Source organism: Thamnophis sirtalis, unplaced genomic scaffold (genome assembly GCF_051295495.1).
Source record: "Thamnophis sirtalis isolate CommonGarterSnake01/CBP01778 unplaced genomic scaffold, rThaSir2_p1.2 scaffold_2, whole genome shotgun sequence".
Lineage (NCBI taxonomy): Eukaryota > Metazoa > Chordata > Lepidosauria > Squamata > Natricidae > Thamnophis > Thamnophis sirtalis.
In genome coordinates, this window is record NW_028261382.1 from 67,071,840 (window position 1) to 67,213,519 (window position 141,680).

The window sequence follows — 141,680 nt, forward strand, 5'->3', positions numbered from 1 at the left end:
AGGTCAGGGAGCGAGAGAGATATGGCAGAGAAGATTCAAGAGCAAGGTCACCAATTGAGACAAGGTCTAAAGGTGCCAGCAAAGCGAACAACTTGTAAAGGAACGGGGGAATGGGAAACGAATGTACTGTCAGCTAATATAAATGGTCTTAACATAACTTCCAAAAGAAAACGTGTACTGTTGGATCTAATGAAACAAAAGCTAGATGTAATTTGTCTTCAGGAAACCCATATTAAAGAGAAATATAATAATCTGTTAAACTGTCCAAAATTAGGTAAATTTTTTTGTTCGTCAGCACAAACTAGAAAAAGGGGAATTGTGATGTATATAAAGGAATGGTTGAACCCCAAATTAATACATGCAGACAAAGAGGGTAGAGTATTAATGGTGGAGATAATGAATGGTGGGAAAAAAAATTTACTAGTTGGAATTTATGCTCCAAACCAAAAACAAGAAAGATTTTATATAAATCTATACAAGAAGATAAATGAAATAAAGTGGCAAAATATATGTATTCTAGGGGATTTCAATGCAATAGTAGACGGCAAAATGGATTATAAGGGTATACACAAGAAAAGTACAAGAAGGAAATTACCGACTGCCTATGCAAATATGGTGAAGGAATTAGACCTTTATGATGTCTGGCGAACAATGAATGACAAGATACAACAGTACACGTTTTATTCTCAACCACATAATTCATGGTCCCGTATCGATATGGTCTGGTCAAACCCGGAACTACTCATGGATACTGTAAACATTGAAATAACAACGAACAAGTGGGCCGACCACCACCCAGTCTTATGGAAATGGAAAGGGAAGTCAAGGACCAAAGCTAGGTGGACATTAAACCAAAACATATTACAAGAGAAGCAATTCGTACAACAAATAGAAAAGGAACTGGGCTACTTTTTCAAAGAAAACGGTAAAGAGCAGACTTCAATACAAAACGTCTGGGACACGATGAAGGCAGTTGTGAGGGGAATATCAATAGCCTATCTAATAAGAAGAAACAAAATGTATAGGGGAAAACTTAATACATTGAACAAAGAATTAAGAGAGACAGAATTGCTGATTCAGAAAGACCCAGACAATAGCAGGTACAGGGAAAGAGGAGAGTTAATCAAACACCAAATAAATTTGATCTCGCAAGAGGAAGTAGCACAAAATATTAAGAGAATGAAACAGAACTATTTTGAACATGCAAATAAAACTGGGAGATGGCTGGCCCACAAAATAAGAAAAGAGGAGGTCAAAAGAATTATTAAACAATTATGTGACGAGGAGGGGAATCTGAAACAGGAAATAGGGGAAAAGAAAAAGATTGTACAGAATTACTATAAGAAATTATATAAACCGGACGAAATCAATAAACAAGACACTAGAAAATACCTAATAAAGCAGAAACTTCCAGTCTTGCCGGAGGAGATGAGAGAGATGCTTGATAAGGAAATCACACAAGAAGAACTGAAAAAGGCCATTCAAAAACAAAAAAACAACAAAACTCCTGGTCCGGATGGGCTTCCATCGGAAATATACAAAAAACTTCAAAACGTCGTAGAAGACAAATTATTAGAACTATTTAATGAGGCACTACAAAATGGTAAGGTCCCAAAATCATGGGAGGAAGCTTACATCACCCTAATACCAAAGGAAGAGGCGGATAGTAGTAAGATTCAGAACTATAGACCTATATCTCTGATTTATAAAATTTTTACATCAATATTGGCGGAAAGGCTAAAAATAATATTAAACCAAAGTATCCATCCGGATCAAAACGGCTTTCTCCCAAAAAGACATATTCGGTACAATACAAGAATGATAATCAATACCTTGGAATTCTACGAAACAAGATCCGAGAAACAAGTAGCTTTAATTTTTGTTGATGCCCAGAAAGCTTTTGATAACTTAGATTGGAACTTCTTAATCACACAATTAAAAATGATGAAATTTGGCGATAATTTTATAAAGATCATAGAAGCTATATATTCACAGCAATCTGCAAACATCATAATTAATGGAGAATTAACAGAGAGGGTACAAATTGGAAAAGGTGTTAGACAAGGGTGTCCGCTCTCCCCATTACTATTTATTATGTCCTTAGAAGTTCTCCTAAGTCGGATAAGATTAAACCAGGAAATTAGGGGGTTGACTATAAAAAAAGAACAATATAAAACACAGGCCTTCGCGGACGACATGGTCTTTATCGTGGAAGATCCACTAATCTCAGGACCGTATTTGATGAAGGATATTGAGAACTTTGGGCAAGTGGCCGGATTAAAAATAAATAAGGAAAAAACTAAAATGATTATAAAGAACTTTCCCAAAAATCAGATTGGAGAACTAGAGAAAATAATGGAAATAAAGGTAACAAAAAAAATTAAATACTTAGGGATCTGGCTGACTGCAAAATGCTCTTCCATAAAAGAAGATAACTATGATAAACTATTACAAAATATCCAAAAAGATTTTAAAAACTGGTTGAAACTACAAATATCATTGATGGGAAGAGTCGCAGTAATCAAGATGAATGTTTTGCCAAAAATCCTCTACCTATTTCAAACGGCACCGGTCAAATTAGGGGAAAAATTCTATAATGATTTAGATAAAATGGTACGAAATTTTGTATGGAATGGTAAAAAGCCCAGGATAAAATATAAACATCTTCAGGATAAAAGAGCACAAGGGGGAATGGGCCTACCGGAGTGGAAAACATATCATCAAGCAGCAATAACTATGTGGACAAAAGAGTGGGTAATGTTAGCCAACAAAAGAATCTTAACGATAGAGGGCCATGACTTGCAATATGGGTGGCACAACTACCTATGGTGCGAGGAAAATAAAGTCCACAATTATTTTAGTAGACACCATTTAAGAGGGGTATTAATCAAAAACTGGCTGGAAATCAGAAGGAAATTTTACACCCAACTTCCCAAATGGATATCTCCGACGGAAGCCCTGATATACCCGAATTTGATAAACTTTGATAAAATTGTTATTTACCAACAGTTGCTAGATGATCAAAATAGACTAAACCCTAGGGAAAATTTGGCTGAAAGGGGAATAAACATTGATTGGTCAAAATAAACATAGATTAGACTTAGCACAATTTGGCTTCCAGAACAAGGACCAGGAACTGGACAAAATTTTAATTGGACCAGATGAGAAAGTAATCTCGAAATTATACAACTGCTTCCTGATTCGAAAAATGGAAGCAGAAAGAGTAAAAGAAGTCATGGTAACCTGGGCCCAAAATATCGGCCACACGATAGATCTAGATGATTGGGAAAGGGTTTGGGAGTGGAATTTGAAATTGACAAAATCAATGGCCTATAAAGAAAATATATACAAAATGTTCTACCGCTGGCATCTTCCTCCGACAAGACTGGCAAAAATCTCCCCAAAAGTATCGGCCAAATGCTGGAAATGTAAAACAACGCTGGGCACGTACTACCACATGTGGTGGACGTGTCCGGTTGCTAAAACATATTGGAAGCAAATACTAAGATGGCTGAACGGAATCTTGTCAATGAAATTATGTCTTAACCCGGAAACCTTCCTATTAGGGATAACAGATCAAAAAATATGTAAAATCAATCAATACCTTCTCGTCCATATTTTGACAGCGGCAAGGATTGCTTACGCACAGTGCTGGAAGAGTGAAAATGCCCCCACCAGTACTATGGTGATGAATAAAATCTTAGAATTAGCAGAAATGAACAAATTGACGATGCAGATTAACGATAAAGAAGATACAGACTTTTATAAAGTCTGGGAGAAATTGTACAAATGGCTTGATAAGACAGTGAAGATTTAGACATAAAAGGAGATAGCTGACTAACTTAACACGATTCAAGCAACAATCCTAACGAACAACATACAAAAACTAAGAGATAAGTGAGAGGAGAAAAGTATTAGAGGTGAGGATTCACCGTTGACCAACTCTGCTAGACCACGACGTCGGGAAAACTTGAAAAGCTGATAGGTAATCCGTTACAACTACCTGCATGGAATTAGCAACCAAGTTTTATTCTAGGTAAGGCGAGATGAGCAAGGGGAGATGAAAATAATTCTTCATCTTGCATCTTGTAAAGCTTGCCTTTTTTAAATAAGGAAAGGAAAGAGAACCGGGTCGTCCTCAGTAGAGGAAAATATGTAAATGCAACAAAGGTTAGATTGGAGGGAGGGAGGGGTAGTAGGAAAGACAGGATGGAGAGGAGAAAGGAGAGGAACAGGAAAAAGGGAAAGGCAGAAGAAGAGGGGGAAGGTTAAAAAGGAGGAAGAGAAAGGAGAGAAGGGAAGGGAGAGGTGGAAAGAAGGAAGGAGAGAAGAAAGAGGGATAGGAAGGAGGGAGGGAAGAAGGCAGGGAAGCAAGGAGGGAAAGAGGGAGGGAAGGAAGGAGAGAAGGAAAGTAGATAGGAAGGAGGGAAGGAGGGAAGAAAGGAGGGAACTTAAGAGAAGAGAAAAGAAGGAGGGAAGGAGGAAAGGAGGGAGGGAAGATACGAGAGAAGGAGGGGGGAAGAAGAGAGGAAAGGGAAGGGGAAGGAAAGGAGGAAAGGAAAAGAAAGGAGGGAAGGAAGGAGGGAAGGAGAGAAGGAGGGAGGGAAGGAAGGGGAGTGGGAAAGAAGAAACAAGGGAAGGAAAGAGGGAGGGAGGGAAGAAGATACCTAACCTTTGATGTCTATAATGATTTTGATATTATGGGAATGTCTTGAAACGCAGTCAAATGTAAAGCGAAACAGTGGATGTTATATTGTCTTTTACCAGTTATTGGTTGTTGTATTTTTCTTTTACTAATAAAAAAAGATAAAACCAGAGGTGCTACCTCACCACAGATGAAGGGTGTGGGAGAGGAATCCAAGAATAAACGAAAGGAACAAAGTCGGCTTAAACTTAAGCCTTCCACACAAGGCAGCAGGAAAACCTGAACCTTTTGCCATCGGAACTGATTGCCACAAGACCAGCTTTCCCACTTTCAGGTCTCACGATCCTCCCGATCATATGAACTCCATCCCAGCATGAAGCATTGAATGAGGGAGCCTCAATTCTCACATTTTCCTTCTCCCACCTCATCTAAGTTTCCTTTTATGTTGTATGATGAAGTGTTATGTACAATACTTAATTTAGTGACTTCCTGGGGGCGGAGCCTGTCGCCGAAGAGGGCTCAACGGAGCTCCTCTCAGAGATCTGGTCTGTATATCTAAATAAGATCATAGATATCACCCCTTTTTGGCTAAGAAAGGGGCAGGGAGTAGCTCTGTGGCTAGGGTCTATTCGTAATTCACAGCCTTTTTCTTTTTTTTGGCTGTGGACAGAGATTAGATCCAGCGTAAGCGGAGCCTTTATCTCCAGCCAGTTCTTCTCAGCTGCTTTTTTTTGCAGCCCTAGACAGGCGACCCCCCCCCCCCCAGGACAAAGCAAAGTTGTTTGAAGCTAGGATTAATACGGGCGGGTCCCACCCCTGTGAGATTTATGCTTTTATTACTATCTTAAACACCAGCCTCATTTGTCCTAGAGGCTTCTTTGTTTAAACGGACTTCAAAATGGCGATTTCTCTCCGTTGGTGACTGATAGGGGATGTACTTAGCCGGCTTTACCTTCCTGCAGACCGCTCCTTAACAAAATAATTTTTTTTTGGAAACAGAGGGGAGCGAGAGCGCTGTTTATTTGTTTATTTATAATGGCACCCAGGTCAAAAGCGAAGCGTCTCTCTACGAATGTGCTTAAAGAATCTACGAATGAATTTAAAGAATCTACTATGGAATCGCAGCCCTTGTCTCCTACGCCCTCTACTGGAGAATTCTTAACACAGGAATTTTTCTTTCAAATGTTTAATGATTTTAAACAAGAAATCAAAGAATTTGTATTGGAGCTATATGGTAATTTAAAGTCTAAAATTGCCCAAATGAAGGCGAATACGTTTGTAGCCGTGTCTGCCTTGTCAGATTATACCGCTGAAATAGAGAATAAATTGGAAAGCTTGGAGGAGGCTAATTCTAATTTGACTACTAATATCCAAACATTACAACAAAAAATTAGAGATACCCAAGAACAGCTTGTTATGATAAACTTTAACAAGAAGGCATTTGCAATAAGAGTCAGAGGATTCCGCGAAAAGGAGCGAGAGAATCTGAAACAGACCTTTGTTGAAGCCTTCAGCCATGCGGTGGGAAGCCCGGGACTTAATTTTGATTGGCAGATTCGGAAAATCTATCGCCAGAATTCGTTGGTAGCGGAACAGCGACAGCTCCCGAGGGACATAATTATATATTTCTCCACAAAAGAATCCAGAAACGTGATCATGCAAAAGTTTTACAATAATAGTTTGCAAGTTGATGGCCAGGACTTGATTGTCTTCAAAGAAATACCATCCCAGATGTTAAAAGCAAGAAGAGACTATACTTTCTTAACTAAAGAGCTTAGAAATCATCAGATTCAATATAAATGGGAGGCCCCAGCCGGCATTACGGTCACATTTGAGAATTAAAGACTTCGTCTCAATTCTGTTTCGGAGGCTCGAGATTTCTATTACAAGACTTTGAAGGCGGGACTTCCTGATTCACTTGGAAAAGAGGAAAGACAAGCCGAAGGAGAAGGCAAGCAACAGACCACATGGCTGCAAGATGGAGGGGGTAGCTCTCCCTCCCTCGGAGAAGCAGAAAAGCGGAGATCGAGGATCTAGACATTCTAAAATATTCGTCAAAGTTGTGGATTGAACGGGGGTTTGCGACCTCTCTCCGGTAGAAAAAGCGGAATTGGATATTGGTGGGGTGATGCTGAATGTATATTTGTAAAATGCATGCAGAATGATTTACGCTGTTTAAATTCTGTTAGAAGGGAAAGTTTGATGAGATTATTTTAAAATAGAAGGTAAACTGATTCTTGTTGAAAGTATTATTTGAATATGTGGAATGATCCATGCTATTTAATTTTTATTAGAAGGGAAAGCTTGGTGAAATTATTTTGAGCTAGATTTTAAACTAATGTCTGCATAAATTTGATAGTGGTAAATATCAGAGAAGCAAGGGATGAGGGTAAAATGCATGCGGAATGATTTACGTTGTTTAAATCCTATTAGAAGGGAAAGCTGGATGGGATCATTTTAAGATAGAATGCAAACTGATTTTTGTGTAAAGTAATATTTGATCCACGCTGCTTAGATTTTACTAGAAGGGAAAGTTTGGCCAGATTATTTTGAGCTAGATTGTAAATTGATGTCTGCACAAATTTGTATAAATTTTGACTCTTGTGTGAATTACTGTTTGAAAATAAGGTTAAGAAAGATTATTTGGAGGGATTATGGGAAATAGTGGTAAATATTAGAGAAGCAAGGGACGAGGGTAAAATGCACGCGGAATGATTTACGCTGTTTAAATCCTATTAGAAGGGAAAGTTTGATGAGATTATTCTTCTCTAAAGTAATATTTGAATATGTGGAATGATCCACGCTACTTAAATTTTACTAGAAGGGAAAGTTTGGGGAGATTATTTTTGAGCTAGATTGTATACTGATGTCTATACAAATTTGTATAAATGTTTATCTGAATATAAGGTTAAGGAAGAGGAACGGGAGAGTCTACAGGAGGTTGGGGTAAATAACAAAGAAGCAAGAGACGAGAATAAAATACATATAGAATGACTTACACTATTTAAACATAGATAAAGATGGGGGGCTGAGCTTAATACAAAGAGTTCTTTTTTTCTTTTTTTCTTTTCTTTTTTTTTTTCTTTCTTTTCCTTTATATAATTTGTATTTTCTTTCTATCTATTTTTTTTTAATATATTACTTTTATTTTTAATCCATACGATCATAAGATACTTTAGATAGAGGGCAGTGCCAGGTGTGGGCCCTGGGAAGTCGGGAGGATTAGGGATGGGGATTTATGGGGGGTGGGTGGGTGGGTGTTAACATAGTCTCAATAAGAAAAAGAATGCACTTGTATACGGTTGTTCTTTTTTTTCCCTCTCTTTTCTTTCTTTATATTTTTTTTCCTTGGTTTATTTTATTTTTTATCATATTATATTAATAAACAACAGTTGAATAAAGGAATACACCAAGGAGGGAGGTAGAGGGAAAGAAGAGGGAGGAGTAAGGAAGGAGTAAGGGGAATGTAAGGAGGGCGTGCTGGGAGTAAGGGGAGAAGGAAGGTTTGAGGGGAAAGGGAAGTAGGAGGGGAGTGTTAGAGGGAGGAAAGGAAAGTATGGAGGATGGAAGTGTCAGGTGGGGTTGTGAATGATGAGTTGTGTTTTCTTTTTTATTTTGTTTTATTTCTTTTCTTATAGCAAATATCCAGTATATAAGTGACTGTAAAATGGAATGTGAAAATGAATAAAATATATTTGAAAAAAAAAATACTTAATTTAGTGACACTTTGAAGTTGTAGCGGCAGTGAAAAAAGTGACTTATCCCTGTTTTTCACTTATGACCGTGGCACCATCCCCATGGTCACATGGTCAAAATTCAGACGTTTGGCAGCTGATTCACATTTATGACGTTTGCTGTGTCCCTGGGGGTCACGTGACTTTCTGATGATCAAAAGTCTTCTGATGATCAAAAGAACTTTAAGACTTGTGGACTTCAATTCTCAGAATTCCCCAGCCAGCATGCTCTGGGAGCTCTATCCAATCAAACCAATCAATTTGGCCCACTGACCCAGGCCCAGAAATCTTCCCCTCCCTCCGGAAAAGAACCAGTCAGGGGACCTTGTGAAAGGCTGGCATCAGGATTGCTGGGGTGTTCATGCTTTCTACACACACAGTGATGCAAAACCTGTGGCCAAAACCCCCTCAGGCCAAGGCCTCCCAGGCAACTTTTGAAACCGCTGTGATATTTATCTTGGATGGCTGTCAATCCCTCGGTCCTGGAGAGAACCCGAGTCAGCAAAGAGGCACCGCCTCCCCCACCCCCTTGAGCCTTGCCCTGATTGGGCGCCACCAAAGCCTCCTGTCTTTCATCAGAGCTGGGAAAACTCCCTTTCTGAACTTGGCGATGTGCTTGCAAAGAAAAAGTGCGTGAAGCTTCACGAGAGAGCTCAGACGCTGGCCATGGCGCTCCTCAAAATCCTCGTCCCTCTGCTCATCGGCTTCTGCGCTTACTATTACTACCCACAGGAAAATTTCTCTGCAGGTAAGGAGGGTAGATTTCCCCCCCCCCCCCATGGGGAGGCCAGGCCATTGCTGTGCTTCTGCCTTTTTTCTTTTCTTTTTTAATTACCCTTTTTTTCCATTTAATGGGAAAAGAATGGGCTTCCCTGGAGAGGGGGAAATGTGGGTGAAACTCCTGCATGCAAGATGTGAAGGAGGCGAGCTGGTTTTGGTCTCGCCAGGAGGGCAGCCCATTTGTGGTGTTCCTACAATGGGCTTGGACCTCCACACTAAAGAAAAGGGTTGGGGGTCGCACAACACACCCCAAATCCAGCATTGAGGCAGACGTCATCCATCTCTTTAAGCCCATTGCCTGGACACCACTGATGAGCACATGCGAACATCCCTTTCTTCCTCTGTGTGATTTTCTCTGCACCCTCTCGTGCGCCCTATTATTCAGAAAATCTCCCCCCCCCCCAAGGGGAAACGGCACGTTGGATAATCTCCAGATTTCAGATTGGGAAGGGGATGTGGGTTTCAGGAAGTAGAAAAGGGCAGGATGGAGATCAGGAAGGCTGTCAGAAGTCCTGGAAGCATCAGCTTTGCATTTCAGCTACATCCAAGCTCTCGTGGCAAATGGTGCCACACACTGGATTCTCTGCTCACACAGTCCTGTTGCAAGAAAAGGAATCCATTAGCAAATGGTGGTGCCTTTCAACAGATGGAATCTATTGCCCAGGGCTGGGCAGCCAGCTTTCATCCCTGTCCCAGATACCTGGATGGGTCACCTCAGAGGAAGAGACGGGGAGCTGCTTTGGGGGCTTGAGGTTGAGCCGACCTCTGCCCAGCCCCAGGGCACCTGGGTGAGCCCCCATCCTCCACCTACCCCGAAGCAGCAGCACTGATGGAGTTTGAAGTGGCTGCAGGGCACCTTGGCAGTTCTGCAATCCCTTACCTGCAATTCTCACCCACCTGGCGGGAGGCTGAGCATCCCTGATAGTAAGTGTAGCTGGTGGCCAGACATATTCTACTTAGGTGGCAGTTAGGAGAATGTAGAAAGACCCAGGTTGAGGTGGGCAATGCACCGGCCAGGAGGAATTCTGGGAGTTGAAGTCAAAGTCTCTGAAGTTGAGAAATTCTGCCCTCCCCCCTTGCAGGAGCAAATTGCAGAAAATGGTGCTGGGGAATCCTGGGGGCTGAAGTCCATAGATCTTTAAACTTGGCTGGGTTGGGAAATTCAGGCAGTGCAGAATCTGGGGAATGAACTTGGGGGGAGAGATGGGGGGGGAGTAGAATTTGGGGCTGAGAAAAGATGCAATTAGCCCAAGAAGGAAAGAACCAAGTGGGGAGAACCAGACAATCCGCTTTCTCCACCGAAACCTGAAAAACCCCATTAAATCCCACCCACCGAGAAGGAATTTCTCTGCCATCAGCTGGTTCCACAAATAATTAGTTTAGGGGGGTGGGCTGCCCTGCTCCTATTGACAACTGAAGATCCCCCCTCAGTTTGGAGGGCTGTTTGTTCTCCTTCGGGGCGGGGTGTGTGTAACTTTTCTCCATGCCAAAATGCCCCCCTCCCTCCCTACTTCTCTGGCCAAGCCGCGGAGCATGGGAGGTGGATGCTCGCTGGGCTCTTGGTTGCTTCGCTTCGACGTGGGTTACCAAAGGGTGGTGGGGGGAGCAGCAGACCGCTGGCATCTCCCGAATGACCTGTGTCCCCGATGAACGGGGGGGGGGAGGGAGGGGCGCTCTTGGAAGCGAAGCCTTTCGTTGGAATTTGCCCCGAGAGAGAGAAGAGGCGGCTTGATGGGGCTCTGGTGGGGAATCGAGTAAGGGTCCAACGGAAGGGGGAGGAGGATAATGCTGTCACCCCTCCCCGACCCCTTATTTGCTCCTTTATTCACTTTCCTGCCCAAGGAGTGGCTTTCAGAAGTGCGCCCATTAGAACCGTCCCTTTTAGACGACACACCCAATTGAATAAAAAGAGGAAATGTAAACTGCTTCCAATAAGTGTTTGAAGCGGTGAAGCTTGAAGGAAAACTCAGAAAATTCACAGAAGGGAACACAGAACAATACAAGAGGGCTGGAAGGGACCTCGGAGGTCTTCTAGTCCATCCCCGCTGTTCAAGGCAGGGAGGTCCACGCGTGGGGCCGTGGATCTCTTCCCTTAGTTAAAGACCTTCGGCCAGCCTCGTTTTCCTGGCAGCGACATCCACGGGCCGTCTCCTCTTCTGCCCGCAGAGATGGTGCGTGGGATGCGCGTGTTGGTGACGGGTTCCAGTGCAGGCCTCGGGGAGCAAATTGCCTACGAGTTTGCACGGATGGGCGCCCACCTGATGCTGACCGCCCGGAGGGAGGAGCACCTGCGGAAGGTAAGCGGAGAGCGGGAGGGATACCCCCCCATCGCCTGAACAGGGCCAGCCCTGCACGGTTGGCAGCCTCCTCTTCCCCTCGGCCCATGCGCTGCCTCGCTCACTCTTCAGCTAAGAACTGGACCGCTTTCCCACGCGAAAAAGAGAACGAGCCCCTCTCCACGCTTGGAACTGGGGAGAGATTCTCTCCGTATACCAAGGTGCTTTTTCAAGCGGCAACGGGAGTTTTTGGGTTTTTTTTTCTTGGAAGACATTTCGCTTCTCCTCCAAGAAGCTTCTTCAGCTCTGAGAGGATTCCATTCCCACCATCCAGTCAGAACTGAAGAAGCTTCTTGGATGAGAAGCGAAACGTCTTCCAGGAAAAAAAACCAGAAACTTCCGTTGCCCCTTGAAAAAGCACCTTTGGGACAGCCATGACCTTGCATGATGGAGAATCTCCATAGATTCCCTCCCCAGCTTCAGTCTCAAAAGGGTGCTGGGTGCTGGGTGCAAATCCAGCTCCTGCTTTTCAGAGCTGGGGCAGCTCCCTTCCTGCTTGCTGGGGCACACCGATGCCACACACAAACACACACACACACACACACACCAGCCATTCTGGAGGGAGGCTCTGATCAACACCCAACCTCGGTTACAGGAAACCGAATGTCAGGAAACAGGCAGGGTGGGGGTTTATAATAAGCATGAAAGTTAATCCTGCTGCCATCATTTGCTCTTGACCCCCCCCCAAGGTGATTTAAAAAAAAAGACGGTAGCCACGCATCTTGACTTTTGTTGTTGTTAAAAATTAGTAGAGATTCTTTTATTTCTATTTTATTTTTTGTTAGAATTTTTCAAAAAGCATGCAAAATTTACGTGAGGGAAAAATAAAAAAAATTAAATTAGAAAGAAAACATAGAATCATGATTCCTGCCCTCTTTTCTATTACATAGTTGCCATCTAAATTCTTTCACCTTCCTGTTTAACTTACTTTTTAAATCCCCAATCCATAAATCATCCGTTTTTCTCTTTGTCTTTCAACAACTATCCATGTAAGGTTTCAAGTCTTTCAAAAAAGCCTTTCTTTGATCAAACTAGTCAGTTTCATTTTTTCTTTTTTTTTTAATAAATATTTTTTATTTTTGTTACAACATATACACACAACAATAGAGAAACAAACACAAAAAAGAAAGAAGAAAAAAAACACCAAAAAACCCCATCATCACATACAGCATGTCGTTTGGTTACAGGTGTTTTAACATTTATCATTCTTATACATTTATTATTTCATTTAATAGGTTATAATTTAGTATCATTTCTTATTCCCCTACCTGTGGCAATCCATCCCAACTACATTTCCCCCCCACACACACACCGTATCTCTCTGTTATATATATATTTAATACACACAACAACAATAATAAACACACACACACACACACAAAAGAAAAAAAACACAAAAAGAAAAAAAAACCATCATTACATATAGCATGTCGTTTGGTTACAGGTGTTTTAACATCCACAGCCTCGAATAATATTTACCATCTCAGATTTTTCATCTAGTATAACTAAATACCTCACTTTCATTCTACAATATATATTCAGTTACCATTAGTATTATTTTTCCCCAGAAAATATACTTATGTTCATTATTATCCTTGTACTTCATACTTTCAAACAGAGATCTTATTCCTTCATTTTTCAACAAAACGTCACTACATATATATACCAGTTTTCAATTATTCCCTTATTAAAATTATTTATCAGCAGCAGAATATTATTATAATACGCTCTTAACATTATACATTATATCACCAGACCTCTATTAGATATACATAAAATCATTATTATCCTTATCCTTTTTAAAGCAAAAAATTCTAAAATATTCAATTCATTGATATATTAATTTTTCATTGTATCATTGTTAGTTTATTTCACAGCATAGTTGTATCATCATTTAACTTCTTCAATTAAAGCATAAGTATATCCTTTTTCATTTCCAAGTTTTTTTTCCCCCTAGCCACCGATAAAACAAATCCCATATCTTATAAAATTGTTCATCCTCTTGTTCTCTAATTTCAAGTGTCAATTTACTCATTTCAGCACAGTCCATTATTTTTCGGATAACTTCTTCCTGTTTTGGTATTGTTTCATTTTTCCAGTTTTTTGCAAATACAATTCTGGCTGCTGTTAACACATTTACAATCAAATATTTTAAGTCTTTGTTGTAGATTTCTGGTATGATCCCCAATAAAAAGACCTCTGGTTTAAAGTCTATTTGTTTGTGTGTCATTTTCTCCAACCACATGTGGATTTTAGTCCAGTATCTTTTAGCTTCAATACTACATGTGGTAGCATGACCCCGGTATCTGGTGAATTTCCAACACTTTTCTGATTTATTCTTGAACATTCTTGCAATTCTAGTTCGGGGTAGATGCCACCTGTAAAACATCTTATACAAGTTTTCTCTATATGCAGTAGACATTGTCATTTTATAATTTTGAGACCACAATTTCTGCCAATTCTCTAAGTCAATCCCATACCTAAAAAATTTTCCCCAAGCTATCATAGTTTCTTTAACTTGTTCTTCTTGCAATTTAACCTCCAATAAATATCCATATAGTTTTTAAATTACTTTTTCATCAGTACCTGTTAAAATTTTGTCTAACTCAGTCATTTTATTGTAGAAACCTTTGGTTTTTCTATCTTCATTCTATCTAGATTGTATCTGTACATATGAATACCAGTTCATTTCTATCCCTTCTTGTTTCAACTCTTGAATAGATTTGAGTTCACCCTCTGCATTCAATAATTCAATATATCTAACTTTGTTCCTTTTTATATATTATTGGATATGAAAATGCTTCAATTGTTGATATCCAGACTGGAATTTTTAAGTAGTGTAATCTTTTTACCTTTTCCCAGTTTAATAACAACACCTCCCTTATATAATGTCTTCTAAAATAACCATGTGCTTTAGTTCCCTTATACCATAAGAAAGCATGCCATCCCAACAATAAATCATGATCTTCTACATTCTATAATCTAGAGTTTTTTTAGTGATATCCACTCCTTAATCCACATCAAGTTTGTTGCTTGGTAGTATAGCTCCCAATCAGGTAGGCCAAATCCTCCTCTAGATCTAGCATCTTGTAGCAATTTAAGTTTTATTCTAGCTTTTTTCCCTTGCCAAATAAATTTCAAAACTATTTTATTTAAATCTTGAAAAAAATCCTTAGCCAATCTGATTGGGATTGTCTGAAACAGGTATAGAGTTCTAGGTAAAATGTTCATTTTAATTATAGAAATTCTTCCCATCATTGATAAGTGCAGATTTTCCCATTTCTTCAGATCAATCGCTATTTGTTGTTTTAGTCTGGTGTAGTTGTCCTCCTTAAGAGTGCTACATCTAGGTGATAAGTATATCCCCAAATATTTAACCTTACTTGTAGTTTGAATCTGCAAAGTTTCTGACAGCTCTTCCTTTTGTGTTGCTGGGATATTCTTTGTCATAATCTTTGTTTTATCTTTGTTTATTTTCAAGCCTGCTACTTTTCCATATTCCTCTATTCTTTCTAGCAGTTTAGGTGCTGTTTCTAGTGAATCTTCAAGAATAAAAACTAGGTCATCTGCAAACGCTTGTAGTTTATACTCTTCTTTCTTAATTTTCATTCCTCTTATTTCTTCTTCTTCTCTGACCTTTCTGTTTAGGACCTCTAATGTTAAGACAAAGAGTAGTGGTGATAATGGGCAACCTTGTCTCGTACCTCTCTTTATTTCAATAGGATCTGTTAATTCTCCATTTACCATTATCTTTGCTGCTTGTTTCTGATATATCATTCGTATAGTTTGAGTAAATTTCTTGCCAAAATTCATCTGCTCCAGTTGTAAAAACATAAATTGCCAATTCACATTGTCAAAAGCCTTCTGCACATCAATGCCATTTGTTTTTCAGGGTGGGCCTCATAGTATTCCAAAGTATTCAAAATCATTCTCATGTTGTCTTTAATTTGTCTTTTAGGTAAGAAGCCATTTTGATCTGAGTGGATGAAGCCATTTAAATATTTTTTAAGTCTCTCAGCTAGTATAGATGCAAATAGCTTGTAATCTGAATTTAATAAGGAAATTGGTCTATAATTCTTAATTTGTGTTAGATCGGTCTCTTCCTTAGGTAGTAATGTAATATACGCTTCTGACCATGACTTCAGTATTTTGCTCTCAAACATCACTTCATTCATGACTTGTGGTATCTCTTTCAAAACAATCAGGTCTTGACCGCCAATTTGAAGCTTAGTGTTATAAGACGCTTGCAGTACCGTATTTCTAAGCTCTCTTGTAGTAAAATATATAATGATGTCTCGAGGAAGCTGCTTCTGCTTTGCCAGCCAAGAATTAACACGGTAAGCTTTGTCGATTTGCCAGTCAAGGTTGGTCCCTGGTCTTCCTATCAGGTGGTCAAAAGCTTCCGATAGGATCTGTTTCAAGTTCTCCTGTTTCTCCTCACGCAGCCCCCTTACTCTTAATGCAAAGTCCATTTGTCGATACTGTATCATAATAATTTCTTTTTCAGCATTTTCCACTTTTTGTTCCACCACCTCTGTTTTCAATGTCAAGTTAGTATTGGCATCATTAAGAACCTCTAGAGTATCTTCCATTCCAGAAGTATGTTCTGTCAATACAGTTACAAGTCTCAGCATTTCATCTCTAATTTTAACAACCTTAGCGTCGATTTTCTCATACAGCTCCTGTTTAAGTCCTTTTATTTCACTTTTGATTTCTTCTTTCATTTCTTTTATTTCCTCTTTTCTCTCCTGCTTTATCACCTCTCTATTATCTCTAAGCTTATCTTACATTTTAATTGTCAGTGCATTAAGAGCCTCGCTTAGTTTGCTCAGGAAAAATTCTTTTGTTAACACATCCCCAGTAGGGGGCGTAGGAAGCGGAGGCTACAGCTTTGTGCCAGGCACTGGGGATGTGCCCCTGGAAGTAGAGGGTGACGACTTCAAATTAATATTTAGTTTTGAAGCCATTTCAAAATTTATCTGCCTGCAATTAATAAAACTCTGTTGCCTGAATATGCAACTTTAAGTAAAGAAGCTGAGTTCCCCTTTTACTTTGAAGTTTAAGGCTTGGCAAAACTTTCAGTGAGTAAACATTATAACAAGACAGTTCAGCAGATTCATCACCATTTAACTTCCAGATAAGCAAGATTAATGAGGGAGTGAAAGTCTTGTAGAAATGAAACTAATTAAAAAGCTTCTGCTGGCCGATTGTGAAACAAATGATAAGCATTCTCCTTTGTTTTGAATTCTTGTAACAGTTAACAAAAAGTGTTCATTATTACCGGAGAAACCAGCCTGCTCGGCGCCATTTTAAAAGCCTCTAAGTAAATAGTTTTTTGTTGGAGAAAAAGAAAAGAAGCTAAAATCTTGATAAACAATTATTGCCCACGTAATACGGATCCAGCTCGTGATAAGATTAAATCAATCAAAACTTTGAACTGAGTGGGGGAGACCTACTTTGTCCCGCACAAGGCAGTTTGAAGTTCCCAGCACGGACAGCCGTTCTGCTTTGGGCTAGCCCCCCTCTCCCTGCAAGCACAAAAGCTGCAAAAATCGAAGAGCATTTGCCAGCAAAACAATTTCTTCTTTCCTTCTTGCCTGAAGGATAAGAAAACCTGATAAGACGTCAGATGGAAGATCCTCTAAACAGGTACATAGCCAGGAATTCGGAGGCAGCTGGTTTTTTGCTGCCACCACCAGCAGGCTCCACCCAGGAAACCCTGTGATCATTTTTCTTTCTTCCATGTTTATACTTTATATACAGGGTTTATCATTCTAGTAGATCTAGGTTCTCGTTTTTCTTTATAGCTCCCATCCCCCGCCGCCCCTTCTTTCTCAATTCCACCTACTGCTCCTTCTATTTTTTCGGTCGCGGTTGTAGGTAGTTCCAGTAGTTGTGCCACCGAGTAATCTTTCACAGTTTTCTCAGCCATTTCTCTAAAGTATTCTGCGTAAAAAGCTTCTGCCTTCTCGATTGTGTCTATCCTGTGTCTTTGTCCTTGCCATGTACATAGTAAACCTTCCGGTATGAGCCATCTGTAATTAACACCTTTTTTTATCAATACTTTGGTCAGGAATTGGTATTCTCTTCTCCTCTCTCTCACCTCTCTAGGAATTTGTTTGAGAACTACAATCTCCTTACCTTTATATTCTAATTTTCTATCTCCCAATTTCTGTAAGATTTGTGATTTAATTGTTTTCTTAGTAAATCTTACATATACTTCCCTTGGGAGAGCATTTCTCATTGCATATCTTGTATATACTCGGAAGCTTTCGTCTATTGTTTCTATTATCTTATCCTGAGATCTCTCCAGAACATCTATCAAGATCTTTGAAATTATCTGAACTAAGTTCTCTCCTTTTTCTTCTTCTATGTTTTGAAATCTTAAGAAAAATTCAGACCTATCCATCTCCCATCTTAATATTCCACTACTCTCTCTTTCATCATTGCTTAATCTGCTCTCTAGCTTCTCAGTTTTCTTCTCTCCTTGGATTTTATTTTCAATTTTTTGAATCCTGTCTTCATATTTCGTCATCCAGTTGTGCATACTTTCAATTTTCCCTTCCATTTTATCAACTTTTTGTACTATGCTTTGGTTTTGTTGTTCCATTACCTCCATTTTTTCCCCATACTCTCAAAACTTATTTACAAGGGTGTCTAACTTGTCATCCTTACTGTCAATTCCTGCTTGCATTTTCTGCATCGCTTGCATGAGTGTTTCAAAGTTTGCTCCTTTCTCTTTTTCATGCTGAAGCATTGACTGTGTTGTCCTCTGGCCTCCCGCAGGTGAGGAAGTTGATGTAGAGCCAAGAGGGGCTGCTTTTCTACTCATAGTCAATTAGTATTAGAGGGTGGAAGATTATAAGTACAGTGGGTGAAATGCGTAGGGGACAAAAGAGAGAAAAAGGAGAGATAAGGAAAGAAGGAAAAAAAGAAAGAGAAAGAGAGAAAGGAAAAAAAAGAAAGAAAAAACTCTTCAAACTATTTTGCTCAAAGTTTAAAGTAAGCCATCTATTGATGTCCCAATGTCTTCAAAACAAAATACAAAAAGAAGACATAAAGTAAGAGAAGAAACCCCCCCTCCAAAAAAGGAGGGGTGCTTCAAGCCACAGGTGGAAAAAAAAGTGTAAGTAGCCAAAAGGTCAAAAAGAGTGATCAAAAAAAAAAATCAATGTCAATATCTCCCCAACAAAATGGTATGAAAATAATGTTGAAAAGAGAAAAGATGCCACCAAGCTAAAACAAATAGTCTTTTCAGACTCTTTTTCCCCCCCCTAAGATAAAAGTCTTTCCAAGGTCACTCTCAGCTCCATCGCAACTCTGTTATTTAGTCTAACAGAAGTCCAGATAAGGAAACAATAGCACCTGTGTTGGTAACAATAGTTCAAGTCCGCTAGATGGCAGTATTAGCTTGTAGCTTATAGCTTGCATTAACTCTGTTAAAACTTCCGTAGCGATTGCTAATTACTAATTGTTAAAACGCAACCAAAAAGCTAAAAGAAAACAAAGGACAGATATTCAAAGCACTTTAGGTTTAAATTCAATGTCCCCACAAGATTCAAAGTTAGAAATATCAACAGCAAAAAGAGGAACACAAAAAGCCGATTTAAATTACAAGAAAGTCCAGCCCGGTTTCCAAAGATAAAAAAAGGAACAGAAAAGATAATCGTTCAATTGGCAACATTTATACTCGCCGCTTTTCTCACTAATCAGCCTTATTTTAAACTAAGTTTCCAAATTTAGAGTGTTCTCTTTCCAACAAAAAAAGATTTAAAACTCACACCAAACTACATGTTCTTATCCAGTCTCTTTAGGGCTATCCGCAGTTTCAGCAGCCTTGTGGCTGGTCCAGAAATCACTGGCAAAGAGAGGTTTCCCTAAGTCCCCAGAGACCTTGCGAACGTCTCTGGGACCACTGGATTTCCCTCTACCTTTCTTCGGGACAGCTTAGGTTCAAAAAAGAACCGTCCAAATGACCCGGTTAGATGGTCCCTCAGGAGCTGCCTGAAAGTCCGTCTTCTCACTGCTAAGCCCCACCTTCTTCCTCATCAGTTTCATTTTTTCCACAAGTTTTCTCATCAATATTACAAGTCATATTTCCTGTTTCATTTCATTATTCCTTTATCTTTGTGCATTTCATCGATACAATATGAAATTTACAATATGTAAATTTCTGACACTTATTTTCTAATTCATTGTCCATAAAACCCCATTAAAACGATTTCCGTTCCATCCTAATATTAAGATTCACAGAGATTCAAGCGCAGTGTCATGGCCACCATTGTGACTTTTTCAACCAAACACCGGTTCTTGTGAGTCCTTTCCAACCCTTTGCCCCCTTTTTCCCTTCCTCTTCAGGTGGTGAAGAAGTGCCAGGACCTGGGTGCCAGTTCTGCCCACTATGTGGTTGCAGACATGGGCAACCTGACCGCTGCCCAGATGGTGGTGGAAGAAACCAAGGCCAAGTTGGGTAAAGACGACTTTCTCCATTTCACCCAGGACCAACCCTTGTGACTCCTGGGGTGGGATGGGGTGGGGTGGGGTGGGGGAAGAGACAGATTGAGGAATTGGATCAGAGGGGGTATTCAGCCGGTTCAGACAGGCTTGCGCAAAAGGATAGTGGAAATCGTGGGTGAGTCCGCTTGCTTGCCCTGGCTCTATGCTGTCCTACTTAAGCACGTTTTCAAGCCGTGTGCATGGGTGCAAGCCACGTGTGTGATCAAAGTGCATGCATGGAAGGCCAAACACATGTGTGCAAGCGAAGCGAGGGGCATGCTCCAATTTGCAAACCGGTAGGGAAAGTAAGTGCCTATTGAATTGGATGCTCTGTGTGAATGTAGGTAAGGCTGTCTTCAGCTTCCCTTACTTATCCCAGCCGCGACCACCTGCCCTTCCTAGCATCATTCATTCCTCTCTATAGGAGTTGTCTCCCCCACAAGCGCTTTGCTGTCCCCTCCTTTCCTGCATGGGGAAGTGAACCCAGAGAGGTCATGTTTCCATGGCTCCTCCAGAAATGGGGGAATCCATGCAGCAAATGTGGAGGGGGCAGTACAGTGGCCTAGAGGTGGAGCTCTCGCCTGACAATCGGGAGGCTGTGAGTTCAATCCTAGGTAGAGGTAGGTATTTCTCTCTCTGAGCACATTGAGAATATTATCTGCTGAATAAAACTCCGCATTGGCAACAAGAAGGGCATCCGGCCAATAAACACTCAGCTCCATTCAGTTGCCCCAACTCTATCCCACAAGGGATTATGGGGTCATTAAACGTCAAAGAAGAAATGGGGTGGGGGGGCAACTTCTTTGAAGGCCAACGAGCAATTCAAATCTTTGTGGTGTACCTGTGGAGACACTTTTTCTGGACTTTGGGGCTGTACATAGAGACATGTTTGGTCTCTCGGGGTTTGTGAGAAGGGCTTCATGTGCTCTGCATCACACGTGGCCCTTAGAATCCAGAGCTGGCCACCGATATTAGGCAATGTGAATAACAGAATAACACACAAGTGGGAAGGAATCTTGGGGGGCTTCTAATCCAACCCCCTTCTGAATAGCAACAGGACTTACTTATACACTGCCCCATAGTCCTTTACCACATTCAGTGCTTCAGCATTCATTATCTGCATGTTGCTCCCAACAATCTGGATGAGAGGCTAAGTCAATATTGAGCTGGTCAGGATCGAACCCCAGGCAATGGGCAGAGTACCTGCAATGCTGCATTCTAACCACTGGGCTATCAGGCCTCCTTGCATTCCAGAGGGATGAATTTAATGACAATAAAGTGAGCAGGAAAAGCAAGGATGGCCAGCAGTGGGGGGAGGGTGCTCATTCCTGTCCTGGAGGATCAACCATTTTGGCTCCTGGCCTTACAGAGGCCCAAGATACCTCAATATCTAGCCCTGTGCCGGCCTGGCTGGCCAACCTTCACCTGCACTAGGCTCCTTCCAGTGCTGACCTGTGATGTCAGGATACAGCCCCTTTGCAGACCTCTGTGTGCCCATGCTGGAAGACACCCTCCACGGATGGCAGCAGGCCAGCACCAGAAAAAGGTCAGTTTGCCCCTTGTGCCCTGAATGCTCTCTGTACTTCGCTCCCCCAGGAGGCCTTGACCAACTAGTCCTGAACCACGTTGGGGGAAGCTCCTTTGGTCCCTTCAAAGGAGAAATTGAGCCTGTGATCAAGTCGATGACAGTGAACTTCTTCAGCTACGCCCAGATGACCATCTCTGCCATGGATCTTCTGCTGGAATCTAAGGGGAACATTGTAGTCATCTCCTCCATGAGTGGTAGGCACCGCAATCCTCACACAGGGCTGGCATATGGATGATGCCGCAGTGGAGCATTCGTTTGTGCTGACGGAGGGACTCTCCTGCATGTGACCCTACCAGTTCTCAGTTTGATGACAGAGGATTTGCTTCCAGGTGTCATCCCAGCACCAGCCCCTCCATTTCCCCATCCCTTTCTCTCCTTGCATCCCGTTCTTCCTTGTATTCCTTCTTATACTCACATTCATTCATTGCCTCTTATTCCCCAGATTTCTGGTCTCTTTCTTCCTGATGATCTCATCCACTCCATCCAACCATCATTTCTCAATCAAGTCGTTCCATTTAATTAATCAATCAATCAACAAACAAACCAATCAGAATAGATGATCATATTTCACTCTTGGTTTTTATCTGCCCTTCTCATTGTAAGCGCTGTAACTGACTTTCTTCTCCAGAAGACAGCTACAATAAGCAGGCTTTAACTGGCTGCACATCACCTTTGGGGTTGGGTTTCTTTGCAATGCAGAGATGCAATCAGCTCATGCACAAGCCATTAGCTATGTTCTACCCACACATCCCCGTCAAGTCAAAGTGACAGGTATTGGTCACTTAGCAACTGTTACAATATAGACCTACCTTGAAGGTCGTTGCCACTTGGATTCAAAATTCCAACGGTCCCCCTCCCCCCACTCATGGACCCATGGCCAAAGGTTGAACACCTGTGACCATTTGCAGCATCCCACAGTCACCTGACTGCATTTGACAAGAGTTTTGCCAAAAACGGGCACTTCTAGTTTTCTCCAAAACCATGCCCATAGTAAAGCGTTGGTTTGCTGAATGACTGCTGCAAAAAAAAAAAAAGGATTGCAAAATCAACCTGATATTTACAGTCATGGTGGGCACTGGGCGGGCTCCAGAGACTACTTGTATTAAAGTAGATGTGGAAGGGCATTGAAAGAATTGCAAGAGTGGAAGAAGAGCCCAGCAGAGATTATGCTACCTGAGACTTCTCAGGAAACAATAACTGAATGGAAAACTGCTGGTGACCTTCTAATGCTGCACCATAGAGAGTATTTTAACTCGTGACCCGACAATTGCGCGATAGACATATGCGTGCCAACAAAATAGCGCCGATTAAAACTCGACGTCAGAATCGCACCCACAAATTCGCGACATCAAAATTGCGCCAACAAAAGCGCGATGTCAAGCACAATAAAATAAAATAAAAATTAGGGTTAGGGCTAGGGCTAGGGTTATAACGTATGTATACGCGTCCCACTATGTTAAAGGCCCAGCACACTCACTGGGCTGTCTATAGTTTGTTGATGACGCGATTTTGTCATCGCTCATATGTCATCGCGATTTTGTCAAAAATCAATTAGCGATTTTGACGTCGCATATCTATCGCGCATTTGTTGGTGAACCATTTTAACTAACTCTGCCTGTGTAGGGTTTGCCAATTGCACAGTGGCAGATAGGACAGTGCTCCGGAGGGTTAACATCATTGCCCAGAGGATCATGGGTTGCCCCCTCCCCACTTTGGAAGAGCTTTATAGCACCTGCTGCCTTAAGAAAGTTCAAAACATTCTCAAAGATCCATCTCCTCCTGGGCACCCTTTTTTGGAACTATTACCATCTGGCACATGGTACAGGATAATAAAAACAAGAACAATCAGGCAGAAAAACAGCTTTTATCTCAGGGCAGTAACTGTACTGAACTCAATTGCATAGTGCAATATTAATGCAATATCAGGGTTTTTTAGTTCAATTGTATAGCATGTGAAGGATGCGTGTTTGTGTTTTATTTTTATAGTTATAATGTACACTGAATATGGCATTTAATTTCCTTGTACAAGGTGCAAATGACAATAAACTAAACTAAACTAAACATATGATTGGGGAGAGAGATTGAGGGAAAGGAGAGAAGGAACAGACAGTGGGAGCAAACCATTTCTCTGTCCACACCAACCTCTCCCTCCCAGGACGTGTCCCGGGCCCCTTCAGTGTCTCCTACTCAGCAGCCAAGTTTGCTGTGGAAGGATTCTTCACCTCGCTGCGTACTGAGTTGCGCCTGCGGAACATGGACCTGCCCATCACTGTGGCTGTGCTAGGCTACATCGACACTGGTGAGTGACACATCAAAACCCACCTTGCCCAAATCCAGCACCCTCCTCTCAGGCTGACTACTCAACTTTTTCTTCCTTTCTGCAGAAATGGCCGTGAAGATGGTGGGAAACAAAATCACCCAGAGGCCAAGCCCCAAAGAAGATTGTGCCCGGCAGATTGTGAGGGGCGGAGTGTTGCGTTACCGTGAGGTCTTCTATCCTTACTGGGCACTGAAGCCCATCCTGATCTACCGAGAGCTGCTGCCGGACCTCATGGACCAAGTCATAGGCTATGGCTACAAGCCGGAGAACATCCTCTAAAACTAAAATCACCATCCGTGTCTCCCAAAGATCGGGACTGTTATGTAAGATCCCCGTTGGGAGAGTGAGTACGTTCAGCCAAGCGTTGTGAGAGTTGTGTTGGAGAACACACAAACCAGCATACAGAGACACTGCAGTTTAAATAGGCTTTTACTTTCATGGAAATAGAAATATCAGAATCCATCAAACAGTCCAAGTCATACTGTCAGCGTTCCAAGTATCATGCAGAATTAAATCAGAGTCCAAGGCAAAATGATCCTTAAAGTTCCAATTTAATAAGTCAGACATCTTAGCATATCTATGGAAATCCCAATTCTGAAAACTTCCTGGGATTCCACTCAGTTGAAAGTTCATGATCTTATCCCCACACCCATAAATCCATCACATGGTCCAATCTTCTTCGGCCATGCTGGCATCTCCACCCAGCTGGTTCCGGTCAGATGCAGAGGTGCAGAGACAAAAGATGACCTTGGCTTCCAGAAAGGAATGACAACAACACATTCCACAATTCTACTCCTTTTTATTCCCCCCTCCCAATTACTACACTAATGAAACAGCATAGTGAAATAATAGAAAGTGTGGCAGGCCAAAGATCCTGAAAGGAACATAACTACAGGCCTGACAGGCATCCTCTCCTCAGAAGAAAAATGTTTTCTGAAAAGAGAACAACATCAAAGTTAGCAATAAAAAAAAATAACCATCTCTTCCCCACCCAAGTGGCTTCGGCAAAAGGTACCCCTTCCAATGCACTAAATACTGTAAGCGACCCCTATATAGCCTCAAGTCTAAGATTTTTTCACCTCATAATGTGTTTCTCTTCTACCACTACAGGAGGAGGGGGAGCTTGGGTGGATGGTCTTATGCTGGACTCAACTACTGGTTTCAACAAGCTACAATGAAATACTGGGTAAATTTTCCCTAGAATTCTGGGTAGACTGAGTGGAACTGTAACTGGGTTAATTATCTTTTCTATAGGAAATGGACCTAGAAATTTTGGGCCCAATTTTTTCCTAGGCATTCTTAATCTTATATTTGGTAGATACAAAAACTTTGCCCCCCACATGAAAGGGGGGGTTGGAGCGAGCGGTGTTTATCAGCTTGCTTCTTGTAGGCTTCTGCCGCATCTGCTAGAGCCTTCTTCGTATTTTCCCATCCTTTCTTTAGTGTGTCCATCCATTCATTCAGAGACATGGTTCTCAGGTTCTCTAGGTAGCTCAGGCATGGGAACAAATTCCACGCCACTGGTAATCTGGAAAGGAGTTAATCCAGTGCTGCTGTGGATCGCATTGTTGTACACCACTTCGGCAAAAGGTAGCAAGTCCGACCAGTTGTCTTGCTGATAGCCCACATAACACCGGATGTATTATTCCACCATTGCATTGGCCCTCTCCACTGTGCCGTTCGTGCTGGGATGAAAAGCTGAACTGAGTCCTTGTGTGGAGCCGATGGATCTCAGGAATTCTCTCCAGAACTTGGCAGTGAACTGAACTCTGCGGTCTGAAATGATCCTCTTGGGCACCCCGGGCAGCAATAAATGTGTTTCACAAACATTTTCACTAATTTCTTTGCGGACAGCAGCCCTGAGCAAGCAATGAAATGCATCTGCTTGGAAAACAAATCAATAACTGTCCAGATTACTCTATTTCCACTGCTGTCTGGGAGTTCAACAATGAAGTCCCATTGCGATCTCTTCCCATGGTTGGCTAGGGCTGGCCACTTGTTGTAGGGGGGCTTCCCCAGTCGTGTTTTCATTGTTGCGGAAGTAGCACAGCTTTTTACATAATCTTCCACCTCCGATTTCATCCTTGGCCACCAAAATTGATGCCTGGCAAGGTGGAGCATTTTTAGGAATCCAAAGTGGCCGCCTAATTTTGCATCATGGCTTCGCTGTAGGACTTCCAATCTCAACCCCGCAGGGACGTACAGTTTGGACCCCTTCCAGGCTAAACCACCTCTCATAGTTAGGATGTCCTTGTTATTGTTCAACCACGGGTCTGCCGGGAGTGCTGCTTTGAACTCTGTCATCAGCTTATCTCAGGTGGTGACCTGGGCCACTTGTTGGTGGGAGGAAGAAAGGATGGGTTGAGCAACTTCTTCCTTCTTACTGTCGTACTGCGGTTTTCTCGACAAAGCATCCGCCAACAAGTTCTTCCCTTCAAGGATGTGTTTAATGTCGAATTTGAACCTTTGGAAGTATTGTGCCCAGCGAACTTGTTTGGGAGATAATCTTCGATGGGCATGGATAGCTTCAAGGTTTTAATGATCAGTCCAGACCTCGAACGGCATATCCCCCCCTCCAAGAGATGTCTCCACATGAGCAGGCTCCACCTGATCACAAACGCCTTTTTCTCCAAAATGGCCCACCTCCTTTCAGTAGTGGTGAGTTTCTTAGAGATGTAAGCGCATGGCAAGTGGTGGCGCTCTCTATTCTTTTGTAGTAGCACTGCAGCTATTACTACTGTCATCCATCTGGATTATGAATGGTTGCTTGGGGTCGGGGTGTTGCAGTATGGGTTCTTGGGCACAGAGCCGTTTTAATTTCTCAAAGGCTTTTTGACAATCCATTATCCATTTCAGGGGTTGATTTGCTTTTGGTTTTGTGGGGAAAGGCCCCGTTTTTAATATCTCAGTCAATGGAAGGGCAATTTCCGCAAAAGTCAGAATGAACTGCCTGTAGAAATTTGCAAATCCAAGGAAGTTTTGTAGTTGTCTGTGAGTACTTGGAGGTTTCCAGTCTAATACAGCTTTCACTTTTCCTGGATCCATTTCTATCCCCTCATTGGAGATGTGATAACCCAAGTAATCTAGTGAGGTCTTGTGAAACTCACACTTCGACAACTTTGCATATAGCTTGGCGGCCAAAAGTTTTTTCAGGACTTGCCATACCAGCTTCATGTGTTCTTCTAGGGTTTTAGAGAAGATCAAGATGTCATCTAGATAAACAAGCACTCCACAGTATAGGTGGTTATGTAGCACCACATTTATGTACTGCATTAAGACTGCAGGTGCTCCTTGTAGCCCAAATGGCATGACTTTGTACTGAAAACTGCCAAGGGGAGTGTTAAAAGCGTCTTCCATTCATCTCCCTCTCTGATCCGTATGCGGTAATTCGCCTCTCTCAAGTCCAGCTTGGTAAAGATCTTGCCTTTTGCCAAGTGATTTAGTATATCTTTCATGAGGGGAAGGGGATAAGTGTTCTTTTTGCATACCACATTCAAGGCTCGCAGATCAACACAGAGATGAACCCCACCATTTTTCTTTTCTCTGAAGAGCACTGGGGTTGCTACTTTCGACTTTGTTGGTTCAATAAAGCCCCATTTCAAATTGATGTCTATGTAATTCCTCAATTCAACCATCTCTTTGGGGGTCATGGAGTACATTTTCGGCTTCGGTAAGTTAGCCCCCGGTTTGAAGTCTACTGCACAATCTATGCGGGGTGGGGAGATAGTTGCAATCTTCCTCACTGAACATCCCCACTAAGTCCCAGTAGTCTTTTGGTACTTGTTGGATCCCTGGAGGTTTGGTGTCTGCTGCAGGTGCCACAGGTTCTGGATGATCTGAGCTGTTGGGTCCCATCATTCCTGGGTGGCCTTTTGGTTCCACCGGTGGTAGCGGCCCAAAGCCGATAATTTTCTAATGCCGTCCTCCCACTTTATTGTAGGTTCCCACTTGTCCAGCCATGCAAGTCCCAAAATAATTGGTTCCTGCATTCTTGGAGCTATAATGAATCTGAGGAATTCATAGTGGTGGCCTATCATCAACTTTACCAATTCGGTAATTTTAGTGGCTGGGGCCCCTCCAATCAGTGTTCCATCCACTTGCTCAAACCAAATGGGATGGTTTAGGGGTCTTGTACATATACCTAGTTGCTCCACAATCAACATGCTAATTAAGCATCGGGTGTAGCCGATGTCCACAATTGCCCCAACTTCCCCTTCCACTCCAGTTTCTGGCACTTGGAGGTTGCATTTTATTGTAAAGGGGTGGATGGGTGCACTAATCATTGGGTCATCTTCGGCATTCCCCTCCTCCGAGGCTTCCCCCTTGGTAGGACTCTTTGTCACCTTAGGTTGGGGATCCTCTTCCAGAGGTTGTTGGCCCAGATGACTCTTCTGTGGTAGCTTCTGGAGCCTTGTCTTTACCACTCTGGTGGTTGGTGCACATGTTTGTGATATTGGGGCTGGAGCAAAGCACTCTGATGCTCTGTGGCCAAATTGACAGCAACGCTGGCATTTTATTGGCTTCCCCAAGGGACAGAACCTAGTTGCATCTCTAACCTTAGGAACCACCTCATCACTTTGTTCTGCTACCAATTCTGCAGTAATATCCCTTCATTCATTTCTTCTTCCACTGTTGAGAACTCTTCTCTGTAGGAAGGTGGGGTAAGAACCTGTTGGGGCATTGCAGGGGATACTGGAACCAGTGGGGAGGTCAATCCTTCGGTTGGCCACTGCCCAGTTATCTGCCATGGTGCCATCTGCTGAGGGAGGGTAGGTGCCCACTGGCATCTCCTCCATCCATGACCTGGGGTTAAGACCCATCCCGGGGGTTTCTGATTCACAGGTTGCAGTTCAACCAACAATGGCTGGCAGGGGGTGGGGTTGTATGCCAAGGCCCCCTCTGCTGGCTTGGAGGAGCTTCCCATGCTGATGGCCAAGTAGGTGCCCACTGATATCTTTTCCTTCCATACTCTGGGAAGAAAGCCCAATTTGGTGGTGCTTCATTCACAAGCTGCAGCCCAATTTCTGATGGCTTGCAAGTGAAAGATGCTGGCCAAATCCCTTCTTGCTGGCTGGGTTGACCTTCCCATTTTGATAGGGAATCTGTTTTCAACTCAGTTGCAGGGTAATGGGTCACTTCATTTATCACTGTTTGGAAGGAGTAATTATCTCCACTCCAGTCCTCTAGTCCATTGCAGCTTTCACTAGTGAAGGGGGGCGGGGAAAGATTGACTCACGTTTGGCTGAAGAAGTTGGTCTGGGAGCCCCCTCCAGCCATCCCCCTCTGACTGTGTATACATCTTCCCAGATACTATAAAGATAAAAAATTCCTCCCATGCAAATTATTTTGCACTTCGGAAGAACTTCAGAGAAGCAATTCATCATTAGCTTCTTTTCTCCTAATTGTTCACCTAATTTTATGCCCACTAGCCCCTTTCCGAGATGCTGGTGATTTATTTTAAAAAGAGAATTGGGATAATGTCAGCGTTCCAAGTATCATGCAGAATTAAATCAGAGTCCAAGGCAAAATGATCCTTAAAATTCCAATTTAATCAGTCAGATATCTTAGCACATCTGTGGAAATCCCAATTCTGAAAACTTCCTGGGATTCCACCCAGTTGAAAGTTCATGATCTTATCCCCACACCCATAAATCCATCACATGGTCCAATCTTCTTCGGCCACACTGGCATCTCCATCCAGCTGGTTCCGGTCAGGTGCAGAGGTGCGGAGACAAAAGATGACCTTGGCTTCCAGAAAGGAATGACAACAACACATTCCACAATTCTACTCCTTTCTATTCCCCCCTCCCAATTACTTCACTAATGAAACAGCATAGTGAAATAATAGAAAGTGTAGCAGGCCAAAGATCCTAAAAGGAACATAACTACAGGCCTGACACATACATGGATAAGACAGTCAGTCATCAATATCTTTCAGTTAAGGGATAATCCAAATAACATAGTCCATAAACATACAAACAGTCCGGTAGTCAAAGTTTGCTAGCAGTTGCAAAACTTACAATAGCTCACGGCACTTTCTAACAGCCAGCTTCCAAAAAACACTCAGATCAGATCAGCCCAGCATCTAATAAACAGAAAGCTAACAGTCATTCTGGCTCCCTCTTATGGCCAATTGAGAAAAACAGCAACCAATCACATTTTACAGTATGATTTAAAGAAAACAGGTATAGCATTGTTACATGATTTATATATTGCCAACCCAACCGTTAGATTATATTCCTAACAGGGACTGCTCGCTAGTTACACCTGCAATGTTTGCAGTGAATACAATGCCATGGTCAAAATGGCACCATTTCCTCCTACTTCCCTCAGCTCACCTTTACTCTGGTGCAGGATTTGGAGTCCTGGCCTGTTATCTAGAACAGGGGTCACCAGCCTTTTGGACCTCAGGGACCACTAAATTCATAATTTTAAATCCCATGGACCACTAATAGGAACTAGTGACGGGATGGGGTCCTTCAGGCACTTAGCTTGGCTGCTTGTTAGCGGAGAGAAGTGCCCGGAGTCAACCCTAGGTTTGCTGTCCATTGCAGCTAGGAATCTCAAATACGGCCAAGAATGAATGTTTGTCTTGTAGCCAGGCTGGGAGCTATTTCAGCCCTCTGCAAGCTCTGTCTTTGGAGGCGCCCGGCTGAAGTTTCACGCACCGCTCACTGAAGCCGCTGGACTCCCAGGGAGAGAGGGAGGGAGGGAAGAGCTGGAGCTACTAAACAGGCAGCCAAGCTAAGTGCCTGAAGGACCCCATCCCATCAGAAGCGGGAATAATTGTTTCGGCGGGCCGTATCGTATTTGAGGATCCCTGGTTCAGTGCAATATAAAAAATGCAAAGATTTTTCTGCAGACCACTAAAATTTTCTCGCAGACCACCAGTGGTCAATGGACCACCAGTTGGTGACCGCTGATCCAGATGCAGTGGTTGGAATGTGTAAAACCCAGCAGCAAATCAACCACTTCTCGGGTGCCCATTTTTTCAAGCCTGGCAGGGAATCTGGAACCAAATACTTACTGAACCTAAAAAATGTGATCATTGCAGAGGTAAGTGTAGTATGTATATTACATACCCGTAGTATGTATTGAGTAAAGGAAGTCACACCACGGTGGAAATGGTGCAACATCCTGTTAGTAACCTTGACAAAACAGGGGGAGGGGGGAATGAGACCAGTCATGCTTCTTTAGCCACCAATCTATCACAGGTATCATTAATATAAAGCCACATGCTGTATTTCCTGAGTCAAAGGCCAAGGCAAATAGATCGATGCACCCATTTAATCAAAAGCTGGATTCACACAATACATCAAACCTCAATGTAGCCGATCCCTGTTGAATGCAGAGGGTGCAAACCCATCTCATGTACTCAATTAGGGGAACATGGTGCTGGACAAGCCCAGAATATTGAACTGTTCATGTAATGTTCAGTAAATCAAAATTACCCCAACTGGATGTGCTATCCTGAGCTGCACATTCATTTATTTTTTAGTGACGAAGCCAATAGAAGTGTCTTATGCTGCTGTCACCGTACCCATAAATCCCTAGATTTGCAACCCAGAATGGCTGGGGTGAGGCACAGACTTGCTCAGCAAGGGCTGTGTGCGATCTCTGCCCACAGAATGTGGCTCTAGCAGTCACGGAAACAAAATCTTTCTCCACTTTTGTAAGTGGAATTTTGTAAAATTCCAAGAACATTTTTGGCCACATTTGCAATTAAAACACTTTCTAGAAACCCCTCCCACAACAGAGTCTCATTTCACATGAACCTTTTTCACTCACCGTGACATCTGGGACATCCAGGTAACCTGGTCATCCTTTTCCACTTGCCCTGATCGCCCTTCCATTTTCAGATACAGATACAGATACAGATACAGATACAGATACAGATACAGAGAGAGAGAGAGAAAGAGAGACCCACACCTGTTGTGAGGAGCGTGCACCAAACTTTTTATTCACGTAGCATCTTCCCATACACGAAAAGGCGTCTAGGCCCCTGCAGAGTTTGGATCGGGGCCTGGGCTTCCCTTGTCCGCCTCGTTCTCCTTGTTGCCTCTGAACCTGGCCAGCACAGGTGTGTTGAACACGGAGGTAGGGCTGGAAGGGCCAGAACTTTGGGGAGATGAGTTGGGGGAGCTGCTGGCAGGAACCCTGGAAGAAAGCCCCATCGGCAGTCAAGACTGGCTGCCAGACCCCCTCCCTCTGCCAGAAGAAGGGCCTACAGTACAAGACTATCCGGTTGAACCCTGAGTCTTCCTTCCCAGAAGGGCCAGGAGTTGACCTTCCCAAATGCGTCTGACAGACTCTCTCAACATCCTTGAGGCAAACAGTGGGAAGAAGACGGGGGGGGGGGTTCTCAACCTCTCCTCCACCAGCAATCTTCTACTCACTCGGTCCTGGCCCACCTCTTGCTTTAGAGCAGGGGGCTCCAATCTTGGCAACTGGCTGGCTGGGGAATTCTGGGAGTTGAAGTCCACAAGTCTTAAGGTTGCCAAGTTTGGAAGCTGCTGCTTTAGAGTATTTTAGAGATATTAAGAATTTCAGTCCTCCTCCTCTCCTCTCCACAACCCCACTCCCTTCTAGCATTGATGACATTTCCTACTTAGGTCCACAGGAAAACTACCAAGCTCCTCCTTCTCTCCCCCCTTCTAGCATTGATGATGTTGGATCATGAAACATCTGCAAGGAAATCAGCAGCTGAAAGAGCACCAAGGATCCCATCATTTTCCACCTTCTCCTCCTCCTCTTCACCTCTCCTCTCCACAACTCCACTCCCTTCTAGCACTGATGATGTTTCCTAGTTAGGTCATAAAATGTCCACAGGAAACTACCAAGCTCAGAGAGCACTATGGACTCCTCCTCCTCCTCCTCCTCCTCCTCCTCCTCCTCCTCCTCCTCCTCCTCCTCCTCCTCCTCCTCCTCTCTATAAACCCCACTCCCTTCTAGCACTGATGACATTTCCTACTTAGGTCATGAAACATCTGCAAGAAAACCATTAAGTTCATAGAGCACCAAGGATCTCAACATTCAATCCTGCTATACCACCTAGTGTCCACGCAACACCCCATCTGGCTTCTTTCCCCTAGTGCCAGAGGTAGGTTGCCAATTTCTTTACTACTGGTTCAGGCGTGCTCCCACATACGCTCATCCAACACTTCTGAGCATGTGCAGAAGTGTCTGGGTGAGTGGACGGAACCTCCTGCTGCTGCTACTACCGGTTTGGTCGATCTGGGCTGAACCGGCAGAAAGCCATTTCTGCCTAGCGCCAACCCCCTCCTGAACAGAAGGCTCACTGTCTTTACCTTTCAAAATGCAAAAAAAAGGGGAGAATTTCAATGTCTCTTCCTCTGGGCCGTGTGTGGCTAGAGGCTTAATTCCTCCCCCTCCCCAATATTTCAGAGAAAAATCAATCTCACAAGCATGAATAAAAATTGAAGAAAGAATAAAATTGTTCTCTTTAGCTCAGACCAACCTTTCTCAACCTTTCGGCCTTGGAGGAACCTGTTTTTCAGACCTTGGGGAAATCCTGAACATTATAGGTCAGAAGGTACAAAATTATTATATTCATTTCGTGTGTAGGTAAAGGTAAAGATTCCCCTCGCACATATGTGCTAGTTGTTCTCGACTCTAGGGGGCGCTGCTCATCTCCATTTCAAAGCAGAAAAGCCAGCGCTGTCCAAAGACGTCTCTGTGGTCATGTGGCCAACATGACTCAATGCCAAAGGTGCACAAAATGCTGTTACCTTCCCACCAAAGGTGGTCCCTATTTTTCTACTTGCATTTTTTATGTGCTTTCGAACCGCTAGGTTAGCAGAAGCTGGTTTACAGCCTTCTCTAAGCGGTTTACAGAGTCAGCACATTGCAAACCCCAACAATCTGGGTCCACATTTGACCAACCTTGGTAAACTTGAGTCAACTTTGAGCCGGTCAGGATTGAACTGTTGGCAATGGGTAGAGTCAGCCTGCAATACTGCATTCTAACCACTGCACTACCAGGGCTGTATTATATGCATTGATAGTGTTTTTCAAGTAAAGACCAAGAATGATTTTTCCCCCCCTTTCCCTCATCTCTGGTTCCCTCCCCCTCTCATGGATGGTTCCTGCTGCCCCCTGCTGCCCAGGTCAAACCAGGCCTAGATGACCTACTCTGAGAGGGAGCCCCTCAGTCCACTGCACCAGTAGAAAGGCAGGCTGGCAAGCGGGCACATTGACAAGGACAGGTCTGGCACCACGGTTGAGAATCCTGACTTAGCCATTAAAGTGCAAAGCTCACCTTATTGGATCCACTACCAGGTCTGCCACCTTAAAAGAGGGGAGGGGGGGAAATGCTCCAAGGAAAATCAAGGAATGTATGAAGTACCTTGGGAACGTATATTTCAGCCGGTGGACAGAGTTGCTTGCAAGAAACGAGGGACGAAATCCACCAGGATTCAGCATTAGAGGGCGTAGGTCAACCATGCTGTGAAGGATGGCAAAGAGGAAGCAGGAGTCTTACAGAGAATGTGTCCCAGAGCCTACGGGGGAGGGGGATGGGACCTCGCCACCTGGCCTTCTCTTAGTCTCCCCTGGGTATTGCTTTTTTGAGGGAGACCAGGTCCTTCCTGCCCCCTCCCTCTCTCCATCACCACAAGGTGTCAGGCTTGCAGCCATTTTTCTTGTGGATCTTTGGCCTGCCACAGTTTCTAATATTCTATTATGCCGTTTCTATTGTGGGAAAATGGGTTGGGGGATTGTATGGAGTTAGATGCTATGTAGCCATAACAAAATTCTTTCTAGAAAGCCAGGGTCATCCTTTATCTTTGGCACCTCTGCACCTGACTGGAATTGGATGGGTGGAACTGCTAGCATGGCAGTGGAAGATTGGACCAGGTGATGGATTTGTGGGTATGGGGGCAAGATCTTGAAAGAGCCGAGGTGGCGCAGTGGTTAAATGCAGCACTGCAGGCTACTTCAGTTGACTGCAGTTCTGCAGTTCGGCTGTTCAAATCTCACCGGCTCAGGGTTGACTCAGCCTTCCATCCTTCTGAGGTGGGTAAAATGAGGACCCGGATTGTTGTTGGGGGCAATATGCTGACTCTGTAAACTGCTTAGAGAGGGCTGAAAGCCCTATGAAGCGGTATATAAGTCTAACTGCTATTGCTATTGCTATTGCTAACTTTCAACTGGGTGGGGAAAACCGGGAAGCCTTCAGATTTGGGTTTTCCCAGATGTGTCAACATGGCTCTCTTCATAAATTGGAACTTTGCTTGGAAGGAGGGAGGTGACTTGTTCTCCATCTCTTCACTCCCCCCCCCCCATCAAATGGTGTTCCTCCATTTCAGGGGCCTCTCAGTGGCTCCTAGCCCAGTCCCTCCCACACTGATTATCTTCCCTTCCATGCTGGCCAACCCAATGTTGATTGAATGACCTCTTCCCTCCCTCTCCCCTTTCTTGTAGCTGATTTATATACCATAAAACCACGGTATGCAATACCATTCTTTAGCTTTGGGTATTTTGCCCTGGGAGAACTTGGTTAAGTTGACCCCACTACTTAGATTCACATGACCTCCTGAAACATATTCCGATCCTGTGGGTCTGGTTTTCCAGAGCAGGGGATCTTTCCAACGTTGGCAACTTTAAGTCTGGCGGGCTTCAACTCTCAGAATTCAACTCTTAAAGTTGCCAAGATTGGAGACCCCTGTTCCAGAGGAAAACTAACCCAGCATTTCTTAACCTCAGCAACTTTAAGACTTTATCGAAGAAATAAAAACACATAGAAAGTACTTTTTAAAAAAGCGAAAAGATACAACAAAGAAGGAGACATCATTTTAGCAGTAAATAGTTATTCTATGTATACCTATCTAATGGAGTTAATATTCAAGTACAACTATATGTCTTAGATGTATATGATTTCCATGTTTTCAGCCTACTATACTTGATAAAACAGTTGCATATTTCATTATATTTGTCCATGTGTTTGTAGGTAATCCACTCATTGGTAGCAAGTGTCATCAGCTCTTCAATCCAATGAGTAAAATCGACCATACATTTAATTTTCCAATGCCTTTCTCCCAAAACTTGTAAATGTATGATATTGTAAAAACATGTGTTTCAAAGAATCATTACTATTATTAGGTAAATAGTAATTTGAAGCCCAGTGACAATCAAACTCGCAATAGAGGAATTTCTAATTCTTTGTATGTCCAACCACACTTGGCCAATAAAAAATTCTATTCTGTTCTGTTCTATTCTATTCTTCTTCTATTCTCCTTCTGCTCATTCTTATTCTATTCTATTCTATTTCCTCTCCTCTCCTCTCCTCTCCTTTCCTCTCCTCTATTCTATTCTGTTCTGTTATGTTCCATTCCTGTTCCTGTTCCTGTTCCTATTCCTATTCTATTTTTATTCTGTTCATTCTTCTTCTATTCTACCTTATCCTACCCTACCCTATCCTATTCATTTCTTAGCATATGCACATCAAACTGATTTATTGATAACAAGTACCTTTAAAAATGTAGAGTGGTATTTTTAGTTTCAAAAGATTTAACAAGTTGTTCTAATGTGTCGGATGTCTCAGGAGCTGAAAATACTGCTGGTCCAATGTTGTTAACAAATGTTGTAGCTGTAAATGTTGCCAATGAATTACAGCTGATAATTATGTCTTAACACAATACATGCTAAAAATTCACTATCAACCTCATCAATCAACCGATCCAAAGTCAATATTTCCACTTCCATCCAATTTTTCCATTTCCATATTTCTATTTTTCTCCTCTTTTTGCCTTTTTGTTACTTTTAGAAAGCAATAAAACAATAAGTAATTTTAAAAAGATGTATGGACTTCAGGATCTAATCTGAGTCTGTCACCAGGACCAGAGGTTTTGTCTTCCGAGCTTTTGGACTCGTGCTGGAGCCCATCCTCTGGGAATTTTTCTGTCTAGTCCTGGTAACCAACTCAGATTGGATCCTGCAACATTATCTTGGGACACGTATATTTGTCTTTGTCCACATGGAGTTCAGTTCCAAGAATCCCTTGCTTTCTAGGGACTTTTGGTGTTGAAAGTCCAAATATCTTACAATTTGCTGAGGTTGAGAAACATTTCAAGCCCACAGGTGCCTCAGGACATTCTGTGAAGGCAACAATTCTACCTCATTTCTATACAGCTTCCTCCTCCCCATCTGGTTTCTGACCTCTTTTGATTGACAGGTGACATGCCGGCCCAAAGCTGTTTCAAGTCTGTATTGTTTCTCTCCATCTGTTGGGGTAGAGAGCAGCAGCTTATATTCAATATACAAGGAATGATCTTTCCTGGGGAATTATGAAAAAGTTGCTACATCTGAGGACATCCCCTCTCTTTAAAAAGTCCACATGAATGGAAAGCACAACATATTAACACATCCAGCAATCCACTGGATTTGCTGAACAAGCCAGAGTCAATCCTAGAAATAAGAAGTTTGCTTGGGCTGTTTGATGTTTACTTCTGAACATAAACTCTCAAGGTAGACATTATACAAAGTCCACTTTTCTGAGAAGAAGACAATATTTGAAAGAGTGCAGAGAAGAGCAACCAGGACAAAGAGGGGACTGGAGGCTAAAACATACGAAGAACGGTTGCAGGAACTGGGCATGGCTAGTCTGGTGAAGAGAAGGACCAGGGGAGACAGGAGAGCATCTTCCAATATTGGAGGGGCTGCCAGAGAGAAGAAGAGACAAGCTATTCTCCAAAGCCCCCGAAGGCCAGACAAGGAATAATGGATGGAAACTGAACAAGGAGAGATTCAACCTAGAAATAAGGAGGAATTTCCTGACATTGAGAACAATCAACCAAAGGAACAGAAGTTGCCTTCGGAAGTTGTGGTAGCTTCATCCCTGGAGGCTTTCAAGAAAAGATTGGATTGCCATCTGTCAGAAATGGTGTAGGATCTCCTGGTTGGGAAAGAGGGTTGGACAAGATGACCTACAAGGTCCCTTCCAATTCTGTTAATCTGAATCTATCTAAGATGATCAAAGGTCTGGAGACTAAAACATATGAACGGTTGCGCGAACTGGGCATGGCTAGTCTAGTGAAGTGAAGGACCAGGGGAGACATGATAGCAATGTCCCAGTATTTTAGGGGCTACCACAAAGAAGAGGGGGTCAACTTACTTTCAAAAGCACCAGAAGGCAAGAAAGAAGCAATGGATAGAAACTGATCAAGGAAAGAAGCAACCTGGAATTTTTTAAAAAAATGTCCTGACAGTGAACAATTAATCAATGGAATGACTTGCCTTTGGAAATTTACAGATTACAGATAAACAGAATTGGCAGGGACTTTGTGGGTCATCTAGTCCAACCCCCCTCCTGTCCAAGCTGGAGACCCTATACCATTTCTGACAGATGGCAGTCCAGTCTCTTCTTGAAAGCCTCCAGTGATGAAACACCCAAAACTTCTGAAGGCAACTTCTGTTCCATGGGTTGATTGTTCTGTCAGGAAATTTCTCCTTATTTCCAGGTTGAATCTCTCCTTGTTCGGTTTCCATCCATTCTTCCTTGTCTGGCCTTTGGGTGCTTTGGAAAATAGCTTGCCCCCCTCCCCTCTGTGACAGCCCCTCAAATACTAGAACACTGTTCTCATGTCTCCCCTGGTCCTTCTCTTCACTAGACTAGCCAGGCCCAAATTGTGTGTGTGGGGGGGGCATTACTAAAGCCTTTTAAAAGAAAATGGAGGAAGATAACCAGTTAAAAATTAGAAGCAAGAGCAGTAAACCCAGCATTAAAAAAAGCCACAGAATATTTAAGATAAATATGAAACTCTTCCCTGATTCTAAAAAGGCCATCATAAAGCCTCTGGGTCCAGCCCACTCTCTGGGGGCCATCACCAAAAAGTCCCTTTGCTGGTAAGTAATGCTTCCCCCCTCCCCCCAATGCAGAGGGGCCACATCTGGGAAGGCAAGAGGCTGCAAAGACGAGAAGCACATACCTGCTTTGGGAAAGAACCAAAGATTTTGGGCATGACTGGAAGGCCCGAATCCCAGAGCTTGGCCTCCGACTGGCTGAACCCTCCCATCAGGAGAGGCCTCCGGACCCTCCTCTCGGCCGGCCTCCAGGATGAGGTCTTGGCAGCTGAAAAGGAACAAAGTTTCACTCTCTGCCACTTCTGCCCCCCACCTGTGCCCACGTTGTGAACGATTGGGGCTTTGGGGGCTAAGCCATGTTGGGACCTGGTTTGCCAATGGCTCCCACCAGGTTGCAACCCTCCCCTGCAGGAGGTCAAGAAGTCCAAAATGACAGCCACAACCATGTGAACGTGATCCTTCTAATGCACAAAAAGTGGTGGGGATTTCTTTGCATGGTTGTGGTCACCATCTTGATTTTCTTAAACCCCCACCCCAAGCTCCCCTGCTCCCCTGGCTCCCTTTTGTCCTTTGGCTCGTATTGGATTGTATTAAGCTGTGTTTTGTTTTTATTTCACATGAGACAAGGGCATGCAATAAAGCAAAGATTTACCAAGGTGTATCTGTACACAATTTTTATTTCCTAAATCTGGAATGCATTCTTTCAAAATAAACCTGAGAGGCGCCCTTAGCAAGGAAAAAGAGCACAAGGCTCTTAGCAAGGAAAAAGAGCACAAGGCACAAGGTCAAGCCTTGCACTCCCTCTCCATTTCAGGGCCATAAATTGGGGTTGCCAATGGCTTTTTTCAAACCTTTGCATCCACCTGGGGCCCTGAGTACCTTAGCAGGTCACGTGGATGCAGTTCCAAATGTCTGTAGAGATTCTCCTGCATCCAACTCATGGTTGTCCCAAAGGTGCTTTTTTCAAGAGGCAACTGAACTTTCTTGGTTTTTTTCCCTGAGGACATTTTGCTTCTCATCTAAGAAGCTTCTTCGGTTCTGACTGAATATTGGAGGACAGAAGATTTATCTTCCTTTCAGTCATCTGGTCACTAACACTTTTTCTGAGAGTCGTTGAGGCCACTTGGAGGCTTTATCTGTGGTTTCAGGGTCCACATTCTAGACAGAGAATGTCTATGGAGATTCTCCATCATCCAGGTCATGGTTGTCCCAAAGGTGCTTTTTTCAAGAGGCAACTGGACTTCCTTGGTTTTCTTTGAAGATATTTCGCTTCTCACCCAAGAAGCTTCTTCAGCTCTGACAGGATGGTGGGGAAGGGAAGGATTGATATTCCTTGCAGACATCTGGTCATTTGCATCCTTTTGGAGGGTCATTGAGGCCACTTGGAGGCTTATCTGTGTCCTCAAAGACACCTGAGTGGTGCAAATGGTTCTTGTAATCTCAGCAGGATGATTTCTGCCCTGTGTCCCTACAGAAAGCACAGCTCTACAACACAGTCCTTTCAACAATTCCAAGAAGGCTCCATGCTCATTTGCACCACTCAGGTGACTCTGAGGACACAGGGTTTTCTTAATTAACAAGTTCTGCAGCCTGAAAATGCCTGAAACCCACTGAGGCGTGTGAATGCAGCCAGTGATATTGTGTGGATGGTCTTGGGAGTTTTTCTGGAAGGACAACGCAGAAGGTGGCCCCTCCTGTCAGCATGGTGGCTCCCTCTGGTCCCGCAGCTATTCAAAGTGTCCAGGGGAGGGTGGGAGGGGAAGCAGGCAAACACTTGAACACAAAATACAAGTACCAGTGAGAGGAAAGGAAAGGCAGAGTTACCGCGGGCGTAATCGTTGGCCTTCTCCATCTCCCGCTTGAGTTGCTCAACTTTTTCTTCCATCTCCATTTCCCCCAGTGTGTTGTCGTAATTCACATCACCCTGCAGCAGGGCAAAGAACTTGGCCTGGAAGAGAGCAAAGCAATAGCACTAGCAGACTTATATACCACTTTACACACCTTTACAGAACTCTCTAAGTGGTTTACAGAGTCAGCCTCTTACCCCCAAATAAGGGTTCTTATTTTACCCACCTTGGAAGGATGGAAAGCTGAGTCAACCTTGAGCTGATCAGAATCGAACTACTAGCAGTGGGCAGAGTTAGCCTGCAATACTGCATTCTAACCACTGCACACCAAGGCAGGCAGGCAAGGAAGGAAGGAAGGAAGGAAGGAAGGAAGGAAGGAAGGAAGGAAGGAAGGAAGGAAGGAAGGAAGGAAGGAAGGAAGGAAGGAAAGAAAGAAAGAAAGAAAGAAAGAGAAGAGCAAAGCAATAGGAATAGAACTTACAGTATATACTGCTTCATCGTGCTTTAAAGCCTTTCCTAAGTGGTTTACAGAGTCAACCTCTTGCCCCCAACAATCTGGGTCCTCATTTCACGGACCTCAGGAAGATAGAAGGCGGAGTCAACCTTGAGCCGGTCACGATCGAACTGCCAAACTGCTGGCAGTCAGCAGTCAACAAAATTAGCCTGCAGTGCTGCATTCTAAGTACTGCCCCACCATGGCTCTTGGGGCAAATGGGGTGAGGGAAAACCAGGAACAGGGGAGCAGAAGAGAGTTTGAGGGCAAAGAAGGCGAAGGGCAGCCGAGTGGGGTGGCTCAAAACACAACATTCCCAGCAAGGAGAAAAGTAGAGGAGCAGATTTAAAGGCAGTTCTACCCCTCTCATCCTTGCTGGGCTAGATTTCCACCTGAAGGGAATAGGCACCTTAAGGCAGGAGGCTGGAGCCCCTCCTCTCCAGGTGGATCAGGTGGGATCTGTTATTGGATCTGAACTTCTGAGGGACAATCAATCAAACTAAGCTGAGAGGACATGGCAGAAGCCAGCCTGTTGACTTCTTCCTTGCAGGACACAGTTCCTGTCTTTCTCAGGGCAAGAGCAGTCGAGAGCACAGCCTGGGGCTGGTTGGACCATAACTCCCATCATGCTGGCTGGTGATCATGGGAGCGGTAATCCAGCACAGAACATCTTATTGGGCATGATTGACACAGCCTGCGATGTAGGGATGTCCAAGCTCTCCAGAGGGCTGTCCTTCACCCAGAGCTCCTGGGATCCAGATCAGTTTAAGAGAGTTGGAAGAGACCTTGTAGGTCATTTAGTCCAACCCCTCCCCCTCCCCCATCCAGCCTCCAGTGATGAAGCTCCCACAACTTCCGAAGGCAACTTCTGTTCCAACGGTTGATTGTTCTCACTGTCAGGAAATTCCTCCTTATTTCCAGGTTGAATCTCTCCTTATTCAGTTTCCATCCATTATTCCTTGTCTGGCTTTCAGGTGCTTTGGAAAATAGCTTGCCCCCCCCTCTCTGTAGCAGCCCCTCAAATATTGGAAGACTGCTATCATGTCTCCCCTGGTCCTTCTCTTCCCTAGACTAGCCATGCCCAGTCCTGCACCCGTTCATTTTATGTTTTAGCCTCCAGTCTCCTAATCATCCTGGTTGCTCTTCTCTGCACTTTTTCTAGAGTCTCAACCTCTTTTTTATAGTGTGGTGACCAAAACTGGATGCAGTACTCTATGTGTGGCCTTACTAAGGCTTTATGGAGTGGTATTAGTACCTCCCTTGATCTTGGTTGCAATTTAGGATTGCATTGGCTTTTTTGGCTGCTGCTGCACACTGCTAGCTCATATTTAATTGATTGTCTACTAAGACTCCAAGAGCCCTCTCCCAGTCACTGCTATTAAGCCTGGTTTCACCCAATCTATATGTGAATTTTGTGTGTGAGTCCAGCAATGTGTGTCTCTCTGTCTCTGGGGGAAAAGAGCTGGGGCCGAGTGAGGGCCAGGGCCTTTGGGTTGGGCACTTGCTCCAGCTGGGCAGAGCGAAGCACCAGGCTCTCCTGCAGGCAGAGCTGAGCCTTTCTGCTATGGAAGGATGCCTGAGCCACAAACAGCTTCTCAAAAGTGATCAAAGCCAGGGAAGGGTGGAGAAGAATCAAAAAAGTCAAGCGGGCAGCCAGGATGTGTGATAGCCGCTCCCCCTGTTTTGGAAGGTGCATTGCTGACCCCCTTGAGACCCCTGGGCTAAATTCTTTGACCCTGCCCTGGACCAAAGCCTCTGCTGCACTCCAACCAGGTGGGGATGGCACCCCTCTGCCCATCCCAGGGTCCCTTCTGGTGACCAAATGCCTCTTTCTCCTCAACCAGCTGCAGCCTCACCTTGAAGTATTGCCCCAGGCTGCCCCTCTCATTCTCGGCCTGTTTCCGCTTGCGCACCACCCTTTCGCAGATGCTGGGCTTCCGCTCCATCTGGGTGAAGAGCTCCTGCAGGGAATTCTGGGTGTAGCTCAGGCCTTGGCCCTCGTAATCCTGGGGGGAGATCCGCTCGCAGAAGGACAGGACGAGCGGGTACTCACTGTCAAATTCCTCCAGGGTCTCCATCTTGCACTCCTGGGCCAGAAGGGAAGAGTCAGGCACAGAATAATTCAGCCCACCCACCAAACTGTCAACTGCCAGGGAAGGTTACCTTCTGAGCATGTTTAGAGAGCAAATAACAGCATGGCGGGGGTGGTGGTGGTAGTAGAACATGACAAGACCATCTTTGCTAGGGTTTTCAGACCCCAAAAGGGGCACAGATCCCACAGCCAGAAGCACAACCTCTGCCTTTCCAGATAGAATAGAATAGAGGTGGAAGGGACCTTGAAGGTCTTCTAGTCCAACCCCCTGCTCAAACAGGAGAACCTAGACCATATCAGTTTAGTGACTGTTTAGTTTATCCTTAAAAACCTCCAGTGCAGGCTTTAACAGATTAACAGAGTTGGAAGGGATGACCTTGTAGGTCATCTAGTCCAACCCCCACCCAAGCAGGAGACCTTACACCCTTTCTGACAAATGGCAGTCTAGTCTCTTCTTGAAAGTCTCAAGTGATGAAGCTCCCACAACTTCTGAAGGCAACTTCTGTTCCATTGGTTCCATTGTTCTCACTGTCAGAAAATTCCTCCTTATTTCCAGGTTGAATCTCTTCAGTTTCCATCCATTATTCCTTGTCTGGCCTTCAGGTGCCTTGGAGAATAGCTTGACACCCTCCCCCTCCCAATTCTTTGTGGCAGCTACAGATGTGAGACTACAACTCCCAGCACCCTTTATCATGACTCGTGGTCCCAAAGGGATGTTCAGCTCCTACATTTCGCAGCCCCCCCCCCCCGCCGGGGTGCCCCAGGGCAGGGGTCTCCAACCTTGGCAACTTTAAGCCCGGCGGACTTCAATTCTCAGAATTCCCCAGCCAGCTGGCTGGGGAATTCTGGGAGTTGAAGTCCGCCAAGCTTAAAGTTGCCAAGGTACCCTTGCCCTAGGCGGCTTCTTGCCCCTGGGTGCTGAGCCGCCCTCCTGCTCCGAGCCCCCCAGCCGAGGTGGGGGAGGCAACTCTCCGTCCCCGCCGCTCCAAGAGCCCCTCCGCTGGTGCTCCAACGCGGCGCCCGCGAGGGCTGGCCAGGAGGAGCGTTTCCGAGGCGAGGGGCGTGGCTTGCCTGTCCCCGAAAGCAGCTGGCGCGGCTGGTGCCCGGCGGATTCGCGGCGCTGCTGGGCTCCGGGCTCCGCTGCCGCCGCTCAGCCTACCCGTCCCGTCGGGCGGCTACATTGTGACACGGCGCGGCGGGAAGGGGAGGATTGTGCTCTCCCCGCGGTCCGCATCTCCTCCCCCGGCGCAGGCTGGCAGTGGGCAGCCCGGGAGGGAAGCGGCGGCGGCGGGGGGTCCCGCAGCCATGGTGGCAGCCGAGGAAGGCGCGCCCAAGCCCGTTTGCTTTAGGCATCATAAGACCATCTTGACAGTGAGTCAGGGGGTTGTTAAGCGATTCCGGCTTCCACTATTGACCGTCCTATTAGCCCTAGTCCTTCTCTTTTTAGATTAAACCAGGGGTCCCCAAACGTGGCCACTTTAACACTTGTGGACTTCAACTCCCAGAATTCTCCAGCCAGTTATGCTAAACATACCCAGTTCATGCAACTGTTCCTCATTTGTTTTAGTCCCCTAAACATCTTGGTTGCTCTTCTCTGCATCCTTTCCAGGCTCTCAGCATCTTTTTTGGTATTGTGGTGACCCACACTGGATGCTTTCAAATTGTGATGTTGCAGGAGACTCTGGACCGGAGCCCCCTGGCTGCAGTGAGATCCCAGCAATCTTTGAAAGGAAATTAACCCTGATTGTCCTTTGGATGGACTCAAAACACTTTGGCAACCTAAATGAGAAGAGAGTACTCCTGGGAGAAGACCCTGGTTTTGGGAAAAGTTGGAAGGCCAAAAGATAGTGAGATGATTAGATAATGTCAGGACACAATGAGCTTGAGCTATGGTGGCCCAGTGTTTAGAATGCAGTACTGCAGGCTACTTCTGCTGACTGCAGACTGCCAGCAATTTGGCAGTTTGATCCTGACCATCCTTCCATCCTTCTGAGGTTGGTAAAATGAGGGCACAGATTGTTGGCGGTCTATAGGCTGACCCTGTAAAGCACTTAGAGTGGGCTGGAAAGGGATATAAGTCTAGATGCTATTACTATTCCTTTTCTCCTTCCACTTTTCCACTGTCCATCTATCTGTCCATTCATCCTTCCTTCCTTCCTCTGCCACTGCCAGCAGTTTGACCCTGACTGGCTCAAGGTTGACTCAGCCTTCCATCCTTCTGAGGTCAGTAAAATGAGGACCCACATTGTTGAGAGCAATGGGCTGACTAAGTTCTATTGCACAGACTCCAGGAGACAGTGGAGGGCAGGGGGCCTGGCATGCTGTGTGATCAGTTGGGTCGTGAAGACACCAATTATTGACTGAACAACAGACCAAAACTGGACACGGTACAGGTAATCCTCCACTTAGACCACAATCGAGTCCAAAATTTCTGTGATGAGACATAGTTAAGTGAATTTTGCTCCATCTTACGGCTTTCCTTGCTATTGTTAAGTGAATCACTAAAGTTGTTAAGTTAGTAACACGGTTGTTAAGTGAATCTCGCTTCCCCGTTGCTGATCAGAAGTTCACAATAGGTGATCACATGACCTCGAGACTGCAACCGTCATAAATATGAGTGAGTTTCCAGGCATCATGTGACCATGGGGATGCTGTGACAGTTGTAAGCCTGAAACAGGTCATAACTCACTTTCCCCCCTTTGAATGGTCACTAAATGAACTGTTTTAAGTTGAAGACTACGTAGTTCTCCATCCAGAGGGGGAGTCTGGAGGGATCTTTTCTGACTAACATTCAATTAAAAGATATTACATTTTTTGAACTGCAGCTCCCATAATCCAGTGTAGAAGAGTATTTCTCAATCTTGATCACTTTAAGATGGGGTGGACTTCAACTCCCAGAATTCCCCAGCCAGCACTTTTTGAGTTTTGATCAAGTTTTGCCTTCTGGTGGCTTCTAAGTATCTTCAGCATGAAAAGCCTTTTCTCATCTGAATCTCATCTGATTTTTTTAGTAGTGAACATTTTACCCCATCTGGAGGAAATGTACAAAATGTTATGCTGCATCTGAAGGTTGTGATATAGAGACCAACATTCTCCATCTGGGAGGGAGGCCTTCTGAGATCTTTCTGCTGGCAAAGGAAAAGGATGGATTGTGCAAAAGGGAGAAGGGGAAATTCATCCTAAATATGACCCTGGAAAAGACTGTAAACACCAATGAATGAAAAAGTTCCATTAAAAGGCAAAGATGAACACGCTGTGTTGCATTTTTTGCAAGATCTGCTTTACACAATATATACATATATCTTTATCATCTATCATCTAATCTCTTTATGTATGTATCTCTCATCTCTTCATCTATTGGTGTCTGTCTACTCATCTATCATTATCTATTATCTACGTGTCAACTACCTACCTCTACCTACCTACCTACCTACCTACCTCTCTCTCCATCCATCGGTATCTATCTGTATTTATCTATCAGTCTCTCTCTGTCTCTCTCTGACATCCCTGTAAAGTTTCATTTATTTTTGACTCATTGACTTTTGCATCAATGCATGAAGACTTGAGTTTCATTCCTCATGCAGCATTCAAGGCACCAGGAGCTCTTGCCGATGACTGGAGCAATCCCTCCCTCACCCCACATTTGGGCAAGCTACTTTGTGGAAATGCTCCCCCACCAGGGACTTAAATCCAATGGCTTAGCATTTGAAGCCTTTCGCAGTCTCTGTAGCATCACAGCAACTTACACCAAGGTAGAGAAGTCAGAGAAGAGCCCCCTATCCCATGTGGCTGCTCCTCCCCCAAGGACACCTGGTCTGCTCAGGCACTTCTGCTCAATACCAGCTGCACCCAACGTTCGGCCATTACGGGACGCATCAAGCCCGGTGTGCCTTGAGCCCGTCCTCATCTGGTGACCTGCTTTGAGCTCCGGGTGGCCCTTGAGGGGTGAACTGGTCAGGCTGCTGCTGGGAATCCATTAGCACCCCTGAATCATGGCCCCAGAGATGCCCTTAGTGTTAAGGTGGGCTTCCCCTGCTTGCTTTTGCTTGGGAGATCCCAAGGACGGGGTGCAGCACTCTTCAGACGTGGCCGAATTTTGACTTTTGACCTTTGCAATTGACTTTTGACCTTTGCAATTGAAGCCACAGACTGCACACCCACCCGTGGGGCCCACCTTGGAAAAGGCCCCTCCCCAAGCATCTTGAAGCCCTCACCTTTTGCAGATCACAGAGCCAAAGCTGTTTTCAAATAATTTATTAGGAATTTAAAACAGAAAAATCTGGAAGAAAAAAAAGGGAGGGGGGTTTACAGGTATGGCGAGAACAAACATTGACATATAATAAAACCGGCTTAATAAAAAACACAGCTTTATTTTCGTTTAAAAAAGAAGGTTGGCATAGAAGTAGCCCAGCATGTGTGCCAAGGAGGAGATACAAGAGTGCCACTCAACAGTCATGTCCCCTGCTCCCCCCCAGCCGAAGACTAGAATAAAAATAAACCCCTTCCCATCAGACATCCCCCCCAACCCGGAGCCCCCCCTGCTGGCAGGGGATGAGAGGCGCTGCACCTGTCCTCTCTCCAGGGGCACCAGTTTTGGGGGGCTGTGATAGATTGTGGCTGCTTTTTTATTTCTTCTTTAGAAAAAAAAACCAGACAAACACACTCATCTGAGTAACAAAAATTATTGCTTTGTGTTTCCAGTATTAATTAGCTGAGTTTCCTTCTTCTTCTTCTGCCACCAAGGAAGCTCTCCCAATATTTTTCACATCGCTTAAGGGGGGTGGGGGGATTCTGCCAGTGAGTCTGGGGCCCAGACTGTGCGAAAGGAGGAAGGTGAAGGAAGGAGCCAAAGGATCTGCAAGGAAAAGTTAATCCCAAAAGCTTTTCCCAGGATTCAGGCAAGAGGCAAAACCCAGCAAGCTAAAAACTTGAATTAAAATGAACTTCCAACTGAATGGCAGACAGGAAACTCGCATGCAGGGAATAAGATTCATAAAGGCCAGAGTCCTGATGTTATTTTCTCCTCCCCTGCTCCCTCAATCTGACACTGGAGAGACCCACAAAAAGCTTGACACTGCTAACTGCAGACCCCAAATCCCTCTTCCCACGACCTCTCCCTTCTGCCCTTGAAAGTGATCCTGGGCATCACCAGCAGTTGGTATGAAGGAAAATCTTGTCCTGGACAATTTTCACTGCCACCATCAACTGAAAGTGAGGCAGATGGGATGTTTGCTGCATTTGCCTTTTGCCCTCCCCACATTGGGTAAAAACCGTAACCTCAACTGCCTTCCCCAGCCCAGTGCAATGGTCTCAGGGAATGATCTTGGCCAAAGAGGGATGCTACCTATGAAACAACCAGAGAAGAAAGGCAGGAAGCCCCAGTTGCTTAAGTGGAAGTCATTGATCAAGCATTTAAAAGTGGTGATAGGAAGTTTGTGCCTTCCAACTTGCAAGTTCTCTGAATCTTCAGCCTCGTCATGAAGTCAATTTCATCTGCCTGGATTTCCTGCCTGGTTTACCCAGCGTTTGCATGCCTTGTTCGGTTTGCCATGTGCCAAATTCCTCGCTCGCATGAGCATTGCATTTAGGAAGTCTGGGGTAGGAAAAATGAGCCTCCCTAATGCAGTAACCAGAGCTGGCCACCATCTGGACAGAGTCCGGGGCAAAGCAGGAAGAGACAGGCCTCTTGTGGCACCTGGGGAAAATCTGTTTGCCTGTTTCATTTTTGTGTCAGCAAGATTGTTGAGACCCTTGGCCAGGGATGGCTAACCTTTTGGTTGTTGGGTGCCAAAAATGCGAGGGTGCACATGCAATAGCGTGTGGGCATGCCAGCACCCATAATGCAAAGCGCGCCCCCCATATGCACATGCACGCACAACCCACACATGCTCCCCCCCATGCGTGCCACACTACTCGCTTCCAAGATGAGCTTGGTATTTCCTCCGGAGGGCTGGGGAAGCTGTTTTCGCCCTCCCCAGGCTTCAGGAAAGCCCCCGGAGCCTGGGGAGGGCAAGAAATTGGCCCAACAGGCCAACCAGAAGTTCGGAACCGGAAGCTGGAAATGGATCGTTTCCAAACTTCCAGTAGGCCCATTGGGCCCCCTTTTCACCCTCCCCAGGCTCCAGGGGCTTTCCTGAAGCCTGGGGAAGGTGAAAACTGCCTCCCCCAGCACCCCTGGAAGCCCGAAAATCAGCTGGCCAGAGTCCGCATGCGCACTGGAGCTGACGGCTCGTGTGCCAGCAAATCTGGCTCCGTGTGCCACCTGTGGCATGCGTTCCATAGTTCACCATCACGGACCTTGGTGAATACAAAACTGACTCATTTGTGTTCTAAATTGACCCTGATGCTGTGTGGCAAAAGACCCTCCCCCCCAAAGACGCCAGAGGACGACCCTGTTCCCTCCGCCCACAATGTGAAGGCAGTGCAAAGGAAGGGCAGACCCCTCCTCCCTCAGCTTCTCGGGGGGGAACAGCCTCAAGTCAGACGGGGGGGAGAGGATGCAAGGCTCAGAGTAGGAAAGACAAGAGGATGGGTTAGGGGCAAATAAACATGGCTCTCTTTTCTGGAGTGAGGACCCTTCCCCAGGCGCAGGAACTTGACCTTCTAATACAGTCAAGCTCCAATAGCTGCACCTCAGTTGCAGAAGGGGGGGAAACGCACACAGGGGGGAAATGTGCCTTTGGGGTGGGGGGGATGGGTTTTGCCTCTCCTTCCGAGACTCCTTGACTCCACTCCTTCTTTGCCCGAGATGAACAGACGCCTGTTCTCAAGACACCCCAGATCCTTGCAAGCCAGGACCCCCTTGGCAGAAAGTGGCAAATATTGAGAGAGTTGTCCCTGGTCCCAAGCATCAACAGAGACCAGCCGCCAGGCCAAAGTCCTCTGTGGGCTCAGGCCACATGAGTGAGTGGTGACATGGCCCGCCGGCCCCTCATGCTCAGCCAAACAGGCCCTGCTGGTTACATGGCTCCCACCCAGTCCTCCCCACCCTATCTCTCACCCACCTCACCTTCCTCCCCGGCCCTCCCCCTGCCCATCCCTCCCCACCCATCCCTCCCAGCCCCTTCCATCTCATCAGAAGTCATAAAAGCTTACAGCAAAAGGTATAAAAAGAAAGGAGGTTTGTCATGGTCCAAACAGAGAATATTGCTCACATTGGTGGCTTTAAAGCCAGAAAGAGGAAAAAGGAAAGGAAGGAAGGAAGGAAGGAAGGAAGGAAGGAAGGAAGGAAGGAAGGAAGGAAGGAAGGAAGGAAGGAAGGAAGGAAGAAAAAGAAAGAAAGGAAGAAAGAAAGAAAGGAAGAAAGAAAGGAAGGAAGGAAGGAAGGAAGGTCCAAGTTTCCTCTGCAGTGAAGACAAGGCCAAAGAGCCTTGCACAATTTACATATAATACAGAAAGAGCAAGGGAAAAATACAGGAATAACAAACTCAAAGTAGCCTAAAATCTAAAAACAAAAAAAATCAGAAATAAGGAATAGTGTTTTTTCTCACTTAGCAAAATATACAGTTTGTATTTGTTCCACAGCAACGCCCCGAGTGTCCTGTTAATTCTGTATGTCTCAAAAGCCTCACATTGATGGAAAAAACAGTCCTTGTTTTAAAAAAGAGAGACAGATAAAATTATTTAAATGCATCAGCCTCTCAGCTCTCTCCCCCCCGCCCCCGCTTCGGAAATTGCTTTAGTTGTCTATCAACCGATCCTTTAAAAAGATTTTTGTTCTCTTGTGACCGAGTCCATACTTTTCCCCATCTGAAAATATATATATATATATTTATATATATATCTAAAACAAAGAAACAAAAGATTTCAAAGCCAAATAAAAATATTCCTTGATAAAAACTACCTACACACAGTCACCAAAAATAATAATAATAAAATAAACGGTTCTTCAGCAACTCCGAAAAAGAGCGACAGAACCACCGTGAAAAATGAGAGTGCTGATCTCGGTCGTCGTCCCCCAACCCCTCCCACTCCCCAATTTTTAAAAAAAAACAAAACAGGAACTAACAGGCTAAGAAAATAAATAAAAGTAGAAGCAGTGGGTCAGAGGCTTGGGAGAAGTGTAAACGGTCTGTAGTTAGTAGCAGAGGAGTCGGAGGAATTCTCCTCCTGGCCTCCCAATCCAGTGCTTTCTGGCCAATGGGAGGGGGGGCTGGCCGGAGCCCAGCTAACAGCCACAAGTGTGCAGTTTTTGAACGAAAATGAAATCTTGGCTCATCCCTCCGGGTCTGCTGAGTCCTCCAGCTCGCTCTCCTGGGGTGCTCACTGGGGGATCTGCGGGGAGTAGAGAGGAAATCATTGTGGTCATTGCCCCATTTGCCATTCCCCTGGTCTGCAGCCCGAGGGGAGCGTTTGTTTATCACATTTCTATGCCACCCATCGCCCTACGCAAAGGCCTGGCACCCACTTTTATGGACACACTCTTACTCAGAGGAGGAAGCCCTCCCCAGTCTGGGAAAAGGTGGGGGTTGGTATCCTAGAGCCCCCTGCCAGCCCTAACTTGACAGGTTTGGAGACCCCATCTCAACTACTGATGTGCTGTGCCTCCAAATGGCCTCTCCCAGCAATAGCAAGTACACTTATATTCCGCTTTACAGTGCTTTACAGTGCTCTCTAAGAGGTTTACAAAGTCAGCCTCTTGCCCACAACAATCTGGATCCTCATTTTACCCACCGCGGAAGGATGGAAGGCTGAGGCAACCTTGAGCCTGGTGGGATTCGAACTGCCAAATTGCAGGCAGCCGGCAGTCAGCAGAATTAGCCTGCAGTATTGCTCTCTAACCACTGGGCCACCACAGCTGGTCAAGGGATCAATCTTGCTTAACCGCCCGTAATCTCTTGCAAGGTGGAATCGGGGCAACTAAATGGAGCTAAGTGTTTACTGGCCGGATGCCCTTCCAGTCACCCAGGCGGAGTTTGCAGCAGATATTTTCTCATTGTGCCCAGAGAGAGAAATATCTGCCTCTACCTAGGATCGAACTCACAGTGAGGCGAGAGCTCCACCTCCAGGCCACCACACCACTTGTCATTAAGGGAGGACTTCCTGTAGTCTAATTCAGGGCTCTGAGCCGTGGCCCACTACTGAGCCGTTCAGTATCAGGCTACGGAAGTGGCAGGCCAGCCCATGCGTACTTGCCCTCCACTTGCATGGAACCATCCTTTCTCCCCTCCCCGCCAGTCCGCAAAGCCAGAAAGATTGGGGAACTCTGGTCTTAATTGCATGCTGTCAAGGAAACCCCATGTGCTTGAGCTGTGGTGGCCCAGTGGTTAGAGAGCAATACTGCAAGCTAATTCTGCTGACTGCAATTTGGCAGTTCGAATCTCATCAGGCTCAAGGTTGACTCAGCTTTCTGCCCTTCCGAGGTGGGTCAAATGAGGATTGTTGGGGGCAAGAGGCTGACTTTGTAAACCTCTTAGAGAGCGTAGTAAAGCACTGTAAAGCGGAATATAAGTGTACATGCTATTGCGACTGTTCTTTCTTTTCTCCTTCTTGCTTCCTTCCTTCCTCTCTCCCTCCCTCCTGTGTAGTGGTTAGAGTGCAGTACTGCAGGCTACTTCTTCTGATCACCGGCTGCCAGCAGTTCAAATCCCACTAGGCTCAAGGTTGACTCAGTCTTCCATCCTTCCGAGGTGGGTAAAATGAGGACCCAGATTGTTGGGGGCAAGAGGCTGGGGGGGAGCTGCTGGGGGGGGAGGAGCTTGGAGGTCTCCTAGCATCGGCAGCCTTGCAATGTGTCAGATTTGAAGGGTTTCCCATGTTCCATACCTGGGAAAAACTCTGGCTGAAGCAGAGGGTGTCATGTCCACAAAGCTTTGCCCCAGAGAAAACCTCCCAATGGAGAGACCAAGTGTCCTAGGGTAGGCCCAGAGTTTTTCCCCAATCGAAGTGAAGCCGAGGCTTTTCTCCTCCTCCTCCTGCCCTGGAGAGCCCACTTACCACCTGCTTTCTTGGTCCTCAGCTTCAATGATAACCGTTAGTAAATGCCGTTGCAATCAAGGGCCCCTGCAAAAAAAGGGAGGGCATGGTATTCACTGGAACCGCAATGATTCGCAAAGGACGTGCAGCCTGAGCTAAAGTTAAGCTTCGGTCGCCAGAATTTTGTGAGGGGAGAAAAGATGCTCATAGTAGCCCACCTGTTCTGATCCATCCCCCAAACACAACAAACCCTCTGAAGGGAACTCAAAGATTTCTTTATTAGGAATCCCAGCAGCCCCGGCAAAAAGTTTCTCTCTCACTGGAGGTTAACCTCTGTCCGGCAGGGGAGATGAATAGTTGTTGGCCACACTTATTCATCTCCGCCCCCTGCCTTTGATCCCTAGAGCTAGGGTGGGGATTCCTTCCCTAGCAACGGTGGCTCTGCCAGCCCATAGATTTCCACTGCTCTCCTCTCCTCTGCTTTCTGTGCATCAGGCATTGGGCCCAGCTGCTCCCCTCTCCCCCCCTCTCTCTCTGCCAGCTCCATTCCCTCTTCCCCCTTGGAGCTCTCAGGTTGCCTTGATGCTGACTCCTCCTCCTCTGATTCAGCTGCTGGAGCAGCCAATAAGCCACAACACCACTTCTCTGACTGGCTTGGCTCCCCCTCTGAGAGACTCTCCCGTGGACACTTGGCCAGGTGAGGCTTACAATTGAAGTTGGGAGACTCTCATGCACAGAAGAGCTGGAGTTTCAACACAAGCAACACAACGTTAATGGCTCAGAAGAAACCCGAGCTCCTTTGGCTCACGAGAATTGACCAAGTCTCCATACAGCCTCAGCACAAGAATCTTCGCTTGTCATCCACAGCAGCTGCCCTGATCCAAGAAAAGACCTCTCTCCCAAGACCAGGGGCTGGCCGGGACCCTCCACCTCCTCCTCCTCTCTGGCTCTTGCCCCATTCCCTGTGCCCTGACTGTGGAGACCCCCGCTCCCACACGCACAGCACTCACCCCTAGGCTGTGGCCAAAGCCGGTGCTGGGGGCGGGACTCGCCGCACTGATGTAACTGCTGACTCCGGAATCCTGATTGGCTGCTCCATAAAGCTCGGCCATGGGCCCGGGGCTGGTGGTGCCCAGGAAGCCGCCGGTGCGGCTTGGGGTGGAACCTACAGGAGGAAGCAACACTAGCCAGTCGAGATGCTACAATGGCATCCTGCCCCCCACCCCCACCCCCCCAGCCCTGCAGAAAAGGTCCCCAGAGGCCTCTGGGAAGAGATGCGGCAGTTACCTGTCCCTCGCACCACAGCTGCTGCCGCCGCCGCCGCCATTGGTCCATAAGCAGTGAGGGGTATGGCTGCAGAGAAAGAGTCAGAGTCAGGGACTGGCCGGGCAGGGAACTCAATGATGCCCAGCCAATGCCCACTGCAGAGACGCATCTGCACGGGGCAGTTATGCCACCCCACCGAGTTTGTGTTGGTTTGTGGCCACCAGGCAAGGATGTCCTGCAAAACCAGCTTGGTAGCATGAGAAATCTTGCCCCCCCCCAACCCCGTTTGCCATTGGGCAATGCAGGCCCACCCTCTGAGGATCAATGAAGCCCTTTGCTTGGAAGCGTGTGCAAAAGAGAGAGGAGGATATGAAAGAGGGCAAAGGGAGGAGACACGCATCTTCCTGTCTCCCAGGGCCCAGCCAGCTGTTCTGGGGCCTTTGGGGTAAATCCTGCAGGTCTGTACTCATAGGAAGCTCTGCTTATGGTGGCTTAGAAGATGCCATTCTTGAACCTCCAGCACCGGCCATAAAACCAACTTTAGCAGAACCTCAGGCCCAGAAGAACCCACAGATTTCCTGCCCTCTCCGCACCCCTGTCTTAACTGGTCTTTTCTTTTCTCTTTCCTTCTTTAGTTGGAAATCAAAGCAAGAAGTGATGCGTGTGGTCTGTGTGGGTATTAATATTCAACTTATAAGGTTGGCGCACCCATGTTGTGGCTAAATCCTGGCTCATCGAAAGCACCCAAACCACTTTGACAAGATAAACAATTTGTGCAGGCAAAGAACTGAAGGAGATCTTGGGGGGGCCCTGAAACCAGGAGCAGCTCAGAGCTTCCGGCTTCGGGAGGGGTTGCAAAGTCTCAGCAAATCTCTGAAACGGAAGTGAACGTTTTCCCAAAGGGACTCTCAAGCAGCCAAGAGGGCTTCTTCTGCCTGACCCATCCTGGTTTGCAGCATTCACACCAACAGCTCCTTAAGCGAATCGTCTTTGGAGACGGGAGCCACGATTTGATATAGTTTTTGGCACGTGTGTCTGGACGAGCCCCTCATCTTTCCTCTGAGAAAGACAGAGATGGGGAACGAGGTTTTAAGCCCTCTCTCTGGGGGAGCCACTGAAGGCAGCCACAGACTGATACCAGAGCATGAATTTAGGATGGCTGTAAGAAAGAAGGTCCTCATTCCCCCACCCCCCCACTCCCTTGCAGTCCAAAGCTCAGAGGAAAGCAAAGGAGGCCTCCAGAGGGAGGAGAAGCTCAGGGAATGGAAGGCGCAGGGAAGCAGCTGGGCTATCGCCTCAGGAGCAGAAGCACAGCGCAAAACCACCTTTACGAAGCCTTGAAGGGATGGCAACAGCAAGGAGAAACTTCAAGGAAGGAAGGGAGGAAGGGAGGAAGGAAGGAAGGACAGTGGAAAAGTAGAAGGAAAGTGGAAGAGAAAAGGGAGAAGGAAGGAAGGAATTTAAGCCCTAAAGGTCCTGGATCTTAGTGATTTGGCTCAGTACCTTGGTATATACTAGTTTGTTCATTGATCAGTCACATGACCTTATCAAATAATGCTGGCATTCGCAGGAAGCAGTACTGTTCTTTCGTGCCATGCTGACTTCAGGAAAATCTGAGCGCGCCCTATTCTTCCCGCTCTCCTTTGATCCATTTTTTGCCATTGCAGAGAAGGCAAATCTACCCAACAGCTGCGCACTGTCTCACTTATGGATCGGGTGACCCATTTTCCTGCCAATCTCCTAAAAGTGTTTTGATGACAATTCTTTTGCATAACCGGAGCTGGTAGTTCGAAGCAGGTGATGAGAGGCATGGAAGTTTTGGCCCAATCCATCCCACCTGTGGGCCTTAGCTAGAGAATCAGGTGGGAGAGGGGAGGGTATCGTGTCAGCCCTGATCCTCCTCTCTGTCAGTCGTGAGCTTAGATGGTCCAGAAAGGCAACATTTTCCTTTCGAGTCCAGTTGCTAAGAAGCGACAAAGAAAAGGTCACTACTGCATCTTGGCTTCACCCTTCCAGATGTTTGGGATGGATCTCACACAGGCAGTTTTGAAAATAACCAACCTCTCCCAAAAAGGAGCATCTGAAAGGCAGCCTGTGAAATACATGCCTGTGGATGAGGGGTGTGCAACTGTTTCAGTGGGGAGCTTTGTGCAACCTCCAAAATATTGTCTGGGTGTAAAATGGACTGTGAGCATGCTGGAAAATGGGGTTCAGAAGACATGGCGGGGGAACAGGGCTATTCCAATAGGCGAAGCAGGCTGCTTGGCACCCAAAGCAGGAAGCGTTGTGAAGTTTCACACATTCACAATCGCTTGGGGAAAGAAAGGTTTTTCACAATCCTCTGAAGGAGAAGTTGACCTTCCAGGTATTTTGAAGCTGCAATTCCTAGAATCCCTCATCACAGCTGACTAACAAACTTGAATTATGCCTTTCCATTAAAACGTTGGAAAAGATGGTATCAGGATTTTTGCAGTTTGCCAAGACTAATCTGGCTCCCCCCAGGTACAGCCATATCTGGTCAGCCAGGCTTTCTTTAGTGGTTCATGCCTGCAGAACCAGGTGCTCTGCCATGGAAGGATGGCACAAGAGGCAACATGGTTCCCCAACAGCACAATCGGTGGTTTCAACAGAGTGGTAAAGAGCAGAAAACAGTGGATGGTTTTGAGATGAAGAACTCTGGCTCCTCCTTTTATCTAAGGATATCAGAATGCTCCCCCTTCCCCCATCGTCAGAGAGCCACTGTGGAATGCAGAACAAATGTCCACCCATTCCACTCTATCAGCAGTTTGATTCCCCAGAACTCCATCCTGATGCTAAAGCCACAGAACTTAAACCAGCAGAAGAATGCCTGCCAGTGTTGTGGCCCGCCAGCAGAGCTGGCAGAAGAGTCGGACAGTGAGGAGGTTGGGAAGAAAGATGGGCCAGTCCTGGAGTCTGGGGAAGGCTCTGATGAGGGCTCTGTGTCAGAGGCAGAGATGGGACCAGGGCTGTATGCCAGTTATTAGCTGCCTTCAGAGTTGGACATCAGTGGAGCAGAGGAACAGCTGGAGCCTGTTCCCAGTGTATGCATGCGCAGAGTTGCCAAGGGGAACAGTTAAAGAACAGGGCTTGACTTGGGAGTAAGGCCACAGGTGGATGATGAATGGTCCCTCCCAGAGGAAATAAAAGAGGAGCGAAAGGGGAGTGGAGTTTTCAGGAGACAATTAGTTTGCTTCATTGGTTGGTGACTCTCCGAGACTCATTGCCAACTTCTGCAGATATCGGCCTGGCAGCTCTCCAAGCCAGAGAAGGTCTGTGACTGTAAATCCTCCCTTGAAAGACTTTGCTGGATGTGAATGAAAGGAATTCACAGGAAATTAATAAAAAGGGGGTTTGTCGGGACCAGGAGTCTGCTTCATGCTGTCGGGCAGAATTGTTCAGAACATCCAGCAACTCCTGGCCTCCAAAGCCACAAGGCAAGGAAAGCACGACTTGCCCGCCCGCCCGCCCGCCCGCCCTTCTCTTCCAGCGGTTGCAAGGAGACTGACCTGTGAGCTCAGGGAGGACAGGGGCACTCGGGAGGGGGGTCCGCTCTACCCGGAATTCTAAAAAGGAAAGGCAAGACAACTTAGGACGCTCCTGCAAGTCCGCTCTGAGACAGAGGAGCCAGCAGAGGCGAGGGTGGTGGTGGTGGAGGAGGAGGAGGAGGAAGAGGAGGAGGAGGAGGAGGAGGAGGAGGAGGAGGAAGGAGCGCAAAGCCAAGCACAGGAAATGGAAAGCCTCAGAGAGACTGCCCAAAAACAGCTGGAGGAGGAATGCCCACCGGCAGCTTCCAAAGTTAAAAGTTATCAGGCGCTGCCGTCAGCCTTTGCCCCACCTGGAGGAGAGGAGCCCCGAAAGACACACCTGCCAGCACTTTCCAATGGTCTGCGCAAGTGAAAACTGTTGGTTTACTAAGTGTTTTTTTATCAGGGCAACCTGGTCTACCCAAATATGGGACGGAGCCTACTGCTTCCTCCTTTCAGCCCCATGTTGAAAACATGAATGCCAAAATGCACCCTTTGGAGAAAATTGTGGGCAGAAGGGAGTGTGTAACATGCTTCACAATCTGCGGTTTTATTCAGAGGGTTTGGGTCCTACCGGACTTCCTATCACACCTCTGGCACTTTAAGCTTTGTAAAGTGCTCCATTTTCGAAAGGAAGTGACTCTGGAGGACGCTTCTCGGCTGAGGGTGTAAGCCAGGGGTCTCCAAACTTGGCAGCTTTAATATTTGTGGACTTGAACTCCCAGAATTCCCCAGCCAGCCAAGTCCATAAGTCTTAAAGCTGCGAACTTTGGAGACCCCTGGTGTAAGCAGTTGCAGAAGGAGAAACTCCAAAAATTGGGCTCTTTTGGATGCATCTGAAGGTGTCAATTAAATAAAGGAAGGCCACCATTCAATTGCTTTAGTAAATCTTGCAGCAAAGTTCAATTAAATCAGCATTTCTCAATCTCAGCTACTTAACGACAGGTGGACTTCAACTCCCAGAATTCGCCAGCCAGCCATGCTGCTGGGGAATTCTGGGAGTTGAAATCCACATGTCTTAAAGTTGATGGGGAATTCTGGGAGTTGGGAGTCCATGAATCTTAAAAGTGGCTGAGGTTGAGAAACCCTGGGGAATTCTGGGAGTTGGGAGTCCATGAATCTTAACTAGATAACCTCCAAGAGCCACTGAAACTCTAAGACTTTTGAAAATTCAACCAGAACCGGAGAACCAGAGAAAAGAAAAACAGAATTCCTCTCCTATTTCACCTCAGCTTTGGGGGAGGCTTTCCCTGTGGGAAGAAGGACAATTTGCAAGAACGGTTGAGATGTTTGACCAGGCAAAAAGATTCCACCTCTAGGACAACAAAAGCAACACGAGGAAGAGAAACTTACCTGGAAACTGGTAGGTATAGCCAGGTGCGATGCTGGTGTAGCTGCGGCTTGTGTAGGTGGCCGCCTGGAAACCTGGGTACCCTATTCTCAAAGAGAGAAGAAGATCAGAAGGCCCCATTAAAAAAAATAACACCCCTCCCCCCTTCCATCTCTATCCAATTTTAATTTGGGAGCAGAGAGGATGGGTTGTGTGGTCCTTTCTCCGCAACGTGCCTGCAGTTCCCTGGTGCTTCCAGAAAAGGGCGCAACATGATGGCCAGCCTCTTCCCCATCCTTACCTAGCATGCCGATGCCCAACATGAAGGCGTCCATTCCGTAAGGCATCACCCGGGAACGTCCCCTCGCGGAGCCAGTGGGCGACATCACTTCCTTTGGCTGAGCTTTTTTACATTCCACCTGGCACCGGACACAACAGGAGGTCAGACTAGGATAATCCTATAAAATGGGGTGCCACGTTTTATTGCTACTGCAGGGCACTCCCCTGAACTTTGCTTCCGGACAACAATTGTGGGTTCCTTACAACAGGGGTCTCCAACCTTGGCAACTTTAAAACTTGTTGACTTCAACTCCCAGAATTCCTCAGCCAGCAGAGCTGGCTGAGGAATTCTAGGAGTTGAAGTCTACAAGTCTTATAAAGTTGCCAAGGTTGGAGATCCCTGCTTTATAATAAAACACGCACAATTCTCCCCTAATTACATCACGTTCTTCTATTAATAGTAATAATAATTTATTAAATTCATATGCTTCCGCACTCCCAAGAACTGGGCAGTTTTTTGAGCAGTTAAGAACACTTAAAATTAGGAACAATGCAAAACCACAAAAACAAGGCAGACCAAAAGAGCAGAGACTGGCAAACCCAGATGGGCACAAGGAAAAGAAAGAAAGGTGCATAGAGTATAGAGTAATTTATTTATATGCCGCCCTTTTCCCTGGGGGGACTCAGGGCGGCTTACAACTCGAAGTGGGGGGGGGAAACAAACAATTAACACATAAGACAGTACATCATTAAAAGCACAACATTCATACTATTCGGGTGGGTTACAGTCTTTAACCCCAGGCCTGACGGGATAGCCAGATTTTAAGGGCTGTGCGGAAGGTCTGGAGGGTGGTGAGGGTACGAATCTCCACGGGGAGATCGTTCCATAGGGTCGGAGCTGCCACCGAGAAGGCTCTCCTCCGCGTGGTTGCCAGTCGACATTGACTGGCAGATGGAACTCGGAGGAGGCCTAATCTATGAGATCTAATTGGTCGAGTGGAGGTGATTGGCAGTAGGCGGTCTCTCAAGTACCCAGATCCACTACCATGAAGGGCTTTGTAGGTGACAAGTAGCACCTTGAAGCGTACTCGGAGATCGACCGGTAGCCAGTGCAGCTCGCGGAGGATAGGTGTTATGTGGGTGAAGCGAGGTGCACTCACAATCGCTTGCGCGGCCGCATTCTGGACTAGCTGAAGTTGCCGAATACTCTTCAAGGGCAGCCCCATGTAGAGCACATTGCAGTACTCCAGCCTAGAGGTCACAAGGGCACGAGTGACTGTTGTGAGAGCCTCCCGGGTCAGGTAGGGGCGCAACTGGTGCACCAGGCGAACCTGGGCAAATGCCCCCCTGGTCACAGCTGACAGATGGTGTTCAAAAGTCAGCTGTGGGTCCAGGAGGACTCCCAAGTTGCGGACCCTGTCTGAGGGGCGTAATATTTGACCCCCCAGCCTGAGAGATGGAATACTTGCCGAATTAGTGGGAGGGAAACACAACAGCCACTCGGTCTTATCTGGGTTGAGCACAAGCTTGTTAGCCCTCATCCAGTCCCTAACAGCTTCAAGGCCCTGGTTCATCATGTCCACCGCTTCATTGAGTTGGCACGGGGCGGACAGATACAACTGTGTATCGTCCGCATACTTGTGGTATTTTATCCCGTGCCGCCGAATGATCTTGCCCAGCGGTTTCATGTAGATGTTGAAAAGTAGGGGGGACAAGACCGAACCCTGCGGCACCCCATATGTTAGGGGCCTAGGGGTCGATCTCTGCCCTCCAACTAACACCGACTGCGACCTGTCCGAGAGGTAAGAGGAGAACCACCGCAAAACAGTGCCTCCCACCCCCACCTCCCGTAGTTGTCGCAGAAGGATACCATGGTCGATGGTATCGAAAGCCGCTGAGAGGTCAAGGAGAACCAGGATGGAGGCGTGGCCTCTGTCCCTGGCTCTCCAGAGGTCATCGGTCAATGCGACCAAAGCGGTTTCTGTGCTGTAGCCAGGCCTGAAGCCAGACTGGAATGGGTCCAGATGCATCTATTATCTGCCCTGGGTGAAGAGCCCGGGCTTCGAAAAACCAGGGGAGTTAGGGCGACCTGATTCTCGAAGGGAAATGGATTCCAGAAGGCAGAAGATGCTACAGAGAAAATTCACTTCGAGGGCGTGATAGGTAGCAATGCTTAATCGATGGAGGCCAGAGCGTGCCAACCCTGCCAGATCGAACCAGCTGGGCAGATACTATGGAGACAGGCATTTAGGAAGAAAGCATGTGAGCCTTGCCATCTCCCTCTGCCCTTTGCATCAGAAATGCTGCAGAGGATTGGGAAAAAATTAACTTTCAACTTTGCACTTCCAGTTGTATAGACCAATTCCCAGAATTCCCCAAGCAGCACAACTATTGCTAAGAATTCTGGGTGTTGAATTCTACAGGTCTGTAGAACACCTGACTGGACAGAGCAGATTTCTAGGCAGCAGCAGAATGTCCTTGTATGTGTTGTCACTCAATGTCCCTGGGAATGGGACCTCATCCTGTGGGGCTAAACTTGGCCACGTTAAGATCGTGACACCACCACAGAGGTTCATGGGTCAACTTGCAAAGGCCATGTCTATGGAGATTCTCTGCCCTCCAGGTCACTCCAGAATGATTTATATTCCCTGCAGACAGCTGGTCATTTCAATCCTTTTAGCAGGATGTTATGGTCACCTGGAGATCCCTAGAGGACGTCACACCCAGTTGCACCACTCAGGTGACCCTGAGGACACAGGTAAACATCCAGGTGGCCTCAATGACCCTCTAAAAGGATGCAAATGACCAGCTGTCTGCAAGGAGTATCAATCCTTCCATTGTCCACCATCCAGTCAGAGCTGAAGAAGCTTCTTGGATGAGAAGCGAAATGTCTTTAAAGAACCAGAAAGTCCAGTTGCCTCCTGAAAAAAGCACCTTTGAGATGGCAAAGGCCATGTTTGCCTGACCTTCAAGTCCGGTGGGAAGAAAGACTTAGTAGTACGTGGCAGCAATTCACACCCACGGACCCCCATCCAACTCTCTTTGCTCTAACCATTTTGTTGTTGATCTCATGAAAGTGGATCTCGCAGACTTTCTCCACGATATCTTCGCTTTCAAAGGTGACAAACCCAAACCCTGAAAGAGAAACAAAAAGAAAAACCCATCTCAGTCAAGTCAAGAAGCCTCCCTTTCACCATCTATCTATCCTCTCCTATTAAGGACCCCACAATCCCTTGTGGGATGGAGTTTGGGCAGCTGAGTGGAGCTGAGTGTCGACTGGCCGGATGCCCTTCCTGTTGCCAATGAGGAGCTTTATTCAGCAGATATATTCTCATTGTGCCCAGAGAGAGAAATATCTGCCTCTACCTGAGTGTCCCTTTCACAACCTATCATGACATTAAACAGCCACCAGGTTGGCCCACTTCAAAACCAGAAAGGCAAAAGGAACATTATCCTATTCAGTGAGGAATCTCCATGGTTTTGACTTGGCAGGATGGCCAACGTGAAGTAGGATTGGCCAGCAGAGGCAAATGCCATTTCTACAAGATGTGGAAAACAGCTGAGGAACAGGGACATCAGTGGTCCATCTCTCTCTCCCGCCTACTCTTCCGAGCTCTTCCTACTCATCCCTATCATTTCAAAGGCTCCCCCTGCAGAAGAGTCAGAGTTGGCAAGCGGGAGGCATCATCCGTTCTCCGCCCTGTTGGGGCACATCCCCCCTCCCCCTCCCAGCCGAGGCTCCCTTTCTGCAGCTTCTCCGTGGGAAAGACAGAGCACGTCCGGTCAGCATTTCACAGCAGGCCTCAGCTGCCCCCAGTTACTATGGCAAAGTTAAGTTGCTTTTTAAAATCCTGGCTGCAAATACCAGCAGCAGCTCAGATTTCCTTAAGCCCTGGTGGAGGGCAGCCAGGAAGCCAGGTACCAATGAAAGTATGAGGACCCAGGAAGGGAGAACAGAGCGCAGAAGAAGCCTGGAAAGTGGGTCAAGGGGTCCCCTCCCCCCCCCAGGGGAAAAGCCAGAGCTGCATTTCTCTGGTTAAGAGAGAGCTTAATGGGTGAGACTGGGCAGCGGAAAGGAGGGGTAGCGGAATCCGGCCTGCAATATAAACTGCCCTGTTCCAGTTACCTATTTATTTGTGCAATTTATACAATACACTGCATTACATAATACCTATCATAGTCGATGAATGAGCAAGGCGCCGGCATAAAAGCTAAGGGAACATCTGCAGGCAGGAATGCTATAAAAAGAAAACGCTATGTCTTTGCTTAGGGCAGCAAGATTTGGAAACATAGGGGCATGAGTTTAGAATAGAATGAGCTGGAGGGGACCTTGGAGGTCTTCTAGTACAGCCCCCTGCTCAAGCAGGAGAACTTCTACTATTTCAGATAAGTGACCGTGTAGTCTCTTCTTAAAAACCTTCAGTGATGGAGAGACCACACTATCTGGTGGCAAGCTGTTCCGCTGGTTAACTATCCTCACTGTTGGGATGTTTCTCCTTAATTCCAGGTTGTTTCTTTCCAACCATTGTTTCTTGTCCTGCCCTCCGGTGCTCTGGAGAATAATTTGACCCCCTGTTCTGTGTGGCAGCCCCTCAAATACTAGAATGCTGCTATCATGTCACCCATAATCCTTCTTTTCTTTAGACTAGCCAATCCCAAATCCTGCAGCTGCTAGTCCAGGTGAGGAAAATGCAGCAGTGGCTTAGAGGAAGGCAGCTCTACAGTGTTTCAGGTCTAGCAAGCATCAGGAGGGTACAGAGGCGTCATACATCCCATCAGTAGAACTAAAACTAGAGAAATGAGCAAGTGACCTGGGCATCTGGTTCAACTGAGGAGAAGGAAGAGGCAGAAAAGGGGAAGAGGAGAGCCAAGAAGGGAGGCTGACTGACAGCGGCTGTAGATTCTTCCCCAAGAGCTGCTGACTGATTGGAGCGTTGCTTGCTACTGACCTCGCTGGGGCAGCTTCAGTGGACATATAAGGAAGCAGCTGCCTGGAGCACCAGGTCACAGAGCAAGTAAAAAAGGAGGGCCAGGAAAAATGCAACGAGGGAAGTGTTGCTGTTGCTGCTGCTGCTTGCTGTTGAAAGACGAATGTGGACAGAGAAATCGGCTCTTGTGACCTGCAGGGAATGCGGTTTGTTTTCCTATCTGAAGACTGCAGGAAGGATACCCTACATGCTGCAAGTGTTAGGCTGGTTGCCCACCTGGAAGAGAAGGGGAAGGGGCTGGAGGCAAACATGACATGAGGAATTCTTGGGATGGACACAGGAAGCTCTTGCGGAGGCAAAATGGCACCGAGAAACATCGGCTAATCTCTAGGGCTGCAGAAGATTCCAGGGCCTGTCAAAGAGACAAAGCGTTTCTAACGCTTTGGACAAAGAACAGTTGACGTAAGACTTTGGCCCGAGCGAGAGGCCTCCAGAAGCTGTAGAAAGGGAAGATTTCCTACTTCTGCCCTGAAAAGATGGAAGCAGATCAGGGGTGGTATTCAGCCAGTTTGGACCGGTTTGGTAGTGGAGACCTGCAGGTGGCTGCCCATGTGCCTTGGCTCTATGCTTCCTATTGAGCCACGTCCTGTAAGCTGCATGCATGGGAGCAATCTACGCACACAAGCAAAGTGCATGCAAGGAAGGCTGTGCCCGCTCACATTTTCTGTGTGCGGCGAACCAGTGGTAAAATTATATGAACCCCCCCCCCCCAAAGCATATGGACTCCCTGTTGTGAGAGACTGAAGCTGCGGTCTGTTAGTGCGTGTTGCCTTTTTGGATTACGCATTCAGGATGGGTCAGAAGGATTACCAAAATCTTTTCAAGCCCACTGACACAGATACCCTTTCCTTCCCAGTGCATGAGAACAGTGGCCTCCCCAGAGATAACCACGAAGGGACTACGAATTGCTGGGCAGAATGGTCCAGGAAGGAGCCGTGTGTGTGTGGGGGGGGGGGGGTCTTCATCATTTCTATCAAAGGAAGAAGAGACGACAGAAGAGAGCAACTGCCTGCGCAGATGGTCCCAACTGTGGAGCCTCTTCTTCCATAATAGCACTCATTTTATAAAACCTTGCTAAGGCCACACTTGGAATATTGCATCCAGTTTTGGTTCCCCCCCCCCAAAAAAAAAGATGTGGGGACTCTAGAAAGAGTGCAGAGAAGAGCAACAAAGGCGATTAGGGGACTGGAGGCTAAAACATATGAAGAAAGGTTGCAGGAACTGGGTATGTCTAGTTTAAGAGAAAGAAGGACTAGGGGAGACATGACAGCAGTCTTCCAATATCTCAGGGGTTGCCATGAAGAAGAAGAAGTCAAGCTATTCTCCAAAGCACCTGAGGGTAGAACAAGAAGCAATGGGTGGAAACTAATCAAGTAGAGAAGCAATCTGGAATTAAGGAGAAATCTCCTGATAGTGAGAACAATTAATCAGTGGAACAGCTTGCCTCCAGAAGTTGTGGATGCTCCCAACAATGGAAATTTTTAAGAAGATGTTGGATAACCATTTGTCTCTAACGGTATAGGGTTTTCTGCCTAAGCTGGGGTTTGGACTAGAAGACCTCTAAGGTCCCTTCCAACTCTGTTATTCTATTCTATTCTATTCTATTTCTGAGATCAGGGACTCCTGACGAGAGGTGGAAGAATATCCTGGAAAGTCACCTTGCAAAACCTGCTGTCAATTGGAAACTGTGTCTAAGGCACAAGGGAGTCCAGAAAACGAAGCATCTCAAGCCTGGGCATGGACAGAGACGTTTGGGATGTGAAGGCCCCTGTGAGAAGCCCCTTCATGTTCTGAGGCTCCGGGATTCCACTTCTCTGTCCAAATGTACAGAATATGGGAGAAAAGAGAACTAGCAGCTTTAATGCAGAAAGCTGAATAAGACTTAGAGGAGGCTCAGATGCCAGGCACATATTTACCACATATGGTAGACATGTGCAAAAGCAAAACAAAAATGGACAAAAATACATACATGGTTAGAAAAAATGTTACAAGCAGCATATAGATTATAAGCCAGAAATATTTCTGTTAGGTATAGCACCAGAAAATTATGATAAAGGGAATATATACTTAATATTACATGTTTTGACAGCAGCGAGAATTGTATGTGCACAGGACTGGAAAAAATGAAAAAACGTCTACAGAAGTTGTAATTAAAAAAATACTAGACTGTGCAGAAATGGACAGACTGACCTTAAAGAAAAAAGAAAAAGATAGAGAATATTTTCAAACATGGGAGCTGTTTTATCAATGGTTGGATAATAGAGCTAGAAATTAGGAACTGGAAAAGTACTATTATGTAAGCAAATCGATCCAGCCAATATGCTGTTCACAAAGCGCTTATGTATGTAAGGAGAAAATGTATAAACTGATTTTAAAAAGACGTAGATGAGGCCTCCCTGAAGAAAAACTCAAGGGTGGAAGGCAGGGCTTACTCTCTAATTGCTTAATTGGGGGGGGGGGAGTCGGAGTGACTGGATGGAGCTGAGTATTTACTGGCCGGATGTCCTTCCTGATGCCATGTGGAGTTTGCAACAGATGTTTTTTTTTCCCTTTGTGCCCTAGGAGAGAAATATCTGTCGCTGCCTAGGATTGAACTCTCAACCTTCCGAGTGGGAGGCAAGGATTTTTCCTACTGGAAGGAAAAATGGGAGGCATCGTAGATACACGCAGAGCTTTCTAAAAGAAAGAGGGAAAAGTGTAGAGAATGGAAGGAAGGACTGAAGCTCAGAATGCGGTTGGCCTTGTGAGAAAGGCCCTGAAGAACCATGAAGGGATTTTTAGCTAGGAAAAGGAAAATAAAGAGGCAGAAGGTCTGTATGTCTATGGAGATTCTCCTTCATCCAGGTCATGGTTATCCCAAAGGGGCTTTCTTTCAAAAGGCTTTCTTGTTTTGCTAGAAGATGTTTTGGAAAGAAAGCACCTTTGGGAGAGCCGGTGGGCCTGTTGCAAGGAGAATGGGATGAATCTGTAACAAGTGATGGCCAGAAAGCAGAATGTCTCCCCTCGGCAGAAGGGCGGCAGAGCCAGAGGTGACCAGCATGGGGCCGGTGGTGGAAAGAGGGAGTTGCAGCTCAGGACAAACAGAGCATAAAGAACACCTAACACCAATTCTCAAGGCCAAATGAATTATATCCACGGCCGTGATGGTGAACCTATGGCACCAGAGCCACCCATCCAGGCACGCCAGCCGCCACCCATTGTTCTTCCGGGTTCTGGCGCATGTGCATGCCTGGAAGCTGCTCTTCCGGTTTCTTGAACCCCCATGCGTGCTGATCTGTGCGCTGGAAACCGGAAGCCCAGGTGACCAGCGGGTATGCACACGGCGGAAACTGACAGCTCAGCTTCGAGGCGTGCACATGAGCACCAGGGAACTCCTCTTCTGGTTTCTGGCACTCCCACGCCAGAAAAGGTTTGCCAACACTGTCCTGAAGGGCACTGAAGGAATTAACAGAGGAGATGGCAAGTTGCAAGAACTCCTGCAACCAGCAAAGTTCCGAAAGAGGAAGAGAACCTTACTGTCCCTCCCATCCAACCAGGGGAGGAGGAGGAGGAGGAGGAGGAGGAGGAGGAGGAGGAGGAGGAGGAGGAGGAGGAGGAGGAGGAGGAGGAGGAGGAGGAGGAGGAGGAGGAAGAAGCCGGCAGGCAATTATAAACCGGTCAGCTTGAAGTTTATCCCACACAAGGGCCTTGTGTGTGTTTGTGAGCCCTTGCACAGGATGCACCAGTGATCAAGAGCAGCCTTGGCCTTCCCCCAAACGGATTGTGCTGGACTAATGGACCCTTTCTTGATAAGAGTTACTAGCTGAATTGACTGGGGAGAATCCCATGGAAATAATGTACTTTGACCTCATTCAAATCATTCAACAAACCCACAGTATCCTTGTGAGTGAAATGATAAAATATGGGCTGGGTGGTAGAGCTGCTAAAAGCACAGGTAGTCCTCAACTTACAACAGTTCATTTAGTGACTGTTCAAAGTTACAACGGCACTGAAAAAAAGGGACATGACCATTTTTCAAAGTTACGACCGTTGCAGCCTCACCAGGATCATGTGATCAAAATTCAGATGCTTGGCAACTGGTTCATATTTACGAGCGTTGCTTTGACCCAAGATCATGGGATCCTCTTTTGCAACCTTCTGACAAGCAAAGTCAATGGGGAAGCCAGATTCACTTAACCACTGGGTTATTAACTGCTCAACTGTGATGATTCACTTAACAACCGCAGCAAGGAAGGTCATAAAATGGGGCAAAACTCACTTAACCCATGTCTCAATGAACCACAAAAATTTTGGGCTCAATTGTGATCTTGAGTCGACTATTCGTAACTGGATGTCTGCACAGCATCCAGAAAGTACCACCAGGTAGATTGCCCAAGGGATGATCCTGGCAACTGTGCTCTCCAAAGTTTTTATTGCCAACCTAGAAAGCGGCATTGTGTGGCAGATCGCGGCCTTTGCAGGGGACACAAGCTTTGTCTTAGAAGCAAAAGGGAAGATCCAAAAGAGCTTAGAGCAGGGGTGTCAATCTCAAGGCCCAGGGGCCGGCCCCTGCCCCTGCCCACGGGGTGCTTAGATCTGGCCTGCGGGGCCTCCCTGGAAACAGCGAAGGACCGGTCAAGCAGTGCCTCTGCCTCCTGCAGCCCTCCCGAACTCCGTTTTCGCTGGCAATAGCAATAGCAGTAGACTTATATACCGCTTCATAGGCCTTTCAGGCCTCTCTAAGCGGTTTACAGGGAGTCAGCATATTGCCCCCAACAATCTGGGTCCTCATTTTACCCACCTCGGAAGGATGGAAGGCTGAGTCAACCCTGAGCCGGTGAGATTTGAACCGCTGACCTGCTGATCTAGCAGTAGCCTGCAGTGCTGCATTTAACCACTGCGCCACCTTGGCTCTGGCAAATGATTGCAGGAGGCCATCAAAGCCGAAAATGGAGCTTGGGAGCCTATTTGCGCTGGCAGAGCGCTCTGGCCACCACAGGCGTCCCCGACACGTCGAGCTGGCCATGCCCAACTTGGCCACGCCCACCCCACCCCCAGAGGTCAAATACAACCCTGATGCGGCCCACAATGAAATCGAGTTTGACACCCTTGGCTTAGAAACTTGAAAGGTGAGCGAAATTCAACAGGAAGAAATCTGGGTCGCAAAAACGTAAGCCCCAAGGAGAGGATGGGAAACATTTGGCTTGGGGCAAAGGATCTGGGCATTCCCCTAATCCCAGGTTAACCGTGATTCGGCAGTCTGATGCAGCTGGTGAAACGGCAACTTTGCTACCTTGAGATGCACCAACGGAAATTGAGAGGCCAGATTGAGGGAAATAATGGCTCCCTGCATTCTGTCCTGATCAGACCAGGGTCTGATTTGGTTCTGGGATGAAATAGGACTGTGACAAACCAGAGCAAGGCCAGAGGAGCCCTGCGAAGATGGTGGAGGAAACCAAGTTCTCTGAAGAACCATTAAGGCATCTGGGTATGAATAGTCTGCAAAAAAGACCCAACCATTACGTATATATCAGGCTGTTACATATAAGTTGACAAAATCAGAAATGAGGAGGCGATAAGCCAGCTGGGAAAGTCAAGGGAAATAATCAAAACCATTAAAAAGCGAGTTAGAATATTTCAGACCTGTGATGAGACACCTGGAAAAATACAGCATCCTTCACTTAATCCTCCAGGGAAAGATTGAAGGCCAATGAGGTCCAGGCAGAAGAAGAACATCGTGGCTTCAAAATCTAAGGGAGCAGTTTGGACAAAACTCAGCAGCACTTTTTCGTGCGGCTGTTGAAATAGGATTGCCAAGATGATCGCCAACGTCCGATGACGGATATGGCACAAGAAGAAGAATTCTTAACTATCTAAATGATTGCCAGCCTTCACTAACTTGAGTTCTTCTCGGCTGTCCCTGACGGCAGGACCAGAACCAAAAGGTTGAAGCTACTGAGAAGTCCACCTCAGGATTTCAAGGGTTTTCCAAAGCTGTTAACAGAGGGAAAGGCTGCATGTCTCCCTTCCCTGAAGTCTTCAAAGGGGCTGGATAGCCATCTGCCCAAAACTGCTTCAACAGATCCTGTAGGTGGTCAGACTAGAGGACCTCTGAGAGGTCCCCTCTTTGTAACCAAACTCCCCTGGAGGGAAATTGGGAAAAGACCTCAGGTGAGGCAGCCCCCTGGGCTTTCCTGTTACTCTTCCTCGGCTCTGTTTCCTGAAGGTTAACATGGGAGCCCGACTGATTTCAGGCAGGTGGGCAAGAAAAGAAGCCCCCCCCCCTCTTTGCTTGCTTGCATCCCCTGAGGGCCCACACAGTAGGCAAAAGCTCTTGATCGGGGATGGGAGGTGCTGCGCAGCCAGGCAGCTGGCTAGATCTGAGCTCAGAGTCTTTCTCACCTCGGTGCCGGTTAGTTGTCTTGTCAAACATCAGCATGGCATCGTCCACCTGCAAGAAAGAAAATGATCCAGATGGGTGAAATGAGTGGCTGTTGGGGGGGGGGGGGCAGAAGAGTGAAATAAAAATAAAACAATTGCTAGTAATAACTTCAATGTTAGGCTAAAATAATCTATTGGAAAACCTATTTGGGGCATTAGTAGAAAGTAGACAGTGATAAGCTATTTAATTACCTATTACAGTTTTAAGCACAAGCGGAGGGAGAGGAGACAGGAAGAGTTTTCCCCTGCAATGCCAACAGGTCTTGCTTGAACATCTGGAGATGTTCCTAGAAAACCAAGAGTCACGAGCTCCTCACCCCCGCCTGCGGAGATCCAGGAACCTCACCAGTCATCCGTATCGCCTAAACCCAGAGCTGTCAGGAAGCCCTGGATTTCAATTTGTCCCTTGACAAGGAAAGCATCAGAGCTATCAACCATTTCATCTTCCAAGCCCTAAGGTGGTGTGTGTATGTGTGTCACACACACACACACACACACACACACACACACACACACACACACACACACACAGAGGCAGTCAATCACAAATGCAAACTTTCCCCTTGGTAACTTACTCGTCTCTAAACCTTTTGAGGAAAGGAGATTTTACTTACTATTCTGTGCATGTGTGAAAAATCCAGCCCCAGCAGGAAAGGTGATAAAAGATGGAGCGCTTTTGTCAGGCAGGAAGCAGCTGGGGGTAAATTACACCCGATGATTGCAAGATTGCCAGTAGCTTGAAGGCAGAACAAATTCTCTGGTGTGAGATCATTGGGGATTCCAGATGTAATAAAATGCTGTCTCTGTGCAGCAGTATCGGTCCCTGAAGTTTCACCACCCCCATCCCTTGGCTCAAAGGGACCTAAAGTCACATCATCCATACACAGGACTTTGGCTCTTGGTTGGGCAAAGTGGCAGGAGGTTCCACAGATTACAAAGGTAGAATGATTTCAGCCTTCTTTCACTAAAGCCCGTCCTGGTATTTGGGACTGCAGCATGATGCTCATCCAACATGGGCAACCGCCAAGGCTGCGGGAGGTTGCAACGGAGGGACGCTGGTTGAGAGGAGTTGCTCCTATTCCCAGGACAGATGAATGGGGATAATCTGACGAGGGGCTGCCAGTTAAAAAAACCCAGGCAAGCTGTAGCGATGTTCATACTTTACACAGCCCACCTCATGCCAAATTTCATTACCTGTGATGGCGTAAAGCAGTTAACACTGGTAACTCAGCCATAATTTACTCAATTAACCCAATTTTGCACAATGCACTGACCCATAAGTTAACTGTACAAGCCATGTGCACTACCAAAGGTGTGAAATGGCTGCCCAGCCGCCTGGGAGTCATCAGGGGATGGCCATGGCGGCTTCCTTCCAGGAGGGGAGACTCCCGGCTCTCCTCAGGCAGCCACCCAGCTACAGCCAATGGGGCAGCTCCTCTGGTAGTAGCCCAGGCTGGTACCCACCCATGTCAGAACCTGCAACTGGAAGAAAGACTGCCCTAAAGGGCTGGTGGTGGGAGGGCCTTCCCACAGCCCTGAATCTGAGCTGTTGACCTTATTTCAAAATCATGCAGTGTCACTGAGCCTTTAACTCAATGGATTCAGGGCAGGAAGCAGCCTGGCCGCTTTGCTCCATGAGGGCATGCAATCAATCAATTCCCAGCCTTATTCAATTACACTATTACAGAGCTCATGACTTTGGGCTTAGCTCAACCACCTCGCAGGGCTGCTGAGTGACCGTCAACCTTGCCCACTTGAGGAGACCACAAAGATAAGATAGGTCAAGCCAAAATCTGACTTATCTGTATAGTTTTCTTGGCAACAAGGTGAATTGATTACTGGAATTTTTTTCCAGAACATTTTTTTTGGCTTGATGCTACAGCCCTGGGATTTCCTGGTGGTCTCCCATCCAAACACTAACCAGGTCTATTTCTCCTTAGCTCTTTGGAAGCCAGCCAAGCTGAGATAGGTGCAGCCACGGAGGACGCAATTGCAACAAACCGAACAAATATTTGGGCCTAATTTCAGAATTCCCAACTACCACGGTTAATGCAACTTGAGAGCCCCAGTTGGGACGTGAGAGGCAAAGTAGGTGCTGTGCTGAGTGAGAAAAGCCCATTTCCCTTTTTGTCCCCCCATCCCACCCCTTAATCTTGGACTTAAGTAGGTCATATTCCTATTTCTGTAAATACACAATCCACTTAACATGGGTAACGAATTAACCCAGTTTTATTTTGGCACAATCACAAACTAACTAAATGGGTTGAGTTTGAACAGTATACTGGGGGGGGGGAGGGGAGAGAGAGAAACAAACAAGAAAAACCAAACTGATCACATTGTATAAATGTGCTGCTAGATTTTCAGTTGACTGAGATAAGTCGGATATGAGTGAGAGGCAGAATTTAAAGTCTGGAGCCAGGGAACTACTGCAACCATTAACAGGCTGGTCATTTTGACCAGCGTCCTGCAAGGGTCCACTGGGGCAAACCCACAGCTGCTTGGCCACCCAGCCTTCCATGGAAGGTGCCTCAGGGAGGTAAAAATCTGCCTCTTGTGTGGCAGCTGACGAGTGAGGAGTGTGGATTTCTTAATCTGCCCCTGCCTCTCTCTCACACAGAGCATCCGAACGGCTCTCCTGAATGACGCAGGCTGGGGTGAGGGGAGGTGGAAGGCAGACAATGGACTTTCTGTTCTGATCAGGCCTGCAGTCAACAGCCAGGCCAAGCAAAACCAGGCTTGGAGGCTTCCGGGGCTCTTGGGCTCTGGGCACCGGACGACGGGCAAACAGCAAAGAAGATTATCCAGTTTACCAGCAGGCACCTCGGGGGCGAAAATCTCTGCTGGCAGGAGGGAAAATTTTAATAGCACAGGGCAACTAATGCCAGGCCTTGTGTGTGGCAGGGACTGGCACTCCTTGGGCACCAAACCACTTTCTTGCAGACCCAGGAATGCCGGATGGGCAGCCTTTCATGCAAGGGTGAACATTCCAGCTTTAGCTTTCATGCAAGCAACTCCAAGTCTCAGGAGGCTGAGTCCAGATTTTGAAAATCAGGCCCACAACCAATTTTTTTTTTAGTGCCTTCAAGTTGTCTCCTGGTAACAAGTGAGGCCTTCTGTGCAAAGATTTTGGAAATAGTTTGCCATTTCCTTGCAAAAACAGAAGTTAAGGTTTCCCATTTTCTAGTCTTCACCCGTAACCAGTGGTGAAATGATTTTTTTTTTACTACCAGTTCTGTGGGCGTGGCTTGGCGGGCATGGCAGGGGAAGGATATGCCATTGCCATCCCATTCCATGGGAAGGATGCTGCAAAATCTCCATTCCCACCCCACTTTGGGGCCAGCCAGAAGGCCTTGAAGAAAAGAATGGGGTGACATGAATGCAATTGCTCCAAAATCCAAAGGGGAAAAGAGACGACTCCAGCAGACCCCTGGCCCATGTGGGGAGACAGAAAAGAGGGCTGCACACCAGCCACAAGGATGGGCTTTGCACTGCCAAGACTAGGCAAAGGGACTTTCGGGAAAGGCAGCAGGGAAGAGGCGAGGGCCGGGACGTGGTGGATGGAGAGCGGCCCAGCCAACTGAGTCCCCAGGCCTGCCCTGAGGACAGCCGAGGCCTCTTCCTCTTCCAGCGAGCCTGCCTGTCCTAGCCAGCTCCGGTGTCCATGGAAACTCAGGGCAGGGAGGAAGGATTAGCGTCCCGGCTGCCGAGCTCAGGCGTCCATGCGTTAAGCATGAGTGGCAGCCCCTGGTGGGGGCTATTGTGGCAGCTGCTCACCAGGCGCCCCACTGGCCCAGCCCCTCTCGGCGGCCTGCAGCTCCCAGCTCATCGTCCTCCCTTCATCGTCTTTCTTCTCCAGGGGCGGCGCTGGCCGGCTGTGCCAACGCCCAAGAGAGGCCTAGACAAAAGAGTCTGCCAGGGCCGGCTTCTCCCGGGGCTGGTTGCTGTGGCAACCCTGCCCTCCAATCCCAACTGCTGGATCCGATTAGCGCCAGCTCCGATGCCCTCTTCGCAAAGCAGTGCTGACGGGGCACAAAGGCAGCCTGCTGGGGCAGCCATGACAGAGGGGCCTTTCCTCTCACCATAGGGCCTCTGTGGAAGACCACCGTGCCCCCCCCCACCTGCTGCGGTAGTCAGGACTTTCTGGGTCAGCTTCCCCGATGCAGCCTGGGCCTTTGTACCTCCCCTCTCCAAGTACCCTGCATTGCTCCCAACCTGGCCCTGATTATCCTGTGCTTTGCAAGGAGTGGGCATTTCAGAACCAGCCAGAGGTCAGGGGGGCAGTGGTTCAGTTGGAACAGTAAGGGTGGCTCAACTGCCCCAGATTGGCTCACCAAATTTCCAAACATTGATCAGCGCTTAAGGGCAGTGGCCAGGCAACTGGCCTCACAGCCTTTGTTTATGCAGGAAGCAGAAATCAAAGAAAAACACCAGTCAGGTCTTACAGGCTTACTGATAAATGTTACTCATAAATGAAGACAACATCCATACATGGTCAGACCCAGAGATGCCTGCAAAGTTTGGTCAAAAATGTTAAGACAGCTTTGGAGAATGCAATCGAATCTCTGCCTGTTTTTGTAACAATTGCACTTCTCCTGGATGTATCTTGACCTTTCTGACCTATGAAGCAGACCCCCTGACCTGACCCCATGTATTCTTTCTTATAATACGTAATTCTGCCTTACAAAAGTCAAACCACAGATGCAAATTTTACATTATGGTTATCTTATCTTAATCTTAAATTACAAGGCTATCAATTCTTTGCGAGGATTAAGACCCATTCCATACAGAGGGGCTTCAACACAAATGCTCCCCAACTCCCCAAAAGACCCTTTGTGGGAATAGAAGCCTCATCTAGATACACAACCCAAGGAGAGATCAAATCGTACTCAACAGTAATCTCCTGGAATTCAAAAACCAACCACCACTTTCGGGCCACCAGCCAGCTCCGTGGGCGACCACAGCCTGCTCACCCACTTCACTGATTGTAGTAAAGCTAAGAGTAAAGCCTGTCCCACAGGGGGAATCAAACTGCCATAAACCAATGAAGCAGCATTCGAGTTCTCCAAAGCACCTGAAGGCAGGACAAGCAGCAATGGATGGAAACTAATCAAGGAGAGAACCAACCTAAAACAAAGGAGAAACTTCCGGACTATTACAACAATTAATCAATGGAACAGCTTGCCTCCAGAAGTTGTGGATGCTCCAATACTGGAGGTTTTCAAGAAGAGGATAACCATTTGTCTGAAATGGTATAGGGCAGTGATGGCCTATTTGGCACTGAGTGCCCAAACCGGAACGTGCATGCATGTGTGTGAGTGCGCCGGAGCACCAGAAACCCGAAGACCAGCTGGCCATTGCACACATGCTGTTTGGGGGGCATTTTTGGGGCCGTTTTAAGGCTGTTTTCGGGTGCCCATGAAAACCAGCTGGCCAGTGCACATGTGCGTGTTAGAACCAGAAAAGCAGCTGGCAACAGTGCGCGTGCCCACAGAGAGGGCTGTGTGTGCCACCTCTGTCATGCGTGCCATAGGTTTGCCATCATGGGCACAGGGTCTCCTGCCTGAGCAGAGGGTTGGACTAGAAGGCCTCCAAGGTCCCTTCCAGCCACGTTATCCTCTGAGATAATCCACTTATTCTGCTCTCATCTCCAATGGCTCTTCTAGAAATCCAGAGAGCAGCCTGCCTCTCTGCCTGTTTTTTATTTCCCCCTGCCATGGAAGGGGTGGTACTGGAGATGACTGGGGGGGGGGTCATGGCAATGAGTACCAAGAGACCCTCCATCCTGCTGAGCTCACATCGTCTCTTAACCATCGTCTCTTCACTGGTTGGCTTCCGAGGAGGAGGCCAAGCCTCTCAAAGTGCCACCTTGGGCACACAGGTGGCGTGAGTCAGTGATGCCCAGGCAGGAAGGAGCTGATCTCCTCCGATAGCAGCCAGCCTGTCCTCTCTGGGGAAGCTTGGACTGCCCAGCCCGGCTGGTTATTAGATGACATAACCGTCCCAGGGAGGAGGAGGGGGAGCAGGAGGGGCCCTCCAGAGTCTCCTCTTTCCCAAATAATCCATCTCTTGGCGCCCTGCTGGAAACTGGCGCTGAGCAGGAGATGCCCTTCAGCGGGTGGGACAGGCAGATTGAGAGTTCAGAGACAGGAGGTATAAATAGCAGCTCCCCTTGGCACATTTCCGTTCTGCCTTCAGACATCCTCTCTGGAGGTGGAACTCAGAAAGAAGCATCAGATGGGGTTTTATTTTTTAAGCGCGCAAAGGGAACCAGGCTGCCTCCCTGGCAGCTCGCAGAGATAGGCTGCCTGTTGTCTGGGTTGGGAGCCAAGAGAACTGGGTCACATCTAGGGCAGGGGTCTCCAACCTTGGCGACTTTAAGCCTGTCAGACTTCAACTCCCAGAATTCCCAGTTTTGGGGATCCCTGATCTAGGGGGTTCAAGGCTGCAAAGATACACAGACGGCGCCTTCTAGTGGCCCTCTGTAGTTTTGCAGATCAGGTCTGCTGACTGTGCCAGATAGGGGCTTCTAAGAGTTGCCCCTCCTCTCCCCAAGAATCAGCCGTTCAAGGGACACGCACCAGCATCCCGAAAGGAGTATCTCCACACAGGGGACCTGCAGGGAATCTCCTGCAGATTGACTTCCATCAGCTTTCACTTCACCTGATGCCCCAAGTTTGGAAAGAGACCGAATGCTACTCCCAGAACAGGTGGGGAGACCAGTGGGCATCTTCAAAGCATGAGCCAACCAGAAGCCCACAGTAGGCCTGGAAACGAGAAGACTTAGCCAAGGAAGCAGCAGCTGCTAGCAAGAAAAGGGGAAATGTTCAAGAAGGATCTTAGCCATAGCATTTAGACCAGGGGTCTCCAAACATGGCCACTCTAAGACTTGTGGACTTCATCTCCCAGAATTCCTTAGCCAGACATGCTGGCTGAGGAATTCTGGGAGTTGAAGTCCACAAGTCTTTTTTTTTATTATTTTTATTTTTTATTACACAGACAACAATGGGAAAGGGAGAAGATGGGGAAAAAAAGGGGGGGAGGGGAAACCCATCTTCACATACAATATGTCGTTTGATCACAGGTGCATCCCTACTAAGTTTGTACATCCCGTATCTCTCTGTTGTATATTTAATAAACACCACAATAAGCTAGGGTTTAAAAAAAACAAAAAAAACAAAATAGAACAAGAAAAAAAAGGGTGGGGGAGGAGGGGGAGGCCAAAAAGGACAAAAAAAAGGTCCAAAAAGGACAAAAAAAAGGGGAAAAAAAACCATCATCACATGCAGCATGTCGTTTGGTTACGGTTGTTTTAACATCTACATCTTCAAATAATATTTACCATCTCAGATATTTCCTCTAATGTAACTAAAGGCCTCATTTTCCTTCTACAATATATATTCAGTTTTGGAGGAGAAGGCGGGGCTTAGCAGTGAGAAGACGGACTTTCAGGCAGTTCCTGAATGACCATCTATACCGGGGTCTTTTTTGGATGATTCATTTGAATCTAAGCTGTCCCGTAGAGACAGTGACGTGGGGGGAACTCCAGTGGTCCCAGAGATGTTCGCAAAATCTCTGGGAACCTAAGGAAAGCCTTCCTAATCCAGTGACTTCCGGATCAGCTCGATGCTGACTACAACTGCAAAAGCCCAGAGAGAGCGATGGATATGAACATGTCGTTTGGTGTGAGTTTTAAATCCTTTTTTCTTGTTGGAAAGAGAACACTCTAAATTTGGGAACTTAGTTTAAAATAAGGCTGATAAGTGAGAAAAGCAGCGGCGATAAATGTTTGCCATTTGGAAGTTTATTTTTCTGTTCCTTTTTTTTTAATCTTTGGAAGCCGGGCTGGACTTTCCTGTAATTTAAATCGGCTTTTTGTGTTCCTTCTTTTTGAAGTCCACAAGTCTTAAAGTGGCCAAGTTTGGAGAACATTGACTTATATTCTGCTTTATAGGGTTTTACAGCCCTCTCTAAGCAGTTTACGGAGACTCCTGAGTGACAGAGTGACCTTGTTCTCTGTGAACCTGAGGAGAACCTCTTCAGTTTGAAAGGAGGGGCATTTCCTGACGGGAAGGGTGGTCAGCCCAGGGGGCTCTCATTGCTGGAGGCTTTCAAGGCCATCTGTGTTCTTGAACTGAGCAGAGGTGGACTAGTTCAGGGACCTCCAACCTTGGCAACTTTAAGGCTCGTGGACTTCAATTCTCAGAATTCCTCAGCCAGCTAGCTGAGGAATTCTGGGAGTTGAGGTCCACGAGCCTTGAAGTTGCTAAGGTTGCAAAGTTGGCTGAGGAATTCTGGGAGTTGAGGTCCACAAGCCTTAAGGTTGCCAAGGTTGGAGACCCCTGGACTAGATTATCTCCTTTCCAGTTCTTCTGAACCGTAATCTCATCAGCCACCGACAGGTATACAAATTCAAAACTCCATCTTCACTAACAACGGGTGAAGCAACATTTCTGTGGTTTAACAACGGCAGACCAGGTTGCCCATAATATCTGTGCAAAATAGGTCCCTGTATATAGAACACCAGTAAGCCAGGAAAGAGCCCCAACCCAACCTTCTCTCTCTCCTCCTTCTCTTCCTCCCTCCCACCCTCTCTCCTCCTTTTCTCTCTTCCTCCCTCCCTCTCTTCTCTCTTCCTCCCCCCTCTCCTCCTCTCTTCCTCTCTTCCTCCATCTCTCTCCTTCTCTCTTCCTCCCTCTCTCCTCCTTTTCTCTCTCCCTCCATCTCCTTCTCTCTTCCTGCCTCCCTCCCTCTTCTCCTTTTCCCTTTTTCTCCTTCCCTCTCCTCCTTCTCTCTCTTCCTCCCTCCCTCTCTCCTCTTCTCTTCCTCCCACCCTCTCCTCCTTCTCTCTCTTCCTCCCTCCCTCTCTCTCCTCCTTCTTCTCTCTCTCCTCCTCTTCCTCCCTCCCTCTCTCTTCTCTTCTTCCCTCTCTCTCCTCCTTCTCTCTTCCTCCCTCCCTCTCTCTCCTCCTTCTCTCTCTTCCTCCCTCCCTCTTTCTTTCTGGTTTGGTGTTGAGGCTGTTTTTTTAGATGGCAGACCTCGGCTGATCTCGAAAAGCTGGATCTGCCAGCTTTGAAAGGAGACCACCAGGAAATTCAAAAACCAGAGTTCCATGGCAAAGTTAAAAAGAATCGCAGGAGAACTGGCAGTTGCAAAGTGCTTTGTCATGGTTGCCAAGAAAGCTCCATGGATATGTTCGTGCTGTCAGTCAGAGTCGAGTTCGCCTCAAAGGAGATTTTACAATTGCAGCTTTTTTCAAAAAACTCCAAAGCGGAAGGTAGGGGAGGGGATGTCCTGCTGCCAACCAAAAGGAACAGAAAGTCCGCTCAATCGGCCAGAGTCCCTCTCCGAGCTTAATGAGCCTTTGGGGGGAACAGATCGAGAGACCTTTCTTCTAGCAGGAGGGGGGCCAGCAACAAAGGCCCTTTATAGGTCTGACCTATAAGAGCCAAGGTGGCGCAGTGGTTAAATGCAGCACTGCAGGCTACTGCTAGATCAGCAGGTCAGCGGTTCAAATCTCACCGGCTCAGGGTTGACTCAGCCTTCCATCCTTCCGAGGTGGGTAAAATGAGGACCCAGATTGTTGGGGGCAATATGCTGACTCTCTGTAAACCGCTTAGAGAGGCCTGAAAGGCCTATGAAGCGGTATATAAGTCTACTGCTATTGCTATTGCTACCTTCAGCGCAGACCAGGCTCTCTTCGCTGGACCAGCTGCCAAAGCAAGGCTCAAGGGGCCACCTCCTCGTGGGCCATCCTGTGCTCAGCCGGCTACAGGGCCTGAGTTGGGCAAGCAGCAGCAGGATCCCCTTCTCGGTTGACCTAGCAGTGCATAGGGGGGCACTTACCCCTGAATGCCTGACTGGAATCGCCAGCCAGCCCCAGTCAGGAGGGTGAGGTGGAGCAGGATGAGGCCTCCGAGCACCTGAGACAGAAAGCACCTGGTCCAGAATAGCTGTGGCTAAGCATACAGCTGCTAAGTGAATCATGTGGTCGTTAAACAAATCCAGTTTCCCCAACTGACAGTTTGTTGGAAGCCAGCTGAGAAAATCACCAATGGCAATCACGTGATTCCCTGGGAGGCTGCAGCCATGGTCAATGCACGCCAGTTGCCGAGGGCCTGAATTCTGATCGCAGGGTATACAGATTCTGCTAGGGATTTTAAGTGCAAGGATTAGTCATAAGCCACTTTTCCCAGTGCTGTTGTAACTCTAAACTGTCACTAAACAAACAGTTGTAAGTTCAGAGTTCCTGTATTTCTGTTAAAAAGATGGCAGTTTTACACCTCTTTAGCTTCCCTCCTTAAGGACGTCTGTTGACGTTTTAGCCTCTCCCACCCAGGGTCAGCCCCACCTCAACGGGGCTCTTCCTGAAACACATCTTCACTGTGTTATACTGAGGACTTAAGACTCAGGATAAATGCAGGGCCGGTGGTTGTCACAACCAAAGGAACTCCTAGGTACTCTTGACCTCCCAGAGAAAGGGTGGGAGGTAAATCCAACAAATAGCAAAAACAATAGCCCTTAGACTTATATATCGCTTCACAGTACTTTGCAGCCCTCTCCAAGCGTTTACAGAGTCAGTCTCTTAGCCCCCAACAATCTGGCTCCTCATTTTATCCACCTCGGAAGGAGGGAAGGCTGAGTTAACTTTGAGCCTGGTGAGATTCGAACTGCCAAACTGCAGGTAGGCAGCAGGAGTAGCCTGCAGTACTGCACTCTAATCACTGTGCCACCGTGGCTCATAAATAAATAAAGTATCATATAATCAAGTAATATCTAAAATGGCTGAAACTTCTGCTTATTTTGTTTACAGAGATTCTCAATCATTCATGTTCGGTTGTCCCAAGGTGGTTTTTCCAAAAGGCAATAGGCCTTTTTTTTCTTTTAATGTTTCGCTTCTCATTCAAGAAGCTTCTTCGGTTCAACTGAAAGAACTTCTTGCATGAGAAGCGAAACATTTTCAAAGGAAACAGCCAAGCAAGTCCAGTTGTCGTTTGGAAAAAGTACCTTTTGGGTTGTGCTTATTTTGTGTGATTTGGTTTTGCAGAGGGAGCAGAAGCATCCTAGCAGTGATTTCTGAGATCCATTGCTCAAGAGCAACGTTTCTCAACTCTTGGCAGCTTGAAGATATGTGGACTTCAACTCCCAGAATTCCCCAGTCAGTCACGAATTCTGGGAGCTGAAGTCCACACACCTTGAAGCTGCCAAGGTTGAAGAGTACTACTCTGAGGAAATTAAATCAAAATGTCCCAAGACCAGCTCCATTGGTACATTCTTTAAGAGAAGGAAATGATAAGACTATTAACAGATTAACAGAGTTGGAAGGGACCTTGTATGTCTTCTAGTCCACACCTCCCAAGCAGGAGACCTTACACCATTTCTGACAAATGGTTGTCCAATCTCTTCTTGAAAGCCTCCAGTGATGAAGCTCCCACAACTTCTGAAGGCAACTTCTGTTCCATGGGTTGATTGTTCTCACTGTCAGGAAATTCCTCCTTATTTCTAGGTTGAATCTCTCCTTGATCAGTTTCCATCCATTGTTCCTTGTCTGGCATTCAGGTGCTTTGGAAAATAGCTTGACACACACACACACCTCACTTTCTGGGGCAGCCCCTCAAATATTGGAAGGATGCTATCCTGTCTCCCCTGGTCCTTCTCTTCACTAGACTAGCCCCGCCCAGTTCCTGCAAACATTCATTGTATGTTTTAGACTCCAGGCCCCTAATCATCCTGATTGCTCTTCTCTGCACTCTTTCTAGAGTCTCAACCTCTTTTTTATAGAGTGGAGACCAAAACTGGATGCAGTACTCAAGGTGTGGCCTTACTAAGGCTTTATAGAGTGGGGTTAGTACCTCCCTTGATCTTGATTGAGACTGAAAAAATCCAGATGACAGCAAAGAGTCTGGTTACCTCTAAAGGAAGCTCTGCAGCATTAGGAGACCAGCCAGCTCCGAACTCTGCAGCTAAACCACCAATCAGGATTCACTGAGTCCCAGTTTCTCGTCTCCAACTCTTATGAACCAAGGAAGAGTAGCTGAGTTCACCTGGAATGTGAAGGGGTGGGGGTGGCACAAGCCTCAAGGCTGGAGGGGGCAGATATCTAAAGACGGTATGAAGACCCATCTTCAGGTTGGATTTGTGGCTTCCTAACACCTTGTGCATCACTCGGGACTAGAAACAATTGGTGGGAAAAAGCTTAACAAGTTCTTAAGATACCTGAACTTTCTGGCAGCAACAAACCTGGAATCTTCTGGAGGGAAAGGAGAAATGTACGCAAACTGCTTTTATTCCCACCCAATGTATTTATACATTAATTAAACAGGACTATTGTAAATTGGAAGTATGCAGATAGACAGCTGCTAAATATGGGTACTGCAATCTACGTTGTGATTTTCAAAGCTACAAACAAAAAATTAGCACAACAGTGGAGGGGAAGGATGAAAAAAGAAAAATAAGAAAACTGAGATGTGTGTGTGTGTTTTTTTAAAAATCTAAATCTAACTAGACACATAATGAGAAATCGATCTACAAAGTATCTGGGCGTACTACGTGAAGAGAGTGAAGAGGGGATGAGGCTGGTTTCGTGATTCCTGAGTTGGAAGACAGAAGGGGGGAGGGGGAGCTACACACTGTATTTGTACCTTTGAGCTATGGGGTGCTGGGACACGAAAGTGCCCCTTCAGTGCCAACTACTGACCATAGGGCATCCACGGCCACAGAAGGAGGAGCTCTGTGGAAGCAATGTCACAGAAGAGAATTTAGCCCCGAAATCCTTGGTGTCCCGCCCTGGCCGAGAAGAAGGTCGTGCCACCAGTAGCATTCAGCCAGTGCTCAAGAGGACTTCATTCCAGGAAGGATTTTCAGGGGAACAGGAGAAACCGAAGGTGCCAGGCAATATATATATATATATATGAATGATAACATCAGCTCCAGGGCAAACTTTCTGCTCAACAAACTTTCCCAGTATTTGAATGGACTGGGCCCACCACGGAGAAGATGACCTCCACTCTTGGTCACTAGCTGGCCTTCCTTGCCTTTCAAAATGCAAATCTTGACCTGGATCCTCAAGTCTATTAAGCATCTACAGAGCAAGCCATGAATGTCCTCATATAAGCTAGAAACCTTGATTCATTTAGCACAGGGGTGTCCAAACTTGGGAACTTTTAAGACTTGTGGGCTTCAACTCCCAGAATTCCCCAGCCAGCCAGGAAAACCCCGTCCTGCCAAAGCAGAATCTGAATGCATCCGGCCAGGGCTTCAGTCAGCAGCACCAGAATACAGACGAAATTTCATTTGCCCTCATTTTGGGGGGGGCAATTTTAGTGTTCTTCCTTTGGCAGGAGGAGCCCACAAAATATTCCAGTCTTGATTCACACCCATGGATGTATAAAATATTGCAGGGGCACAGAAGAAAAGAGAAAAAACTCTGAAAGGGCAGCTCTTAAGAACTCACTCTGTCTTTCACATATGGCACAAAAATCTTTACAAAGCTTACATGAAAGTAATGTTATTTCCAAACAGGTATATTGAAGGTGATCAGCTGGATGGGGGAAACCCCTTGGGTGAGGAAGGTTTCCACCATCCTGACCCTTCCTTGCCCTCACTCCTCTCTCACAAAATAAAAATCCCATTGAACAATTCCAGCCAAGCACTCTTCCCATTCCACTTAGTCAAGATTCGTGCTCCAGCAGCATCCAGCCCAAGGCCCACTCTTTAACCCAGCATGGGGGCTCACGCTGACCCCTCTTAAATTCCATCCAGGCCTCTCTCCCCTTTCAGAAAGAGAGAAGGTGGCTACCAAGACACCTCATCAAGGAAACAGCTCGCCCATTCCCTAGGCTGGCATTGCAAGTGGGTGGCCCAGCACATCATCTGAAAATGCAGCTTACCAGGCTGTTAACTGGCACTGCTCAGTGGCTCCCCAAATGTGGTCCCACGTATGATGCGAAGAATAAGGACTCAACTTCAAAGCAGGGCTCCAGGTGGAATCCTGCTATCAAAGGTCTTTTGGGGAGGCTTTTGTAAAAACCTCCGTGTTTAAACGGAGGCAGGCCGTCACTAGGGAAATAGTTCCCCCTCGTCCCTCAAAGGCTTCGTAATAGTTTTGGCTCCAAAAGACCTCGACTGACTCAAGTTTCTAAACTTTGAAAAAACGGCTTTAATGCTACCATTTTAATCCGTAGCATTATCCTTGCCGAACGGTTCCTTTTTATTATTGCTTGGCTTTTACAGCACTTTGTTGCAAATATCCGTATACTGGGGCTTTCATTTTATCCATCCTTTTAAAAATAAAAAGTAATGGATAAAAATAAAATGCCAAGAACAAAAATGTTCAAAGCCTCCATCCATGCATGGAGTTGGAGGATGGTTGGGGAACAAAGAAAACTCAAAATGAAACCCTTGAAACTCCCTGGAGTTACCGGCTGATCTTGCAGGATTCAGAAGAAAGGGGAGTGGAAGATTCCCCCCACCACACAAAAAAAAAATATCAGAAAGAAAATTATTATAGGCATTGTGAAAGGTGGGCAGGCAGAGGGAACAAGAACAATGACAGAATTTGGTTTTCCAGGAAATCATCTTGCACAGGCCAAGAACCTCTTGGGGTGGACAACCTTTGGCTATGGGGCACACACAACTCCTAGAAGCCCTTTTGAGGGCCTTGAGCAACCTAGACCTGGCAGGCCATTTGGGGGGCTTTTAGGCATAACCCTTAAAACTACCCAGGAAGATAAAGAAATCCCCAATTTGTTGGCTCTGGTCCTTCAGCAACGGCATAGCATTGCCAGCATAAGTGTTGGCCTTTGCAAAAATGCTGACTGCTAGCAATGTGCAGTTTGGTCTTTCATGCCAGGATCCCTACAGTTTTGTGTCAGGCAGCCAAGTTTGCAATGAGCAGAGAGGAGGGGGAAAATGGAAAGAGGGAATTACAATAGATGAATGTCTATGGCAGAAGTCCCCAAATTTGGCAACATTAAGTCTTGTGGACTTCAACTCAACTTAAAAGTTGCTAGGTTTGGGGACCTCTGGTCTATGGGGACTTTCAGTCATCCAAGGTCCTGGTTGTCCCAAAGGTGCTTTTTTTTCAAGAGGCAACTGGACTTTCTGGTCTTTCTTTGAAGACGTTTCGCTTCTCATCCAAGAAGCTTCTTCAGCTCTGACTGGAGGGTGGAGAATGGAAGGATTTTAATCCATTCCCCACCATCCAGTCAGAGCTGAAGAAGCTTCTTGGATGAGAAGCGAAACGTCTTCAAAGAAAGACCAGAAAGTCCAGTTGCCTCCTGAAAAAGCACCTTTGGGACAACCTGGATAGAATGGTGACTTTATATTAGCTTCTGTGAGTACAAAGACCTAAGCCCATTTGTAATAGGTGATGTTTTGGGATTTAGGATTTTAGGAATCGTACTCCTCTTTGGGCCTCCTCAACATAGAAACCCGAGAGCTGCCATTTGACAGGATGCTGAGCCCTTGCAGGCGCTCCCAATCTCTGACTAACACCTGGAGGAAACGGGCCAGTCTTGAAACACGGAAGGACGGGAGAGTTCACTCCCGCTCTGACCCGAAGCGCTTACCTTCCCAAACTGCTCGAAGTATTGCTTGACATCTTCCACGGTGGTGTTCACCGACAGGCCACCTACAAATATTTTCTTAGTCCGTGTTACCATCTAGAAAACAGAAGGAGAAAGAGGCTGCAGTGGAAGATTCAGAGTCATTGGCTTAAAAACAAAAAGAAAGATTTTGCAAGAGAAGCTCCCACGGCAGACGGAGCTGGGAAGAAAGCTGACCCGCATCCGGATGGCAAGGGCAGGCAGCAGTTCTGCAGAGGTCCCAGGCAGGAGACGTCCAGGAGTGGAGGACTTGTGCTGCAACCTAAGTGCTCCCACACTGGGCAGCTTGCCTTCAAACAGGCCAGATTGCAATCACAAAGCAAGAGAACCAAGCAGCTACAGCGTCTTCTGCTCCAAGGAGATGGGCAACATTTTGTGAACAATGCCAATTGGCACGCTCTCAGATGCTCAGATCTCCTGCCAGCAAGGTCGCTTCTGACGTTGGGTTTTTGAGGGACTCCCTCCCTCCTGCCCTCCTTCCACCTGGGGCTTCTCTTCATTCACGTGCCAGAAGGCTTCTTAGGAAGAGGCCAGCAGGGTCAAGCTGTGGCCTATGGGGACTATTGTGAGTCCAAGAGGCACAGTGGTTAAAGTGCAGTACTGTAAGCTACTTCTGCTGCCTGCCAGCTGCCTGCAATTTGACAGTTCAAATATAGCCAGGCTCAAGATTGGCTCAGTCTTCCCTTCTTTTGAGGTAGTTAAAATGAGGAGCTCAATTGTTAGGGTCAAGAGGCTGATTCTGTAAACCGCTTAGAGAGGGCTGTAAGGTAAAGGTTCCCCTCACCCATTTGCGCTAGTCGTTCCCGACTCTAGGGGGCGGTGCTCATCTCTGTTTCAAAGCCAAAGAGCCAGCGCTGTCCAAAGACATCTCGGTGATCATGTGGCTGGCATGACTAAATGCCGAGGGTGCATGGAGCACTGCTACCTTCCCACCAAAGGTGGTCCCTATTTTTCTATTTGCATTGTTATGTGCTTTCGAACTGCTAGGTTGGCAGAAGCTGGGACAAGGAACGGGAGCTCACTCTGTTACATGGTGCTAGGGATTCGAACCGCGTTACTGCTGACCTTTCTGATCGACAAGCTCAGTGTCTTAGCCACTGAGCCACCGCATCCCGATAGAGAGGGCTGTAAAGCAGTATATAAGTCTAAGTGGTATTGTTATTATGGGCGTGTTGTGTTAGGATGGATGAGGTGTTCCCATGTAATAAACAGTACAAAGTTGTGGGATTTGTGTGCTTTTCAGCATCGCCAGCAAAGAGAAAGTTTGGGGCCAAATATCCCCCGCCAATTCATTTCGCCCATGTCTGTTTTCATGGCTGTGGCTCTCTCTTTATGCTTTTGCTGTTTGTAATGTGGTGTAGATCAATTTGGATTGTGTATACTTTTCACAGAACTGGATTTATTTCAGAATACTTGGCTTCCACTTCAATGGAAAGCAAAGAAAACGTGGGAAGAGATGGGAGAGAGAGAATAGAATAGAATAGAATAGAATAGAACAGAACAGAACAGAATAATAGAGTTGGAAGGGACCTTGGAGGTCTTCTAGTCCAACCTCCTGCCTAGGCAGAAAACCCTACACCACTTCAGAGAATGATAGAGATGACACAACATTGCAAAGTTGTGTTGTTTCAGAAGAGACCCCGGGAGGATTTCCAGCTCCAGAGCCCCTTAATTTTGAAGGCTCTTGCAACCACCTTGCCCTCGGCCTGACGCCTTCGCTTTGCAAGAAGAATCAGCTTTTAATGACTCAACCGAGTGCAGAGTTAATCCACTGCAATTCTCGGTCTTGGAAGCCCTCCGTCCCTCCCCCCCACTCACCAAGCAAAATACCTTCTGTCACCAAACTGCTTAATGGAATTAACCCAGTTCCAGCCCTGAGCCGCAGAGCTGTTCCTTGGGCTACCTGATCTGCTCGGCCACCTGCCCACAGCACCATTGGCAGAAGGAGCCCAGCAGCCTTTGCAGCATCTCTGATGGTGGGGGGGGAGTATAAAAAGAGCTCAGCAGAGAACCCTTCATGGGCAAGGAGAGCATCCACATTCAATGCTTCCCAGGTGAACCTCTGCAGTTTTCCTTTCTCAATGTTAGATGGGGATGTCCCGGGACGAGGGCTCCATCTGACAGTGGAATGTGGCCTTTGTGGCTAGAAACATTTTGGCCTCTGTGGGTGTCTTTTTGGTGCCACCAGGTTGCCTGGTCTTACCCAGCTTTTTCGCCTTTTCCAATAATTATTCTTAATCTTGTGGCACACCTTGAGAAGCCCACAAGCATGCATTTAATTTATGAGCCACAGTGGCGCAGTTGTTAGAGAGCAGTACTGCAGGCTATTTCTGCTGATTGCCAGCTGACTGCAATTTGGCAGTTCAAATCTCACCAGGCTCAGGGTTGACTCAGCCTTCCATTCTTCCGAGGTGGGTAAAATAAGGAGCCAGATTGTTGGGGGCAAAAGGCTGACTCTGTAAACGGCTTAGAGAGGGAAGTCAAGCACTGTAAAGTAGCATATAAGTCTAAGGGCTATTGCTATTTTCCTCCCTCCCTCCCTTCCATGGTGTACAGTGGTTAGAATGCAGTACTGCAGGCTACTTTCTGTTGACTGCCAGCTGCCTGCAATTTGGCAGTTCAAATCTCACCAGGATCAGGGTTGACTCAGCCTTCCCTCCTTCCGAAGTGGGTAAAATGAGGAGTCAGGTTTTGGGGGGCAAGTAAATGGCTTAGAGAGGGACTGTAAAGCACTGTGAAGTGGCATATAAGTCTAAGGGCTATTGCTATCTAACAGAGCTGGCAGTCCAATTACAGGTAATCCTCAACATACGACCACAACTAAGCCCAAAATGTCTGTTGCTAAGTGAGAAACATGTTAAGTGAGTGTTGCCCCATTTTATGACTTTTCCTGCCACTTTTGTTGAGTGAATCGCTGCTGTTGTCAAACTCGTAACACCGTTGTTAAGCGTATCTGGCTTCCCCATCGGCTGTGCTTGTCAGAAGGTCGTAAAAGGGGATCACGTGACCCAGGGAAGAAGCAAACATCATAAATACGAACCAGTTGTCAAGCATTCAAATGCAAATCACATGACCATGGGGAGGTCGCCATTGTCATTAAGTGTGAAAAACGGTCACAAGTCATTTTTTCAGTGCCGTTGTAACTTTGAATGGTCACTAAACAAACTGTTGTAAGTCAAAGACCACTTGTACTACTCTGTAATGGCATGGTGGTCTCCTGGCTAATGTTACAATGCCATATGCAAATAATAACAACAACAACTAACCATTATTTTGATTTGAAACAAGAGAAAGCTGACAGGTTGCACACAAGGTAAATCCTGCTGCTGACGTGGGGGGGGGGAGGGGTTTAGGGTTAGGGATTTTCAGGACTGTGGTGGGTAGGGTTGGTTTCCCAGAAGCAAAGTTGCTTCCTTTTGTGAAAGGCAATTTGGTGTAGTGGTTATAGCGCTGGACTAGCACAGAATCCAGCTGGGCACTCTGGCTCTTCCAGTCCAACCCACTGATGGGTTGGTTGTTATGGGGCAGGACAACAGGGGGCGGGAGCATTATTTACAGTGCCTTGAGTCCCATAAAATAAAAGCAGGATATAAATCTAATAAGGAAGAAATAAAGTCCTGCACTCATACAAGGAAATGACCTTGAGAGACACAGGAAGAGCCGCAGACTAAACAATCATGCAAACGTTCTCCCGTTTCACAGAAGGAAAAGAGGCGTGGGAAGCGATTCCTTGGCTTCCGAGGGAGTAAAAGGGAAAGAGGGGAGAGAGGCTCTCAGACTTGCAAGATTCTGTTCATTTAACTATACAATAAAGAGCGAGCGAGCTAGAATTTATTCTGCTTCTTCTCTGATGGCCTTGAAGGGGTAATGCTAACCCACCTTCCAATCCAAAGGAGGTGAAAAAATTGGCCCTGCCCTTTTTGTGACATCCCAACACCCCTGGGAGGGTCCCCCAAAATGCTGGAATGATGACAGACTGAACTGCAGGCTCTGGGTCTGCAAAGGTCCGCCCAAAACGTGCGGATCCCAAATATTGAGGACTACTTATGTAAGACCACCATTTCATGAGACGTGGTGATGCAGTGATTAGAATGCAGCATTGGAAGCTAATTTCAGTCCTGACTGGCTCCAGGTTGACTCAGCCTCCCATCCTTCCAAGGTCATTAAAATGAGGACCAATATTGTTGGGGGCAAGAGGCTGACTCTGTAAACCGCTTAGAGAGGGCTAGAAAGCACTGTGAAGTGGTATATATGTCTAAGTGCTATTGCTATTCCTTTTTCCCTTCCTTCCTTCCTTCCTTCCTTCCTTCCATCCATCCATCCATCCATCCATCCATCCATCCATCCATGGTGCACAGTGGTTAGAATGCAGCATTGTAGGCTAATCCTGCCAACTGCCAGCAGTTTAATTCTGACCGGCTCAAGGTTGACTCAGCCTTCCATCCTTCCAAGGTCAGTAAAACAAGAACCCAGATAGTTGGGGGTCAGAGGCTGATTTTGTAAACTGCTTAGAGAGGGCTGTAAAGCACTGTGAAGTGGTATATAAATCTAAGGACTATTGCTATTGACTCAGCCTTCCATCCTTCCGAGGTGAGTAAAATGAGGACCCAGATTGTTGGGGGTAACAGACTGTCTCTGTAAAGCTCTTAGAGAGGGCTGTAAAGCATTCTAAAGTAGTATATAAGTCTAAGGGCTATTGCTATTCTATAATTGCCAGCCAGTGTTGCCGAAGCTCAGAATAGGCTGATGTAGCTCCTTCACACTCCCGTGGTTCAACCCAAACAGATTTACACTAGTGAAGTGTCCTCCCCACCTCTGTCCTGGAGAGAGCTGGTAGCCCTACTGATTGGCTCAGCTTTTAACTCTGCCTGCCCTTCACTTCCACACAGTGGCTTTCCATGGAACATGCTTAATAAACAAGGTTTATTAAGTTTTGGTTTTACTTATATTAGAGTTCATTAGGTCTCTCCTTTATTAAGTCACTCAAGGTGGCGTTGTACACAAAACGCACAAATCCAGTAGATGTGGCTTGCAAAGCTTTGCTGATAGTTTGCTGAGTCATAAGCTTCCGTTGGGGACTCAAAAACTGACAGAGGAACGAAGATTAAAATAAGGATAAAAGATAAAGGTAAAAGTTTCCCTCGCACATCTGTGCCAGCCGTTCCCAACTCTAGGGGGCGGTGCTCATCTCCATTTTAGAATCAAAGCGCCAGCACTGTTCGAAGACTCCGTGGTCGTGTTGCCAGCATGACTCAACGCCGAAGGCCCATGGAATGCTGTTACCTTCCCACCAAAGGTGGTCCCTATTTTTGCACTTTTATGTGCTTTTGAACTGCTAAGTTGGCAGAAGCTAGGACAAGTAAGGGAGCTCACTCTATTATGCAGCACTGGGGATTTGAACCGCCAAACCGCCAACCTTTCTGATCGACAAGCTCAGCATCTTAGCCACTGAGCCACCGCGTCCCTAAACAAAATAAAGATACAAGCTACCAGACCACGATTGAGCATGATGGCCAAACATAACAGTTCAGGTGGAGAGCTGAAATTGTCTGTAGATTCTCTGTCATACAGAACCAGCCTGAAATTCCTTCAAATTTTGTCATCTGCTGCCTAGAAATTCTTGTATCTTACGTTTTGCATTTTGGTGCTCTGTTTTACATATCCTTTTTTAGCTTGCTTTTCACTACTGTTTTGTTTTACTTTTGTTCTGAAGACCAACATACTAGTTTTTCTTTAGAATAAAAATATAACCATGACATGAATAAAGTGTACCTACCTTAGGCTGTGCTCTGCGAGGGAAGGCGACCTTTGGGTCAATCTGAAAGAGAAGCAAAAAAAAATGTTTCTCAAACAGGTTGATGTATCTACAGTTTTTACTGGGGACCAAATATTATCCAGTATCATATACAGAAAAATAACACGGCAGCATAGAAGAACATGCATGACAAGGAATATGAGAACTTGCTGGGTGTAACAACTAAAAACTGAGGTGCAATCCAGAGTTCCCGTTAAGTCCCCTTCACCAAAGTAGAAAAGAAAAGAATGAATGAAATTTAACTAGAAAGCAATAAAGAAGTCTTCATTTAGGAATAAAAAGATCAAACACACAGGTGAGGCAAGGATTTTGAACCCTAATCGATCATCATTTAACAAAGCAGCATGGCAGCCAAAAAGACAAGGGGAAGAAATGGAATTGTGGAATTTCAAATCATGGAAAGTAATAATTCCATTACAACCAAAAATCTGGTCAATGGTTCGTCCTTTGTTTCTTGTACTGCTTTCAGTGCTTTGGGGAATAATTTGACCCCCTCTTCTTTGTGGCAGCCACTCAAATATACTGGAAAACTGCTATCACGTCACTCCTAATTATTCTTTTCTCTAGACCAGCCAGACCCAAATCCTGCAGTCGTTCTTCCTATGTTTTAGTCTCCAGGCCTTTAATCATCTTAGTTGTTCTTCTCTGCACTTTTTCCAAAGGCTAAAACATCTTTTTTGTAGTATGGGGACCAAAAGGTATCAGAAGGGCAGCCTTCCAAATTGTGAAAAGGCTTCACAGAGCAAAATCTCAAGGCCCCTTCTGGAGCACAGGTTACGGAATAAGGGGTTTAAGTTAGCAAGAGGCAGGTGGCTGCAGGGTGGGGAAGCGGAAGCCAGGAAAACGTTCTCCTTCCAGAAGAAGCCATTTGACAACGAAATCAGCCTCAGAGGGGATCTCAACCCCTGGAGGTGAACAGCTGTTTGTCTAGGACAGTGATGGAAACCCTTTTCTGCACCGAGTGCTCAAACTGAAACACACGTGTATCTCCGTGTTCTGGGGGGCGGAAACCCGAAGATCAGCTGGCCTGTATATTGGCTGGTTTTGGCTGGTTTGGGGGCCATTTTCAGGCCGGGATTTTTGGGCTGTTTTCAGGGTTGTTTTTCCAGCCAAAAACAGCCCAGAAAATGGCCAGAAACAGCCTGGATTTTGGGCATTTTTCAGGCAGTTTTCAGGCCGTTTTCCAGTGCCCGCGAAGGCCAGCTAGCTGGTGCGTATGTCATGCAGGAAACCAGAAGATCAGCTTGTGATCACGTGCGTGCCCACAGAGAGGGTTTTGTGTGCCACCTCTGGCACAAGTGCCATAAGTTCACCATCACAGGTCTAGGATGTCTCAATTTGCATTCCTGGTCTGGGAGGCCTGAAGGGATTAAAATCCGGCTCCCCGTTGAGACCATGTTGTCTTCCAAACAGCTCACCTGAGAAGGGAGCCTAGGTGACTCTACTGCTGCTTTATTGGGGAGGGGGAGACATGTCAGCCAGAGAGAAGAGAGGCTTTGCTGCAGCAGGTGTAAGAGCTGGGTCATTACAGCCATTACAGGCTGGGGGGAGGGGTACCGGAAACCCCCCTTCCCAGCATGAAGAGGAAGTGTGTGTGGCACAGAGTGGAGGCCTCCCTGCCATGTGGGGAAAGTCGAGGCCTGAAAGCATACGCTCTCAGGTGTGCCAGATTGGGGTGGCTCCACCTTTCCCAAGATATTCCAGGCACCCAGAAGGCATCAACTGGGTTCCGTGGCCCCACCTCCTCTGAAAATGGGAGTCTCCATTCAGGGTTAATAATACACCCAACGGAACAGGCAAATCCTCCATCAAATGTGCAGGTGGAGCACTTAGGTGGATGTTTTCTCTGAGGCAGGAGAATCCCCCCTCCCCAATTTCTCTGGGCCAAGACTGCCCACCTCCCTGGTCACAGCATCTTTATTGAGAAAGGAATGGGCAGCAGGGCAAGGGGGGCATGGCCCCACAGATGCAGCGATAATGTAACAACAAAAACCATGGCTTCAGAATTTGCTTGGTGTAGCATTTGGGGGCAAAAATCATGGAATTTGGGGGACCATGAGGATCATCTAGTCTCTCTCACTGCCGTAGGGAGCAAAACCACCTAAGTCATCCATCCAGCTTCCTCTAGAAACCCTTCCAAGGACACTGCGTTTGTTAAGGATGCCACAGATGTCCCCTCTCAGAGTGTTCCTTGGGTGGAATGGAAGGCTGGGGAACTAGGGGGGGGGGGTGGGGACCCCTAGAGAGGATGGATATCTGGTTTTGGATGGACTATACCATCCAAAACCAGATATTCACACCCACACTGAAGTCCTCGGCCACTAATTGCCTTCCAGAATGGCTCCTTCCAGCCCTTAAAGGATTTTCTTCTTTTGAAAAACAGTTCAAATGCAAGTTTGGAAAGTTTGAAAATGCATGGGGTAGGACTAGAAGACTTTAACTTTTAACTTTAACTTTTAATAAATTTATATGCCGCCCAATCTCGTAGGACTTCGGATGGCTTACAGAAAAAGTTAATATAAGGAGTTAAAATAAGGAAACAATTTAAAAAGAAACAATTTTAAAACAACGCACCATACACTCAATCTGGGTGGGGCTGGACCTCATTCCTGGAGTCAACAGCCCCAGGCCTGCCGGAATAGCCAGGTTTTCGTGGCTTTTCGGAAGGCCGAGAGAGTGGGGAGGGTCCGGATCTCTACGGGTAGGTCGTTCCACAGGGTCGGAGCAGCTACAGAGAAGGCCCTCCTCCGAGGAGCCGCCAGCCGGCATTGTCCGATCGACGGCACCCGGAGAAGGCCCAATCTCTTATCGGCCGTTGGGAGGTATGTGGCAGGAGGCGGTCTCCCAGATATCCAGGTCCTAGGCCATGTAGGGCTTTAAAGGTGATGACCAGCACCTTGAAGTGTGTGTGGAAGCCAGTGCAGCTCGCAGAGGATAGGTGTAATATGGGTGTATCTAGGTACACCCATAATCGCTCGCGCAGCTGCATTCTGGACTAACTGTAGTCTCTGAACACTTTTCAAGGGCAGCCCCATGTAAAGCGCATTACAGTAATCAAACTTAGAGGTGACGAGGGCATGAGTGACCATTCGAAGTGCCTCCCGGTCCATATAGGGCCGCAACTGGTGCACCAGGCGAACCTGGGCAAAAGCCACCCTGGTCACAGCCGACAAATGATCTTCTAATGTCAGTGCGAATCCAGGAGGACACCCAAGTTGCGGACCCTCTCTGAGGGGTGTAGAATTTCACCCCCCGGCTAAGGGATGGAATATCTGGGAGGCAACAACAATAGCCACTCGGTCTTGTCTGGGTTGAGTGCAAGCTTGTTCGCTCCCATCCAGACCCTGACAGCCTCCAGGCACTGGCACATCACTTCCACCACTTCGCTGAGTTGGCACGGGGTGGACAGATACAATTGAGTATCGTCCGCGTACTGATGGTATTTGATCCCGTGTCGGCGTATGATTTCACCCAGCGGCTTCATGTAGATGTTAAATAGGAGAGGGGACAGGACCGAGCCCTGCGGCACCCCGTATTTAAGGGGCCTAGGGGTCGACCTCTGTCCTCCAACCAACACCGACTGCGACCTGTCCAAGAGGTAGGAGGAGAACCACCGTAAAATGGTGCCTCCCACTCCCACCTCCCGCAACCGCCACAGAAGGATACCATGGTCGATGGTATCGAAGGCCTCCAAGGCCCCTTCCCGTCTTGTTATTTTGTGCCCTATGTTCTCTTTAAATGAGGTTGCTGAAGGTCCATGCATTTTTCCATACAAGCCCTGATGAAGAAATTCCTTCTGGTGTCCTGAGTTTCCTGAGAGGGCATCACATCAGCAGCTCCCTCACTTCATCAACTTTCCATCTCAGGGAAGCAGAGGCTGTCCTCTGCAGGGCAGAGAGCCAGTGAAAACCAGGCTTTTGAAGGCCTTTTCAGCTGCATGCAACCCTGCAAGGTTTCCCCGCAGGACACACCCTCTCTGATTTCCCCATTCTTGTTCCTTTCACTGATGGGTTGGCCGCCTCCTTTCTTTTCATTTATTGTGAAGAATCTGGCCCTCCAACTGCCCCAGCAGCCCCAAAGATGCACCAGTGCCTTCTTCTCAAATCCCATCAAAAATCCCATGGAGAAAAGTTTATCTATTGCCTTCTCTCGTACTGACAATCTATCTAGATATCTGGCATTTTGCACCATGGTGAGTGGATTTAGTGTATGTAATTCAAAATTTACTTTATACATCAGTTTCCCTCTTATCAGATTTCAAGGCAGGGCACTGCATGAAATAGAATATGATATGGTTGATAAAACAACCAGAACCATCACAGGAGATGCAAAGGAAGGCAGAGACTTCAATTGTGAGCAAATTCAGGAAATTCAAATTCAGCCATTATACTCAGTTAAAGCAAACATCTACAATGTGGGATTACAATTGCTGCGGCTCATGGCATTCTCCCCAGGTTCACTGATGGGAACTGTTGTCTTGGACTGGATAGGCCACTGTCCTGGTGCCATTTGGTTCATTTTTTGCCAGCTGAATGCAAACTACTCTGCCTTCCCTAACAATATAGATTTTTTAGAAAACTTGAACCAACAGAATTTCCTGAACTATAACTTTTTCTGTTCTAGCGTATTTATTCAATTTATGATCCAGGCAGCATGGACCTGAGGAAGAATGATTTTATATGCTGGATAATTACCTCCCAGACTACCAAAAATATTTGAACCTGTTTAGGGGAAAACACAAAAAGTACATTTAAGCAGTCCAATCTTGCTCAAGGTTCCCTGGCCATTGGCCAAAAGGTTTTGGGAATGCTGCATATGGGCAGAAGGGCTAAAATCATGCAAAATCATAATATCACCCTTGAGATTAAAAGGCAGTAGAGAAAACCCTTCACAGACCCATTGACCCTAAACAGATGGTATGGATGCATCAAACGCTGTGGGTGGTTAAGCTCAGGTGAGCCTTTTTATGGCCCCTGAAAGATCTCAAGAACAGGCCACCAAAATTCAGCAGCAAACTGACGGAAGTCACAATGGCAATAGTGCTATTAAGCAGGTCTATTTCATCCTTAATCCCCAGAAAAATTGCAATATGGCCTTAAACTTGGGGCACCTCCTTCCTGGGGGACCTGAATTACTGTGGCAGGACATCAGCCAGTTAGGAGACTGAGTTGAGTGCTGCCTTCTTGGTTCAACCCCAACCAAGCCATCATGCTACCATAATGGCGTAGTAGCAAATAACCAGTTTTCCATTCTGGTTTTGTAAACCAGAAGGGGCAACTTCAATTTGCACGTCACACTTAAACAAGAATTTTCCATTAAGCAGGTTGGCATGCCTGGCACAAAATTCCTTCTGGGGCAGAGCCTTTTGCGTGGAGTGGGTGTCCTGGCCTGGCAAGCCTTGTTCCCTCAAGCCCATGTCCTTAAATCTTTAGTGAACTTTCTTCTAAATATTATTTCCCAAATGCAGAAGACCAGACAAGCATTCCAAAGGCAAATGGGATCTCCCTAAAGTTGGAAAATGGGACTTCAGTAGACCCCAAGTGGCTACCAAATATTAATTTGTAATGTGGCAGGAAAGGAAATGGTGAAACACAAGTAATTGTCACATTTATATTGTGTCCATTTACATTTTAGTTCGTGGGAATGAAAAGAAAAGAACCTTCTCACTGTTTTCTGCCCCCGGGCTAACAGATGCATTTTCTTTGCATCTTGTAAACGAGAGCCAGTATCCTATGACCACACTTATTTTTCATAATTTCCCTGACAGCAATAAAACTATTGTTTTTACCCCCAAACTCCCTTCAATGCATGCACTCTTAATCTTGCCACTAAAATTGCAGGAACTTTCTCCAGGCAGTTGTCAGGAGTTAAAACACAAACACACATGCCCGCGCACACACACTTTGTCCCCAAAAATTCCTGAGTGCCATGGGGGGGCGGGGATTCTTATCAGGAGAGAACCTTCCTCCTACATGCCATCCAGCTTCCTTTCCTTGTAATGCAGCATCCCAAATTTCCCACAACGCTGATAAGAAGCACAAGATTGGCTCTAGGAAGGGGGGAGGGCAGGAATTTCTTTGCAGCAAGCAATCTCCCCCACCCCACCACTGGCTGACCAGGGTAGCCCCCCCCCCACTCCAAGCTTTCAAGGTTCTGTTCCTGGACAGATCATAAGAAACCCAAGAGAGAGAAATTCCAGGCATCTGGGCACAATGCCTTTGCTACCAGCAGAGCCCTTTGTGCCCTTTGCACGGTGTGCTGTGTTGCGATTGTGTGAAAAGTGCCACCATCAACCACCATCTAGTTTATTGGCTGACCTTACATGGAGGGAGTGAAAGGCTGATCAGACTATCAGAGTGGATCCTGGGGGCAGCTGGGGGCTTTTCTCCCACTTGTGGATTTTCTGGGCCTGTGTTTTGCCCCCCTCCCTCTCGCTGTGCAACTTCCATTCGCTCTCATAACTGATTCTGGCATGGCCCTGTTCCAGCAGCCTGAAGGCAAGATTCAAAATATCTTTTATTGGAATGTGTGTGGGGTTTTTCCCCCCTGATTCCAAGCTTTATTGGAAGGCCTTTTGAGATCAGCATACCTGCAAATATAACCCCTCCATAGCAATGCCAGACACCTGCTGGTCCTGTTTACATTTTAAGGGGAATATAATAAGAGAGGATAAAATTATTTGTGTTCCCTTTTTAGTATGCCCCAATGAGCTCTATTATATATGCATGGTTGCTTCCTGCAGATAATCACCTTTCTCTTTTTAAAAAAAAGCTAATTATAACTTCAGTGCTATCTAATTTGAGTAGTCTTTGTATCCCCTCATTATGCCGCTAATTAATTTTTGGGGAGAAAAATGATATATATTTTTTAAATAGCAAATTTTCCTCCCGTGGAAAAATACAAGAATGAAGGATTTTCTGCCCCACTTCATGGGGATTCCCTCAAGCTCCCAGTGAGTTTCTGTCCAAGAAATTCAGAATTACTGAATTCTAGCCTTTGAATTCAGGATTCCGTAACCCTCACACATATTGTTTCATAATTTTGCTCTGTCCCTTGGGGCCTGTGGCCCCTCAGGGGATAAAGGGGGCCCCAGGGTGAAGGCCTTACCTTGGGCAGAGGCTAGGAAGAGCAAAAAAGCATATTTGGGCTTTGACATATTTCTGAGATAGGCACATCGTGGGACACATATGCTTGTGACTGCTGTGCAGTTTCTCAACCGTGGCAATTTGAAGACCTGTAGACTTCAACTCCCAGAATTCCCCAGCCAGCAAAGAATTCTGGGGACTGAAGTCCACATATCTTCAAGTTGCCACGGTTGAGAAACACCGGTCTAAAGGCAGGATTTGAGGATGGTGTGCTCCTTCACCCAATGACCCCGAACACAGGGGTGGGAAAAATTCAGAGGCTGGGAATCCAGCCTGCTCTTTCCTGACCTCCTAGCTTTCCAGAGGCAGAGATTATATTTGAATAGGTAGGAGCACCCCAAATTCTGCAAATTCTCACCTGCAATCTGACAAATACCCTCCCCCATTTCATAAATAATCCCCATTTATGGAAATCCTCCAAAGTGACTGTTGATTTGCGTTCTCTTTTATCTGATTTTTGCATAAGCCTCCTAACTCCCAATGCCATCCGATAGTTCTTTCTGTCCAATTAATGGATAAATACATACATTTTATTTTATTTATATTTTCTTCTAACCACAGCCCTGTGAGAGAGGTGGGTCTGAGAGACAGTCACAAGGGCGACTTGAACCTGGATCTCCTCAATCACAAATGTGAAGTGGTGGACAGAGGATATAAGTTGGATGGGCATCAGAATAGAGAATAGCAGAGTTGGAAGGAACCTTGGAGGTCTTCTAGTCCAACCCCCTGCTCAGGCAGGAGACCCTGTACCTGTTCAGATTTCTTGAAAATCTCCAGTGATGGAGCACCTACAATTTCTGGAGGCAAGTTGTTCCACTGATTAACTGTTCTCAGTGTTAGGAAATTCCTCCTTAATTGCAGGTTGTTTCTCTCCTTGATTAGTTCCCATCCATTGCTTCTTGTCTTGTCCTCAGGTGCTTTGGAGAATAGTTTGAATTCCTCGTTTTTGGAGGAGCACCTCAAATATTGGGAGACTGCTATCATGTCCTTCTTTTCATTAAACTAGAAATACCCAATTCCTGCAACTGTTCTGCATATGTTTTAGCCTCCAGCTCACTAATCATTTTTAACAGAGTTGGAAGGGACCTTGTAGGTCATCCAAGCAGGAGACCTTACACCATTTCTGATAGATGGCAGTCCAATCTCTTCTTGAAAGCTTCCAGTGATGAAACTCCCACAACTTCTGAAGGCAACTTTGTTCCACTGGTTGATTGCTCTCTCTGTCAGAATTTTTTTCCTTATTTCCAAGTTGAATCTCTCCTTGGTCAGTTTCCATCCATTATTCCTTGTCTGGCCTTCGGGTGTTTTGGAGAATAGCTTGACCCCTTCCTCTCTGTGGCAACCCCTCCAATATTGGAAGATGATCGCCTGTCTCCTCTGGTCCTTCTCTTCACTAGACTAGCCACGCCCGGTTCCTGCAACCGTTCATCGTATGTTTTAGCCTCCAGTCCCCTCATCATCCTGGTTGTTCTTCTCTGCACTCTTTCTAGAGTCTCAACAACTTTTTAATAGTGTGGTGACCAAAATTGGATGCAGTATACTAAGTGTGATCTTACCAAAGCATTACAAAGTAGTACTAATAATTTGCGTGATCTTGATACTGTCCTTCTGTTGTTGCAACCTAGCACTGCATCAGGAAATGCAGGTTCTGGTTCCCACTCATCCCCAACACTGGAGTGCCTTACGGCTTTGGGCCAGTTGCTCTCTCGCAACCTATCCTACCTTGCAGGGCTGTTGTGATGAGAACAAACAGGAGGAGGGAACACTATAGCAATGGTGTCTTGAGCTTCCATTCAAAAGGCAGGACCAAGATCCAACAAACAAACCCCATAATGTCCCTCTTGCTATTTTTATTAAGGAAACAACCAAGCCAACTCATGGCCTGGGGGCTGCATAACCCAATTTAAAAGGAACTGGCCAGATTCCCAGCATGAGCCTCTGCAAGGAGACCCTCCCTCCCAACCAGACTCGCCTGCCATGCTGGGTGAAGGTCAGCCAGGAAGTTGGTGGCTCCATGTTGTTCTAGGAACTCAGCCAACACCTTCCGTGTTCGGTGAAGCAGCCCATCCCATTGGCCCACTAAAGGCTTTATTGATTTGGGCACAGCATCTTGTGTGAACACAGCCAGTTTGTTTGGATAACTCAAGTAAAGAGTTCGGCGTGTTGTGGGAACGCAACCAATAAGGATTTTTTTTCCCAAAGGGACAGACAACCACATTTCCCTTCCAATCCTGCAGACTGGCATCCAGCTGCTTTACCAGAAAAGTTGGGATGGGGGAACCTTTTGGCACAACAAAACATTCAGAAGAAATGTCCAACCCGTCCCCCATTTTCTTTCTTTGCCAACATGGAAAGGGGTTTTACGGGCACCTTCCTCAATCTGATGCCCTTCAGGAGCATGATAAGGGGGGAATTCTGCAATGTGCCATTCCCAAACATCTGAAGGGCACCCGCTTGGAGAGGGTGGGCTTGGACCCCAAAAATGGCAAGGCAAGGAAAAGTTAGGGGTAGCAGGGCAGTGCAAACGATGCAGAAGTGGCACCTGACCACACTTGGTTACTGCCACGTCCAAAAAAATTGACGAGAAAATTAAATGAGGCCTATACAGGTAGCCCTCGACTTACAACCTTAACAGAGCCCAGAGTTACGATTGTAAGTCATTGCAGTCATTAAGTGGGTCACCATATGACCACTTTTTATGATCTTTGTCACAGCAGTTGTTAAGTGAATCTGTTTTATCCAGTGGGTGTCTTTTTTGCTGGAAACTCCCCAAAAATATTGAAAATCATGGTCACCTGACTAGAGGGTGTTGCCAACAATTGTAAAGGTGAGCCAGGTATCAAGCCCCCAAAAAGCGATTATGTGACTGCGCGAGAGGTGCTTCTGAATCAGAAATTCTGAATCGGGCTGTAAGTCCCTTTTGGTGGGGAGGGTTCCATCATAACTTCAAGCGGCTAAGTGACCAATTCTTAAGTCAAGGCCTACTTGTATCAAAACACAGGCAGGGCAGCCTTGCAATGGAACGAGCTTTTAATGCAATTTATAAATGTCACACACACCCCCGAAGATTCTTAAATCCAGACTCTAAAAACTGCTGAAGTGCACCCCCATCCTCTTCTCCACAAAACACAGAGAGAGGGGGTGAGCAAAGTCAACTGTAAAATTGGAAGGAAACTTTGAGGTCATCCAGACCAACCCCCATGCTCACTGCCAAGAATCCAAATGAAAACATTCCCATAGACCAGGAGTCTCCAACCTTGGCAACTTTAAGCCTGGTGGACTCCTCCAGGCTTAAAGTTGCAAAGGTTGGAGGCTTAAAAGTTGCCAAGGTTGGAGACCCCTGCCATAGACAGCTGCTAGTAAAGAAGAGCAGTAAAAAAATTTAGAGCTGACTTTGGGGAAGGAAGGGACAAACATGAAAAAGGAACCCCAAATAATTCCACCCTGAATTTCCATTTGGCACAAGAGCCGGTAGGGAGAAACGTCAACAGGTTTCAAGATCCTGTGGTTGTGTCCTCCAACTATAAAGTGGCATTGTTGGCCCACCTTCAAGGGCTGATAGGACCCCCCGTTACCCAGGACCCTCTGGCTTTGAAACTAACTGTACAGTTGAAAGCAGTTGGCATTTTTACCAACGTTCAGTCCGAATCTGCCTCCTTGTTGATTCGCAGCCATTATTCTGCATCCCGCACTCTGGAATGATAGAAGCCACATCATGCTTCAGACCAAACCGGCATTTATCACATACACTTTTAGTCCAGCCTTCCTTGGCTCATCTACAGCGGGGCTCCCCTACCAGGCCTTGAGTCCTTTTGGAACCGGGCTGCAGATGTGGCCTAGGATAGAATAGAGCCAGAAGGGACTTTGGAGGTCTTCTAGTCCAGCCCCTTGGCACACATGGGCGTCACCCATTCCTCTTGTGGGTTTCTGGTGCACATGTGCATGCGCTGATCAGCTGGCCTTTGCACATGCAGCAGTGCCGGAAACCGGAAGAGCTGATCTTCCGTTTTCTGGTATGAGCATCAATGGTATGAGCACCATTAGACAAGTGACTGTCAGTCTCTTCTTAAAACCTCCAGTGATGGAGCACCCACAATTTCTGGAGGCAACTTCTGTTCCACTAGTTAATTGTCGTCCTTGTTAGGAAGTTTCTCCTCAATTCCAGGTTGCTTCTCTCCTTGATTAGTTTCCATCCATTGTTTCTTGTCCTGCCCTCTGGAGCTTTGGAGAATAATTTGACCCCTTCTTCTTTGGGACAGCCTCTCAAAAACTGAAACACTGCTATCACGTCATCCCTAATTCTTCTTTTCTTTAGACTAGCCCAGGGGTCAGCAAACTGTGGCTCTGGAGCTGCATGTGGCTCTTTCCTCCCTCTGCTGCGGCTCCATCACCGGTCGGTGCCACAATTTTGAGAGGAGCTTCCGGTGGCGGGGGGGGGGAGAGAAGCACAGTGCAACAGGAGAAGACTCTGTGGCAAGGGGAGGGTTTTCCGGTTGTCTCCACAAATGATAGGGCTTTCGGTTATGACAGGTAGAGGAAAAAGTACTCTGCACTAGGAGGAGACTCTATGGTGGGGGAACTGAACTTCCGGTCAGCTGCAGAATTGAACAGGGGGCTTCCGGTTAGGACCTTTGTGGCTCCCGGTGTTTTCTTTTCTGTGGGAAACGGGTCCAAATGACTCTTTGAGTGTTTAAGGTTGCCAACCCCTGGTCTAGCCAGACCCAAATCCTGCAACCGTTCTTCATAGGTTTTGGTCTCCAGGCCTTTGATCATCTTAGTTTCTCTTCTCTGAACTTTTTCCAAAGCCGCAACATCTTTTTTGTCGTATGGCGGTAGAGCACACACACATATATCCCCACTTGCGCAAGCAACATGCAAACACACTCCATTTGTGCATTGCTCACTACTCAGATGGAACTATCCCTTCTTCCCCTCCTCTCCCACTGGCCAGTCTGCAAAACCAGCAAGAACTCTAGAATGGCTCGGACAATTGAATCAGGCTATACATTGGAGAAACAAAACGGAGTTGCCTGATCCCTCATTTCCCCAGACAGCATGGCCATTAGGCTCCTTTCTAAGTTTTGAACTACTATGCACAGGGGGTCTCCTCAATATACAACCACAACGGGGACCACGACTTCTGTTGCTAAGCAATGCAGTTGTTAAGTGAGCAACAACCAATTCTAAGATCTTTTTGCTGTAGTTGTTAATCATGCAATTGTTAAGCAAATCCAGTTTTCCATGTTGACTTTTGTCAGAAGCCACCTGGGAAGGTATCTATGGAGATTCTCCCTCCTCCAGGTTGTGGTTGTCCCAAAGGTGCTTTTTTTTCAAGAGGCAACCAGACTTTCTGGTTTTTCTTTGAAGACGTTTCACTTCTCCTCCTTGAAGAAAAAAGAAGCTGAAGAAAAAGAATTCAGAACCGAAGAAGCTTCTTAAAGGAGAAGCGAAACAATTTAAGAGAAAAAACAGGAAATTCCAGTTATGCCTCCTCTTGAGAAAAGCGCCTTTTGGACCCAGGAAAGTGATAAATGGAAATCCTGAGACTCCAGAACGCTGCAACTGTCAAAAATACATGCCAGCTCCTGGATTCTGATCACTTGACAGCAGGGAAGCTGCGACAGTCGTAAATACGAGGTCCAATCATAAATGACATTTTTCAGCAGCATCGTAACTTAGAATGGTTGCAATCCGAGAACTATCTGTATTGTCTGTGGATGTGGTGCCTCCTAAAGATCAGGCAACGCTTCCTCCTCCAGTCATCATTCAAGGATTCACAGCCTTTGCTCGACCCCTCCCACAATGCTGAAGCCCCCTGGTGTCACCCAGAAGAGGCTGATGTCACACTGAACGGGCCCAAAGATCGCCCTTCCAACAGCCCCCAGTCACAACAGCAGCCTGGGAACTCTTGGATTGCACACCACTATATCCAAGGGGCTTTGGAGAAGAGAATATGGAGACCTCTCCCCAGACCAACACTCTATAAGACCATGATGGCGAACCTATGGCATGCATGCCACAGGTGGCAAGCGGAGCCCTCTCTGCCGGCACATGAGCCATTGCCCAGCTCAGCTCCACCATGCACGGATGCTTGCCTCCCTCTGGCCAGCTGATTTTTGGATCTCTGCCCTGCATGCGGAAGAGGCGTGTGCATGCATGGAGAGGCAAGGGAGCACAGGAGGGGTGTGGTGCCCCTCCCTGCGCCCCGTTTTTGGTTTCAGGAGGCTTCAGGGAGGCCGTACAATGCATTACATTTTGGGCATGGGCACCGCATGTAGGCTTTTGGCATGCAAGGACAAAAAGGTTAGCCATCACTGGTATAAGAAGACACGCTGGCAGATTCCTGGGGAAGTTAAGAGCCAAATTGCTCCATCCTGAACCTGAAGGGCCCACTCCACCCCCTCATCCCCACCCCCTCCTGCCGCCTGGGAAGAAAAACAAACACCTCTGACTACTCCAGCCTCCCCAGCCTTTGAAATGTTAGAGTCCAGCCAAGGTATCTATTAAACTTACATTTCCATAAACAAAGTGCAGCCTGCAGTTATCTCCCTCCCAAACAAAGAGTCTGTTTCTCAAAAAAGCCCATTCTTGGGTGGAGGAAGAAACTCTTCTGCTCTCCCGGGGGGGGGGGGGGGAAGAATCACCCAGCCCTGCAGCCCAGCATTCAGGTCAGAGTTCTAGCTAGAGAAAACTGCATGTGTGAACCAACGTTGGCTAATAAGGGAATCTTGGTTGGCCCAGTCAAAGGTCAAGCACCAAAGTGATAAAGAAAAATGTTTCCTGTCTAACACTTTACAAGGCCAATACAGTATAGTGTGGCACTGGGCGGTCTTCCCAACTCCGGGGGAGACCAAAACAGGCCATAATCCCCCAGGTACTCTGTCAGCAAAGCAGCACTTGAGACACGTCCTCGGGGACCTTTTTTGCAAATTTAGCAAAAGTGGGTAATAATACGTAGGAGGAATGGAGCCCTGTAGAATAGAAAGCCAAGGGAAACCACTCCATTTTATGAGAGAAAAGACCTGGAAAGTCCAAGCGGAAGGCAGAAAGGCCAAGCCTTCTTTGGAGGTTCTGGTCCAGGATATTTCTCTAAATCCTCCCTGGCTAAATGGCGCAACATCTCTCTCCAGTTGAGCAAGCCCTTCTTTGGGGTTGTCTCCAAAGATGAAACTTGCCTAGACAATAGTAGGCAGACTCCTGCTGCCCAGGTGCCCACTGCATCTCACAAACTGGGCCACAAGGCTGTGCAGAGGTTTTTTTTGAAACACAGCCACACTCATCAGGTAGGCCTTGAAATGGGGCTTCTCCTAGCGCTACATAATGGCACCAAGAGAGCATTTTGCATTCCTGGCTTTCCTGGGCCATGGAGGAGTCTGCCTAGCAGCCCTCCAATGCCCACCCTGAGGTCCCCTCCTCTTCTGATTGGCAGATAAATCAATAAACCAGGAAGGATCCAAAAAGGCCACCTCTGGGGAGGGGATGGTCTGAGATGTCAATTAAAAGTGGCAAAGGACCCAGAGTCAGCTTCTCCCAGCACTCAAGCCAAAGAGGGGGCTTTTTCCTGACACTCTCAGGAGATCATGCCCCATAAGAAATAAGTCTTGGGACAGCAGGTAGCGGGGAGATGCCATATAGACCTCCTGAATCAGCCCCCCCCCGCAAAGCCTGGAGGGGACAGAGTAAGGAGAAAGAGAAGGCGGGAAATTGTTTCAGCACCAAACAAAGAGGAATAAGTCCTTCTGGGCCCAGGTTCTGCCATCTCCACCTCTGGCTTTCTCCCTCCACCCAGCCTGCCAGACGCATGGGGGACTGCCACAGCAGTTCATTCCCATCGCCTTCTGTCTCGCTGGAGACCCCTTCTGTTCTCCTTGGGTCTGCTCAGCCCCTCCCCCCACCTGCTCCGCCTTGCAAGGAGGCCCCCAGCCCTGTTTTCAAAGGCTGGGAAGAGAAGAATAGGGATCAGTGGACTTTCATCTGAAGGGTCCGTGAGATTAGGCCAGCTGCAGAGGCCCCCATCATCCAGACCACCGAAATAGACCCTCTTCCCCAACAGCCAAGATAGACTTTCCTTTGCCCCATAGCAAAGTCCAGGGGAAGGGAATTCCCACCCCCCTGCTGGAAAAATGCCCTAAAGGGCCAGAAGCATCACAAGAACAATCCACAGCTTGCTTGCTGATGCCAACCGCATCAGGCACAGCCTGAGAAGTTATAAGGAAACTAAACCGAGAAGCTGAATTTAATCAAAGAAAGTGCCTAACTTTTAGGATGATGTTTTTCTTGCACTCAACACCAGAATCACAAGGCCCTGGATTCATACAGATCAGGCAGTGGAGAGAATGATCTACTTTCTTACCACTCACTCAAGGAACCATCATTTGCATTAGTTGTTCTCTACTTTAGGCAAGGAATTGGATTTGAACAGAAACAAGCAGGAGAGGGACTGAAACTCAGCCCTACCAAAAGAGGGGGAGCAGCTCAGCTCTCCTTTTTATGAGAATCATGCAAGATAATTTTTAGGAGCATTGTTCCTTCCTAGCCATTCGCGGGAGAGAAAACATGTTAAAAACCAACATTGTTCCCTTTCCTAGCCCAAGCCTTGAACCTAAAGATTTCAGCCAGAGCAAAGTGTCCAAAAGTATTTACAAGAAATGCCTGCTTGCAGAGGAAGGCAATGGGCCTCCACGGTATTACACTGAGGGCGAATACACACATTATGCCACTAAGCCACTTACTTAATGTTTGACTAACTTGATGCTTGCTCAACAATTGTCGTTCAAACAAATCTGGTTTAATGGAATCACGATCCCAGTTATACACACATATTCACACGCCTGAGTTACACAGAAGAACACCAAACATTAATTAATCCACAAATTAATCAAGGAAGGACTACACCTACGGACTCTTTGGAGATGTGGGTTGAAATCCCTACTCAGCCACCTTAATACCAGTAGTATTTTAATTTACTATGGGCTAAGCATAGTACCAGGAATAAAACAACAGTTGATACAATAAAATATTGAAAGCATTTATAACCTCATAATCTCACACCCACAGCCTCTAAAATAAAGGTCGGTGAGATGGAATCACTAAACCTCCAGGTCTTCTTAGGAATGGGTTAGACTTGAGACATTTTAGGATTCTGGGCCGGCAAATTACAAGTTATGAAATAAAATTTGGCACGAGTAGAGTTGGGACTTGATTTTTCAGGCACCTTGGAGCTTAAAACCACCAGAAGGGCCGAACTGGGCCGTGTTATTAATACCCAGGATATGGATCCTGCTCCTTGCCCCCCCCCCCAGTCCCCACTGCTGCTTGGGCAGATTAAGTTTAGTTGCCTTTCTCACCTCCTGAGAAGAAGGATTCTGCTTGCTAAACCTGCAAATAGGCTTGAGGGGAGAATGGAGGGACAGAGGACACAAAAAAACTCTTCAGGGGACAGTTTGTTGCCTTCAGAGGGATGGGAAGCTGGCAGATTTTCACGTTCCTCCTTCTCACTTTCCTCTCTCCTGACCCAAAGAGGTGCAAAAGAATGCCATCTGGAAGCCCGGGGAACCCCGTGGCCAATCTGGAGAGGATAATGGGTGGGATATCCCCCCCTATTGTTGGCATGGGGTGTCTGGTGAAGGCCGGAGAAGGCTGGAACATGAAGTGCTGAATGAGAAGCTTTATTGGGGTGACGAGAGGCAGTCTCACCAGTCACCCAAGCCCCCAGAACATCTGGTGCCCCCCCCAACATTGGAAACGGATACTGAGAACTCCATTGGCCCAACAGCCACCCGTGGATCTGAGCCCAGGATGAGTTGAGACCACTTTCTGTGGAGCAGATAAAGATGCATCTCAGCATGATCAACTCTTGCTTTGTGGAAAAGCTCCTCCCCACTCCCCACCGGGGACCCTTTTCCCTCCCTTTGGGATTACATGGGGAAGAGGAGGCACTGGAAGTACTTCAGCTTGGGTGCCCAAGGGGAAGGCCTACAGGTCACAGCAATGGCCTGCTAAAGGGACAGTATCCCCAAAACAGAGCCCAGACCAGATCCCACCCCTGTCCCCAGGCATTTCTACCCATCCTCAAATGAAAGGCCTCCCACTGGTCCCAGAGTCTCTAAACCGCCTTCTAGGTAGCCTGGCCTTGGCCCCATAACCAGACATGTCTCCATCCTTTGACATCAGCAAAGTCACCTGTGGGGTGCCCGTTATGATTGCACCCATCCCTTGAGTTGGCATCCTGAAAGCAGGGGAGAATACAATTCCCAGGATTCCTAGTTAGGATGGGAACGCAAGAGGCTAGATCTCCGGCTTCAGCGAAGCAGCCAGACTTGGCTCAAAAAGAGACTGGATGTCAACTTTGCTCCAACAAAGAAGAGAAAGTTTTGCCGGTTCAACCAACTAATCCGGGTCCCTTCCTCTGGGTTGAGAGCCCAACTGTAGAGGGAAGGCCAGCTCTAAGGGATGCTTCCCCCACACAAAACCAAAGCCCAACAGCCAGAGAGAAGCCACTCACCGTTTTGGAGTCCAGCTCGTGCCTGGATTGGGCCAGCACCTTGTCCACCCCGGCCTGGTCCATGAATGTGACGAAGCCGAAGCCCCTGCACGGGATGGAGAGCCGGAAGGGAGGTAGCCGAGAAGGGGAAAGCTCGGTTAGGAGGAACGCGGGGGGGGGGGAGCAGCAGGCGCCTCCCTCCCTCCCACCCTCCCTCCCTCGGGAGTGGGGGGGGGCAGGAGGCAGCGGGGAGCCTCACCTGGATCGCTTGGTCAGTGGGTCCCTCATGACCAGGCACTCCTTCACCTCGCCAAACTGGCTGAAGTACTCCCGCAAGCCTTCTGCAAGCACAACACAAGGCCACCCGTGGGGCTCCCAGGCGGTAAAGGGCGGCAGATCCCGGCCGATGCCGCCGCGCAGCCTCCGGCCCGCCGACCCGGCGCAGCGGAGAAGGGAGGGGAGGGGAGAGCCCTCCCGGCCCCCGGGAGCCTTTCCGGAGCAGCTCCCACCGGCTCGCCCGCGCCACCTCCGCCTCCCCGGATCCGGGAGGGCGGCGAGCCGGCTTCCCTCGCAACCCACCACAAAGCCCGCCAAGCCGCTGCCCGGTCCGCAGACCCCTTCACGGGCGGGCGGCGGCGGCGGGAGGGAGGCTTTGGGGGAGGAGCTGCGAAGTTTGGGGCGAGACCCGCACCCGGGACCCCCTCCCCGCCCCGCCGCTCACCTTGAGTCGTCTGCCAGCTCAGTCCCCCGATGAACATTTTGCTAGCGAGGGAAGAAAGAGAGCCGAGTCAGGTGGGCGCCGGCAGCAGCGAGGAGCCGCGGCCAAGGGACGCCCCGCTCCGGGACCGGGCAGGGCCGGGGGCGCCGCGAAGGGAGCCTCGGGAAGCCGCCGCCGCCGAGCCCCGGAACTCCGGGGAGGGGGGGCGGCTCCGGGGCGCCGGCCGGGGAACGCGGGAGGCGGTCGGGGCGCCCCGAGATGCCGCGGGGGCGGGCTGCCAGCCTAGCCTGCCGGCCAAGGAGGCACTGCCGGCGGCGTCGCGCGGACGAGCGGAGCGACTAGGAACGCGGCGCGGGCATCGGCCATGTTGGCGGCTCCCCCCGGCCGGCCGACGGGCGCTTCCCCGGCCACGAGCTCCCGGCATCGCGGGAGGCGGGGACGCCGGCGGCTCTCCGAGCGGAGGGAGGCGGGCGAGCGAGCGCGCGGCAGAGGCCGGCGGGGCCGAGTACCAGGGATCGTGAGGAGAGTCCGGAGAGGCGAGGCCGGGCTGGCTGGCTTCGGTCTCCATTCGGGCTACTTCTCCCGGCGAGGACCAGCGCCACACTCCCGGGGCAGCTGAGCGGTGGAAAAGGGGCCGGACGGCCAGGCCATGCTGCCCCCTCCCCCGACCCCTCTCAGCCGGGCGGGGAGGGGACGGGAGGGACGGGCCCGGCGGGGACAACCTGCCCGGCTCCTCCCACCCCCGGCAGGCGGGTGGCCGGCGTGAGCATAAAAGACGGCCCGCCGGCGAGCGCGCAGAAGGTGGCTGCGCCCGGGCGAGGCGGGTGGCGGGGCGCGCGAGGCGGCCATGCGCGCAGGGTCGCGGCCAGCCGGCTCTCTTTCTGCCGGCCGCCGGCTCGCTCGCCACGCCAGCCCCCCCCCCCCCCGCCCCTTCCCGGTCAGCCACGCGGAGAAGCTCTGGTCCTCGGGGGCGCTGGGAGACAAAGGCTCCCGCCGAGGGACTCGACGCGCCGCCGGCTTCTGCCTTCCGCCGCCGCCTCCTCTTGGAAGCGGGGCCGAGCGGAGCGCGCTGGGCCGGGCCAGGCGCCCTTTCGGTCTGTTCCGGCTGCGATGCCGGGCGAAGCGTGGCGGGCAGGCCGCCTCCCCGCTTTGTTCTCTACCTGCGGGACGAGGCCTCCATGGTCAAGGGCGCCGGGAGGGGGGGCTCCCTGCTCTTCCCGGGCCTGCCCGGCGCTTCATTACTGTTGCTAGCTGGGGGGGGGGGAGGAGCCCGGGCCACGAAGAGTTAAAGCCCATCCAGCCTGCAACAAGGACCAGCATGTGACTCTGCGAGCCCGGCCGGGGAACGCGGGCTGGAGTGCTCCGGCGGGGAGGAGAAGGGCAGCAGCCAGGCCCGGCCACCTCCCCGCTGCTGCCCACCGAAAGCCCCTCCGCCCTCGAAGCCGACCTCATCCCGAGGCCTGCGCCGCGCGATCCGCGGCCGGCATCTGGCTGGAGGCCAGGCGTCGCACCGACCGGCGGAGTTCGCCTGCAGGACGCCCGGGGTGAAGGGCTGGCGGGGCGGGGGTGTCTTGGGCGAGCCGCGACAAGTGGGCCAGAGACCTCCGAGGTGGCCAGCTTCACCTTGAGACCAAGAAGCCGGCTTTGCCTGGGAGATGCAGAGTTCGGGGTTCTGCGCATGAGATGCAGGTCCCTCCAGCGGTTGAGGTCAGAGGAGCTCCAGTAGCCGTGTCCTTGGGAGGGCAGAGCCCCAAAGCTTGACCTGGTCGCCATGCAGTTTTTCACGGGGACTGAGGGCCCACTTCTTCCTCCTTTCCCTTTTCCCACATGGGCCACTCTGGGAAGGAGGAAGAACGAGACTGCCAGGGGCCTTTGCCTTCTGGCGACATGGCCCAGGGCACAAGAGCAGCGGCCTGGGAGGGTGGCCTATTTAACAGACTTGGGAAGAGCAATCAACCGCCTCTTCCTACAAATCCTCTTCCCTCCCAATTAGTCCCTGAGCCCCTAACCCTTGCACTATCCCCCTCCAATGCCCCCCAGCAAGCCTGAGTTGGTTCAAGGTCAGTCTGAGGACACTAAGTGACTAATAAACTACCATTGCTGGATTCACACATTGCTCTAAGCCCAAATCACAGCAGCTGACTTCACAGGCCACCCTCGGTGGAAGCCAAGCAAACCACGTTGCCTGCTGTGTGAATCCCACCAAAGCATTGTCCAAAGAATACCCCTTCTGGCCTCCCATCACTGGTCAAACCCCCTAAAGGCAGTGAGGGGCGTCACTTCCATCCAGCCCTAGATCATTCTGGGGTTGCATGACCTGTAGGCATCTACACAGCCTTAGCCAAACAGATGGGAGTTCTTTTTTCATTCAGACAGGCAGAATCCTTCAAGGGAGAATTCTTCAACTGATCCAGGACTTCACAGCCCTTCCACCTGCCCCCCTCCAGAGTGTTAATTTCCAGGCTTCAGAAAAACATGTTGGCATTGCAAGCTATAAATTGTCCACACACACACACACACACACGTTCCTTAGCCTGATCCACCTGCCTTGGCCATACAGGGGAGTTCACAGCCCTGATGGGTTATACTTATAAGCTAGGAATGGTAACATTTCCATCTCTGGGAACCGCATCCTGACTCTTGGGTGTCCCGGGGTTGGGTGTGCTTTGCTTCACTTCTCTCACACTTCGACGTGCTGGGGAGTCCCCACTTCTTTCAGCGAAAGGGCCTTCTTGACACCCAGGTTCAAGGATACACCTTCTTGACATGCCTGGTTAAAACGTAGGCCACCCTGTTCTGCAATCTGGAGTTCTCATTATGCAGTCGGGATTATGCAGAAAAAAACTTTGCTAAAGAGTCTTTGCTGCAAGGAATGACCTGCTTAGTAATAACACAAACATTTTCCCGAAAATTGTGCAAAGAAGGATTAGAATAGTTGGTAAACATTTCAAAATCTATGTAAGGTTCCTTCTGGATGGCAGAAAGCTATATCTGGGCACCAACAAGCCTTAGCATCACCACCAGACACAACTGGGAGAGTCTTGGTGTCCAAAAGCTTCAGAGACCTGAGGAATAAGAATCTGATTGGAGGTATAAGATATGAGAAAGTGAATATCACAAAACCTTTCAAGTGACATAAAAGAGTCTCCCACCTGTAGAGCCATCCTTGTGTTTTGTCTAAAACCTTGAGGTTCTTAGTTCAAACATCTGAAGAATGTTGAGAGAAGTTTTAGAAAGGCTGGGAGACTTTCTCTGGGCTTTCAGACATTCCTCATCAGGATGAGAACTTTCAAGGAGCCATAATTTCTTTCCCATCTTCCAAAATACAGAAAAGGCCCTGTGTGCATAGATTGCTTCGGCCAGTCTTGGAAAGACATTCCTTCTGCTCACCTCAATTTTCAAGAAGGGTTTCACAATCCAGAGATTGTTGTTCTTTAGAGCAGGGCAACCTTGAGCAAAGGGAGCCACCATGTGTGTCTGCCTTCAGCTTCTAAAATCCCCAGTTGGTCTAGGGCTAGACATTGAAGGCCAAGATGGAGAAGATTGCCCTGAAGCAATAAACTCACAATACTTAGCAGGTATGATAGAAACAACTTCAAATAGAGGCAGTATTTCCGCATAACAAACTTGAGCAGAGATATTTCACAGATACTCAAGTTCAACAAAGCAGCTGGATAGGTACACAATGAATTGGAGCTAAAAGGATTCTTCTACCATCCAGCATATGCTAGTCATAGCCCACCCTTTTCTTGGTATGGATTGGCAGGGGTGACAGACTAAGCACCCACTCCTCTCCTAGAGTCAACATGGATTGCCCCAAAGCAGTAACTCATAACTGTTATCAAGGAGAGAAGCAACTTGGAATTAAGGAGAAACTTCCTAACAATGAGGACAATTAACCAGTGGAACAGAAGTTGCCTTCAGAGGTTGTTTCAAGCTTATTAGAATTTGTATGCCACCCATTCCCATAGGGACTCTGGGCGGCTCACAACAGACAAGAAACATTTTAAATTTAAAAGATAGAAATAAAAAGTAAAAATATAGTATTAAAATTCACAACACCCATTCCATCTAAGCGGGGCTGGATATCAATCAACAGCCCCAGGCCTGCCGGAACAGCCAGGTCTTGACGGCTTTACAGAAGGCCGGGAGAGTGGTAAGGGTCCGGATCTCTACAGGTAGGTCGTTCCACAGGGCCGGCACGGCAACAGAGAGGGAGTCGCCAGCCGGCATTGTCCGGTTGACAGCACCCGGAGGAGGCCCAACCTGTGCGATCTTGTTGGTCGTTGGGAGGTAAGTGGCAGGAGGCGGTCTCTCAGGTAGCCAGGTCCTAAACCATGAAGGGCTTTAAAAGTAACGACTAGCACTTTGAAGCGCGTCCGGAGACCAATAGGAAGCCAGTGCAGCTCACAGAGGATAGGTGTAATATGGCAGTGTTTTTCAACCACTGTGCCGTGGCACACTAGTGTGCCGTGACATAGTGTAAGGTGTGCCGTGGGAAAAACACTTTATATATAGTCAATATAGGCACAGAGTTAAATTTTTTTAACATTTTCTAATGGTGGTGTGCCTCGTGATTTTTTTCATGAAAAAAGTGTGCCTTTGCACAAAAAAGGTTGAAAAACACTGGGTGTAATATGGGTGTATCTAGATACACCCCATATCGCTTGCACAGCTGCGTTCTGGACCAGCTGTAGTCTTCAAACACTCTTCAGTGGCAGACCCATGTAGAGCGCATACAGGTTGTGGGCGCTCCATCACTGGAGGTTTTTAAGAAGGGACCGGACAGTCACTTGTCTCAAATGGTGTAGGGTTTCCTGCTTGAGCAGACCTCAAAAGTCACTTCCAGCTCTATTCTGATTTGGTTAAGAGCTGTGGTGGTATAGTGGTTAGAAGGCTAACTGCTGACTGCCAGAAGTTTGATTCTGATTGGCTCAAGGTGGATTCAGCCTTCCATCCTTCCAAGGGGGGAGTGTAAAATGAGGACCCAGGTTGTTGGGGGCAAGAGGCTGACTGCAAACCACTTAGAGAGGGCTGTGAAGCACTGTGAAGCGGCATATAAGTCTAAATGCTATTGCTATCTGGCCCCTGGCAGCAGATAACTGGATGGAGACTGGCACCTCTTTACCAAAACTGGGCAACATGCAGCCCCACAGATGGCCTTGAGGTGCCCCTCTCCTTTGCTGTCAGACATGGACTGGGCCTGGGATGATGGGAAGGCCACCAAGTTGTACCTTGCTGTCTGGGCCACACAATGTCTTGAGTGGATGCAGGAAGAGCTACTCTTCCAGAGCGAAGGACAACCACATGTCCACTCCCAACCAGTTCAGGCCCTTTGATACACCCTGAGCTCAGCATGGGGGGGGGGGATTTCTCAGAGCAGGATCTTGTGAACCCTCCTAAGGCTTTTTAAGACTGGGAGGGGGGCATTCTGCAATGCAGACCATTGGTAAGATTCAATAGCTCTGTTCACAATATAGGTAATCCTCATTTAACAACCACAATTGGCATTTACGGCTCAGTTGTTAAGTAAAGCAGTCACTAAGTGAAACTGTGACCGGCCTTTTGACCTTACTTCAGCTTCCCTTTGCTTTACAGGTTTGTGAAGGTTATAAATTCTTTTTTTATCACCATTGTAACTGCAAATGATGTCTAAATGAGCCATTTGTTAAGTGTGGACTACCTGTAGGCTAAAGAGAACCAAATGAACAAAAAGCCAATATGTTTTACCTCGTTCGCATGTGAATTATGACGGCTCAGTTCACAGGATGCACTAAGACAGTGTTTCTCAACCTTGGCAACTTTAAGCACAGCTGGCTGGGGGATTCTGGGAGTTGAAGTTCACAGGACTTAAAGTCATCAAGGTTGAGAAACACTGCACTAAGATAAAGGCAGCGGTGGGATTCACAAACATAACAGAAACGCAAGTTACACAATTCCATCTTAGCCTAAAAACTACTGGATGGTGGAGTGCAACCTTTAACAGCTGGGACTGTGATCTCTTCAGCTGATAGAGGCTTCCAGCACATTTGCTGGGGACCTCTGAACTCTGGCATTTGTCCCAGCCAGGTGAATCAGGAATGAATTCCCAGAATCTCTTGCCAACATGCTGGGACTTGCATTCCCAATACGTACTTAAGGGTGGTAGCAAGTAGAGAAGCTTGTGCTGAAGATGATAACTGTTGTTATGATGCATCAAGTCACTTTTGACTCCTGGGTGCCTCTCTCGGCTTCTAACCTGGACTTTCAGTGCTTTATGAACATTCCTTATTCTCTGGAGAACACTTAAGAGTTTCCTGAAAGGAGGGTTCAGAAAGTGTAGGATGGGTGAACACTCATTTGGTGGATCTCGGACAAGCAGAGCACCCATGGAGTGCATAGGCTCAGCCTTTTCAGCCCCTTTGGGTTGGTTTCCAAGGTATCAACCAATATTCAAAAATAACCAACAGTTACCAAACAGCAAATGTCCCAACCATTCAGAAAGCTCTAGGCTTGAGCAGTGGGCCAAAACAGATGTGAGGAGAAACATGCAGTTCTGCATCATGGGAGGAAGACACGTAAGGCTAGGATGGGGAAGACCTGGCTTAGTAGTAGGACCAGTCTTGTCTTTGTTAAAACTAAGACATGAACATGGGAACTACTACAAAGGCAAATGCTATTTTGGTATCTATTAGCAAGATTGTCCAGATCACAGACATTAATTTTACTCTGGAGGAGGTGAAGGCAGCTATTCGTGCAATGAAGGCTCCAAGAAACCACATCCAGCAAAGGCTGAAGGAGGTGGGTATATTTAGTGTGCAGAAGAGAAGGCTGGCAGAGGTACGACAGCAGGTCTTCAGATCTCCCCAGGGTTGCTGTGAGGGCAATGGAGTGGGCTTCTCCTTTGACACCCAAGAGGGCAGGGTCAGGATGAAGAGATGGAAACTACAAGGAAGCAGGTTCAGGTTGGATACAAGGAGGAAATTCCTACAGGGAGGAGCTGTCAACCAGGGGCTGCCTCTTAGGGTCCCCTCCTAGATCTTCAAAGGCAACCTTCTCTCTGAGCTGCTTTAGCAGATCCCGCCCAAGTTCATTATTATTATTATTTATTATTATTTATTTGTCTTGTATGCCGCCCACTCCCGAAGGACTCCGGGCGGCTCACAAAAGACAAGGGAAAGCGGGGAACGAGACAAAGACAACATATTAAAAACAAAACCAACATTCACAATTTCCGTGGAGGTAGATGCTTCTCGGCTCCCCCCAGCCTGCTGGAACAGCCAGGACTTGCTGGCTTTGCGGAAGGCCGGGAGGGTAGTAAGGGTCCAGATCTCAACCGGGAGCTCGTTCCAGAGGGCCGGAGCTGCAACAGAGAAGGCCCTCCCCCGGGGAGTTGCCAGCCGACATTGGCTGGCAGATGGAATCCGGAGGAGACCCAACCTGTGCGATCTAATTGGTCTGAGAGAGGTAATCGGCAGGAGGCGGTCTCTCAGGTACCCAGGTCCGATGCCATGTAGGGCTTTATAGGTAGCAACCAGCACCTTGAAGCGGATTCGGAGACTAATAGGTAGCCAGTGCAGCTCGCGGAGGATAGGTGTAACGTGGGTGTACCTTGGTGCACCCACAATCGCTCACGTGGCTGCATTCTGGACTAATTGGAGTCTTCGAACACTCTTCAAGGGCAGCCCCATGTAGAGCGCATTACAATAATCCAGTCTTGAGGTCACAAGGGCGTGAGTGACTTCTGAAGGGCCTCCCGATCCAGGTAGGGTCGCAATTGGTGCACCAGGCGGACCTGGGCAAAGGTCCCCCTGGTCACAGCCGACATATGATGTTCTAGAGTCAGCTGTGGGTCCAGGTTCATGGTGGGATTTACAACCTCAGTGAAATAATAGTGGGTCAGTTACCAGAAATTCAGTCTAGGGATCTTTTCCCACTCCCCCAAAGATGGAAGCAGCTGTGAGAAAAGACTCCATTTTGTTTTTTAAAACTACATGTTATTTAATTTTATTTCTTTTAAAGAATTGGATCCCAAAGAGCTCATAGGGATTAGTGTATATTGATCACATCCAATTTCACCACCAACCAGAATACTGTTTACTGGATTTTTTTCTATGTTAATTTTAATGAAGACAAAAATTGGGTTGCTACGTCATTCCACATTCATTAGTCCTAAGTATTCAGTAAACATTACTCACTGGGAGATTTCACACATTGCCAAAGCCAGGATTTAAACAAAAAACAAAAAAAACCCAATGGTTTACTGTATAAACTAAATCAGTGTTTCAAATTTGGCAACTTAAAGATTTGTAAATTTTAACTCCCACAATTCCCCAGCCACATTTTAAAGTTGCCAAGTTTGAAAACATTGACTTGCCCATTTTGTGCTGCCATTTATGCGATACACTGTATCATTACTTAGGATTGGATCTTCTTGCAATTGTGTTTTTTTATTTGTTTTAGTAACTATGTTCTTAATTATTTTTAGATTCCCTTAAACCTTTTGATTTTCTCTGCGTATAGAAAGATGTGATACTTCTTTTGTTCAGTATTTTGTTTGTTTGTATCTGCCTTAGGGCCTTGTAATAAATTAGATTTGTTTTGAAAAACACACAACTAAATTGATGAGTCAGTGATGTATACTAGACCATAAACCATGATTTACAATTCACAGGAATTGGGTTCACTCCAAACTCCCTTGCAAACTACCTTTATGTGGTTCCAGAAATATTTAAGAATTTTCTCTATGTTGCTTTTGGGAACTTTTCAGGCTGTCTGTCGGAACAGAAACTGGGAAATAAATCATTTCATGCACATTCGGAAGGGGAGACATATCAAAAAACCAAGATTGGGACTGTGCAAAGGCCATATGTTTTTTACCCAAGTTGCACACAGGTAGAAAGAGGGCTGTATTTACTGTACAATGGCCATCTTACTTTTTTTGCCCATCCCTGCACACACTCCTTTGCACGCCCCCTAACCTGTTCAGTCCCCATTTCTCTTTAATAGTTGCTTCTCAGCCTTGGCAGCTGTGTGGATTTCAATTCCCAGAATTCCCCAACCAACATCCATACAACTTAAAGTGGCCACTGAGAAACACTGAATTAGATTTTGCCAAAGTTGAGAAAAACTGCTTTTGAGGGGAGAGGCGGAGGGAATTGGGGATGGGGGAACCTCAGAAACCCCCTGGCCTGCTTGCCATCATTGCGGGGGGTGGGGGTGGAAAAATCCCTATTATCCCCTGGTGGTCATCACAAACCACAAGGGGCCCTTGGGATCCAAATCTCCTAATTCTCAGGCATTTGTGGGGCCTGCTGCAACCCAGAACATCTGGGGGACCCCAGTGGGGTGTCCCCAGATGTGGAGCCATGATCATAGGTGGGTTTCACATAATTTTACCACTGGTTCATCACACACTGAAAATGTGAGTGCTTGCACATGCTTGCTTGCTTCATGAACATGCGTGCCTTCCATGCTCACGCCTGCAGCTTGCACATGTCCATGCAGCTTAGAAAACATGGCTAAATAGGACAGCATAGTGCATGGGCAGGTGGGCAAGGCCACCCACATGTCACGACTACCGGTTGTGAACAGGTCTGAAATGGCTGAATACCACCACTGGCCATGATCCTGTGGCCCCCAGAGGCTGCTCCAGGTGGAGTTGACTTGGCCACCCTACCCAGCTGTCTTGGCCAATGTGGCTACTGGCCAGCTGTGGTGGATCATGGCAGCCCCACAGGCTCTGGAGCTCTGATATTGGAGCTGAGACAGAACGCTTCTCTCCCTGGCAGGATGGAGGCCACACAAGGAAAAGATTGGCGGCATCCGATTCTCTTCCTGATGAGAAACAGCCGGCCTGTGAGGGGACAGCTGGAGCCAAAGGTCAACGTCTTCCACCAGGCTGAGGGGAGGGGGAGGGGGAGGCACAAAGGGCACCGTGTTTCTTTCAAGAGGGGCCCTGGAGGACCAAAGGCATGGCGGCTGAACACAGCCAGGTTGCAGCCGAAATAACCTGAGCAGCACCCCTCAGCCTCGGTCCAAACCCCCCATGCTTGCTGGGAATGATGGGAGCTGCAGTCCAATGCTTATGGGAGACATCAGGCCAAGAAAGTCAAAGCGGGTATGACCTCCCCGGCAGCCAATGTTTTTCATGCTGGTCTCATCTTCAATCTGAAACATCCCAAAAGAAGTCAAAAGAAACCCTTGCAGTGAAAAAGAGGAACAGAAGTTAGTCCAGTAGTGAACTCTTCCTGTTAAGGGAAAAGGTGGAGAATTAGCATTAAAAGTAGAAGAGAAGCAACTGAGGTGCCTTCTAGCATCTCTGCTCTTCCCAGGCTTTTCCCGGGCTTTGTTCACCCAGAGATGCTAGAAGGCATCTGAGATGCAATGAAGATGAATTTGAGCAAACTCCAGGAGGCAGTGGAGGATGGGAGTGGGGGCCTCATGTGCTGTGATTCATGGGATTGCAAAGAGTGACTTAGCGGCTGAGCAACAATCTCAGGTGCACCCAAAGGTGCTTTTTCTAAAGGTAACTGGACTTTCCTGGGTTTTCCTTTCTTGGAAACATTTGGCTTCTCACCCAAGAAACTTCTTCAGTTCTTCAGCTTCTTGGATGAGAAGCGAAAGGTTTTCAAGGGGGGAAAAAACCAAGGAAGTCCAGTTACCTTTTAGGAAAGCACCTAACCATGGTTTGGATGATGGAGAAGCTCCATAGACATCCCAGGAGGATGCACAATTGAGGCCCCCAGTACACAATTGGCTGGAAAGTTTGCTCCCAGGATCATCCTAGTAGACGGTCCTGCTGCCCCTGCTTGGCTGCTCAATGCCATACCTGGATCCTGGGGGGAGGGGGGGCTGACTGAGATCTTTGGGGAGCTCCTGAAAGGTTTGCACAGACAACTCCCCCTCTGAGAATCAGGGCTCCCAGGCTTGGTCAAGATGGCCTGTTGAGGTTCGCCCACCCTCAGTCATGGAGTGACTCAATTCGCTCCCTTCGGTTGAGAAGATTCATTCCAGGATGGTGCACGAGATGATGTGGGGCCAGGCACCAGTGGGTAGCTACCCCCCCCCAGCTCAGAAACTGCCTCCGAGTTTAGAAGTTACTTTTATTTTTCAGAGTATCATGAAAGATTATTCTCAGATAAGTTCCACCACAAGTAACCGGAGGGGGAAAGAAGTAAAAAATGTGTCTGAGACTAAATGACCCCCCAATGACAACTTGAAGCTGTGTGGACTTAAACTCCCAGAATTCCCCAGCCCCCTTTGCTTGTGGCTGGGGCTGATGGGAGTTGGAGTCAAACAATGTCTTATGTATCCCATGCCCCATCTTATGCCATGTTCTTGTCATCTTTTTTCAATTACAGGTAATCCTCAATTTACAACAGTTCATTTAGTGACCTTTCAAAGTTACAACAGCATGGAAAAAAGTGACTTATGACCATTTTTCATACTTATGACCATTGCAGCACCCCCCATGGTCATGGGATTTACATTCGGATGCTTGACAACTGGTTCATATTTATGACGGTCGCAGAGTCCCGGGGTCACAAGATCCGCTTTTGCAACCTTCTGATGAGCAAAGTCAATGGGGAAGCCGGATTCACTTAACAACCAGGTGATTAATTTAACAACTGCAATGTTTCACTTAACAAAGTTGGCAAGAAAAGGTGTAAAATGGGTAGTCATAAAAAGTCGTAAAAATCATAAAATGGGGCAAAACTTACTTAACAACTTAACTGTTTCACTTAGTAACATAAACTTTTGCGACCACCTCACAGGCAAAGTCCGGGGGAAGCCAGAATCACTTAACAATGTGTTATTAACACAATCTGCGATGATCCAGTTAACAACTGTGGCAAGGAAGATCGTAAAATAGGGCAAAATTCACTTAACAAGTATTTCACTTAGCAAGAGAAATTTTGGGCTCGATTTGGGTCGTACGTTCGAGGTCAACGTTTACAGACGCTCCTATGCAGTTATCCCTAAAAAGCCACATTTCTCCAAATTTTGCATTGCTGTTTGCCATTTCTTTTTTAAAAGGGTGGCAAATAGCATAAAAATGCATCATTTTAAAATGAAAATAGTTTGCCTAAAATTGTCTTAGGCAGAACTTCCAACAGAAGGGCAGAAATATTGTGCAAACTGACTCAATATGTTTGTGGAAACATTTTAAAAAATTGTTAAGTTTCTCCAACTGTGCCAGATAAAGTAAAAAAAAAAAAAAAGGCAAAATGTTCATTCATTTTCAGTCTCACCAAAAGGAAGAAAAGGGCCCAACTTCCCTGAAAATAATACAGGTGGTCCTCGACCCCAATGGAGCCCAGAGTTTATGGGCTTAACAGAGGGAAACAATCAAGTGAGATACTAATACCATTCAATAAAGCCTTAGTAAGACCACATCTAGAGTACTTCATCCAGTTTTGGTCACTACACTATAAAAAAGACATTGAGACTCTAGAAAAAGTGCAGAGAAGAACAACCAGGATGATGAGGAGACTGGAGGTTAAAACATACGATGAACGGTTGCAGGAAATGGGCATGGCTGGTCTAGTGAAGAGAAGGACCAAGGGAGACATGAAGAGATTGAACTGTCTGTCAGAAATGGTGTGGGGTCTCCTGCTTGGGTGTGGGGTTGGCCTAGATGACCTACAAGGTCCCTTCCAACTATGTTAATCTGTTATCTGCTAAATAAGGGACACCCTGTCTGGGAAACCGTCTCTCAGCCCTACTTCGGGGTGCTTGTCTGGAAGCATCTCTCCCCAATTTGGCCAGACAGCTTCCAGGGAGGCCCTGCCTATCCTCAGCTTTGGACTCCCAGACCCCCCCTTCTGCCATTGGGGGCAGGGAGGGAGGGAGGGCAGATTGGAGAGGGAGGGCAGATTGGTGGAGGGCTGGGGAGGTGCATCCAGGCTGGGAGCCGGCCTGGGAACTCAGCAGAGAGCAGCAGGGAGGGGAGGCTGGAGTGGAAGTGATTTGAATGAGAACGAGTGGAGCGGTTGAATAGCTGCTTTTATTCCTGTCCGAGAGCCTTTGTCAGCCCACCGCATGGGAAGCACAAAAGCCGCCTTCCCCTCCCCCCTCTCGGAATTCATTGGGTTTTAATTGGTTCTCAGGTGGGGGAGGAGAGGGGGCTTGGCACGGGGAGGGATTCCTTAAAGAGACCCTCTCACACCCACCTCACATTGGGGAAGCGGGGCTGGAGGAGCCAAAAGTGGGGGGGGGAGGAAGAAGATTAGGGGAGCCAGGATGAGGGTCTCACAAAGGGAGGAGAAGGAAAGTCCACCCACTTCTGAGCATCCCCCAACTCAAGGCGGCAGAAAAGAAAACCACCAACTTCTGCAAGAGATGAGAAGGGGGCTCTCTGACCCACCCAGGGCAAAAGCCTGACCTTGAGTAGCAGTAGAAAGGGTCCCTCAGCCTCCTCCTTCCCTTCCTCACCCCCCCCCCCAATTTCTGCTCATAAATATCTGCATCTGGGCCTCTCTGCCCCACTGCAACTCCGGTCCACCTTCAGACTGTCCGGAGGCAGCTTTTCTGCAGCACAGGGATGGGGACCCCCAATCTCCCCCCTCTCAGGCCCGCCTTTCATGCCACCATCAAAGGCAAAGCAGTCCAGGAAGTGGGGGGGTAGAGTCCCTGATGTAGGAAAAGGCCCAGGGGCTTTGGGGAGCAGGAAAGGAATTGAGGATAGTGATAGCTAAGTGCAGGAAGGCTGCCTGAATGCTGGTTTCCCTCTGCACCAAGAAACCTCTACAAAGGGTTCCATATTCTGGGGCGGGAGCAGGAAACTTTTTCCATGGGGTGGTCTGGGGTCCCCACAAGAACAAAGGGTGCAGTTGGGAGAAAACTACATTTGCTCAGCTGAATCTGATTTTAATTCACTGCACACCCTTATATAATGAATTATTTCCTTCCTCTGCTTAATAACAGTGACTGTGAGGGGGATCTTGGAGTCTTAGTGGACAACCAGCTAAATATGAGCCAGCAGTGAGTGGCAACAGCTAAAAAAGCCAATGCAATCCTAAGTTGCATTAACAGAGAGATTCAATGAAGATCAAGGGAGGTCCTAATACCACTCTATAAAGCCTTAGTAAGACCACACCTAAAGTACTGCATCCACTTTTGGTCACCACACTATAAAAAAGATGTTGAGACTCTAGAAAGAGTGCGGAGAAGAGCATCCAAGAGGATTAGGGGACTGGTTGCAGGAACTGGGCATGGCTAGTCTAGTGAAGAGAATATTTGAAGGATTGCCATAGACAGAAGTGGGGGTCAAGCTATTCTCCAAAGAACCCGAAGGGCAGACAAGGAACAATGAATGGAAACTGATCAAGGAGAGATTCAACCTAGAAATAAGGAGGAATTTTCGGGCAGTGAGAACAATCAACCGATGGAACAGAAGTTGCCTGGAAGTTGTGGGAGCTTCATCCCTGGAAACTTTCAAGAAGACGCTGTCAGAAAAGGTGTAGGGTCTCCTGTTTGTGCGGGGGGCTGGACTAGATGACCTGCAAGGTCCTTTCAACTCTATTCTGTTCTGCTATTATCTTATGCTCTGGTCATCCTCTGGAAGGCCGCACCCAAAGTGTCCAGAAGTCATCTGGAGGTTACCGGCCATGACTCCTAGGCCAGATGTAGTCAAAAACATCAAGATGGCAGCCACAACCACAATGTACAATCAAAGCAATATACATAAAAAAACACATTTGTGGCTGCCATCTTGTTATTTTTGAGCACAACCTACTCATGAGGCTTCATTTGTGGTGCCTTTCAGTTTGCTGGGAGTGCAGATCTCCCAGCCATGGTTTTCCTCCAGAGCTGCCTTCTTCTTCCATGGCTGAGGGGCTCCCCCAAGGTCATCCTTTGGGTCAGTCCTCCACCCAGATGGGAGCCCATGAAAAAGTCCTCTCCGCTGGGCTCTGTGGGGGCTATGGGGGGCTTTTCCACAGGGAGGCACACCTGCGGGAACCCCCTCCAAGGAGGGTTACAAGCACTCTGTTACAAGCCAGGAACAAGTGGACTGAAGAAAGTGATTGCTAACAGCCAATAGAATACATGGTCTTGCATAGGAACAGGAAACTCAAGTGCAAAGCCCAAGAGAAGGTATAGAAGCCACCCTCTCTCAACTTCATTTGGTCAGCTGCCCAGAATCATCCATGTGGTTCTGCTCCATTATTAAACCATCTTTCCACTCAGCCTCCATTTTGTCTCCAGTGTCCTTCCCCCCAGGCTTGGAACTGAACCAGATGGATATTTCTTCCTGCAACGGCAGCCAAACATCAGGATACACCATGTAGCCTCTTTCCAAACTAACAAATGTTATTATAGGGCATCAGCTTGTGCGAGTTGCAGCTCACTTCATGTGTGGTTGCCCTGTTGCATTGGATGGTGTTTAGCTATCCATGCCTGGGATGAAAGGGACTGCAGCTCACCCAGGCTGATGTCTTTTCATAACATTTCTTAACCTGGAAAGGTGTTCCCACACCCCTTTTGGTCTTTGTCCTACTCAAGTAACACTGAAGAAGAGGTTTTCCATAGAATTCAGTTTCTCCAGAAGTTGCAGAAAAATCTCCTGTGGGCCCGCAATAGAGCATTGCTCTGGTCAAGGTTGATGTGGTATCATCTCAGTTGTCCACGTTGGGAGTAGTCCTGAGAAGGCTGTCCACATGGAGTGGTCAAAATGTCCCCATGGAGCCAGGATGGTCCAAAAGAAACTGAGATCCCAAAGGTGCTTTTTCAGGAGGCCCCTGGACTTCCTTGTTTTTGCTTTGAATAGGTTTCACTTCTCATCCAAGAAGCTTCTTCAGCTGTGACTGGATGGTGGGGAATGAAAAGATTTATACTCCTTGCAGACAGCTGGTCATTTGCATCCTTTTAGAGGGTTGTTGAGGCCACTTGGAGGTTTGTCTCTGTCCTCAGGGTCACCTGAGTAGTGCTAGAAAGTCTAATTGCCTCCTGAAAAAGCACTTTTGGGACAACCATGACCTGGATGACTTGAAAATCTCTACAGATTAAAACAAACTGAGTTTCACTGTTGCAACCACCAATCTTAACTTGTTTTGACCACACACCATAGACACCCCTGCCTGGTGCAGGAGACAAAGATGGGTCTGCTCAAGAATTGCATTCTGGCCTTTCAGAACTAAGATGGAATCCTACCAAATCGGGAAGCCGTAGAATCTGGAGAAAAAGCAAAGGGAAATGACCTGGACGGGATCCCATGCGAAGCGAAAGAACGTCAAATCTGGTTTGCCCTTTGATGGCGGGCTACCAGGAATCCCAGAACTGTAGTCTGCACTGGAAAGCTAGAACAATAAAACCACTTCAGCAAAGATTAGGGAGCAATAACAATCCTCGCCTGTGGTTGTCAGGAAGACGACAACATAGATGTCTCCGTGAATGCAGAGCCTTTGATCAACAAATGACAGTTTCAATGTGACCTTGGCTGATCTTGAAGCAGCCAAATAGGGTAGAATCTGGTGGTGACAGCCCTGTTTTCTCCCACAACTACTACTAGACATTCAAGGTGCACCATGCAATTAGTACCCTCACCCACAAAAACATGAGCATTTTTGTATTTTATTTTTACTTGAAAGTTGGCACCACAGGCAGCCTCCCCATTCATAACAGCTAGCCCTTGTTTGGTTATTACAATTGGGACCGGCAACTCGGCCATGAAGCGAAGCGGTGGCCTAATGGAACCGTGACTGGGCTGGCGGATCATCTTTGCTTTACAGAGCTGTGAACGGAAGGTGTGAGGTTGGTTGCAAAATTAGTTTTCATCACCTTGGTAACCACAAACAGTTGCTAAATGAGGCAGTCATTAGACAAGGATTACCTGTTGTTGGACAGATAATCCTGGGATTGCATTTGTGTGTGGATGGGAGACCATCATCAAATGCAGATAAATCCAGATAAGCTAGACAAGGAAGTGAATAAAAAACACCCAGAGAAGTCCGTGGCAAGCTACAGAATCATCCATGAATCAAGAATGCAGGGAGATGTTATTTTCATCCTTTGACACCTTTATGTTCTTGGTACTGACACAAGTTGGTCGCCCACATTGTGCTAATCATAATTTGCTTTATTTGGTTTGGCCACAAATTTCCATTTAGTTTTGACCCTGTAATCATGGCATATATAGCAGACCATGGTTAAAATAGATCATGCTTCGTTCAATGCCCTTGAATTCCCTGATTTCCAATGATCCAGCTACTAACTTGGATGATTCCAGCTCTATTCTGATTGATTCCACTCAGGTTCCAAGTCTCAATAAGGCCAGCCAGGTACTGCCTGCGAATATGGGGACAATAATGTCAGCCTTTTTGACAGAATTCTTGGAAGTAGGATTGCTGATGTAGAAAGGTAGCACCCACCCCTCTCCTAGAAGAATAAAATAGTTTAGGAAATATTAAAAAGGCAAGATATTATATTTCCCTAAAGGAGAAATGGAGAAACATGCTTTTAGAGGCAGAAAGCAACCCCTACTTTTCTTAATAGCTTCAGCAGATTCTGCAGGCAGCTTTTAGAAATGCAGATTTGGTAATCCATTCAAGACAGGATATTTTGAAACAAAGGCAGAATTGTAAGATTAGCCCTCATTTAAGATCCAAACCAGGACAAAGCCATTAAGCCACAATAGGAATTGTCCAAGCCCCTTCATTGCATCAGCAGTCCAAACTTCAACCAAACTTAGCTCAGACCAACACCTAAGATTTGTCCTTTGCCTATAGAGTAAGCTATGACCCCTACATAACCCCTACATGGCATCCTGGGAGTCTAACAACAGCCAATAGAATACATGTTCTTGCACAGGAACAGGAAGCTCAAGTGCAAAGCCCAGAGAAGGTATAAAAATCCTCCACTCTCAACTCCATGTGGTCAGCTGCACCAGAGAACCATATGCTTGGTGGTTCCGTTCATCATTAAACCTTCTTTCCAATCAGCCTTCATGTTTCCAGTGTCTTTCTCCCAACTTGGAACTGAACCAAGTGGATATTTCTTCCCACACTGATAATCCAGGGATGGGATTCAGCCGATCCGGATTGGTTCTGGTGAACCAGTGCTTCCGGTGAGCAGTTGGCCCCTACACTCCACTCCTTTCCTTTCCTCTCCTATATTTCCCTGCTTTTTAGCTCAGCTGATTCATGTGGCACAGTGGATTGCTCACCGGCGCTGACATAGAAGGTATGTTTTAAAGCTTAAAATGGGCAGTTTTTGAATGCTGCACACACATACACAAAGCGCACACTAGGCACATATGTGTGCAAAGCGTGCATGCACACACTCACCGAACCAGTTGTTAAACCGGTTGCATCCCTCCACTGTGATAATCCAGTTATTGCCTCCTGCATCTATGGTTTTTACATCACCTTGCTGTGACATTGTTTCCGGTGCTTCATTGGCCAATTTCTGGAAATAAAATTGTTTCCAGGATATAAGAACAAATCAGGTTCTGTTTCATTAAAGCTCACTCTCCATGCTATCATAATATTAAGTCACATTTATAAGAAATGTTCAGAAAAGTGTTGAAATTATGTATTAGCACTGTATTTATTTTTGCAACCTTTGGGGAATTGGCTTGCAAAACAAAGAGATATTTATGTCCCTTTTGTGAGCTTTCTCACCCTGGTGGGTTTGCCAAGGTGCACCAGCCACAGTTAAATACACCTGGAATGCACCAGCTAGGAAATTCCACAACCTGTTTGTGCTAAAGTGGCTGCAAGTTCCGTGGGCGGGTGAGGCAGTGCTGTGTCTCCTTAAGAAGGTCATTTCACTATCCTGGTGGCAGGAATTAGGCTTCTAAACAAAGAGCAGAGCCTGCAAATTGGATTGAGCAAGTCCTGAGCTCAGGAGGAAGCCGGATCTGTAAGGATCGTTATGCTAATCACCCCAAAGCTGCACTCCAGCCTGCTTCTGGCTCACAGAGGGAGCAGGAGGGGCTGCTGTGGGAGGCAACATCTATCAGCCTCTCTGTTTGCTTCCTCTGAAGTCAGTTGTCAGTTGCACGTTTCAGTTTTGTCCCCTGAAAGATGCTTCAGTATTTTCCAGCATCTCCGTTGAGCCGAAAGGAAAGCGTTGCTCACCCTGTGGCTTTTCAAGGCTCTGCAGCCAAAACCACAGAGAGGCTGATTTCAGGGTTGCACCCTATGCACCAAGCCAGAGGAGGCAGCTCGGGCAGGATCTTTTGAAATAAATGACCCCGAACCTGCTCTGTGGCTGAAGAACACAAGGAGAGCTTTGCTGCCCCAGACAAAAGTTTTCATGGAAGACGTCGGTGGAAATTCAGCTCCTACTGCTGTACCTCCAACTGGTCAGAATTGTGCACTTTTAGTAGGTGTTCCAGAAACTTGATTCAATCAAGATCAAGTGAGATCCTAATACCACTCGATAAAGCCTTAGTAAGACCACACCTAGAATATTGCATCCAGTTTGGTCACCACACTTTTAAAAATATGTTGAGAACTTGAGACTCTAGAAAGAGTGCAGAGAAGAGCAACCAGGATGATGAGGGGACTGGAGACTAAAACCTATGATGAACAGTTGCAGGAACTGGGCATGGCTGGTCTAGGGAAGAGAAGGACCAAGGGAGACATGAGAGAAGTCTTCCAATATTTGAGGGGCTGCCCCAGAGAGGAGGGAGTCAAGCTATTCTCCAAAGAACCCGAAGGGCAGACAAGGAACAATGGATGGAAACTGACCAAGCAGAGATTCAACCTGGAAATGAGGAATTTTCTGACAGTGAGAACAATCAACCGATGGAACAGAAGTTGCCTTCGGAAGTTGTGGGAGCTTCATCACTGGAGGCTTTCAAGAAGAGACTGGACTGCCATCTATCCTGAATGGTGTAGGGCCTCCTGCTTGGGCAGGGGGTTGGACTAGATGCCCTACAAGGTCCCTTCCAACTCTGTTATTCTATATTGAATGAAACAACGCCTTTAGAACTTGTGGAGGCTCATCACTGGAGGCTTTCAAGAAGAGACTGGATTGCCATCTGTCAGAAATGGTGTAGGGTCTCCTGCTTGAGCTGCTTTAGATAACCTGTAAAGTCCCTTCCAACTCTGCTAATCTGTTAAATCTGTTGAAATAAAAACAGACAAGAGAGAATTTCTGAAGCACAAGAAAAGTGATAACTTTACACTTGAAGTGGTTTCCTAAACATCTCTCTTGAGGATAATGTACTGTAGTGCATCACATCGGCTTCGTGCTTAAAGGAAGTAAGAACTCCTTAGAATACCCGTGCCAGCAGTGGACTGAGGAGATTTGCCTCCCCAGAGCTGCTAGGCTCGGAAGACGCGGACGACAGGGGAAAAAGCGCTGGGCTGGGCTGGGACGGAGACTGCCGGCGCGGCTTGCTAGCCGGGATTCTTGGACTGCCGAGACGGAGACTGCCGGCGCGGCTTGCTTGCCGGGATTCTCGGAACTTTGGAACTTGGAGGGCTTGGGGCTCGGAAGACCTAAGATACCCCAGAGTGGCCTTCGACGGTGTCGGACGTCCCCTTTCCCCCTCCCTTACACGGACGGTGGCTTGGCTGTGGGCGCTGTTGGATGCCCCCCCCCGCTCACACGGACGGTGGTTTTTGGAGTTTTGCCGGCGTTGTCGGGCACCCCCCCCCACACGCACACAGACCACAGCCTCCCAGCGTGTTCCAAGCTGGGGGTGACGGTGGCAGCCGCTTTAGATAACTTGCGGCTCGAATTGGTGTGGGTGAGTAGCACCAAGTGATCGGTGCAAACGCTGAAGACAACAAGGGCGTGTTCCATACTGGTGGGCAGCGCCAGCGGACGGCGAGCATTTGCTTTGAACTGCTAGAGATTAAGATTAAAGACCTGGGCCTGTGTTAACCAGCACTTCATCAAGGAGGGAGTGGCTGATCCTTTACACCTATATGGCTGAGACTGGTGCCTGATTTCTGGCCACCTTAGTTCTCTAGCTCCCCCCCTCCTTTCTCTGGTGCACCCCCTTCTCTGCTCGCTGCTGCAGGTGACATATGGACGATGGCGGCACCCCTTATGACTTTTTGGGTTGTGCAACATCTCCTGACTGCGCCCACCCGGCTGACCGACTTACTGAACTTTTGTGGACTGTTCCGGACTACCATTACCACCTTACCGTCAGATGGAAAAATCTATAAGAGGAGACTTAATGCTTTTAACATACTCCCCCTCTCCTTACGACCCCCCCTCAAGGTGTGGCCCTCCCCTAGGAGAGGGCGGAAGACACCTTTGGACTTACATAAGCCTAGTACGAACTTTGTGAGCCTGCGCAATTTTTAATTTGGTATGTTGAGTGCATGGGATTGTCTGTGATAGTGTGAATGACCTCACTTTTACTATTATTATTGCTGTAATTTGTGTTTTTAATCATTGCGTGAGGACGGTTTGAGCGAGTGCTTGAGTATGACTGATTCGGAGGACCTGCCGGGGTATGCGGGGGTCACCGGGGTGGTTGGGGGGACTACGGCCACGGGAGAGGGTCGGAGCATTGCGGTCATAACAGGGAGAGGCAGATATGGCGGGGACTTTAGGGCTGGCCATCACCGGGGAAGGAGGGCTCGCTACATCACAGAGATCCCTCCTTCCGGCCCTATGAGTCCCACTCCAAGGTCAGATGGCGCGAGTAATCGGGACCCTGGTCTCAGGCTGCTGTCGCTAAATGCCAGGTCTGTTGTTCACAAGGCTCCCCTCGTCCGGGACTTAATTTTAGACGAGAGGGCAGACCTGGCATGTATTACTGAGACGGCTGGGCACGGAGGGAGGAGTCTCCCTCGTAGAGATGTGCCCAGACGGATTTCAGGTGCTTCATCAGCCGAGAGCCCAGGGAAGGGGTGGCGGTGTGGCTATTGTTGTCCGGGAGTCTTTAGCACCTCGTAGGATCCCTGCTCCGGAGCTTGTCGGGTGTGAGTCCCTACTGGTGAAGTTGGACCTCAAGGGTCAAGTGGGTCTGCTGCTAACGTACCTGCCTCCCAACTGCGTTGCAGCAGCCCTCCCCTCGCTCCTCGAGTCGGTAGCCGAGCTAGCAATTGAGTTCCCTAGGCTCATGGTTCTGGGGGACTTCAATTTGCCTTCGCTCAGTGAACATTCTGATGGAGCGCAGGAGTTCATGGCCTCCATGACAGCCATAGGCTTGACCCAGGTAATCCGAGGCCCAACCCACTCAGTGGGTCACATACTCGACCTCGTATTCCTCTCGGAGCAGTGGACTTGTGATCTTGGTCTGAGGGGTAATGAGATCATACCCCTGTCGTGGTCAGACCACTGCCTACTGAGGCTAGACTTCCGGAGGCCAAACCCCCACCGTAGGGAGGAGGAACCGACCAGGTGGTTCCGCCCCAAGCGACTTATGGACCCCTTGAGGTTCCAGATGGAGCTTGGGGTTATTCCGGATACTCTCGCCCACAGTTCGGCGGAGACTCTGGTTGCTGCCTGGCACTCGGCAGCATCAGAGTCTCTTGACCGGATTGCGCCACTACGGCCCCTCTGGGTCGGCGGATCCCGGAGGCCTCCTTGGTTCACCGAGGAGCTCCGGGAGATGAAGCGCCAGAGGAGACGCCTAGAGCACTTGTGGAGGTCTGATAGGTCCGAATCGAACCGAGCACTTTTGGCAGCATGCACCAAGGAATATATCAGGGCATTAAGGACAACTAAAAGAACACATATTGCCACCTTGGTTGCGTCCGCCGAGTCCCGCCCAGCCGCCCTGTTTAGGATAACCCGCTCCCTCCTAAATAGGAGGGAGGCAGGGGACCCCTTACAGGGTAAGGCTGAGGAGTATGTCCAGTTCTTGGCAGACAAAGTTGCTCGGTTTTGGTCGGACTTGGACTCCACTCCTGCAGATCCAGCTGAGACACAGGGGGATAACTTGGCAGACCATCTCTGGGTTGAGTTTCAGGCTGGTTGCCAACAGCAGTGAGGTGACACGAGGCTGGATCCATGCGGTCGTCACCGCCTCGCTTCGGGAGGGGTACTTCCCCGCCGCACTTAAAGCGGCGGTGGTGAGACCCCTTCTGAAGAAACCATCCTTGGATCCAGCCGTTCTTAATAACTACCGTCCAGTCTCCAACCTTCCCTTCGTTGGGAAGGTTGTTGAGAAGGTGGTGGCCTTCCAGCTTCAGCGTACCTTGGAGGAAGCTAGTTACCTTGACCCCTTCCAGTCCGGCTTCAGGCCCAGTTGCAGCACAGAAACCGCTTTGGTTGCATTGACCGATGATTTCTGGAGAGCCAGAGATGGAGGCCATGCATCCATCCTGGTTCTCCTTGACCTCTCAGCGGCTTTCGATACCATCGACCATGGTATCCTTCTGCGACGACTGCGGGAGGTGGGAGTGGGAGGCACTGTTTTGCAGTGGTTCTCCTCCTACCTCTCGGACAGGTCGCAGTCGGTGTTGGTGGGGGGGCAGAGATCGTCCCCGAGGCCCCTTACTTATGGGGTGCCGCAGGGTTCGGTCTTATCCCCCCTACTATTTAACATATACATGAAACCGCTGGGCGAGATCATTCGGAGGCACGGGATAAAATACCATCAATATGCGGACGACACACAGTTGTATCTGTCCGCCCCGTGCCAACTCAATGAAGCGGTGGACGTGATGAACCGGGGTCTTGAGGCCGTTAAGAACTGGATGAGAGCTAACAAACTGGTACTCAGCCCAGACAAGACCGAGTGGCTGTTGTGTTTCCCTCCCAACAATTTGGCCAGCGTTCCATCACTTAGGCTGGGGGGTCAAAATTTACACCCCTCAGATAGGGTCCGCAACTTGGGAGTCCTCCTGGACCCACAGCTGACTTTTGACCATCATTTGTCATCTGTGACCAAGGGGGCATTTGCCCAGGTTTGCCTGGTACGCCAGTTGCGGCCCTACCTGAATCGGGAGGCCCTCACAACAGTCACTTGAGCCCTTGTGATCTCTAGGCTGGAATACTGCAATGTGCTCTACATGGGGCTGCCCTTGAAGAGCATCCGGCGACTTCAGCTAGTCCAGAATGCGGCCGCGCGAGTGATCGTGGGCGCACCACGGTTCGCCCACATAACACCGATCCTCCGTGAGCTGCGCTGGCTACCTGTTGATCTCCGGGTGCGCTTCAAGGTGCTACTTACCATTCATAAAGCCCTCCATGGTAGTGGATCTGACTATTTGAGAGACCGCCTTCTGCCGATTACCTCCCTCCGTCCCATCAGATCGCATAGAGTAGGCCTCCTCCGAATTCCATCCGCCAGTCAGTGCCGACTGGCGACTACGCGGAGGAGAGCCTTCTCGGTAGCAGCTCCGACGCTTTGGAACGATCTCCCCGTGGAGATTCGTACCCTCACCACCGTCCAGACCTTCCGCACAGCCCTTAAGATCTGGCTATCCCGTCAGGCCTGGGGATAAGCCCCTAATTTTGCCCCACCCGAATGCTGAATGAATGTTGTGTTTTATTGTTTTATTTTATTATACTTCACATTTTCTTTTTGTGTTTTGTCTTGCACCCCCTTCCTACAAATTGTAAGCCGCCCTGAGTCCCCTCAGGGAAAAGGGCGGCCTATAAATGTCAAATAAAATGGAAAAAAAAAATGAAATCGTGCAGATGTAATCCAAAAATGGCCAAAATGACTTTCACCACACCTTTGGGGATGACACAAAATGGGGAGTTCTGGTCCACACTCAGCATGGCAGAACAAGACTGCAATCCAATCATCAGCCTGGAAGATGAAGAACAAGCTGATCAGGAGAAGCTTAAGGGGGGGGGGGAAATGCAAGATCCAAATATAAGATGGGAGGTTCGTGGGTTGCAAGTTCTACCCTGAGAAGAACTTAGCAGCAGATTCAGTGACAATAATAGGCTGAGGGTGAGTCAGCGGGGGAAACTGGCTACAAGGCCTATCCCAGTTGTTGCTGCATCAAGAAAAGAAATCTGTCCGAGACACGTGAAGCCTTGATTCTCTCTCTACTTAACAGGACCACACCTGGGGTTTATTGGACACGCTGGGCACGCTTCCAGAGGGATATCAATGGGTTCAGAGCAGGGAGAGAAAGATGATACAGAGATGGGAGGACGTGTCCTTCGGGACAGATGGCAAGAACTTGGGGTATTCCGTTTAGTGGGGTGAAGGGAGATCCCTGAAAGGAGACATGGTAGCCACATTAGGACAGGGTAGCCAAGGGAAACTCCAGGGTTGATGGCCGGGAACTAAGGTTGAAATTTCAACCTAATTTCAACCCTGAGCTACAAATATTCTCCTTTACAGTAACTCATGTCCACAATCACAGCAACTAGACAGGCATAAGTTGCAGCTATTTAGAATGTTGCTAGAAAGGAAAAACTGCTCCTTGGTGAGATCCATAAAAGAGTCTCAACAGAAGGGAATCTTTGCAGCTCGAGATTGAACTGCAGAGTGCTTGGTGGTCTTTGGGGTTGGTGGTTTTCTTATGCTCATCTCTAAAGATGTTACCTACGCTACTTGGGTCATGACATGTCTGCAAGAAAACAGCCAACCCAGGGGTGAAATCCAGCAGGTTCTGGAGATCCGGTAGCAGAAATTTTGAGTAGTTCGGAGAACCGGCAAATGCCACTTCTGGCTGGCCCCAGAGTGGGGAGGGAATGGAGATTTTTCAGTATCCTTCCCCCAGGAGTGGGAATGGAGATTTTACAATATCATTCCCCTGCCATGCCCACCAAGCCACACCCATAGAACCGGTAGTAAAAAACATGAATTTCACCACTGAGCCAACCTCAGGGAGCATCAAGGACTCCATAATAAAATAAAGACTGTGGATTCTCCATCCCCTGATGAGTTTAAGGTGGAACTGGGTAGTCAACTATCATGGATGGTCATTTGGTGTTCCAGCACATTAGAGGGGCTGGGACTAAGCAACCATTATAGTCCCCTCCAGACCCACTATTGCGGGGTTTCCAAACCTCGGTCCATGGACCAGCACCGGGCCGCAGCATGCTGGAAACTGGGTCACACAAATAAGCAAAGCCCCATCTGCGGGATGCAGGTAGCACACAAAACTGTTCCCCCTTTGGTCCATGGGAAAACTTCTTTCCACGGAACTGGTCCCTGGGGCCCAAAAGGCTGCACTGCATTATTGTTTCGTTCAAGAACAGGAGTGTAAAACTCAAGGCCCACAGGCTGGATCTGGCTCACGGGGTGTTTAGAGCTGGCCTGCAGGGCCACCTGGAAACAGTGAAGGACTGGCCCATGATGCATCTGCCAGTGAAAATGGAACTCGGGAGGGCCTGGCAGAAGGTTGCAGAAGGCTGTCGCAGCTGGAAATGGAGCTCTGTTAGTTAGTTAGCAATAGCAATAGCAGTTAGACTTATATACCGCTTCACAGGGCTTTCAGCCCTCTCTAAGCGGTTTACAGAGTCAGCATATTGCCCCCAACAACAATCCGGGTCCTCATTTTACCTACCTCGGAAGGATGGAAGGCTGAGTCAACCCTGAGCCGGTGAGATTTGAACAGCCAAACTGCAGAACTGCAGTCAGCTGAAGTAGCCTGCAGTGCTGCATTTAACCACTGCGCTGCGAAGTACCCGTGGTTCGCCCATGAGGCCAATGTTGAGAAAAGACACGGACACGAGCTTTCTCGGGATGGGACGACCCAGATTGGGGGTCTGGTAGCCCCTTTTATTGAGATAGAACAAAGGCAGGAGGAGCAATCAGCATGTGATTAAAGACAGCCTGTCAAAGTACAATTGCTAATCTACTGCTCAGGGAAGTTCTGTCTATATATGGTCAAATCCTGGGCGTCGTTGGGTAAGGCACATCTAGAGTGAACTATCAGGATGTTATGTTATGCACTATTAGGATGTTTATGGAGTTTGTTTTTTCCTGTGTGGTTCAGCGTGGCTGCGCATGCCCTGTTATGCACTGGGTCATGGGTGACCGCCACACCTACACAAGGAGTTATGTGACAACATCTCCTACTTTTTTCTTTTTTGTCAAAAAGACTTTTCCTCTTCATCTGCCTCTTCATCTTACAGGGCTGCTAACAGTGCCTTTTGTTGCTGCAAAATAATTCGACCGGGAGTTTAAAAACAATGGAGAATAACTTGATGGCGGAAATGCCATTTGCGGAAGCAGATATTGAACTTGAACCTAGCACCTCGAGCAAATCTAAACCACCTGTTAAAAAGAAGAGAAAGAGAATAGCAGGAAAGGGGAGTGAAGAAGACAGCACAATAACGAAGAAAAAGAAAAACCAAGATAGACCCAATTATTTCATTTCTGTTCCAATCACAAATCCAAAGATGGAAAACAAACTGTGGAGTGCAAGAAAAAAGAATAAAAAAGGGGGGAGTCAATCCATGATCTCAGAAATGCTGTTTTACACCCCCGAAGGAGGAGGGGGCCTTGAAAGTCCAGGCAAGACCCGGCGTTGAAACCCAGCAGAAAGTCCAGGTGGGCATCGTCCCCCTCGGCAGCCCCGCCGTTGAGGTAAGCCAAGGAGGCCGTCCGTCTTCCGTCCTGGCTCAGGGGTAGACTCAGGGGCCCAGGTAAGGCTCCCCGCCACACCAGAAGTCGGGTGCCTGCGGGGTCTCCAGCAGCCAGAGAGTGCATGAAGGGCCGGTTGTGGGCGGGAGGCTCTGCCCGTCGGCCAGCCGGTAGTAGTGGCAGTCGCGTCTGCGGGCTGGGTCGTAGGGTGGCGCCAGGATGTCGAGGAAGGCGGCGGGCCCAGCACCCTCGGCCGCGATCTGGTGCAGGTTGTCCCGCTGTGGGGAGAGCAGGCAGGGTGGCGCGGAGGCCGTGTAGAGGCGGTGCAAGCAGAGCAAGGCGCGCAAGCGGTGAGGGCGGCCGGGGCAGGAGGCGGCCTCAGAGGCGTCGGCGGAAGCGTCGGCGTCGGGGGCGTCCTGGGGCTCCTCGGGCTGCTCGTCGAAGCAGGCGATGCGGAGGGTGCCGTAGAGGACCTTCAGCAGCCCCTGTATGCCCAGGTGGTCATGCAGAGGGATGCAGGCGCTGGTGCGGAGCACGAAGACGCCCATGCTGAAGCGCGCCATCTCGCGGATGTGCGTGTAGCTGATGGGCGGCTTTTCCGGGGGTATGGGAAGCGGGCGATCTGCCGCTTGAGAGATTGCAATGGAGAATTTGACGATATCCCGAAGCTCCTGCAGATGCGCAGTCTGAGCCTTCGAGAAGCTCGAGCCCATTACTCACGATTTGGGAGGGTGCTCCGTTCGCTGACAGCCGGCCCTGGATGCGAGACTTTGCCCAGTCAGGGGTGAGTGAACTCACGATTTGGGAGGGTGCTCCGTTCGCTGACGGCCGGCCCTGGATGCGAGACTTTGCCCAGTCGGGGGTGAGTGAAGGGCAGGCGACACAGGTAATCACGTCGGGGTCACCAAATGCGAAGTACCCGTGGTTCGCCCATGAGGCCAATGTTGAGAAAAGACACGGACACAAGCTTTCTCGGGATGGGACGACCCAGATTGGGGGTCTGGTAGTCCCTTTTATTGAGATAGAACAAAGGCAGGAGGAGCAATCAGCATGTGATTAAAGACAGCCTGTCAAAGTACAATTGCTAATCTACTGCTCAGGGAAGTTCTGTCTATATATGGTCAAATCCTGGGCGTCGTTGCGTAAGGCACATCTAGAGTGAACTATCAGGATGTTATGTTATGAACTATCAGGATGTTTACGGAGTTTGTTTTTTCCTGTGCGGTTCAGCGTGGCTGTGCATGCCCTGTTATGCACTGGGTCATGGGTGACCGCCACACCTACACAAGGAGTTATGTGACAACACTGCGTCACCTCGGCTCCTTGAGTTAGTTAGTTAGTTAGTTTATTGTCATTGCACCTTGTACAATGAAATTAAATGTGATCTTCAGTGTACAATGACAGTTCAGGTTGTGATTATTAAGGAATCCTGTGCAGTCCTTAAGCACAACATCAGGGGATGGCTGGTTTCCTCCTTGACTTGACTTATTGGAACCTGACAGTAAAGATCCCGAGGGGTGATGATGTAACTATGGGAAGCTGTGGCCATTGGAACTGTGTGCTGGTTGACAAGGGTCCCAATCATGATCCTGTGACTGTGGGGACACAGCGACAGCCACAACTTCAAGGACCCGCTGTAAGTCTTCTTGTTGAGCACTGTTGTAACTTTGAAGGGTTGCCAAACAAGAAGTCACAAACTGAGGACTACCAAAAGCCCTTCCCTGTCTTTCATGGTTGACAAAGCATAATCATTCCCTTGACGACAATGATCGGGCCAACCACTGGTGGGCTGCGTAGTGTCCTGGGGTCTCTGGCCTGTTGGCAAAACCATCTCTTCATGCTTTGAAAGAATGTCGATGGGGGGCAACCTTATCATTTTTGCAAGGAAGATGTTCCACATATATCTTCCATTCCTCTCAACTTAAAAAGAGCACTTGCACGACATCCTCTCAGGCTGCCACAGGCACTCCCGACACAATCCAGATCCAGCCCTCAATGAAATTGACTTTGACACCCCTCTTCTAGAACTTGAAGAGAGTTCTCTGTAGCTTGGGGGGGGGGGCTGGGCAGAGTGTGACCACTGCAATTTGATTCCCTTCCAACATCTGTACAGTAACAGTGGGACACAGTTGGAAGAGACCCTGGAGGTCTTCTAGTCCAAGCCCCGGCTTAAGTAGGAGACCCTATACCAGTGATGGAGAACCTTTTCAGCACCGAGGGCCCAAACCGGAATGCGTGTGCATGTGTGGGCGCTGGAGCGCTGGAAACCGGAAGACCAGTTGGCTGGTGCGGGTGTGTTTTTTGGGGGGGCAACTTTTCTCAGGCCATTTATCGGGCCTGGAAAACAGCCCCCAAACAGCCCGAAAAAGGCCCCAAAACAGCCTGGAAAACAGCCATTTTGGACGCTGTTTTCAGGCCGTAAAGACCAGCTGGCTGGCATGCATGAAGAGCAGCGATGGCACACGAGGCCAAAGAGAGGGTTCTGCATGCCACCTCTGGCACTCGGGCCATGGGTCCGCCGCCATCACAGCCCTATATCATTTCAGACGGGGGGCGGTCTGGTCTTGGAATGCCCACAACTTCTGGAGGCAGGCTGTTCCCCTCCAAAACTGCCCCACAGTTCCAACAACAGTGAGAAGCCGATCAAGTACCACATACAGTGAACGTTTCTTTAAAAAAAACCATAGCATTTACGTGCTGCTTTACAGAAGGCCGAACGTTGAGACTCAGCAATAATTACAGCCCATTTAAAATTAGTTTGGAGAGTTCAGAGTAAAGTATCCCAGCAGCACAATAGAGAGAAAACATTTTCTGTTCACAGCTTGGTGAGTTTTCACTCAGGAAGACCAGAGGTTGTCCTAGGCCAGGGCCGGTTTCATAATGGGTGGGGGGGAGGACGAGGGTTGGGAGTTCATGCCAGGCATTAAGTAAACCTACCACCAAGAGCTTATTCTGCAGGGAGCGGGTGTAAAGCGGTTGTGCCACGGCTTGGCGCCCCACATCATTCTGCTGTGATTGCTTCCCCCTCCCTTCCCTTGGGGAGGGGGGGTATCAAAGAAGCCAAGATGGCAGTTGCAACCTTGGGATTTTTGGTTTTTTGTGGTCGTTGATGAGCTCAAGGGAAAGTCGGGCACCCTTCTCAAGGAAAGACAGGGAAGGCCATTGGAACCCTGGGCATCACTGGCCCAGAGCCCCCGATGGGCTCCGCTCTTCCTGACATCTTTTCAGCTATGTTCATATTCTGCTGCATGTCCCACCCACTTTATTCACATCTGGCCAGGCCAAAGTCTACAGCTGAATCATAAAACAAGTTAGGGAACCAGTGGTGGGTTCGGACTACTGGTTTGCACTGGTTCGGCTGAACCGGTAGTAGCTTGGCGGCCTGTGTTACTGGAACTGGCAGCGACACAGGCCTGCCATACCCCCGAACCGGTTCTTCATCTTGTTTTTTTGCTTCTGAGCATGCGCAGAGTAATTTTAGTTATACTGCGCATGCACGTGCAACGCACACCAAGAACGCATGGTGCACCCCTGAGCAAACCAGCAGTAGTCTCTTTCGGAACCCACTGCTGCTCCAAGCCCCTCCCGCCATCTCTGTCACTGTTCTCTGCAGTCTTTTTCAATTC

General features: G+C 47.7%; 4 protein-coding genes and 1 long non-coding RNA gene across 8 annotated transcripts; 1 reads left to right on the forward strand and 4 right to left on the reverse strand.

The window, feature by feature from the left end:
- Positions 1-8,973: 8,973 nt before the first annotated feature.
- Positions 8,974-25,728, forward strand: LOC148048899 (hydroxysteroid 11-beta-dehydrogenase 1-like protein B). Its single transcript, XM_087705859.1, has 6 exons — positions 8,974-9,127; positions 11,326-11,456; positions 19,854-19,965; positions 21,588-21,773; positions 23,735-23,878; positions 23,964-25,728. Exons 1-6 carry the CDS (start codon positions 9,046-9,048, stop codon positions 24,176-24,178), a joined length of 870 nt encoding a protein of 289 aa, XP_087561985.1. The 5' UTR covers positions 8,974-9,045; the 3' UTR covers positions 24,179-25,728.
- A 4,969-nt stretch (positions 25,729-30,697) lies between these two features.
- LOC148048900 (uncharacterized) lies at positions 30,698-43,137 on the reverse strand. Its single transcript, XM_087703758.1, has 6 exons — positions 42,916-43,137; positions 40,544-40,667; positions 38,845-38,987; positions 37,076-37,140; positions 34,266-34,364; positions 30,698-32,056 (listed from the first exon to the last, which is right to left on the reverse strand). The coding sequence occupies exons 1-6, from the start codon at positions 43,135-43,137 to the stop codon at positions 31,894-31,896; spliced, it is 816 nt and encodes a 271-aa protein (XP_087559884.1). The 3' UTR covers positions 30,698-31,893.
- Positions 43,138-47,390: 4,253 nt separating this feature from the next.
- LOC148048901 (uncharacterized) lies at positions 47,391-50,153 on the reverse strand. The gene is made up of 2 exons (XR_015695539.1): positions 49,292-50,153; positions 47,391-49,101 (listed from the first exon to the last, which is right to left on the reverse strand). It is a non-coding gene; the product is annotated as an uncharacterized LOC148048901 (long non-coding RNA).
- Positions 50,154-50,383: 230 nt separating this feature from the next.
- Positions 50,384-111,376, reverse strand: MSI1 (musashi RNA binding protein 1). Of its 4 annotated transcripts, none has more exons than XM_087705861.1 (15): positions 111,167-111,374; positions 110,661-110,701; positions 110,199-110,280; positions 109,961-110,045; positions 92,273-92,314; positions 86,461-86,553; positions 70,856-70,904; positions 62,539-62,621; positions 59,509-59,626; positions 59,231-59,311; positions 57,860-57,916; positions 54,354-54,419; positions 54,077-54,249; positions 53,088-53,153; positions 50,384-51,425 (listed from the first exon to the last, which is right to left on the reverse strand). In XM_087705861.1, the coding sequence occupies exons 1-14, from the start codon at positions 111,223-111,225 to the stop codon at positions 53,112-53,114; spliced, it is 1,071 nt and encodes a 356-aa protein (XP_087561987.1). In that variant the 5' UTR covers positions 111,226-111,374; the 3' UTR covers positions 50,384-51,425; positions 53,088-53,111. The 4 variants fall into 4 exon arrangements, with proteins under 4 accessions (XP_087561987.1, XP_087561988.1, XP_087561989.1 ...); XM_087705862.1 differs by having other exon boundaries at positions 54,077-54,231; positions 111,167-111,373; XM_087705863.1 differs by lacking the exon at positions 57,860-57,916 and having other exon boundaries at positions 111,167-111,376.
- A 26,728-nt stretch (positions 111,377-138,104) lies between these two features.
- Positions 138,105-138,767, reverse strand: LOC148048902 (2-aminoethanethiol dioxygenase-like). The gene has a single exon (XM_087703491.1). It carries the CDS (start codon positions 138,765-138,767, stop codon positions 138,105-138,107), a length of 663 nt encoding a protein of 220 aa, XP_087559617.1.
- Positions 138,768-141,680: the final 2,913 nt, after the last annotated feature.

What these genes read in the sequence shown, in the direction of transcription:
- MSI1 (XM_087705861.1), bottom strand. Translation starts at nt 111,225, where the DNA reads ATGGAGACCGAAGCCAGCCAGCCCGGCCTCGCCTCTCCGGACTCTCCT. An exon ending in GACTCTCCTCACGATCCCTG is followed by an intron (nt 110,702 to 111,166) that starts GTACTCGGCCCC and finishes TTCCCTCGCTAG; the next exon opens with CAAAATGTTCATCGGGGGAC. An exon ending in GCTTTGGCCACAGCCTAGGG is followed by an intron (nt 53,154 to 54,076) that starts GTGAGTGCTGTG and finishes CTTTTTTTGCAG; the next exon opens with GGGCCCTTGATTGCAACGGC.
- LOC148048902 (XM_087703491.1), bottom strand. Translation starts at nt 138,767, where the DNA reads ATGGGCTCGAGCTTCTCGAAGGCTCAGACTGCGCATCTGCAGGAGCTT.
- LOC148048899 (XM_087705859.1), top strand. Translation starts at nt 9,046, where the DNA reads ATGGCGCTCCTCAAAATCCTCGTCCCTCTGCTCATCGGCTTCTGCGCT. An exon ending in GGGAGGAGCACCTGCGGAAG is followed by an intron (nt 11,457 to 19,853) that starts GTAAGCGGAGAG and finishes CTTCCTCTTCAG; the next exon opens with GTGGTGAAGAAGTGCCAGGA. An exon ending in GCTAGGCTACATCGACACTG is followed by an intron (nt 23,879 to 23,963) that starts GTGAGTGACACA and finishes TCCTTTCTGCAG; the next exon opens with AAATGGCCGTGAAGATGGTG.
- LOC148048900 (XM_087703758.1), bottom strand. Translation starts at nt 43,137, where the DNA reads ATGGAGACCCTGGAGGAATTTGACAGTGAGTACCCGCTCGTCCTGTCC. An exon ending in TTGGTTCTTTCCCAAAGCAG is followed by an intron (nt 37,141 to 38,844) that starts GTATGTGCTTCT and finishes CTACCCCAACAG; the next exon opens with ATGGAGAGAAACAATACAGA. An exon ending in TCACCTGTCAATCAAAAGAG is followed by an intron (nt 34,365 to 37,075) that starts GTCAGAAACCAG and finishes CATCCTTCACAG; the next exon opens with CATGGTTGACCTACGCCCTC.